The sequence below is a fragment of the Amphiprion ocellaris genome, chromosome 3 (assembly GCF_022539595.1).
Source record: "Amphiprion ocellaris isolate individual 3 ecotype Okinawa chromosome 3, ASM2253959v1, whole genome shotgun sequence".
NCBI lineage: Eukaryota > Metazoa > Chordata > Actinopteri > Pomacentridae > Amphiprion > Amphiprion ocellaris.
In genome coordinates, this window is record NC_072768.1 from 39,330,736 (window position 1) to 39,474,914 (window position 144,179).

The 144,179-nt window shown below is 36.8% G+C and overlaps 2 protein-coding genes across 2 annotated transcripts; one reads left to right on the forward strand and one right to left on the reverse strand.

Moving 5' to 3' along the window:
- The first annotated feature begins 7,028 nt into the window (after window positions 1–7,028).
- On the forward strand, window positions 7,029–110,011 carry si:ch211-266k8.4 (TBC1 domain family member 10B). Its single transcript, XM_055007224.1, has 15 exons — window positions 7,029–7,263; window positions 9,145–9,232; window positions 9,330–9,437; window positions 11,615–11,807; window positions 11,953–12,078; window positions 12,993–13,116; window positions 14,043–14,112; window positions 19,145–19,259; window positions 20,228–20,345; window positions 30,179–30,291; window positions 65,486–65,584; window positions 68,474–68,664; window positions 70,441–70,532; window positions 81,297–81,551; window positions 109,600–110,011. Exons 1-15 carry the CDS (start codon window positions 7,115–7,117, stop codon window positions 109,664–109,666), a joined length of 1,908 nt encoding a protein of 635 aa, XP_054863199.1. The 5' UTR covers window positions 7,029–7,114; the 3' UTR covers window positions 109,667–110,011.
- Window positions 110,012–135,469: 25,458 nt separating this feature from the next.
- rassf10a (Ras association domain family member 10a) lies at window positions 135,470–137,339 on the reverse strand. Its single transcript, XM_023295588.3, has one exon. It carries the CDS (start codon window positions 137,026–137,028, stop codon window positions 135,613–135,615), a length of 1,416 nt encoding a protein of 471 aa, XP_023151356.1. The 5' UTR covers window positions 137,029–137,339; the 3' UTR covers window positions 135,470–135,612.
- Window positions 137,340–144,179: the final 6,840 nt, after the last annotated feature.

Here is a 144,179-nt window from a genome sequence, read left to right on the forward strand (position 1 = left end):
ATGATGATTTTTTTTTAAAGAAAACCTTTCTGGAGTGTTTTTCACAGCCTCCTTTACATTATTTCATCATATGGCATGTTTTCAAAACATGTTGAAAAATTGTATTTTTTTTTTCGACATAGTATACTATGGCGTTTTTTTTCGCCAAAAATCATGGTAATTTTTTTTCAAAGAAAACCTTTCTGGAGTGTTTTTAACGACCTCCTTTACATTATTTCATCATATGGCACGTTTTTACAACATGTTGAAAAATCGCATTTTTTTTTTGACATAGTATACTATGGCGTTTTTTTTCGCCAAAATTCATGGTAATTTTTTTTTCAAAGAAAACCTTTCTGGAGTGTTTTTCACAGCCTGCTTTACATTATTTCATCATATGGCATGTTTTCAAAACATGTTGAAAAATGACATTTTTTCACATAGTTTACTATGGCGTTTTTTTGCGCCAAAATTCATGATTTTTTATCAAAGAAAACCTTTCTGGAATGTTTGTCAGGGCCTCCTTTACATTATTTCATCATATGGCATGTTTTCACATCATGTCAAAAAATCGCATTTTTTTTCGACATAGTATAGTAAGGCGTTTTGTTGCGCAAAACTCATGATGATTTTTTTTTCAAAGAAAACCTTTCTGGAGTGTTTTTAATGGCCTCCTTTACATGATTTCATCATATGGCATGTTTTTACAACATGTTGAAAAATGACATTATTTTTTTGACAGTATACTATGGCGTTTTTTTGCGCCAAAATTCATGATGTTTTTTCAAAGAAAACCTTTCTGGAATGTTTGTCAGGGCCTCCTTTACATTATTTCATCATATGGCACGTTTTTACAACATGTTCAAAAATCTCATTTTTTTTCAACATCGTATAGTAAGGCGTTTTTTTGCGCCAAAATTCATGATGATTTTTTTTTTTAAAGAAAACCTTTCTGGAGTGTTTTTCACAGCCTCCTTTACATTATTTCATCATATGGCATGTTTTCAAAACATGTTGAAAAATTGTATTTTTTTTTCGACATAGTATACTATGGCGTTTTTTTTCGCCAAAAATCATGGTAATTTTTTTTTCAAAGAAAACCTTTCTGGAGTGTTTTTAACGACCTCCTTTACATTATTTCATCATATGGCACGTTTTTACAACATGTTGAAAAATCGCATTTTTTTTCGACATAGTATACTATGGCGTTTTTTTTCGCCAAAATTCATGGTAATTTTTTTTTCAAAGAAAACCTTTCTGGAGTGTTTTTAACGGCCTCCTTTACATTATTTCATTATATGGCAAGTTTTTAGAGCATGTGGAAAAATGGCATTTTTCTGTCGACATAGTATATTATGGCGTTTTTTTGCGCCAAGATTTATGATGATTTTTTTCAAAGAAAACCTCTCTGGAGTGTTTTTCACGGCCTCCTTTACATTATTTCATCATATGGCACGTTTTTACAACATGTTGAAAAATCGCTTTTTTTTCGACATAGTATACTATGGCGTTTTTTTGCACCAAAATTTATGATTTTTTTTTCAAAGAAAACCTTTCTGGAATGTTTTTCACGGCCTCCATTACATTATTTCATCATATGGCTCGCTAAACTATGATGTTTTTGTCACATTTTGGACGACATGCTATACTATGACGTTTTTAGAGCGACATGCTATACTGTGACATTTTTAGAGCGACATGCTGTACGATGACGTTTTTTGAGCCACATGCTATACTATGATTTTTTTTTAGAGCGACATGCTATAATATGACTTTTTTAAATCGACATGCTATACTATGATGTTTGTTGGGCGACATGCTATACTATGACGTTTTTAGAGCGACATGCTATACTATGACGTTTTTAGAGCGACATGCTATATTATCCCCTTTTTTTATCGACATGCTATACTATGACGTTTTTAGAGCGACATGCTATAATATGACGTTTTTAGAGCTACCATGATGTTTTTTGGGCGACATGCTATACTGTGACGTTTTTATAGTGACATACTATACTGTTACGTGTTTATAGCGACATGCTATACAATGACGTTTTTAGAGCTACATGCTATACTATGACGTTTTTAGAGCGACATGCTATACTATGATGTTTTTAGAGTGACATGCTATAATATGACGTTTTTAGAGCTACCATGACGTTTTTTTGGGCGACATGCTATACTGTGACGTTTTTATAGTGACATACTATACTGTTACGTTTTTATAGCGACATGCTATACAATGACGTTTTTAGAGCTACATGCTATACTATGATGTTTTTAGAGTGACATGCTATACTATGACGTTTTTAGAGCTACGTGGTATACTATGACATTTTTAGAACGACATGCTATACTATGACGTTTTTAGAGCAATTTGCCATACTATGACGTTTTTAGAGTGACATGCTATACTATGACGTTTTTTGAGCGACATGCTATACTATGATGTTTTTAGAGTGACATGCTATACTATGACGTTTTTAGAGCTACGTGGTATACTATGACATTTTTAGAACGACATGCTATACTATGACGTTTTTAGAGCAATTTGCCATACTATGACGTTTTTAGAGTGACATGCTATACTATGACGTTTTTTGAGCGACATGCTATACTATGATGTTTTTAGAGTGACATGCTATACTATGACGTTTTTAGAGCTACGTGGTATACTATGACATTTTTAGAACGACATGCTATACTGTGACGTTTTTAGAGTGACATGCTACACTATGACGTTTTTTGAGCGACATGCTATACTATGACGTTTTTAGAGCAACACGCTATACTACGACGTTTTTTGAGCAACATGCTATACTATGATGTTTTTAGAGTGACATGCTATACTATGACGTTTTTAGAGCTACATGGTATACTATGACATTTTTAGAACGACATGCTATAGTATGACGTATTTAGAGCAACATGCTATACTGTGACGTTTTTTGGGCTACATGCTATACTGTGACATTTTTAGAGCGACATGCTACACTGTGATGTTTTTTGAGTGACATGCTATGACGTTTTTTAATCGACATGCTATACTATGACGTTTTTTTATTGACATGCTATACTATGACGTTTTTAGAGCGACATGCTATACAGTGACGTTCTTAGAGCGACATGCTATACTAAGACGTTTTTAGAGTGACATGCTATACTATGACGTTTTTTGAGCGACATGTTATACTATGACGTTTTTAGACCAACACGCTATACTATGACGTTTTTTGAGCGACATGCTATACTATGATGTTTATAGAGCTACATGCTATACTATGACATTTTTTGAGCGACATGCTATACTATGACGTTTTTTGGGCGACATGCTATACTATGACGTTTTTTGGGCGACATGCTATACTTTGACGTTTTAGAGTGACATGCTATAATATGACGTTTTTAGAGCTACTATGACTTTTTTTGGGCGACATGCTATAATGTGACGTTTTTATAGCGACATACTATACTATTACATCTTTATTGCGACATGCTATACAATGACGTTTTTAGAGCTACATGCTATACTATGACGTTTTTAGAGCGACATGCTATACTATGATGTTTTTAGAGTGACATACTATACTATGACGTTTTTAGAGCTACATGGTATACTATGACATTTTTAGAACGACATGCTATACTATGATGTTTATAGAGCTACATGCTATAATATGATGTTTTTAGAGCTACTATGACGTTTTTTGGGTGACATGCTATACTGTGACGTTTTTATACCGACATGCTATACAATGATGTTTTTACAGCTACATGCTATACTATGATGTTTTTAGAGTGACATGCTATACTATGACGTTTTTAGAGATACTATGACGTTTCTTGAGCGACATACTACACTGTGACATTTTTAGAATCTCTGACCTTCAGGAGGAACTGCTACTTTCACTCTGTAACGAGACGGCAGTTATTTTAAAGACCCAGCTCCTGGAAGCTTTGAGTGAAAATTTAACATCCATCAAAACAGAACTACAGACAGTTAAATCTAAGCTGTCGGTCAGTATTTCAAACATCAAGTCCGACCCAGCTGCCCTAAAGCACGCTGTGGGTGAAACGGAAACTTCACTCTCCACATCACTGACGACATCGTCACACTCCAAAGCAGAGCATCTGTCTGCTGAACTTTTAAAAGTGGACTATAAATGTGAAGAATGTGAGCAGCAGCAGCCTGTGAGCAGAGGAACAGATGTGATCAGAAAGAAGTCATTTTCTTCTTTCTTTTCTTTCTGGTTGACTTGATGCTGTCATATGCAGATGTTGGAGCTGATTCTGATCTTTCAGGATAAAAAGCTGCTTTTCCTTCACAGACTTGTCAGGAAATTATTCTCTCAGGTTTTCTCTGCTATTTATATTTTTATTATCTGTGATTATTTCATTATTGTAAAATAAAGTTTGAGGCATAAAGACTCATTTAGTTATTTTATTCCTAAAATCTTTGACGTAGCAGAACTAAACTTCCATTTTCCTTCTTGTACTTCTGATACTAGAACTAAACGTGTCTTCAACATGGATCATCTGGTTTTAATGAATCAGCAGCAACATCACAACAACAAATGAGACAATTTTCAACAAATTCATGAAACTGATGTCATTTAAAACTATCAGAGTCTGTTTTAGTGTCAAATTAAAGCTAATTACTGACAACTAGAACATTAACATTACTGTTTTGATCACATTTAAGTTTCCTGAATGTTACATTAACGTCAACCAGCCACAGTTTTATGAACTTCATGAACCACATTACAGGAACACAACACACTTCAGCTGCTGACAGGAAACAACACAAACATCGTTAGCTTGATGCTACATTTAGCTGCTAATCAGGACTGATCAGCTAGCTCGGTTAGCATCGCTAATTCACATTCAAGCTAATATTCACTGGATGCTAACTCTCTTCTCTGGTCAACACACACAAATAAACTCCACCAACTCCCGGAGTTCACTGCTCACATTATATCTGACTCTGAAGTTGAACATAAAGTTCATTAAAACCGGCACCGATCAGTAAATTATCATTTATTACCGACCAGCTGTCGGAGTCCTTCAGTGTCTGTTGGTCCAATCAGCCAAAGGACTGAATTACTGAACTGAAAACTGATTAAAACAAGACAACAAACAGTAAAACTGTCTGTGGAAAATATGCTGCTGCTCCACCGATAAATACCAACAAACTAAAACAAACTTGGTGGAAGTGTTGCTTTTAGTGATTTTTTAATAAATAGCAAAAATGAGGCTTTTATTTTTCTGGAAGTAAAAGGAAACATTGCTTATCCGCAGTTTCGCTAACTTAACTTTAGCTGCACTTTCACCATGTTCTAACTGATAGATCATTTTTTTTATATTAAAATAGCTGCACTTCCTTTATATATTTGGTCGTTTCTTATGCTGCTGTGTTTCATTGCAATTATATTTTAATAATATCACTTTAAATACAGATAATTAAAAAGAAAAAACTGGCTCTGAAATACTCAATGAACTGATACGTCATCTAATGTTAAACTGAATAAGAATTCTTAATAATATAAAATGTAACTGACTGAGCTGTATTAATTAAATCCAGATATTTCATATTGAAAGAAACACAACGTGGACTGAAAGGTTTCAGTCAATTAAACCTTAAATTCATTTACCAAAGAAAACCATCCTTTAATGTCTTACCTTAAAATGACCTACATTTAAAAAAAATATATAGCTGCAAAGTACAAGTTTCACACTAAAGATTAATCACTGATGAACATTTAATTGCTCAGCAGATATTCAGGACTACTGACAACACAGAACCTTAACCTCACTGTTTTAATCACATGTAGGTTTTCTAAATGTTACATTAATGTGAACAAGTGTCCCCATGAACAGTTTCACTAACTAAATGTACTACATTACAGTAACACAACACACTTCAGCTGTTTACATGAAACTCAACACAAACATCGTTAGCTTAATGCTACATTAGCTTAATGCTACGTTAGCTTTAATCAGGCTACGACTGAGTAGCTAGCTCGGTTAGCATGGCTAACATTAAAGCTAATATTTACTATGGTAACTCTCTTCTCTGGTCAACACACACAGAAATAAACTCCACCAACATCTGGACTGCATGGTACACATTACATCTGACACTAAAGCAGCATATAAAGTGCATTAAAAGCGGCACCGATATGAAAATAAACATTAACTTACTGAACTATAAGAGTCTTTTCAGTGTCTGCTGGTAGAATCAGCCGAAGGTAGAAAACTGGTTAAAACAAGCCAACGGGCAGGAAAACTGTCTGTGGAAAATGTTCTGCTGCTCCACCGATAAATAAACCAACAGTTATTATATCAGAATTAATCCAAACGAGGAGAGCAGAGTCTCTGCTGCCTCCTCCATAGGACCTGTCAATCATTCCAGACCAGACTGTCAATCAAGTAGTCCCGCCCCCTGGCTTCGCAAAACTTTAACGCTCTATAAAAAAATCAATATTGATTTATTTTAAGATCAGCCACCTGATCTCTCATTTTGACCATGAAAACTAATGAAAAAAAATTATATCCAGTCTATGCACCGTACTCTGTTTGGCTCCACACTTGCTGATGACCACTTCCGGTCTCAGAAAATGAAAAAACGGACTTTTTTTTCGTTTATGTCTCTTACTGATTTTACTTTTTTGTTATTCTAAATATTAAATGAAAATCAAAGCATTTTTAAAATTTCTTATATCCCTTTTTGATCATGAAAAGGAAAAACTCCTTGTATTTCAATTTTAATATTTGTATTTTAAAATGAAAATCAAATAACCATTCGTTTTTTGTTTTTCAATACCCGTTTCAGAAAGTCTAATTGCCAAAATATACACGGACCCCAGATAGATAAACAGATAACTGATAAATACTTGAATTGTTGATAAATAATCGATATACATGCAGTGTGTCACTTCAATATTCTTCCGGGTATTTAAATTCTTCCGCCATTTTCTTGATTCGTCCCGCCCATTTTCACTTGCCGATGACGTGTACAGGGGGCGGAGCCAGAGTGACCGTTGGGTTTGACTGACAGCCGGTTCAAACAGACCGACCGCTGGCACTCACTCTGACCGGACAGAAGCTCCTCCGGGCGTGGAGACTTTCTGACCATGAGGCGGAGAAGCAGCAGCACCAGCTCGTCCGGCCGGAGAAGCTCCATTGTCAGACGGGGAAGTGAGAATCTGCGCTTCGACGAATTCGGCTTCGCTCTGACTAAAAGAAAAGACCGAAAAGTTCATCACCGGAGTCACGACTACAGGTGCGGACCGGTTACCGTTCGCATGTCAGCCGGCTAGTTAACGGACAACAGGCTACTTACTGGCACAAACAGAGGGTTTGGTTAAAGTTTACCCACTTTCTGGACATTTTCCGCTTCTTTTATTATTTTCTGTCGGTTGTTGTCGTTAATTAATGACAGAAAATATCATTTAACTGTATTTATATTAAAGTTAGCTGTATTTAAATGTTTAGTTATCGTGTTTTTGGAAGAATAGTAGACTTATGATGTTATCATGGTTAAAGTTACACCGACTTTTAGCTCCATTTCCAACATTATTTCATAAAATACCGAGTTAAACAAATTCCTGGCTGCATAATGAATTAAAATACACTTAGATATTGCTTCTTAACAGAGCTAATAAATCAAAAAAGCTGTACTTGACTCATTATTAGTGATACTGGTTTTATTCTTTGACAAAGCAGCTAAAATTCATCATTTTCCATCACTATAATGTCATTATTTCACATGCAAACTACTTAAAACAGTAAAAGAGCTCCTGTGTACTAAAACTGACACTTCAATATGTTGTTTATCTGTGATAAATATTGTAATATGAAAAAAAACATGAATTTTGACCATACGACTATTTGTGGTGTTGATTTTAAACAATTGTGACAGAAATACCTTTTTTTTTGACGAACATCGTCCTTCTTGTAGCTGAAATATTTCGTTTTATTCTCTTTATAACCAAATCTTCCTTTTCAGTGCTTCTCTGCAGTTTGTCGCTTATTTTTCTGTTGACATGTGAAGCCTGAATATCAACAAACTTCACATGTTTTAAATAGTTGCACTTTTACTGTTCACACTATGATACATCCCATAATGTTGATGCTCAAAGTTGTCCATAAAGAAACTGAACAAAAAACTAATTTAGTCTTCAGATGTAAAATCAATCTGGTTGCAGAGCTCAGATGTTTATTTCAGTGGAAATGTTGGAAAAAGTCCTTTAAAAAGTGATAAATCTGGATGAAAACACATCTGAGTTCTGGTAAAAACTGAAACCAGTTTTACATCCATCTAGGTGAGAGCCAGAATGACATTAAAATTGTCCAAAATTACTTGAAAATGATCCATAATTACAGAAAATGAGTTCAGAATGACATACAATTTGGCCTAAATGATCCCAAAGACACTAAAATGAACCAAAATGACGAGAAAAGATCACAGTTGACATAAGACTTGTTGAAAATGTCAAGAAAATTGTCCAAAATGAGTCATAATTCACCCAAAATCACCAAAAAAATGATCCAAATTGACTGAAGATTTGCAGAATGACACAAAATTAGTCACGACGCTTCAAAGTGAAAGAAAATGACTCAAAATTTGTGCAGAATGACTCGAAAATTATCCAAAGTTACAGGAAATTTGTTGAAAATGAAATGAAAATTGTCCTAAATGGCTTGAAAATGATCCAATTTCTGAGTCAATTGTCTAAAATTATAGAAAGAAGTGGTTCTGAACAGAAACCAGATTTAGTGTTTAGACTGAGACACCTGGATGGATTTAAACTGATCTGGTGTCAGTTTTTAGCAGAACTCAGGTGTGTTTTTCCTCCTAAATGTCCTGGTTCTATCTGCTGGACTGATGAAGTTCTGAGGATCAGAAATGATGGAAAAAGTCCATTAAATAGTGATAAATCTGGACCCACCTCTATGGAACTGTGGAAATATTCCCAGGATGAAAGTAGAACTCTGATCATTGATAAAGTTACTGGAGATGAAGAACCAGATGTTCTGAGGACATCAGGTTGTAATCATGCTTCACTACTGTCCACTCAAAGCTCAGTGTTTGTTCTTAGAGAAAATGATGACGTTCTCCTGATGAATCAGTCTGAACTCACCATGTTGTTTTCTCTGTCAGCTACCCTCAGCTCAGCTCAGGAAAAGTTAAAGAACTGTGTGAGCTGCTCAGCTACTGGAATGGATCCAGTTTTATCTGCAGGAGTCAGGTCAGAGCACTGGATGAACTACTAATAATAAAACAATCTGAAGTGATGTTTGTACCATGTGGTCATTGTTCTCTCCTCTCTGTCGCTGTGGTTTCAGATCGAGAGGTTCATCAGGATGGGGATTCCTCCGAGCCTCAGAAGTCGAGTGTGGAAGTGTCTCCTCACCATCGACAGTCTGAGAGAAACTAATGACTTCAACTACCAGGTAGAACACAGTGAGACATAAAACTCTGTCATCATTATGTGAGTAACATTGCTCTGAATGAGTCTCTGGTGGTGACTCAGCACTTCAGTCAACACCATCAGCTGACATAAAGTAAAAACAATGAGTCTGTGTTACTTTAACTGACAGAAATCTGTGTTTTTTTGACTATTTGATAAACAAAAATGTCTAATATGCTTGAGTAAATGAAAAATGCCCCTGCTGTGTTGGACTGATTTGGAAAATTATGACATTAGGTGAGAAACAAAAAGACTTTCTTCAAGCAGCACCACCAGATATTCTCAGATTCCTTCTATTTACATTTTTAATTCTTATTCTACGACAGCTTGTACAAATATTTTCTCAAGTAATTGTTTCCTGTTGTGTCTATATCACACAGTCACCTACAACTGTGTCCAAGTTGCCGTTCATTTTATAGTTTCAGTCCAGGAGATAGACACATGACATTCAGGAGGAAAACCACGTCTGAGTTGTGGTAAAAACTGACCCCAGATCAGTTTTACATCCATCCAGGTGTCTCAGTCTAAACACTGAATCTGGTTTTTGTTCAGAACCATTTTTTTCTCTAATTTTAGACCATTATTGACTCAGAAATCTGATCATTTTCAAGCAATTTAGGACAAGTTTCAACAAATTTCCTGTAATTTTGATGATTCTTGAGTCATTTTGCAAAAATTTTGATTCATTTTCTATCATTTTTGAAGCATTGTGGACTAATTTTGTGTCGTTCTGCAAATTTTTTGTCAATTTGGATAATTTTTGGGTGATTTTGAGTTAATTTGGACTCATTGTGGACAATTTTCTTGTCATTTTCAACTAGTTTTATATCAATTTGGATCTTATGTCGTCATTTTGGATCATTTTTGTGTCTTTGGAATCATTTTTGAGTCATTTAGGACAAATTTCATCTCATTCTGAACTCATTTTCTGTAATTATGGATCATTTTCAAGTCATTTTGGAAAATGTTATTGTCATTCTGGTTCTCACCTGGATGAATGTAAAATTGATCTGGTGTCAGTTTTTATCAGAACTCAGATATGTTTTTCCTCCTAAATGTCATGCTTCCAGTTTCTGGACTGATGAAGTTCTGAGGCTCAGAAATGAAAACGTAACGTGAATCAAAAAGCACCTTAGTTCAGTTAACAAGTAAAACTGTAGTTGAGACTCTTTTCTCATTCACTGATACAGGAGCCTGAAAAAGGGGAGAGAACAGCCTATATAGACATTGTTTTGATGGACTTTCTTTTTTGGCATTTTTGACATTTTATGGATCAAATTATTATTTCTAAAATTAATCAGTAGAATGATATTGGGGGAAAAAAGTCTGTGCTGCCCTACATCTGTTGTACAATTACTGATATCTTCATATAAAATGCTGTAAAATCCCATATTTCCAACTAATTTCACAATTTTACAGTGTGTAGATTAGACAAAACCATCAATGTGGATTAAAGAAGTGCAGTAGGCCGGAATAGATGCTGCATTTACAACAAAACAGCATTGTAGATTTGCAAAATAACTAAATAAATTCTTGTATATGGTGCTTTTCATGCAGAGTACAGTAAAATCACAACTGTGCAAATGTAAAGGACACTTATAAATGCTAAAATAATCAAAATAGAAATAACAGTGGATTAAGAGAAAGCAAATAGATCTTCTTGTAAAGATGTCAGAACATAAATGCCACCTCGCTGTGTTTCATTGTCCTCACACTGAACTGTACATCATCAAAATAATGAATTTATACACGTATGAAATGAAACGTATGAGTTTAGTAAACTGACTGTTCTGTGTTGAATTCTAGGAACTACAATCTGTCTGCATTGAATAGAGGAAATGAATCTGCACATGTAGCTGATTATGATGATAATGAGACTCAGTTTTTACCCACAAACACATTATCCGACTGAAGTCTAAAACTAATGAAGACGTCTTCTATTGTTGCTTACAGTTTAATTAGTGTTGGCTTTAATCCCCCCAGACAGAAGCAGCTCCACAGATTTCCCTGCAGATGTCCAGCTGCTGATTTAGAAAGTTTCATTTCCTCTTCATTATTACCATAACTATGATTTTAGATCATTTTAGCTAAGCCTGTTGGATGGTCATGAGTGAGTGTGACTGATTTCTAACAGGACCTTGTGTTTTATCCCTTCATTAGACCTGCCTGTGTGAGGTTCGAGGTCCTCTGGTGGATTTGGGAGTCAGTGAATATGGGATTTTATCTGCCATCGCCACGCTGAGCGACACTCAGAACGACCTGGACCTGAACCAGCAGCAGCCGTCCAGCTGCTCTGAGACCAGATACTCCGTCCAGGACATCACTCTGTTCAGACAGATCGCCCTCGACCTGCGTGAGTTCAAACCGGACCAGAAACACCACACGTTTATTGTGTGTTTTTGCATTTAATGTGGCTGTGAAGGAAAAATGACTGTTTCCCATTTAGCTGATGAAGGCGTATAAATGAAAAACTGTTGGTTTTATTTTGTCCTCCTCAGAACGTTCCTTCCCGACTCACCGCTCTCTGATGGGAGAAAGTCCAGAAGCCATCGAGGGTCAGGCTAAACTCTTCAGAGTCCTCATCGCCTACGCAAAGTACAACCCACAGGTCGGATACAGCCAAGGTAACACACCAGGGTTTACATTGTTGCTCTGATGGAGTTCTAATAATGCTATTTTAAACCTTCTGTCTTTGTTTTCTCAGTAAATAATGTTGAAGTGATTATTATTGGTCCTCACTAATCAGGGAGTTGTCACGTTTTTTATCAGAATTCTTCATTACTTTCATGGAAATAGCTGCAATACGTAATGTGGCCACTTGGTGGAAGTAGAGGACCACGAATATAAAGAGTTGACATGAATTATTCTCTTCTCTGCTCAGAAAACATACTCTTCAAATTAATAGTTACACATTTTAGTCACAATAAACTTAATTTTAACATATAATTGGAAACATTTTCTAATCTCTTCTCAGATCTAAGAAACAGATTTAGTGTGAAACTTCAGTAAACATTTGTCCTTTTGCAACCTTGATGTGTGATAATACACCAAAAATTAACTGAAATCATCTTATCTAGAGAAAGATCAAAAAGTTTTGATGTTTGACAACATGTGCCAAAGAAATATGTTTCAGTACTTTCTGTTATTCTGTCCTGTCATTAATGATCGCTTTAAAATCCTGTCAAATGAAGCTTCTGTAGTTCTTCAACTCGTTTGTGGAAGACAGTTTCCTGCATCACCCTGTATCTTATCTGTAAGCTCCTGCCACAAGAAATATGTGAAATAAAGGAAGCTAGGTGCCCGTATTCTTTTGCTTTTAACATATATGATGCGTACAGGTGGACATACATGTGCAAAAGAACAGATTTTGCTCACTGTGCTACTATTCAGTTCTTAAAATTTGTTCATTTTTCTACCTTAAACTTTTCTAATATAGTGCATCTGTCACGTGTATTTTATGTTGTAGTGTTTTCTTGGGGGTACACTATTATTTCTGCTTTTATTCTCTGTGTTTTATTGAAGAATTGTGTGTTTTCAGGGATGTCCTACATAGCTGCAGTGCTGCTGATGCAGCTGGGAGAAGAAGAATCCTTCTGGGCTCTGACAGCTTTGTTGGATGAACCCAGATATCTGTCTGAGCTGTTTGACCTCAGCCTCACCAAGTAAGACTCAGTTTAAAATGGATCAAATCTACTTTTAAGTTCTTATATTAAAGACGCTGTGTGATCCTCAGCCTCTTCTGACATCAGCAGGTTCTGATCTTCTGAGATGAAATAAAGACGAAGAGCCTCAAACTCTGGAATAATTTACCTACTGATTAGATTTACTAAATCTCATTTCATGTAAACATTTAAACACTTTATTTAGAAGCACTTTCATACATGTGTGTTCTGTGTGTTTTAGATATTTTTTAAGTAATTTATTTTTAACTTTTTATTTCAGATTTATTGGAATCTTATTGTCATTTTTAATCCTTTCACACTTTGTGAACTATATATATATATATGTGTGTGTGTGTGTGTGTGTGTGTATGTATATTATATATATACATATTTTTTTCTTATTATTATTGTACAAAAAAAGACATTAATTTTTTTGTCATTAAATATTATAAGATAAAAAGAGAAGAGGATATTGTACAAAGATGAATAAATAAAAATCACTGCCAAAATATTCTTCCTCAGCAGCATGACAAGTAGCAACACAACTTTAGAATTCTGTGAAATTTAACATTTAGTTTAAACTTTAATCCCCTGTGAGGCAAAGAATCATGAGGTTATTAATAATATTCACTTTATTTGTGTTTTTTACAGCACATTTTGAAAACAAAGCGCCACAAAAAAAAGTCAAATTCGACAAATAATAAAAATAAATTCAAAAGAATAAATAAAATTATCAGCTTGTAGTCAACTGTTGCTGTTTCTTTTTAAATTCTTTGTATAAATCTGGTGCACATTCACAAAACTATGATTTTTCCACAGTTATGTCTGTAAGTTTCTGAACTTCTGTTGAAACTTTGATGAAACTTTCTGTGATTTGTGGCTGAGCTGCAGAACTGAACTGTGATGTTTTTTCTACTTCTAATCAGAGTCCAGCATCAGGTGAAGGTGTTTGAACAGTTCCTGAAGCACAGGAAGCCTCGGCTCTCTCAGCACATGGTGAGTCTGGATCCTCCGTTTAGCTCAAGAGTCTGGACAGAAAATGAAAGGTGACTCCAGACTCTTTATTTGAGAGTGTACGAGTTTAAATTTCATTAATCATTAAACTGTTTTGGTGTCACTGTGTTAGTTTTATAACTGTCAGTCTGACCCTGCCTGCTGAGTAAAACAAGCTGTTTAGTTGATGTGTGTTAAAAAGATAAACTGATCTGTAGCTGGTTATTTAAAAAGAAAACGAGGGAAGAGGAGGCAGACAGAGAGATCCGACATCTGATGATCAGATCAGAATGAGGTAGGAAGCAATTTATTCACTTTTTTAAAATCAGAATTCTGCATTCATTTAACCCTCCTGTTGTTTTTATTTACAGACACCAAAAAATATTGTTTCCTTGTCTGAAAAAAATCCAAAAAAAATGCATTCATCAAAAAATTCCCCAAACTTCAGAAAATTTGCAAAACCTTCAGGAAGAAAATTCAAATAATTCCCTGAAGATTTCCCTTAAAAATTTTATTTTTAAAAAAAATCCCCCAAATTTGGCAGGAAAATTCTTGTAAATATTTTCAAAAAAGTAAAAATCTTCCCAAAAAAAATCCTAAAAATATTATATAATATTTTCTTTAAGAACATTCACAAAAAAATCTACCAAAATCGATTTTGGTTGATTTTTTTTGTGTGAAAGTTCTCAAGAAACATTTTTAGGATTTCTTTTTTTCCACCAAAAAATGTTCAAAGATTTCCCAAAAATGTTGAAAATGTGGACATCAGAAGTTTCACTGTAAAAATCTATTTTTTTTTCCCCACATTTTCAAACTTTAAAACGGGTCAATTTTGACCCAGAGGGCGACATGAGGGTTAATGGAAAAAGCTGCAATACAAAATGTGACCACTTGATGGAAGTAGAGGACTGTGAATGTAAAGAGTTGACATGAATTATTCTCTTCTCTGCTCAGAACATGGTCTCTTTAAATGATTAATGATACATTTTTTGTCACAGTAAAGTTCAGATTTTATTACGTTTAAAAAATGGAATAAGTCTTAAAAGGAGGTGGACAGAGGGAGGTCCGACTGAGATCCAAGTAGGGCCGTGAAATTAAATATTAATCACAATAAAGATTTTAGCTTCATACTGTTTTATAAACACTATCTGCTGCGGTAGTTTTAAATGGGCCCTTCTTTTTTTTTTTTAAGTAATTTTTGGCCTTAGCTTATTATTAAAATACAAAGAAATGAATTTATCTTATCAAAGTGTTGTCATGACAGAAAACTCCGTTATGAGGGAGAATTTTTAGTCATTTACTTTGTTTTTAATGCTCATTGTAAACTGGTTGTTTGATATAAATGGGGCAGATTACATCAATTTATTCTTCTTTATGCTTCCTTCAGAAGTTTAGAAACTTTTTGTTTTTGTATTGAATCGTTTTTTGTTCTGTCAATGAATAAACTAAAAGCTAAGTAACTATTACGGTGGCGAGAGAGATAGGAGACGTGGGGAGAGACATGCAGTACGTTGCCTTGGGTTGGACTCGAACCCATGACCGCCGTGTTTCTACGATAGCTGTTGTTTATGGGTCACCTGCTCAACCTGTTGAGCTACAGGTGTACCAGGAAAAATGCGGCCTCCTCGTGAAATGTGCGGGTTTTCTGCTCATAGACAAGATTGCATGTAGATAAAAATCACTTGGGTCCATCTGGGACAAATCTGACACTAGGACGCCCTAGTTTACTTTATTCAAAGTAATTTTCAGTCACCCAGCAGTGGCTACAATGTGAGGCGTTAAGGGAACATCTGTAAATTGAAGCGTCTATCGATAAGCACATGTTCAGTAAGTGATGTGTTCTGGAGGGTAAGTTGAAAGTGAAGAAGTTAGTCTGGAGCCCTGCGCTTAATTAATTTGGTTCAGATCACGTTAGCAGATGCTGAAAGCTTCTTCCTCGTGTTTTTTCTGGAGTCATTTGTCTTGGAAGGAAAAAGCTCCTAAAAACCCGGCAACAGGAAACATCACAGAAGTATGGGAGCGTTAGAGGCCAAATATAGGCGAGTGATGAGTAGTTGATCTGAAGGAGGAGGCCTCTGTTACGGATCTATCATCAGAAGGGCCTCTTCTGCCTTTCAGCCCTCATCGTAGGGATATTACTGACTCTAACCCACAGCTGTGGAATCCACTCCCACCACCTGCACCGCTACTGGACGGGCTTCAATAATGAGCTCCTCCACAGACATGCTGTTCACTGTTAGCGATGATCACTACAATAAGTAGCAGCTGACAGCCCATCATTGATCTTTTGGTTCTAAAGATGCACAGCTTTACCAGTAGACTGCAGTTTATCTTCAGCATTAATCAGCTTTTATATGTAGCTTTGTTCAACTGTTGTTCAGTAATTTTAAGTAGAGAAATTAGAATTTTAGATTCATTTGTAGTGCTTTTTTTTTTTTTTTTTAGGTTTCTTCTATGTTCTGTACACCTGAATAGAGAAATTATAATTATCCTCATTGAACCGTGATCTGTGAGAAGTAAAGAACAGCACTGCACTACATTTGGTTAGTATTAGAGTTAATAGTGAAATACAAACTATGTTTATTAAGATTTTTTGTTTTTTTCTGACATTTTTGGAAAACTAAACACACTCCAGGTCAACATCATTGCTGTTCCTGAGTAACGAACCTAACAGGAGCATTAAAACAATGATCACAAAGCTTTGTTTGGTCTTGTTGGTCCCTCCTGTTGGTGTACAACCAAGAATTGCCCCCTAGTTTTTAGTTCTAGACCAGTGAAGTGTCACTCTTGAACCAGTTTTTCTCTGATACCCAGTGTGAAGAACTGGTTGGAAGTTAGACCGGGCCTCCAACGGACTTGGAGGTAACGGAATAGTGAAGCTGCTAGCATGGTTGTAGACTCTTCAGGTACCGTCACACTTCATCAGAATGACCAAGCTGCTTCACAAACTCCCCTCAGTCTGTCTCATCTCCGCCGCGCTGCAGCTTCTTCTCCCACGTTTTAAATATTCAGTCTCAGTGTTCGGACACACTAATGCATCCACTGCTACCGTTTGTGCTGCCTTTGAAGGGATTGTTATATTTCACGCCGACTCAGCAGGTCCAGGAGGAAAGACGCTGCCCTTTTATAGCCAAAACACACACACACACACACACACACACACACACACACACACACACACACACACACACACACACACACACACACACACACACACACACACACTCTGTCTCTAACCACAGGGGTGTATTGTCGGCACAATAGTTTTTCCCCCTTACAGAAAATCCTATTAGAGATCAGAGGTCAGCACTTCCTTTGTAATGGAGCCCTTCAGCAGACATAGAGCTGTAAACACATTGTTGTTCTGCTGCTGTGATCCCCTCGTCTCTGTTTATTACTGTACATCCGGGGAATATTCTGCCTTAACGCAGTCTGACACAAACCATGAAGTCTGATGCAAGAAGGACGTCTGTGAATGAAACCACAAGGAAACCTTTAAACTAACAGTCCAGTTCCACACTGTTTATCATGTAGAGCAGTGGTGTCAGACTTATTCTAGTTCAGGTCCACATTCAGCCCAATCTGGTCTCCAGTGACCAGTAAAACCGCAGCATAATAACCTATAAATAACCACAAATCCACATGTTTCCTTTGTTTTAGTGAAAAAAAGTTCACTCTAAACATGTTCACATTGAAGGAATTATCTTTTTACAAAACATCATGAACAACCTGATATTTTTAAAGAAAAATAAGTTCAATTTCAACAATATTATACCTCAGTTTATCATTTCCACATTACAACTTCCACATCAGAATGTCTACAAAGAAACACAACATTTAGTCACATCTGGAACTGAACCATAGAGGATTTTACTTTATGATCAAAACAACAAAAGTCAGATGAAAAAAAGACAAAAAAGACCAAAAACAAGATAAAATATTACAAAAATTAGACACGAAACAACAAAAAAATGAAACAAATGACACAAAATAAAACAAAAAGACAAAAATTGGACAAAAAAGTTAGAAAGCGACAAAAAATGGACAAACAACAAAAATGAGACAAAATTGACAAAAGCAAGAAACAAAACAACAAAAACGTGAGACAAATGACAAAAGTCAGACAAAAAACAACAAAAACAAGACAAAATATTACAAAAATGAGACAAAATGACACGAAACAAAAGAGACAAAAAAATTAGACAACAAAGTTAGAAAGTGACAAAAGCATGGACAAACAACAAAAATTTGACAAAAAACGAGAAACAAAATGACAAAAACAGACGAAAGACAAAAGTCGGACAAAAGAAGACAAAGAATTATACAAAATATGACAAAAATGAGACACAATGACAAAAATGAGATAAACAACAAAAAACAAAACAAAAAAGACACAAAAAAATAGACAAAATAGTTACAAAGTGATAAAACAATGGACAAATGACAAAAACGGGAAAAAAATGACACAAACGAGAATTAAAATGACAAAAGCGAGAAACAAAACAACAAAAAAGTAGACAAGCAAAACAAGGGGGCCAAAAAAACCCACAAAATGACACACAAAAAACGAAGAAATCAAAAGACAAAATGAGAAAAATAAGACAAAAAACACAAGCGAGACAAAAAGGAAACACAAAATGACAAAAACGAGAAACTAAACAACAAAAACATGAGACAAACGACAAAAATCAGACAAAAAAACAACAAAAACAAGACAAAATATTACAAAAATAAGACACAAAAGAACAAAGAACAATCTAGTATTTTACTTTAACATCAAAACAACTTGTCATGGTCTAGAAATGATTTTAAATTTATAGTTTTACTAATTTACAATCTGCAGTTAATGTCTTCTCTGGAACTTTTACACTTTGTAAAGTCGGGCCAGATTGGAATCTCTGGAGGACCGGTTTTGGCCTGCGGGCCACATGTTGGACATCCCTGCTGTAGAGGATGGATGCTTCCTTCAGGAGCCAGTAGAAGTTGATTTGACAGAAACTGGCAGTGAAACAAGTGTTTTCCATCCTCCCTGCAGGAGTGGGTGGGAGTCTCTTCGGTCCACTTTGTGATGCCGTGGTTCCTCACTCTGTTCACTTCCCTGCCCTGCTGGGACTCTGTCCTGGCCGTCTGGGATCTCATCATTCTGCACGGTACGTACGCACAAAAACACACGCATGGATGGACAGCTATGCACATAAAGAACAGAAACAAACACTGGTGTGTCGCATATTAATGTAACTAGCTGTAAATTGCTCTGATTGCTATTTGGAACCGATGCTTTTTATGGGTTTAATGAATTGGAATTTAATTTAGTGAAATATTTATTGTATAAGATAACAGTTACGTCTTTGCTGTTGTCTTTGCAATAATGCAGACACTAAAATAACATTAATTTGGGCTCATTCTGAGATAAACCTGAATAATTAACCAAAATCACAATTTGAACAACCATTAGCAGATCTCAAAGCCGGCCATTCAGGATCTGTGATTTGTGGCAAATAAATAATTAGAGTAATACTGTAATTCAATTCTAATGAACTCGAGCAGATGAAAAAGCACTCTTAGACCTGGTGAGTGTGTGAAATGTTAGTTTAACTCAACAGATTTTATATGCAAAAAGAATGATCAATCTGTCTTATCTGGTTTCAAATCTACCACCAATCAAAAATGAATGTTCAGTCATAGCGGCGGCGCTACACTGGGCTCTATAGGGTTAAAATCAGTCTGACCCGCAACATAACAGGAGGGTTACATCAAAAACACAGTAAACATTAGACTGAAGCACGACTTAAAAAATGAAATCTGTCAGAAAAATTGCAATTAGACATTTTCCTTAAATCGTTTTGTTCTGGTCTAAGTGAAAAGTTTGGTGAGCAGGACTGTTTGTTTTTCTGGAGCAGTGACTTTCTGAAGTTTCTGTTTTGAAAGTTCACTGTTTAGTAAAAACTTTGCAAAGTTACCTGACTGCAGGATGAATCTTTCCATCTACAGCACAGATATGAGAGTGGTGGTCATCTTCTCATGTAACTCTGGGCAAGAAGGAAAATGAGTTTACTTCCTCACATGTTGAAGTGTTGCTTTAATGGTGCAGGAATCATTTCTAAAATCTCCTCTTCAGGCCTGTCGGCGGTGTTTCGTACCGCTCTGACCGTCATTGAGCTGCTGGAGCCTCGACTGATGGACCTGAATGATGAAGGAGCCATTTTACCGCTGCTGCTGAGAGTCCCTGTGGATGTGTAAGTCAAATCAGGCTTCACTTTGTCAAGTATTGTGAATATATGTATGCTGTCTAGTGAGTGGGTGACAAATTAAAGGAAAAACCATTTAGTGTCTTAGTGAGATATTGGTCCTCCAGAACAGCATCAGTGCACCTTGGTGTTGAATCTCCAAGTGTCTAGAACGCTCTACTGGAGGTATAAACACCATATCTTCTGAGAGGTTTGGTGCTTTGATGATAGTGGTGGACTGTGCTATTCATCTGTGGAAGAATCTGCAATTGTTGTGTTTCTCAGAATCAGAAAAAGCTTTATTGCCAAGTGAACTAGCACACACAAGGAATTTGTCTTGGTAACTGGAACGTACAGTACTCACGAAATGTTAGACAACAACATAGCAACATGGTTAGTAAGTAATAAATATAAAATGTAAATCTAAAGACCTAATAAATACAGCCATCTAAAAAATCTAGATACGCTAAGGAAGAAGTACTATATAAAAACATAAAGTTGTTTATTCATTTTCCCCTTCATTTATTATATGTTATTATTGCTTTAGTGCTTGTATACAGAGTTGTTGTAAAGGATGATTTGGTATCCACCAACACCTAGTCTCTTCCGGATACCGTTTTCCTTGATAATACACACTTAAAGTACATTTAGGTTATTAAACTCAGTCCAGTACATCTGCTTTCTCCTCACCTCCTACTATGTACGTGGTACCATTTCCGAAATCCATTTATGGATTACCTGGAACAACAACAGTAATCTCCAAGCAGCAACTAGCCACGGTGAAAATTTAAAGTCTGACACAGTATTTGAATCATGCTGGAAGTTTATTTTCTGTGGATTATCCATTTTAATAGCTCGTCTCCCAGCTTGCAAATGTTCCACCAAAACGATTTTACCATCGCTATTTTGTTGGAACACTGAAGTCACATCCTTCACGTAGCACCACTCAAGATGATTGTGTTTTTTCCACCTTTAGCAGAAAAATAGTTTGGTGTTGTTTTTTTTTTATGTATCAGTAAATATGTCATAATCAATTGTAGTACCTGGTTGTTCCACCAGGTGGAGCCTCTTACTGTTTAATACTGTAGAGACCAGAGAAGGCGTCACTCAGACTGCAGTTCATGTTGGCAAGCAGAGAGCATTGTGGGAGTTTAGCTGCTAAAGGGGCACCATGACAAAGACTTCTGTGGAGGTTAATGACTTCCAAACAGTTTAAGCCTGGGATGAACTAGGACAGTCAAAGTGACCATTTCTATACCTTAGTGTCATATTTTTTAAATGTCTCTATCTGTGTAACATCAGGAAAAGACAAACATCCAACACGCTACATTTGTAATATAAATTAATCTTTTATTGATAATAATATTGATATTGATAATTTTGTATTTATCACAAAATTCAAATTTATGAAAGGAGTTTAGCTAGCAGTGGGCACCACGACAAAGATTTCTGTAACATTTAATGCCCTCCGACCCGAGCTCGTGTTTAAGACAAACTGGGATTAAATAGGACCATTTCGATCCCTTAGAGACATATTTATCATATGTCTGTGTCTGTGTAATATTAATACATGACAAATATTCAGCATTCTAAAGTTGTACTATAAATTAATCTATTATTGATTGATAAGATGAACTTCATTGGTCCCACACTGAGGAAAGTTCACCATCAGAGCAGCTTGAAAGACAGGGGTATACTGGCAGTTTCAGACTATATTATATACACACATTTATGTTGTATTCATTACAAAAATTACTGAAAGTTATGACAGGAATTTAGCTAGCAACGGGCACCATGACAATGACTTCTGTAACAGTTAATGCCCTCTGACCCAGGCTCATGTATTTAAGACAAACTGGGGTTGATGTTTACAATGTTCAGATGTAACAGAGGATAAAATCATGTCTGCTTACTAAAAATGCAAAATAACAAATGTCTGCTCTGCTCAGTTTGTGTTACTGATTTAATCCATTAACGATTGATGATGCTGCTGATTATTGAGTTAAAATATGCCTTAATTTACTCTAAAATTTGACTGGGACAACATAAATAGGGTGATTTATGTTACATTTTTCAGACATCTATCACTTTTATTCTCATGTATCGTTAACTGTCAACATTTTCTCCTCCATAAAGAAACATAAGATGTGTTGTCTGAGCCCGACGTGTGAATATCGTCCTGGACCACCCTCATTTATTCACTGAAAGCTCTGGTTCTATTGAAGAATGTTCTCAGAGCTCAGTTTTTAGGCTTGATCCTAAATGGAACCGCAGGCAGCTCATGAATATGAATCGGCTCGTCAGGGCTGGACGTGTTTTGACATCGAGCATTCCAGGAAAAGTAGAGTATCATTGTTTGGCCGTGGTTGTTTTTGTACATGTTCGATGTAAACATCCTTTTTGCTAAATTAGCTCCTTCAATAGCGTCCCATGCTGCTTTCAGTCTCACTGTGCTGAATATAAACGTTGTACAGCTGACGGACATGTTTTGTTGACACGGAGCTGTAGTCATGGCAACTCAGCGGGGTCACCGGGTTTTGTGTGTACAGCCAGTGTTTGTGTGTGAGAGATGGACTGGTGCACAGTGATTATTAAAGTCCAGTTTATCATATTTGGTTTAATAGATAAACTGCCTCCAGCTACTTAAATTCCACCCTCCTGTGAGCCTCTCATTGTAGGAAAGCTCCTGCTGTTTGTTTACCTTGGATGGAGATCTGTGGAGTCGACCCTGGACAAATGGAGGCTGCACAGCCAAGTAGTTTCCATAAACGTAGCTGTGTCACAGGCGGTGATAAAGCACTTAATCACCAACCAGAGGGGGAGAAGGCGTGCTAGGTGACCAATGACTTGCAAAGTGCATTAGAAAGGGCAAATTACGCTGGATTATTGCGGAGAACAGCTTCACGACTGTTTAACTGGTCATTTAATGTCTTAATGCTTGATTTCCAACATTTTATAGCGAGCTTTCATTAATTACACAGATGTTTGCTGTGTTACAGGAACAGAAATAGCTCGGTTCGGTGAAGCTCCTCTGCTGTTTGCTGGTGTATTCAGCATCAAGGGCAGCGCTGACAGACACATTTTGTTCTAGCTCTGGTGTTCGGTGGGCAGCCTGCCATCACGTCACATTGAGAAGTCCTTGTTGGCTGCTTGGCATCATTACGAAAGCTTGGTCAGAAGTCAGCACTAAGTGGCTCGGCCGTCTCCCAGGGCAGGATCTCCTTACACTGGGAAGATACTGTTGAAGAAAGAGGGCAGATGAATGCAGGGTCAGAGGGAGAAGCTGAGGGAGACGAAGGAGGGCAGATCTTCAACCTCTCCTCATTTTCTTTAAGGATCTCAGCTCTTTTACTCCCTGTGAATGGTATAAATGGGAGTTGTCATGCAGCCACATAGGTCATCCTGATTAATGATTGGTTGAGAGCTCATCCATCTCATGTGACTGTCTGTCTACACTGAGCTGTCCATCAGCTGTCAGTTTGCTCATAGGCTCTAACAATGACTCCCAGCAGCTTCTGTCTGTTTCACTGATGCTGGATCTCATCTAAAGCTTTAGTGTCAGGAATGATCAGCTGAAGAGTTTTAGAACTCAGAACCACTTCTCTTCCTGTTACACAACTTTGTTTGTTGTTGGATATAAATACTACTCAGACAGCAGCCCTTCTTTCTGAATTTATTATGTTAACCTCAATATTAGGGATGTCACAATATCAGAAACGGTCTGTACTAGGGAAGCAGATTTTAAAATATAATTATCAATCAATATACAAATAATCTTTTGAACATCGCTCTTTTTCCAGAATTTTTTTGTTGTATCCTTTTTTGTTATGTTAGCTAGTTAGGCAATCTTTTGAACGTCAACCTTTTTCCATATTCTTTTTTTTGTGTCTTTTTTTGGGGACGTTAGCTACTCAGATGTATGAGCACATTTGTTAGACTGTGGAACCACTTTTTTATTTGAGCTCTGGTCGGAGGTCATTAACCACCACAAAAGTCTTTGTCATGGTGCCCATTGCTAGCTAAACCCTCACAGTGCTCTCTGTTTGCCAAAATAGAGCTGTCGTTTGTGATGTTAAAACAAATTCCATGTGGGAACTAGTTGGTGAGTGGAGTGGACAAATACGTCATTATGCGACACGATACAAGGAAGATGGCTTTGTTTACATTCGCTGGTTGTACACCACATATGTACATATGTGAGTTCCTACTTATTGTGAAAATCGCATTACGTTGCACCGTAGGAACAGAATTCCGACGTAAGTCGAGGACCCCCTGTAGTTGTTACTGTAAAAAAATAGTAAGACGCTCCACCTTGTGGAACAACCAGGCACTACAGCTGATCAACATATTCTGAATTTAAAAATATGCATTTTCAGATGAGAAATTTACTGCAGAGAAATTTTGGATACATTAATGGTATATCTAAACACATTTCTGGGAGACTTTGGCACCTGTTATGTGTGGGAACTTTGGCCTCCACTAGTTGCTACTGTAAAAAACAGTAGGAAGCTCCACCTGGTGGAACAACCAAGTACCACAGCTGATCAACATATTCAGATTTTCAAATATAGATGTGACATTTATTGCAAAAAAGTTACGGCTACTGTAGTTAATTGTATGTCTAAACACATTTTTGGTAGACTTTGGCACCTTTTCTGTATGTGAGCTGTGACCAGAGGTCATTAACCCTATCAGAAGTCTTTTTCATGGTGCCCATTGCTAGCTAAACTCCCACAATGCTCCCTGCTTGCCAAAATAGAGCTGCCCGAAGTAGGAGTGACTACCTCCACTAGTTGTTACTGCAAAAAACAGTAGAAAGCTCCACCTGGTGAAACAACCAGATACTACAGCTGATCTGTAATACATTTACATACAATACAGTGAAACATGAATCATTTAATAAATGTAATTTGTCAGATTCATGTTTCAAAATGAACTTCATTGAACATGAACATGTTTAACAGTCAGTGTTGTGTACTTAATGTCTCTGGAAACACTTGGTAAAGTCAAGGCTAATTGCTGTTTTCTCATTAAACAAATGTAGAAAACTGAATAACAACAGACAGGAACCTGACCTTTGCAAATAAACAGATGAAAACATAAAACTGTGTTTAATTCACTGAAATCTTAATTATATTAATATGCAGCCTCCTCTAAATGTCCTTTTATATGCATTAAAAGAACCTTGATATTATTCTCACTCAGAAATAAATGATTAAAGTTTAAAAAATCCAGAACAAAACTGCAAATTAAATCATCCTGAGCCGTTAATGTCAGAAATGATGAATGTGGCTTTAATACGATGTTTGTGATGATTTTATGTCATTAAATTTAGTGGATTTGTCTTTATTATGAGATAAAACCTGCAGCCCTGCGAAGTCTTCTCCTAATTGATTTATAATCCTTGTAAACTTTATTATAGTTGTCAGGATCACATTTCAACTTTAAACAATGCTGACTTAAATAGCTTTTTCATGCTAAACGATGACATTAGGAGCTGCCACACCACCTCCAGCAGCCCTCTGACTCGTTTAGCTCTTCTTCCATTGTGCCTCCTTCAGCCTCCATATCTCCGGTGCTCAGTCTCGTCTCACCCTCTAAACCTCCTCCTACACTCTCCACCAGTCCAATCTCTTTCTCTTTTTTTTACTCCGTCCTTTGCAATAGTCGATTCCCATAAACCTCCCTGGGCCGTCCCTCCTCCCCCGGCTCCTCATTTTCTTTTTACTCCTCTATGCCTCCTTTCTTTCATTCATTTATCCTCATTGACATGTTGACACCCTCGTTCAGCTGCAGGCGTTGACACATCATTTGTTTACTTCACCAAGACAAAATCGGCTTCAAAGTCTCTGCTTTATTTTATCCTTCTTTTCTTTCAACCATTTAAATTTCCTTAAATACTCCAGCTGAGGTTTAATCAGTCCTGTTTGCGTCGACCGTCTGTTTCACACGACACGGATTTTAGATTCTTTATAGTCCCCATTTACTCATCTTAATCTAAAGTCTGTCTTTTTTTCTAAAGAGTCTTTTTCCTCAGAAACCTAATACAGAAAATTGGTTTGGGATGGTCAGAGTCGGAGCTTTATCGGTTTTAACATGTGTAAAGTGAACCGTCCGCTAAGTTGGACAACGCACATATCAAAGCTGTGACAGATAAAGTCTGTTAGTCAGACAAACTTAACACAAGCTTCCTGGGAGCTTCTCAGAAAGACGCATAAATGGACAACATATTCATCTTATCTGAACCATTTAGAAAAAGATTAGCTTTGATAAAGTTGACATTTTAAATATCTCAGAGTATTAATGCAGTAAACGCTTGTTGAACAATCGAGGGATTCTTCAGTTGAGGTAAATAGGAGAACATACATTAGAAAGTGTTACCACATTCTTGGGTCGATGTCGATTATTGGTACTAAAGAAAGGCTTATATTTGGGACCAATATAGATTAAATGTAATGTTTTAACATCCTTTGATATTAGAGAACCTGTCATTCATAACTTGACTTCTTCATTAATGAGGGTGACTAGAACTGAATATGTAAAATGCATGCAATTGGTCCAATACCGTAAACACTGGAAAAGCTGCACCAGTTAAAATAGAAGTGTCCCGTCAAATTTAAAGTCCCCTTATAATTTATTCATTAAATGTCCATATGGGATGGCATCTGGAACCGGACTCAGACCGCCAGTTAGTGACTGAGGATCCAGTGCATGAAGACTATATTTTCTATTTGGCTGCCATCATTATTGACGTAGTTTCCTTGTGCAGCGATACTCTGCTCCCAGTGCTCCTGTAATGCTTCCTGGAAGTAATAAAAACATGTCAAGAACCATCTGTGTTGAGAGCTCATTTTCCCAAACTGTGATATTGCGACAGTTTGCTGCTAGTAAATCAACATTTGGAAAATGTCGCATGTTCATATACATGCTAATTTAATCTGTGCAAAACCTGCAGTGTAAATAAAGACACACTGCACTTTCATAGGAGGTGCTGGATAGTTTTGGTTGGAAAAATGAATTCTGAGACTTTCCCTTGTTGCCTGTCAAACTAGTGATAAGACATCAAAAAACTGCTCAACAAAGAAGCAGTTCGTCACCAGCTTTATGCTGGGTTAAGCTAGCTGACTCTTAAGCATGTTAGCTGCGGGTTTTAGCCGTTTACCGAGCATACAGATACAAACATAATACCAAATTTCAAAGTGGAAATTACGCTATCTGAAGCTAGTAATAGGGATCGACTGATAGGGTTTTTTTTAGTTTCGATACAGATGTCGTTTATTTTTATCAAGAAGGGTATATTAACCGATATTTTTGAACAGTTACCGATTAAATGGAATGTTGTAACAGCATGTAATAGCACAGAACCTGTCATTCATAACTATACCTAGAATAGAAACAGGAGTGGTTAAATTATCTCCTATGTTTATGTGGGATCCACTGCAGTTATGTTCTTCTGTGTTTTCTTAATATTTCTCTGTTCTGTCATGTTTATTTCCCACTAAGGTCCAGATCTTACGACTTTATTAGTTATTGTCTTCCAGACTGTGAGAGAAGCTAATTTCCTGGTTTCTTGTTCAGTTTTTCTGCTTGTATTTTGCATTTCTGAGACCACAGTGACAGCAGACAGAGAGAGGAGTCTGAATTACCACATTTAATTTATCAGTAATTGGTCCATAAATATACAGATATTGAAAATCGGTAAAATGCCGACGATAATCTCGCTATCCTTACCACAAGCCATTGCACAGTAGCTTTTATTTCTGTGGCATTTTGTCCTATTTATTCTCCCCCCTGTCAGGCCATCTACCAAAACCTTAGTTAGACTTTTTGGATGTACATTATTCAGTAGAAAGACCACATCTTTGAGTGTGATCAACTAAAATCACTCAGAATCAGAGGTGAAACAGCAGCCGCCGTCGAGCTGATTAAGATTACAAGGCTTCAGGACACATAAACAGGGTGGATATGTTTGCTGTCACTTCAAACTATCTGAAGCTCTTTATCCAACTAGGTAAATTAAGGTAAAATAGTGATGTCAACTACAAAAGTAATATTAAGTTGAGTTGTTAGTGGTATAAGTTTAGTGAGGCCTGAGGAGGTTAAATAATGTTGTTCTTTGGTGCTTTTCACTCTCAGGTTATTGTTAGAAATTCAACTGTTTCCTGCACTTCAGAAACTGGAATTACTGCGATCCATGTATCATGATGACATCAGTTTATTTACCATCCCATCATATCATTCATCAGCATCATGTCACGTCTGTGAAATCCTCTGGGGATCTTTAACGAGCCGACAGAAGCCCCGACCGATCACAACTCTCAGCTCACATCATTCGTCTTCTCCCACAAGTTCACTCAATTTTCATTTTCTCCCGGCCGCTCCATCTATCTGTCGCTGTCCAAAACCATTTGTCATTCAGAGTTGGACGGCTCAACCCTGAGATCTAACCGGGTTCCAGCTCTGAGAAACTCACTTATTGGTTTCTTTTTAAGAGGAAGAAGAGATTGATAGACGTGTCAGGACTCTGTCTTAGTCAAAGGTTGAGTCCAGAGTCTTCGTTTTAAAAGTTTAAAATGCTTAAACACAGGTTCATTCATAAGTGAGGTATCAGTTATTTTAGAGACATTTAGTCCAGACCTGTTGCATGAACCCTGAACAGTTTTTCTATCTTTTGCTGGGTCAAATGTTACATTCACGTGTTAAATCCACCAAATCTGAAAAAAGTTCCCCCTTTTCTTATCTTCAGTAATTTATATATTAAATGAAACCACGCAAAGTTCTACCTTCATACTGTGAATATTTCCAGGCTTCATGGTCCTTCAAGTCCATAGAGAACATCCCCTGTAGAAAGTTCTAGAGTAGACCTACTGGACGGTTGTTGGTAGGTCTACTCTAGAACTTTCTCCAGGGGACGTTCTCCTTTCTTGCTTCCAGTCTTGAAGTTTAGTCTCACTTACAACACTGCAGGTCCTTGAAGTCCATAGAGGTGGGTCCAAAAAGACTAGAAAACTGTACAAAAGCTGACATTCATCGAAAATGCTTCAATACTTTCCCTAAATTGCTCAAAACTTGACCAAAATGACACAAACGATTCCAAACCTGTCTGTAATCAGTAAAAAATTAACAAAAATGATGAAAAAAGTCCAAAATCACTTAATGGTCATTTAATGATCAGAGTTCTACCTTCATCCTGTGAATATTTCCAGAGTTCCATAGAGATGGGTCCAGATTTGTCAGAACTTCATCAATCCAGCAGGTAGACACATGACATTTAAGAGGAAAGAAAACACCCCATGAACAAAAAACAGATCCAGTGTTCAGACTGAGACACCTGGATGGATGTAAAACTGATCTGATGTCAGTTTTTACCAGAACTCAGATGTGTTTCTCCTCCTAAATGTCATGGTTCTATCTGCTGGACTGATGAAGTTCTGAGGCTCAGATATGATGGAAAAAGTCCATTAAAAAGTGATAAATCTGGACCCACCTCTATGGACTCCAAGGACCTGGAACTCTGGAAATATTCATGATATGAAGGTCGAACTTTGCATGTCTTCAATAAATGTACTGAAGTTACCATACATAAGATTGATTCTGAGGAGGCTGGGGGTAGGAATGATTGATTTTTAATGAAATAATTTTCTATATTTTTGAATTCTACAGTAATCTGCTCATTAATTCGGTTTGTTTTTCGCACACTGTATATTTGGTGGTAAAAAAGAGATGCATAAATGTCCAAAACTTTGAGGCAGTAGAGTAAATGCTAATATAGAGGCGTATCAGTGTATGTTTAATATCTTTGACACCTTTTTTTTTTTTTTTGTTCTGTCCTTCCCCTGCAGGGCTCAGTACTCTGTGTTGGTTCCTGCTCTGTGGAACACTGACATCCACGACTGGGAGCTCAAATGTATGAACAGTCTGGTGCTGGACGAGAGCCACCATGGAGCTAAAACAGGTAGCTAACACACACACACACACACACACACACACACACACACACACACACACACACACACACACACCGTTTGTTGTTAATGCAGAAGGACTCTCGGGATGTTTCCACAAACAGTCGCTCAAACTCTGGTTTCTCAGTCACTTAACCTTCAGTGGCTCAGCAACTGATCCAGTTACACTCACAGACCCACACCTTTGTCCTGCAGCTTTAACGTCAGAGTAGAAGCTGGTCGGACGTCTACAGCCGGTTCCTGAGAACCAACAGGCCCCTCTTTGTTCACCCCCATCACTCACTTCCTCCTGTTTACAACCGGATAAATGTTAACCTGCCTGTTGGGGTGTTTTTGTCCTCGTTTCATCTCTCCATGCTGGGTTTCGTGTTCGGTTTAACTAGCTTAACCCTCACGTCATCCAGCGGGTCAAATTGACTCGTTTTAAAGTTTGAAAATGTGGAAAAAATTTATATTTTCACAGTGAAAACTTCCACATTTTCAAGATTTTTGGGAAATGTTTTTGGTGGAAAAAAAGAAATGTTAAAAAAAAAAAAAAAAAAACGTTTCTTTAAGAACATTTAGAAAAAAATCAACCAAAATCCAGCGAATTTTGCTTCAGAAGTTTTACTGATATACATATAATCACTTTGGATATTTTTAGGATTTTTTTGGAAGATTTTTACAAATTTTTTTGAATTTTCTTGCCAAATTTGTTTTTTTGTTAAAATAAAACTTTTTAGGGAAACTTTTAGAGAATTATTGGAATTTTCTTCCTGAAGGTTTTGAAAATTTTCAGAAATGTAGGAAATTTTTTTGCTGCATTTTGGGATTTTTTTCAGACATGGGAACAATAGTTTTTTGGTGCCCATAAATGACGACAACAGGAGGGTTAAAGCAAGACAGATGGATGGATTTTATTCTAGTTTTTTACTCAGAAAAGGATGTGAGTACCAGGGTTTGATCTGATTACTTTGAAATGTTGTCAGTGACTGAATATAAATTACATTGCAAATTTTGTAATCCAATGAAAAAGCGTTGAAGGTCACTTATTACCATTCGTCTGACATATTGTTATGGATTCTTCTGAGGCGATTTTTGGTGCTTCACTCATTCCAGAGTCTTCAGAAAAATATAAATTAAAGCTACAAGCAGCATTGAACAGGTCCTTGCATCCTTTCTGGTCAGCAAATCCAACCATGCCAAAAATGTCCACCAGGTGGCGCTATGACTGTGATTGTATATCGGCCTATGGATGTGATGAAGGCTGGAGTCTGATCATACATGTAAAGTTTCAGACAGATTGAAGCATGTACAGGCTACATATACAGCACTTCCTATTTCATGGCGAATTATTGAAATTCCGCCAGCCGCCATTTCCACGCCGTGAGACTTTTGTGGAGCATTTTCATAACTTTTGATCACCCATGCCTGCACATCCTGTACATCCTGGCCAAATTTCAGCTCCGTCGGGGTTAACATGTTTGAGTTTTAGCTTTTGAAAATGTGCAAAAATTTGGTCCAAAATTGTCCAAAATAGGACACCCAATTCAAAATGACTGACTTCCTGTTGTGTTTTACGTATGGGTGGCGATTACATTTTTGTCTGTCTTGACGAGTTACATATGTGTACCAAATTTCATAGCAGCAGGTGACACGTAGTGGCCATAATTCGTAGTTGAAATTTCCAGGTGGTGCTATTGAGCTGTTACGGTCCATGTGCAGTTTCGCTAAAATATAAAATTTTTCGCCAGTCCTGATGTGTGTGCAGAGTTTTGGGCATTTTTGAGTACTTTTAGGCCGTCAAAATTGCAATTTTAAATGTGACTGAAAAATAGTAATAATCCTGTGGGTTTCAAGAGGTTTTGGTGATGATTTGTTGTACAGATTTCTCAAAATAAGCAAAAAACTGTTAAAAATCCCCATAAAAATGAATGAGAAGTCTATCAGACAACTTCCAATACCAAACTTCTTTGGAATCCTGTAGCTCTGGAAGATTTTACAGTAGAAACTTCATTCAGACTTTAAACATGTCACACGTCTTTGAATGTTGTTCGCCTAAATCTGTATTTCGATATCTTTTACGGTTTTTACACAGTCGCAGTTAAAATATGTTTTGAAAAGCCAGAATTGTCCTTTAATTAGCATGTGTAAAGTATGTCAAATAAAGGGTACAGTTAATCTCATGTCCTTCTCAAAATGTCCCCTCTACATGAATAATTAATACATCTAAATGTAGGTATTTTTATCCTCTCCTACCCAGTTTTGGTCTCATTACTGTAGGATTTATAGTTTTCTCATAAATCACCTCAGAGCTCAGAGTGAGTCGACCAAAACTCTCATTGACTGTCATCATATCTGAGCTGTAAAACCACAAAGTCTCTCTAACAAAGAACGGATATAAAATACATCAGAACGTTCACAGCTAGATTCTGCTTCACACGGTGGAAAAATGATTAGAATATGACTTATGGTTTTAGAGCTGTGATGGTTTGTTTGAGGCGGTATAGCTGTAATGTTTAAAAGAAATATTTGTTAGTAAAAGAAATATTTGCTGTCTGTTATTTTACACATTTTGTAGAAAAAACTTGCTGTTACTTCAAAAAAACGAACAAATATTGAGTGGATATAAATGTTAGGACTGATAATCATGGGGAAATGACAAAATATTTAGTCACTATTATCAGTATTTTAAAAGTTTCTTATTAATAAGTGAGTAAAATAATGAAAAATGATATGAATAATCAAGGACATGTATGTTCAGACATATAGCTGATAAATTTGTCACGATGACATGCTTTATTTTAGATTATACAATTATTTTTGACTTTTAATTACTCATTTTCTAAAAAAACAAATAGAAAAAAGGTTTAATTCAAATTTCCCTACTTACTTACTATGGTACACACATAATTATTAAGGATTCAAGGATATGTATTGTCATTGCATTTCTGCAACAAAACTGTGTTGGCACTTCCAACAAAAACAACATAGTATAATAAACAACAAAGAGCTGTATATGTATGATGTGTGTGTGTGTGTGTGTGTGTGTGTATATATATATATACACACACACACACATGCATACAAGTAAATAGGAGCAAGCAAGTATTTTAAAAAAATGTGCAATAGTGCAATGAGGTACAACATCTGTTTTAAAGTGTCTGATGAAAATAAAATCCTCAATAATTCTTAACAGAACAATGGAAAACACACACAAATCAAACACATTTTCCAACATGAATGAAAATAAATAATAACAATAAATCAACTAATACTTAATTTTTTGCTTGTTTAGTCCATTTCATGGACTAGCCAAGCCTCTGAAGGCCGTCTTTATTAAGGATTCCTTAATTTGTTCATGCAATCAAACATTGTGTTTTTGTTTTGTGTTTTCACAGCATCTGATGCAATTCAGTGAAACTATCGGACATTTTTCTCATTCCTATTGATGAAGCGCCTGTCACTGTCATATATCTAAGTAGTTTAACCGCCCAGCTCTGTATTCAGAGGCAGTAAAGAGCTTGTCTACTTGCTGTCAGTCTCTAGAATAAACCTCATTTGGACTTCTTAATGTGAACTGACAGCCACCAACACTGTCCGATGAATGATTCACCTGTGAGTCAGTTTGAGTTACTGTTTAAAGCTTTTAGTTTGTGATGAATGAGTCGACTAGAAAATGAACAAAAAGGATGAAAATAAGGCCTTTTTTTTTTTGGTCCAGACCAAATAAACTGAACTTCAGAGGGCTGAACTACAACATGAGATTAGTGAGTTAGCAGGTATGTTGAGGTTGAAGTCAGTTTTAAATGTCACAAAGGCAACTCTCTTTTTACCTGGCTAGATCTCCATGGTAACTGATGCTGCGGAGCTCGATCTCCATGGTAACTGATGCTGTGGAGCTTGATCTCCATGGTAACTGAGGCTGTAAACCTAACCTGGTCCAGGTTTTCTTCAGAGTTTTAGATTTAAATGGGCTTTAGGAAGCGTCTCCCTTTAACCAAAGCATTTCCTGATGATTTTATGTGAGGGGTTCAGATTCTCAGCTGAGGGAAACCGTTTTATCTGTAAACCTGTTGAGCTATATCTTAGTAAAACCACTGAATGAAGTTGTGTAATTACAGTATGACACACTGTATGCATCATGTTGCCATGGGAACCCACATGTATTTAGTTGGTGATGCTTAAATCTTATAAATATGTTAAATTTGATCCTGATTTGCTACAAAGTCCGTTTAAACGGCTGGTTCTGCAGCTGATAAAACACAGATTAGAAAACTGATTATTCTACCGGTTTTATTACAGAGAATATTCAATCAGTAGCATTAATTTCACTTTGATTCCCTGCATTATGGGACGGTGTCAGACCTAAATGCACTTCAATACATCATCATGTTTAAATAAATGAAGTTAAAGTTTATTAGTTTTATTGTGCAGCTGTCAGCTATCAATAATCAGCTGCATTGATTAATAAATTGAGTACAGAATACAAGTTTAACAGTTTTCTACCAGCATTCCTGTCTTTCATAATTTCCAGTCGCAGCTTTTTACCATCATAAATTTCTATGTTCTTCATTGTTCTCCATTAAAACAACCTGTTGACTGAAGCAGCTGAACACCATCGGTTTATTTTGTGCAGAGGAAGGGTAGTATGACGCGTTAAACGGCTCCTTTTATGTGAACTGAGTTTAAAGCAAAAAATCTGAGTCAGCAAAGAAAGTTGAAAACCACCTTCGAGATATGAGTTAACTGACTTGCACTGAATTACACAACAAAAGTCTGGATGTGTTGAACCTGCTTCGTAGTTCAGCCCTCAGGTGTAAAAGTGAGCTAAAAACAAAACATTAACCTCCTATAAATACAAAATATTTTAAAGAATCTTCTGGTTAAACAGAGGAGCAGTTGATTTTATTTATCTGAGGCTCTTAAAGAAGCTGCGTTTACTGTCGGTATCAATTCAATTTCAATTCAATTCAATTTTATTTATATAGCGCCAATTACAGTCAAATTGTCTCGAGACGCTTTACAGAACCCATATGCCTGAACCCCAGAGCAAGCCAAAAGGAGACAGTGGCAAGGAAAACACCCTTTTAACAGGGAAAAAAACCTTGAGCAGAACCGGCTCTAATGTGGGGGGAACCATCTGCTGCTGGCCGGGTGGGTTGAGAGGGATAGAAGAGGTAGAGAGTTGACAATCTCCCAAAGACTGATGACAAACTTGGACTAACATGTGGGTTCACGTGTTCCTGCCGCAGATCAAAGCAGCTTTTATCTTTCTAAAGGTTGTTCAGGTGTCACTCCACCAGATCTGGAAACTCCTCGGTGTCGTCTTCACCAAAGTCAGACGCGCTGGAATGCAGGTCTGTTGTGTTTTCTGCTGTTTGTGGGTTCATCCTGAGTCACACACTGGTGGCTGCAGGGCTGATTGTCAATGCAGATGGAAAGGCAGAAAGAAAAGAAAGAGAGTGTGTGAGTGTGTGTGTGTGCGTGCGTGCGTGCGTGCGTGCGTGCGTGCGTGCGTGCGTGTGTGTGCGTGGAGGAGTGAGTTGTGTGTTTGCAAAAGGCCAGAAGAATCTGAAAGAGTTTGAGAAGTTTCCTTTCAGGGCAACTGGAAGCCACAAAAGCATGTTTTACAGTGGATAATCCATCACACTGTGCTGCTGGTGTGTGTGTGTGTGTGTCAGCCCACCTGTGTGTGTGTGTGTGTGTGTGGTTGTGTGTGAGTCAGGATGAGTCATCCTATTTGTCGGCCTGTCAGACTGTCTCGCCCCGAAGCATCCAAGAAAAAAAAAAAGGAGCTGATTCATTGGCTGCCTTTCCGATGTGTTTTCTGTATCCTGGTTGTGTGACACACTTTCACTCTCTCTGCCCGTTACTGACACCCACCATCATCAAAACATCATTACACTTTCATTAACTTGTGTTTAATACCTCCATTAACATTTCAGGATGTGAACACTGGAAACCAAGGACAGCTTGTTCGCAGCATGTTCTGTTTTGGGAAAGATTTGTGTTTGCATTTAGGGACACAAACAAGCTGAACCTGTGTTGTTTATAGATTTGATTTGTGTGTTTCCTTCCACGGCTCTGTGAAGTTTCAGGCTCTGGATGTTAATAATCGATTTACTGCCTTTAATAATTCAACCAATTAGAAATATATCAACCGATGAGGCAGAAGATGAAGGACATGAATGTCATAAAATGTGTTGTAGAGGATGTTCTGTACAGGAATGGAAAATGGAGAATAACCGAGTTTGTCCAGAATCTCAAAGGAGCTAATGTATTACAGTTTTAGTGAGCTTAGTCTGTAGGTTTAACCCCGTGATCAGTTTTCTGTATGATTTAAGAAATGCTGAGTCCAACTTTCCAAACAGATAAAGCCTCTTGGCTGTGTAATCGTCTGCTTTTAGGTAAACTTTGGACCACTTATGAACACACTGAGCTAGTTTCCACTAACATGAAACAGTTGTCATACCAACGGATAATGGATAAAGTCAGAATGTACAAACAGATAATGTAATAGACAAAAACTTCATAATTGGAGGTCATTCACCTCCACAGAAATCTTTATCATGGTGCCCCTTTACTAGCTAAACTCCCACAATGCTCTCTGTTTGCCAACATGAACTGTAGTCTGAGTGACGCCTCCTCTGGTCTCTACAGTTTTAAACAGTACCTGGTGGAACAAGCAGGTACTACAGCTGATCTACACTGACATGCACAACCTTCTTCTTTTGCCTTATCAGATAATATAGTTTTAATCAGTTATCAGTGGCCATTAATTGATTAATTGTTAACCTCATTAGCGGTAACAATGAATTTTGTAGATTGTAACTGAAAGCAGCTTTAACTACCCTTCCTTTAGTTTTTGACTAAAATTAATTTCTTTTGCTTGTTTTCATTTGTTGACATTTTACGCGTCACACTAAAATGCCCATTTAAATTATTTTAGATTAATTTCATTCCTTGTCCAGCCCTACAGCACATCTAGTGGAGTGTTTTTGACCCAGAAACAAACTTCTAAAGTTGAACACTGCATTAAAACATGCTGCAGTGTTTCATCTCAATAACAGTAAGAGGTGCCATCAGGTACTGCAGCAAATGTACAGTACACTCTCTGACATGCATGACCTTCATTTCCTGTCGTATCTGTTAATTCTTGACTTCAATTAATCAGTTAACTGATAATTATTAATGTCCCTCAGGTCAGAGGTGTTAAAAGGGGAAAACCAGAGAGGAGTTATTGATGATTTTGACCAGATTTGCATTATTAATAATTCGTTTTGTTGTTTTTTTGTTAACAGTTTCCTGATTTGCGTAACACGAGGTTTTCACGGTGCTTCAAAGTCAGGCTGTGCGTTGCCGTGGCAGCAGCAGGTGTTGAGTGATGTTGTCGTAGTTTTTCCACCGTGACCGTGGGGGTCTCTGGGGTCTGTCCAACGGCAGCCTGACTCAGCAATAAAGGACGGAGCCGGAGTGACTTCACATTATGCTGAGTCAGGCTGAGAAGCCCCGAGAACACAGAGATGTGTCCCTCTGTCCTTTTGTCCTTCTCGCTGATCCTACTCCTCTGGTTTCCTCCACACTCCTGCGTTGTTGTGCCTCTCGTTCAGCTCTTTTTCTTCCATTCCCTGTCCGGTGCAGCAGCAGATGCCAGAGTCCTGTTCTCCTCAGCAGGTCCCATGATACCTACGCTGCTTTCTTCCTGTCCTGCTGCTCACAGTGCAGTGACTCAGCATTCGCTTCATTCTCTCACCCAAAACAACTTCCTAGAGCCGAACAACCTGCATGTATTCTAACTTTATGATGCTTTAAATCAAGCATACGCTCTCTGTGGCAGGATTATAGGGTTTATACACTGTTATTTATTAATACTCTGGATCAGGTTGTTATTCCTGAGAAACAAACCGACAAACTGATCTTAATGAGCTTTATTGCACAACAAACAAGACCGAGAAATATTAGAGACTTATTTAATGAAAGATTTATTCAGGTTGAGAATAATTACATGATAGTTTAATTTGCTCGGGGAAGTCTGTATTTATCTTGGACGTCTGTGGGGTAACTTTACTCCACAGTAAAGGAAACGAGAACTGAAATCTGTTGGATTTCTTGTTATTTCTGTTTGATAATGAAATGTTATCATGGAGTAAATAAAACACCACAGTTCCTAAATTTACCCTCGTCCTCTTCAATAGTCACGAGTAGTCTCTGTTTTAAGGTTCCTAAAGTCATGTGGATGGCTAAACAATGTATTTTGAAATGTATTATGAAATTAGAAAATGTAATGTGCAATTTATCCAGGAAAAGTACAAACCCGAAATTATAGCAGACGTGTAACAGTTATGACAGAGTTACAGAATAATTTAGCAATTAGGGAAATCCTATTGTTATCCAAAACACTGAAGGATGTTTTGATTCTGGTGATACCCTAATTGACCAATGGACCTAATGCATAAAAATCCATGATACAAACTATTTTTTTGTCTAATAACAAGTCAGGGGTGTTATCAATAATCGATCAGTTATTGAATTTTATAAAGTGCAGTTCACATTATTACTCTGCCAAGGAGGCGGAGCCTCGGTGGACTTATGTGACTCTTGACATTGGTTTGTCTGTCTGTGCGCAAGATTACTCAAAAACGGATTTGTAGGGAATTTTCAGGGAAGGTCAGAAATGACACAAGGACCATCTGATTAGATTTAGGCAGTGATGCAGCTTATAGTCTGGATGCACGGATTAGTTAAAGATTTCTGTATCATTGCCAGACAGCGGCACGGCATCACTGTAACCATGACAACAAGTGAACACTACATCACCTGCCTGCTGACGATCACATGACTGTGATCCTACTACAAATCCACCCCTGAGGACTTATCAGGACTTATCTGTCGGAAATGATACAAGGAACAATTGATTAAATTGTGGGGGTGTTTCTGAGTCCCATCAATTCCCGCCGCCCGCTACATATTTAGGTCACGCGACTCGGTATCCGTACATAACATACACATGCAGAACACACGTCTGAGCTCAGTGTAAGGTCATTTTGTTTGTGGGTACATCTATATTAAATGGACACATTCTATGTTGCTGTGATCTCTGCCATGAATTTTTTCAAGATTTCAGCTGTCGGAAATGATACAATGACTGAGCAGCCTTGGAGGAGGACTGAGCTCTGAGTGCTTTTCTTGTTCTATATACTACTGAAGTAATTTTTGACCACAGATGGATATATAAAGATATTTGTTGCTAAATCGTCTTAGTTGTATTTGCCCTAGTGAGCTTCACTTTAAATATGACAGCTCCGGTTGGAGGTCATTCACGGCCGCAGAAGTCTTTGTCATGGTGCCCGTTGCTCGCTAAACCATGATAAAGGTCTCTGCTTTCCAACACAATCCTGCCCATAGTCCAGATGAGCACATCTTTTGGTTTTGACTGTATTAAACACAAGTGAACTGCAACAAACAGTAAGAGGCTCCACCTAGTGGTGTATCCAGGTACTACAGCTAACATACAACTCGCTGTCTGACCATCGTCTTCTGTTTTTAATCGGTTAAGTTATTATCCACAATTAATCGTTATCATCTTTAGTGGTAAGAGTTCACTTTACAGTTTGTTCACCATTCATTGTATCACCTATGTTTAGTTTTTTGATTTTTTTGTTTTTATTATTCATTTGTTGAGATTTTATGCATTGTACAAAACTGCCCAATTTATGTAATCCAGTTAATTTAATTCATTGCCTAGCTCTACAGTGGACCTAATTAAGCTTTTATTTTTTGTTTTGACCCAGAAAAAAATAATCTTTGTAATTCAGAGTCAGTCAAACCACATTTTAGCAGAAAGTCTCTTAATTGCATTGTTTCCAACCTGCTTCCTCACTCTTCCATTTAGTGAACTCTGAGCCCATCTGTTCTCTAAACCTCTCTGTTCTATCCCCTTGTTCACACCGTTTTTGACCTCCATGTCCATCTGCTGTTTGGCTCCCACAGACTCTCTGCGGTAGTTTCTGGATATTCATGTGTTAGTGGCAGAACTGCATCAAAATCCATCCACAACCACTCACTGAAAACAGTCACAGAACCGTTCTCCTTCTCCCTCTGCTTCCTCCGTTTATCATGAATGATTCAGGCACGGAATATCTTTAATGCTGTCTTTTCTGTTTCAGACCAGCACAACAGTAGAGGTAGATAATATCAGTCTCACCTTGTAAAAACAGAAATGAGGGAACGTACTCTGAGAGCAGAGGGATTTAAGGTGTTGTCTGGGTTGGAACAACCAAGGTCAGGTTAAAACCAACGGTCACAATAAATGGCCTGAGGTTGAGAACTGGGCCGACCTCACACCCAAACATCGAGATAACGAGAGCTAATGGAGGATTCAAGAGCCTGGATGTGGAGCTGAAGGGGTTTCTGTGCAGCTCTACTGTCGGCCTGAAGGCAGATCCTTTAAAACACAGGTCACTAAAAACAGAGCATCTAAAATAAGAAGCTGAGTCTCTTAATACACGTATCTCTACTACTAGTTGTAATATTAGAGAAGTCAGATTCAGATACACATTTTAAGTTGCAAATATTATTTCACTGAGTTGATTTGACGTGAAAATGTTGCATCAACTTTATATTGTGTGTAATTTAAACTCACATTTCCACGTTCCTCTGTGTTTTGTGTCTTGTTTTTGAGTCTCTGTAGTTGTTTTATGTCACATTTTAGCTGTTTGTGTTATGTTTCCGAGGATTTGTTGTCATTTTGTGTAACTTTCTGGCCGTTTTACGACTTGTCTTTATGTCTTTGTCGTTGATTTGTGTTGCATTTTTTTCTTCTTCATGTCTTGTTTACGAGTTTTTCTTGTTTTTTCTCACTTTCTTGCAATTTTTGTTGTGTTTCCAGTTCTTTATTGTTGTTTTGTGTTTTTTTTTTTTGTCCTTTTTGCCTTCTTTCCAAATCTTTCTACTCATTTTGTCACTTTCAGGCCATTTTACAAGTTGATTTCAGACTAAATTCAAGTCGAGGTAGTAATGGTTAGAGTAAAGATCAGTTAAGGAACAAAACGGTCCAAGGATTGTCTTATATATGAAAGTCTACCAGTGACGGATCCTTCAAAGTTAGGGGTCAACCAGAGGTGGTCAGAGAATATCTGGTTCATCTTTATTGGTCCTGTGGTTCTGGGCCACAGTTAGGGCTGGATTGCATCTATTAGTCCCAGAAGAATGTCACCTTTCTCACCTTTCTCACCTCTGAGGACACTTAACCTACCTGTGACTTCCGAGGTCGACCTGCTTTCAAGGCAGCTTTGGTTTAATTCAGTCTCATACTGAAGCACAGTTTCACTATATTGCATATACAGTCCAAGAAACAAGGTCTTTTTCACTCCTTATGACTGGATAACTGTTGGCGTCCAGCAGACAGAGAATCAGGGGTTTGTTTTTGTACAGTGGGGATCGAAAGTTTGGGCACCCCACGTAAAAATTTGTATTAATATGCATAAAGAAGCAAAGGAAAGATGGAAAAATCTCCAAAAGGCATCAAATTACAGATGATACATTCTTATAATATGTCAAAAAAAGTTAGATTTTATTTCCATCATTTACACTTTCAAAATAACAGAAAACACAATCATGGCGTCTGCAAAAGTTTGGGCACCCTGCAGAGTTTATAGCATGCACCGCCCCCTTTGGAAAGCTGAGACCTGACAGTGTCATGGATTGTTCACAATCATCGTCTGGAAAGACCAGGTGATGTCAGTCTCAGAGGCTTTAAATGCCCACCTTACCCCAACAATCAGCACCATGGGTTCTTCTAAGCAGTTGTCTAGAACTCTGAAACTGAAAGTAGTTGATGCTCACAAAGCAGGAGAAGTCTATAAGAAGATAGCAAAGCGTTTTCAGATGCTAATATCCTCTGTTCAGAATGTAATTAAGAAATGGCAGTCATCAGAAACAGTGGAAGTTAAAGCAAGATCTGGAAGACCAAGAAAAATATCAGACAGAACAGTTCGCAGGATTGTGAGAAAAGCAAGTCAAAACCCACGTTTGACTGCATGATCCCTCCAGAAAGATCTGGCAGACACTGGAGTTGTGGTACACTATTCCACTATAAAGAGATGCTTGTACAAATATGGTCTTCATGGAAGAGTCATCAGAAGAAAACCTCTTCTACATTCTCACCACAAAAATCAGCATTTGAAGTTTGCAAATGAACATATAGACAAGCCTGATGCATTTTGGAAACAAGTTCTGTGGACTGATGAAGTTAAAATAGAACTTTTTGGCCAGAATGAGCAAAGGTACGTTTGGAGAAGAAAGGGCACAGAATTTAATGAAAAGAACCTCTGTCCAACTGTTAAGCATGGGGGTGGATCAATCATGCTTTGGGGTTGTATTGCAGCCAGTGGCACAGGGAACATTTCACAAGTAGAAAGAAAAATGGATTCAATAAAATTTCAGCAAATTTTGGACGCTAACTTGATGCCATCTGTGAAAAAGCTGAAGTTAAAGACAGGATGGCTTCTAAAAATGGACAATGATCTGAAACACGCCTCAAAATCCACGGTGGATTACATCAAGAGGCGTAAACTGAAGGTTTTGCCATGGCCTTCACAATCTCCTGACTTCAACATCATTGAAAATCTATAGATAGACCTTAAAAGAGCAGTGTGTGACAGACAGCCCAGAAATCTCAAAGAACTGGAAGACTTTTGTAAGGAAGAATGGGCCAAGATACCTCAAACAAGAACTGAAAGACTCTTAGCTGGCTACAAAAAGTGTTTACAAGCTGTGATATTTGCCAAAGGGGGCAGTACAAGGTATTAACTCTGCAGGGTGCCCAAACTTTTGCAGACGCCATGATTGTGTTTTCTGTTATTTTGAAAGTGTAAATGATGGAAATAAAATCTAACTTTTTTTGACATATTATAAGAATGTCTTATCTGTAATTTGATGCCTTTTGGAGATTTTTCCATCTTTCCTTGGCTTCTTTATGCACATTAATACAAATTTTTACCTGGGGTGCCCAAACGTTCGATCCCCACTGTAGATCTCTGATGGTAAATGAATCATCTAACTCCTGTTTTTAGCTTCCCTGAGACAAAAGGGTCATAACTTTAGCTTGTTTCTAACAGTAAAAACACCAGTGCCCTGAGATGTTTTTACCAAGTTCAACTCCCAAGTGGACCAGCAGGTTGTAGGAAGTGGACCAAGAGACTTTCTGGATCCTTCTGTTGACTAAATAGTAGAAATAGTTGGTCTTAGTGGTGTTTTTCAACCAAATGTTTGCTGAAGTGTTTCCATCTGGAAGTTTCATTGTTTGGTGCAATTTAATATCCATCATATTTGCAGTTGACTGGTTTATAATAAGTAAATTAATGGGGATCCAATCAAAGCTAGCAGTTAATTCGCTTTACTTGGAGTTTATTGCCTAAAATTTTTGGCAATAAGGTTTTTTTTTTATCTCAATCTGAAACTAAAATCTTTTGTCAACGCTTCATAATCAGGTATTTTCTACACTAATCATTTAGTTAATGGAATCTGACATCTGCAAATTGTCCAAAAATCCTTTACTATCACATTTTCACAAACAAGCAAAACAAGAAAAAAATGGTCAAAACTTTGCAAACACATTCAAAACATCTGTATATTTATAAGTGATTATTCATCCTTTTACAAAGTCTACCAGTAAAATTACACTTTTCTTTACAGCATTTAATTAGCAAAAATGTTTTTTTAAAATATTTTCTGTGAAATTACATTTATTTTAACTTATTTATGAGATAAAATGTTAACCTTTTTTTAAAAAAAAAAAGATCTAAGTTATGTTTTTGTGTCCTATCTGCTAATGTTCTTACACATAAAAACTGAAATTTAAATTATTATTTTAGGTTTAAATGACAAACCAAATCTAATTATGGCAGAAGAAAAATATAAAACCAACATTTGGCGTTTTGTAAAGTGAGCGATACAATTAATGGAATACCATTTCTGTTGATTAGCCGTCATTTAATCTAATCTCAGCTGATTGTTTTCCCTCATTCATACTGAAGCATCTGTTCCATTTCTTACCTTTTTGGGGGTAAAATTAATGGTTGTGTTCATGTGCAGCAGTATTTTTTATTGTTTAAATTCTGAGTTGTCAAACAGTAAAATAAACAAACTGAGACTTTTTACCTGCTTAGTTTCTGCAGTAAATTACGAGAGCATCGCTTTGCTTGTCCTCGTCTCCCCTCATTAAATCAGAATGTAGCAGCCGGTTAGAAATTCTGCGCTTGTTTGCTCGCCGTCCTTAATTAGCTAAAATTGCGAGCAGTATTAATTATTTGTGATTTGTGTATAAACGCGTCGGGTGGTGAGATGAGAAGCTGCAGATAGGAGAGGAGATCAGAATCTAATCTAATCTCTAAGGAAAGCAGTGTTGGCTCAGATCCCGCTGAGCGCCTGAATCCTTTCCTCTGGGGTTAAACCCTGAAGGTTTCCTCTCTGCAGATCTGTGTGTTCGCCAGCTTCTTCCTCGCCAACACAACTTTCTCCTCCTCTTCGTCCTGTTCGTCTGTTACTCCCTGTGGATTCCCCGAGGCCATCCTGCAGTCTGTTTGTGCTGCTGTATAATTGAAGTTAAAGGAGAAGCTGTGCACATATGTTTTGTGTTTATGCATGTGACTAAAGCATCCCTTTATTTAGAGTTTGAATCAAAACTCAGCTCTCAGACTCAAGCAAGTAATTAATGGATTGTATTAATTATGCTTGCTTCTGTTAAAATCTGGGGCATAATTTGTTAAAAAGGTTGCGATGAATTTGCATTCACCTAAATTTGGGTCATCTTTTACTTTCCAAATGAGGCAAGAAGTGCTTCTTTGCTGCACTTCTGATATAAAATATGCATAAACTGGAAAGAACATTTATGTTTGACAGTGACAAGTGAGCAGTAGATTGAATATTCCATTTACTTTGTGTAAAACTCCAGTTCCACAGAGCATGATACTGCCACCTCCATGCTTGGTGGTAGGTTTGGTGTTCTTGGGGTTAAAGGTCTCACCTTCTCTCCTCCAAACAGATTTCTGCTCAGTTCTTCTTCCATCTGACCACAGAACTTTCCTCCAGAAGGTCTTTTCTTTGTCCATGTGATCAGTGGAGCTTTAAGGTTCTGCTTCTAGAGGAAGAACTTCCTTCTTCATGGATCCTCTCAGCTCATGTTGATGTAAAACCCTGTGGACACTGACAGCTCTGTTCCAGCAGCTTCTCATTCATTCAGACCTGCTTTCTGATGATTCCTGGTTGACTCTTGACCATCCTGACCAATGGTCTCTCAGCAGCAGGTGATAGTTTGTGTTTTCTTCCTGATGGTGGCAGTAACACAACTGGACCATGAACTTTATTCTGACAAACAGATGATTCTGGATCTGAAGCTGCTTTCAAATGGCTCCAAGTGACTTTCTGACTTGTTCAAGGCAATGATTTGCTTTTTCTTTGCTGAGCTCCTCAGACTTTCCCACTGTAGAGTTTGAGTCTGAGTGGATCTAATGTGTTCTATTTAAACTGGATCAGAGGAGTCAGCAGCTGTAGTCGACAATAATCACTCACAAGAAGTCAAGCTAATAAAATCTGATCAACACACTGATAATTGAAGTTGCTGTATGTTATTTTAGACCCAACCGATTTTGTCATATTTCCAAAAGGCTTTTAGTAAATCTATGAAAGAACTAAAATACATGAATGTTTTTAGTGACAACGATTCATGTGTTTCATTGATTCCATCAGAGAAAATTCATGGTTATCGGAGTCACTGGAAGCTCAAGACTGACATGATATACATGGACTTTAAGAGTGTATGTCAACTTTAGTTCATGAATGTAGCTCATGGTTTTTACCAGAACTCAGATGTGTTTTTCCTCCTAAATGCCATGTGTCTATCTGCTGGACTGATGAAGTTCTGAGGCTCAGAAATGATGGAAAAAGTCCATTAAAAAGTGTCAAATTTCAATCACTTCATGTACTTCAAGGGCCTTTAACTCTGAAAATAATCCCAGTATGAAGGTAAAACTTTGCTTCTTTAAATATAAAGTCGTGGTAAATAAAGAATCAGCAGATTCTTGGGTTGTCAGGGGGAGGAAAGATTGATTTTTAATGGAGCGACGTTTTTGTCATTGTGCTTTATTGTATTTTATGGCCCTCTATTTTAACTTTACCACACTTTGGTTCAGCTTTAATTATTTTTAAATGTTCCTTATAAATAAATTTGACTTTAGTCTGGAAGGACATGTTCACAGTGACCCACAAAGTAATTTCAAGGCAGACCTGACAGAGAATGACAAAGGCACTAAACCTGTTTTCACTGTTTAGACATCATTATAAAGTGGCACAATAAAGTAGTAAACTTGTGGAGTTTAAATTGGAGGCAGCAGACTGTGTCTATATCAGTCATCATTATAGTTTTGTCAGCTGTAATTACAGGCTACAAAACAGAGAACTCACTGTTTTGGTTCTTTTCTTCATGTATCTCATTACTCCTCTACCTACTTTTTACTCTTTTCTGAGCATTTAAACGGCACTAACATCCACCCAGCCCCGTCATGTCTTATGTGCTACTTACTGCTCGTGTGTCGCAGCCTCTTGTTGGACCTTTTGGCCTCTGGGGATGAACTCTAACCTTTGTGTCGGCCTGAAGGCGCATTAGGAGGCAGGCGTTGAATGACAGGGTGTGGTAAAGGTCGAAGCCCACAGGTCAGCTGGGATCAGACTCCTCCATTATTATCTTCTGCTTTGAGTTGTCCATCTTTCACTCTCATCCCTCCTTTTATCCGCTCCTGTATTCTATCTTTTTCTTGATTTGCATCAGAGAGCTCTTTGTCCATATAAAAGTCTTATTTCTCAGTTGCTGATTTGCCAACCATGCTCACTAGTAGTTTCACATCCCAGAATTGCCAGAGCAGCAAATCCTCCTTCTAACAGCGAGCTTGTCAGAAATACGGCAGACTCACAGTGTTTTCATAATGGACTAATTGGCCTTCTTCCATAACGCCAGGAGCAGCAGTGATCTGGTTTCATGCTGGTACAGAGCAAGTAGATTTCTACCCCACAGCAGCTGGTTATCTCACTGAGGAGGTTTGCAGACTGTCTCCTGAAGCTTTGTGTCTAAAGTATCACTCCTTGGTGATGCTGAACATGTAACGTATGCAGACCATAGCTGACTACTGGTAAAATAAATACCGATGCAGTGATCAAGACTCTGACATGGTTCTATTTGATGGGTCAGTCCATATAAAATCTGAATCAAAGTTCCTCCAGACCTCCTCAGTAACTTCAGTATATTTAATGAGTCCATGCATTAAACAAGTTCTACCTTCATTCTGTGAATATTTCAGAGTTCCAGGTCCTTGAAGTCCATAGAGGTGGCTCCAGATTTATCACTTTTTAATGGACTTTTGCATTCTAATTTATCCAGCTCTTCTTCTTCCCTTCTTCATCTTATCTTTGCTGTCCTCTTCTTCCTCTTCTTCATCTGCTTCTTCGTTATTGTCTTCTTCATCTTCTGTCTTCTTATTCTACATGTTCCTTGTTCTCTTCCTCTTCTTCTTTGTCTTCTTCTTTGTCTTCTTCTTCGTCTTCCTCTTCTTCTTGTTCTTCTTGTTTGTCTTTGTCTTCTTCATTTTCTTCTCCTTTGTCGTCTTCTTCGTCGTCTTCATCTTCTGCTTCTTTATCTTCTGCTTTTCATCTTCTTCTTGTTCTTCGTCTTCTTCTTTGTCTTCCTCCTCTTCTTCCTCTTTGTCTTCTTCATCTTCTTGTTCTTCATCATCTTCTTCATCGTATTGTTCTTAGTCTTCTTTGTCTTCTTGTTCGTCCTCATCTTCATCTTCTTCTTCGTCTTCTTCCTCTTCTTCTTGTTCTTTGTCTTTTTCTTCTTCATCTTCCTCATCTTCTTCGTGTTTTTCTTCCTCTTCTTGTTCTACTTCTTCGTCGTCTTCTTCCTCTTGTTCTTTTTCGTCTTCTTCTTAGTCTTCTTTGTCTTCTTGTTCGTCCTCATCTTCGTCTTCTTCTTCATCGTCTTCTTCCTCTTCTTCCTGTTCTTGCTCTTCGTCTTCTTCCCAGCTTCCCTCCGTGCTCCTTCTATTCTCCTGTCATGGCCTCCACACTTGATTCACCAACACAGTGATGGGACTTTTCATTCCTGTCAGCTTTGTGCAGAATCTGTGCACATTTTTTCCTCATCTGAAACCCTGAACGCTGCTACTGTGTAGAATAATACCAAAACTCCTCGGGGAGCTTTTCTTGTCAATCACTTTTACACATGCATGCACAAAAACAAGCGTTGAAAATAATTTGGCTGCTGTCTGAGGACGTGGAGTCTGAGAGATGAGACGTTGATCCCTTTGGATGCTTTGGTATTATCACAAACCCAGACTGCAGCAGGAACACCAACGCTGCTCACGTGTTTAAACTGCCCCAGGACGTGTTTACTACCACCTGTCTGTACAGCAGAGTTCTGATTTCTGCTAATAATCGCCCATGACTGAGCTGCTTTGTGCTGTGATGCTCAGTAGGTCAGATTAGCTACTGGAAATATCTCCTGGATTCAGGTGATTAGCGCGTCACTCATGGTGGGAATTAAACAGGTCGAGACGCTGCTTCGGCTTAATGACTTTTGGACTTCCCCCTTTATATGCAACTGTAGAGGATCTCAGGCTCTCGTGCAGTTGGATCTGGTTTTATTTATGTTTATATTAGCGTTGTCACGATATCAAAATGATCACTTCGATACCACAACCACTAAAATATTCAACAAATCCTCAACAATTCCCTAAAATACCAGGAGAAATAAAGAAATATGACTTAAAGTTTGTCTTTTTAAATCATACAAAACTGAAAATACTTTGACAGAAAATTTGCCGTAAAATTCAAATATAACATTCCAATATTTACAAGATCATAAGGAACTGTGAAATGAAATGCGTTCTGTCACACACTGACGAAACTCTCTCTCTCCTACAGTACTGAAGTAGTAGCAGTAGTAGCAGTAGTAGCAGTAGCAGTAGTAGTAGTAGCAGTAGTAGCAGTAGCAGCAGTAGTAGCAGTAGTAGTAGTAGTAGTAGTAGCAGTAGTAGTAGCACAGAGAAAACGCTCAAGAAATGCAGCTTCTATTTAAACACTGCCTTCTTAAAGTTCTGTAGTAGTTCTAGTAGTACCAAGAAAACTCTCAAAAATGCAGCTTCTATTTAAACACTGTTGTTCTTAAAATTCTGTTGTAGTATCAGTAGTAGTTGTTGTACTAGTAACAGTAGATATTGTAGTTGTAGTAGTAGAAACTGCCCTGATGTCACGTACAGAGAAAGCTCTCAGGAACTACAGTTTCTATTAAAATACACTCATTCTTAAAATTCTGTTGTTGTTGTAGTAGTAGTAGTAATAGTAGTAGTAGTAGTAGTAGTAGTAGTAGGTAGTAATAATTCATGACAGAACAGACCCCAACAAATTCAATATTTATTCCACTTTGAGTAAAGTTTCATGAATCTAGTTTGCATCAGCTTGTTTTGACAGTAATTGACATTTAGAATAACACCAACTGTAGCTTTTTAGTAAATGAACACTTAATTTGACTGTATAATAACATCATTAACTGGTCTCATTAAACAGACTGAATGCCTTTCATACCAAACATTGAAGAGTTTTGCTGCTGTTAAACTAGTTAACGTCGTTCTTTCTGCAGCTGATGTCATTAATCTGAGCTGCTGTTGTGTTTGGTATTTCTTGGCTGCTGTTTCTGCTGAAAGTCATGTTTTTTTAACCTCTTTATCTCCTTTCCTCCTTCTGTTGGCCTCTCCGACCTTTAGACAATCTTTTATAACTTCGACTGTACAACACAAAGATGCACTGAAAACAAAAAGTTTCAAAGATTACGACGTTTCGAGGTTTGAAACTAAATTATTTTAACTTTCAGTGGTAGCTGGAGGTGCTGTTGCCTCCTGATGATGTTCACAAGAACAGAAATAAGAGAAATTTGGTAAAAATACCAAAAAATATAGAGTTTTCTTATTTGACAGTTTGTGTCTTGCTGTGGAAACCCCCTTCCTCTCAGTCCTAATCTCTGCCTTCACCGTTTATCTCCTTTTGTCTTCATGTTCTCTGATGTTATTAAAGTTCACCCTTTTTTCTGTTTCTTTATCAGTTCAGCCTCAATAAGTTGTTGGAGGTTTTATTTATATTTATATTAGCATTGTCACGATATCAAACTGATCACTTTGACACGTTACCAACCTGAATATACGATTAAAACAAATCCACAGATAAACCCTGAAATACCAGGAAAAGTACATCGACATGACGGCACAGAGAAATAAAAATCTGGCTTTTTAGATGATAAAAAAATCAATATGCTGACAGAAAATATGCCATAAAACAACAAGTTCTGTAGCTGTAGTATTAGTAGTGGTTGCTGTAGTAGTATTAGCAGGAATTGTAGTGGTGGTAGTAGTAATAGTGACTGCCTGATGTCACATACCGAGAAAACTCTGTGGAAATGCAGCTTCTATTAATACAGTCATTCTTATAGTTCTGTAGTAGTAGTAGTAGTTGTAGTACTGGTAATAGTAGTAATAGTAGTAGTGACTGCGCTGCTATCACATACCAAGAAAACTATCTGGAAATAGCAGTTTTCATTGTCTAGTCTGTGGAAACGTTCCTGCTCAGAGAAAGTCATTCAGTTGTGAATCCTGAGAATCTGGTTGATTCTCTGCTGTAATTCCTGTTTTTAATCTGCTGAGGACTTTAAACTATAAACAGCTCTGATGTGAGCGATGATCCAGACAGATAAAATGACGACACGTCTACACCTCCGTCCTCCATCTGCTGCTCTAACCTGCTCTTATCATCTGATTACCAGCTACCTCCACCCAGTTAAATGATTTAAAAAATGTTGTTTCAACAGCATGACGTGAAATATAAACTGTGACATAGGCTCACTGGCCATGGGTCATGTTCAGTCTGTTTTTGTAGTTTTTTGTCTCATTTTTGCAACTTCTTTTTGTTGTGTTTTGTCAAATTTTTCGTCATTTTCAATCAGTTTTTGTTGGGTTTTTTGTCTATTTTTTTTAGTCTTTTTGTTGTTTTTTGTCTATTTTTTCTCTTTTTGTTGTTTTTTGTCAATTTTTTAATCTCATTTTTTTAGTCATTTTGAATCTGTATTTTTTTGTCTAATTTTTGTCATTTTCAATTTCTTTCTGTTTTTGTCTCATTTTTCATCATTTTCATTCTCTTTTTGCTCTTTGTCTCATTTTTTGTCATTTTCTTGTCGCATTTTTTTGTCATTTTCATTCTCTTTTCATTGTTCTGTATCATTTTTTGTCATTATCAGTCTTTTTGTTGTTCTTTGTCTCATTTTTCATCATTTTCAACCTCTTTTTGTTTTTTGTCTCATTTTTTTGTCATTTTCATTCTCTTTTTGTTGTTCTTTGTCTCATTTTTGTCATTGTCAGTCTTTTTATTGTGTTTTGTCTCATTTTTCATCATTTTTAATTCTTTATGTTGTTTTTTTGTCTCAATCATTTTCATTTTCATTCTCTTTTTGTTGTTTTTTTTGGTCAAATTTTTGTCATTTTCAGTCTCTTTTTTGTCTTTTTTGTTATTTTCAGTCTTTTTGTTGTTTTTGTCTCATTCTTTGTTGTTTTCAATCTTTTTGTTTTTTGGTCAAATTTTTTGTCATTTTCAGTCTCTTTTTTTGTCCATTTTTTTGTCATTTTCAGTCTTTTTGTTGGTGTTTTTTCTCATTTTTCATCATTTTCAATCTCTTTGTTTCAATCATTTTGAATTGACATCAGATTTAATCAGAGCTGCAGCCTGCATACAGCTCTCCACACCAGCCACTGTGGTTGAATTACTCATGAACTCGTCATTTTCTAGATAAATTAATGTCTAGACATGTTATTGTCTATGAAATGAAATTCATTACTTTGTTTTACAATTTGCTTTTACTAGTTTTATCCCATTTTGGTGTTTCGCACATAATTTTGTTTCCGCCAGCTTGAAAACATGAACAAAACTTGATTTAATAAACGTGTTTCTACAACACGGGGTAAAAAAATTCCTGCTTTACATCCTCTGAAGATTGACAACCATATGTGAACTCTACAGTAATTATATATTGTTAGTTATTTCTAACAATTTTCACACATTTTATAGTGAGATACATGTAAAAACGGAACTATTTCATAATGCAAAACAAAAATTTCAGGTATTATCACGTCAAATGATGGAAGATGTGGATGGTGAGAAAATGTGTGTGGTTAGTCTTTATAATGACCAAGATAAGAGCTTCAAAGTAAAGATCATTCCTCTGAAAATAACCTGAAGCTCCTAAAGTTAAATCAAACATTCAGCAGCGATCACTGATGAGATTCTTCTGTGGACGTTTGAGGTGTTCAAACATCATTACCTCACAGAAAACAGCATTTATCTCTAAACCCACAAGACATCTGGCTATTGTTTTGCTCTGTTATTCTTTTCCGACCGTTTTCCTCTTCCCCCTGGACCTCTAATCTTTTTCTATTTCACCTTTGCTCCCTATCTCTTTTAGTGTTTTCTCTTTTCTCTACTGTTTTTTAAAAAGGTGACTCTGTCCTTGTTGTCTGAGCGAACAGAGGGAGAGACGAGTTGACTGGAGGTTTTCAGTCGTTTCCAGCAGCCAGAAATAACAATTAACTTCACTATTGTCGTCCTTTGTGGTGTGAAAACGTCCAGTCGAGACATTAGAAGATTAACAGCGGTAGTAGTAGTAGCAGTAGTAGTCTGTTTTTGTTGTTTTTAGTCTATTTTTTCATCATTTTCAATCTCTTTTTGTTGTTTTTGTCATTTTTAATGTTTTTGTTGTTTTTTGTCTCTTTTCATCATTTTTAATCTTTGTTGTGTTTTTGTCTCATTTTTTGTCATTTTCAATCTCTTTTTGTTGTTTTTTTCTCATTTTTTTGTCATTTTTATTCTTTTTGTTGTTTTTTGTCTCATTTTTTGTCATCATTTTCAATCTGTTTCTTGTTTGTGTCATTTTTGTCATTTTCGATCTCGTGTTTTGTGTCATTTTTTGTCATTTTCAATCTAATTGTTATTTTTCTGTCATTTTCATTCTCTTTTTATTGTTTTTTATCTCATTTTTTCAATGTTGTTTGTGTCTCATTTTTTGTCATGTCCGATCTCTTGTAGTGTTTTTGTATCATTTTTTGTCATTTCCAATCTCTTTTTGTTGTTTTTTCCTGCATTTTTTTTGTCATTTTCAATCTCTGTTTTTTTGCCATTTTTTTTGTCATTTTCAATCTGTTTTTGTTGGTTTTTTTAATCAATTTTAAAAATCATTTTCATCAATTAACTTCACTGTTGTCATCCTTTGTGGTGTGAAAAGGTCTGGTCAAGACATTAGAAATTTAACACTGATAGTAGTAGTAGTAGTAGTACTAGTAGTAGTAGTAGTAGTAGTAGTAGTAGTAGTACTAGTAGTGGCTGCCCTGATGTCACATGAGAACTCCAATGCACCCACTTTGTCTGTTTCCACACAAAAGTCAAATGAATCTTGAATCTTGACGTTTCCACTCAAGCAGTCCCATAATCCACCACCAGCCTGGCTGCTGTACGTGTTTCCTTTCATTCTCTTTACTTTCATACTCGTAATAATATCTCTTAACGCTGGTTTGTGGCATTTAAAAGTAATATTACGGTAGTATGCAAATAGATTTCTGTGAACACTTGGTGACTCTTAACAGATAACTTTGATATCTTATTACCATCAGATGTTCTAGTCACCTGAAAACATTCAGTATATACTCTTGTTCTAGCCTGTTTTCATGACCACCAACTCATCACGGGGAATATCTAGCTCTTTAGCTGCTGACAAGCCTTTTCTGTTTGCTATTGGTGCGTTTCAGGTGGTTTACAGACATTTTTTTAGAGCTTTTATGCAAGTAAAGTGGCCTGTTGGTGCTAGAAACAAGAATATCAAGGAATTAAATTAATTGTCATTAACAATTTAGCCAATTAAAAATATATGAACTGGTAAGGCAGAAGAAGGAGGTTGTGTATGTCAGAAAATGTGATATAGATTAGCCTCAATACCTGGTTGTTCGACCACTTACCAGAGGAGGTGGTAACTAGAAAGGAACATTGTGGGGGTTAGTTAGCATCGGGAACCATGACAAAGGTTTCTGTGATGGTTAATGGTCTGTTAGGACAGCATTCCTGGTTCCAAGTGGCTCATTAAACTGAGTCATTTTGGTCATGAAAATCTGTGATTTAAAACAAAAAAGCAAAAATAAAAACTCTAAAAGTGTATAAAATCATGTATTTTCTATTACTTTCTACTGTTTTGTGAAATTGTACAGAAAGAAATAATTTGAACAATGACAGTAAACCCGATGGGTTGTAGGCCATAAAACCACAACAAACTGGCCTTTTCTATTAGCTGTTGGTGCATTTCACGTAGTTTACAGTTTGTTTATCAGAGCTTTTTTCCTACAACAGTTGCCTGTTGGTGCTGGAAACGAGGATTTTACGAACATTGAGAGTAAACCAGACAGGTTGTGTGCTAGAAGACCACAACAAACGGGCCTTTTTTGTTTGCTATTGGTGCATTTCAGGTAATTTACAGTTCATTGTTCTTTTTTTCTGAGCTTTTATGCTATTAAAGGGGCCTGTTGGTGCTAGAAAAAAGGATAATGTGAACGTTGAGAGTAAATCAGATGGGTTGTAGGCCTTAAAACCGAAATCACAGCAAACCGACCTTTTCTATTTGCTTTTGGTGCATTTCAGGTTGTTTACACTTAGTTTAACAGAACTTTAATACTAATAATGTGGCCTGTTGGTGCTAGAAACAAGGATTATGTGAACCTTGAGACGGATTGTAGGCCTGAAAACCACAACAAACCCACCTTTTCTGCTAGCTATTGGTGCATTTCATGTAGTTTACAGTTAGTTTATCAGAGCTTCCGTGCTAAAATAGCCGCCTGTTGATGCTGGAAACAGGGATAAAGCAAACAACAAGAGTAAACCACAGAGGTTGTGTGCTAAAAAACCAAAACAAGCAGCTGAAAAACACAGTAACAGACTATAGAACTGAGTGGGACTGCATATTTTGTCATAAAAGCAATGCATGATAACTATTTAATGATGCTATAAACTGGGTTATTGTGGTTTCTCAGGTGGTGTCTTGGTTTCAGCAGGTTGTGTTGGTTGACGATTTGAAATTATTCATAGAAAACGAGAATAAAAACTGTATATTTTATTTGTAATGTGTACGTTAAAGCCCAGCTAGACACGAGTTGAAAATGAGCAAAAGCTGTAAATTTTCTGTGCAGTGCATCAGTTTAATGCTTCACTTTAGAACCATATTAAACCGAGTTCTGCGTCACAATTAAAAACAAATGTAAATGTTATTGTTCTTCTGTCTCTAGACTAAAATAGGCGTCAGAAAGTCGGCCATACAGTTAACCAAATGTGAGCAAATATCTGTCTTGGACACTATTTGCACAATAAAACACGTCAACATTTCTACATCATTTCCATTGGACATTATTGTTTATTTTTATTTACTGCATATTTGTACTCTTTATCTGTGTTTATGATGGTGGGAGCTGGACTCTTTCTGCCATAACAAACAAATTTCCCCTTGGGGATTAATAAAGAATTCCATTTTATTCTATTCTGTCTAGAGTTGAGCACTACTAACTTACCTGGCTGCTCATTTTGCCTTTTTCTCCCACGAAAAATCTCCTTTTTTGAGGTCGATTTGATCACAAAACAACGTTGATTCCAGTGTGTAACCTAAGCTGAGCAGTATGGATCCACTGGGGTTTTCATTTCAGTGACAAACACATGAAAACGTTGCTTGGTAGCCATCAGCGCTGGTATTTGCCCTCAGGTCATTACAAGGTTTTCTAATCCTGAGAACTGCTGGCTAACCTGTTTCCTCTTTACTGCCCATAAAAACTCCAGTTTTCTGCCGTATTTCTCACATTCAGCTCAAATCAGTCAGGCTGTCGCTGTTTTCACATTACAAAAACATCTCTATCAGTTTTCTGGGTGGATTTTTTTCCTCGTACCATCCTGTGTTTCTCCCCTCAAGACATTTTCTGTAAACTATCAGCAGTTCAAAGCCTCCACTGGATGTGCTGATCCAGGCTTCCATTGGAGCTCATTGGATCCCGGCTACAGGTGTGCCGCCCTGCCAACTCCCAGAGGACGGCCGAGGCTTCAAACGCCCCAAAACACAACCTTCAAAAGGCTGCGTGTCATCAGCATTAATTCCTGGACAGTGAGGAATCAGCAGAGCGCTCTGTCATCTGAAACTGACTCCGGGAGAGAGAGTGGGCAGGAAAAGACACACTGTCATTCATAGCTCCTCACTAAAGCCCTGAGTCATAGAGAAAGCCGGAGCTGAGCTCACAGACGCTGACATTTCCAACTGCTGATACGTACCACTGCTGATTACCGCCATATGTTTTACCCTGACAGCTCCCAGTCACCACAGCGCCCTGTTGGTTTTGTGAAATTAGTTTTTGTGTGTCTGTATTTACTGACATTGGGTTGTATGCTGGGTGTGTCTTAGAACAGACCTGGAGGGTTGTAGCTGCAGTTCCAGGTCAGACTGACTCGACCTCGATGCTGTAAACTGAACTAAACTGTAGTCTGCATGTTCAGCTACTGAATGAATGTGAAATATTTAGAGAGTATGTGTTAGACACGGTGTCAGATGTCTAGAATTCCATCACATCGTGTTGACGACCTGCACCCATCAGGCATAACTTTATGACAGCATTTCTCAAAGTGTGAGACACGGGGCGACTGGGAGGAAAAGGTTTGTCTACGCGGATCTAATTAACTGAACTATTGTTTTAACGTCGGCCTGTTTATCGCGATGCACAACAATTCTCAAACTGCGCTGTCACGGCAACCGTCCCCTACTCATTCTGCTCCGTCCACTTGATTAGCTGTCAGTAGTTGCTGAGAATGAAGAAATATTTGACCAGGACAAAAAGGAAAATGGAGCAGGAGACAAACAAGATGCAACCTCCTGAGAAAAAGTGGAGAAAATGTGACAGTGCTTGTAGCGGCTTTTCCTGCACCTGCTGTACCTAAGTGTCTGACTCGACACACATCCAAAAGAAAATAATGTCCACAGAAAGAGTGTTTTAAAAATAAGCCACTATTTATTGTAACAAAAATTTCTTTGAAACTTGGAAACAGTAAGGCGTAGGATGCTAAAGATGAACTGAGGATGAATTTGCTGCAGGCCTTGGATGTGCGTTGTGGTCAAAAGACTGTCTCTCTCTGGTAGGCCACACCTTCCTGGCAGCCTCCCTGACTTTTATCCCCATCCTGCAGCCACTAGATGGAGATAACTCAAGAAGAACGGGGGCTCCCTGGAGAGCCTGCCGCTGCTGCTGAAAAAAGTCCTAGAGGAAACACTGGTGTTCACTAAACTTTCTTGTGCACTGACGTCACTGCTGTGTATCTTCTCCAAGGCTGCAAACAGACTTTAGGTTCATTAGCGCCACCTACTGGGCTGGAGTGTTCATCAGAGTTACCGGTGTGCCAGAAACTATGGAGCTGAGGAGGGTGCAATTAAACACATTATACGAATAAATACGTTATACGGCGATCATCACATAACTCCACCAAGGAACGGTGGAGTTATGTGATGATCGGCCTGCGTTTGTCTGTTAGTCCATTTTTGAGTAAAGTTGCTGGCAGAATTGGAAAAAAAAAATTCAGGGAAGGTCAGAAATGACACAAGGACCACCTGATTAGATTCTGGCAGTGATGTGGCTTATAGTCTGGATCCACAGATTTGTTCAGGATTTCTGTATCATTGCCAGATAGCGGTACGGCATCACTGTAACCATGACAACAAGTGAACACTACATCAGCTGCCTGCTGATGATCACATGATTGTGATCCTACTACAAATCCACCACTTATCAGGACTTATCCATCAGAAATGATCCGATAACTGAACAGCCTTGGTTGAGTACTGAGCTCTTCTTGCTTTTCTGGTTTATTTATTTTTCATTTTCAGCCTCTGAGCTGTATAACACTCCTTTATTCTTGTAGTAAATGAGGGCATTGCATTGTGGGATTGTTAGCAGAAAGTTTCATCGTGAATTTTCTGATGCCACTATATGGTGTGTATAACTACCTGCAGTTCTTCTGTTCAGAGGTGTTTCCACTCACCTGTACAGATCATATTATGTGGGTTGTTAAGTCTCATCTACACTGAAATGATCCATGTGATGGTTTGTTGTTTGTGGATTTACCGACACGTCTTCGGCCTGTTATTACCACCAGAGAACATCTGTCATTATAGCATTAGTGTGAACCTTTGTTTTGGCATCAGATGAAGATGAAGTGAGCAGCTGAGGCTCCTCTTGGTGCTTTTATAAAGAAAGTCTGTTGCTGTTAAACATCCCATTCTCAGCATTAGCACTGAGCCGTCCTACTGGTTATTTTACATATTATATTTCAGGTTTTTAAAGGAAGGTGTGTTTTGTTCTTTCTCTGCAGTAAATCGCTCCGAACAAGCAGTGCAACATGAACCTTCTGTTTGTCTGAATCTCCAGTTAAAGGCCAGACTGGTTATGTTACCGCCGAGCAATTAAACCCCAACACAATCCAAGATTAACCCATTTGAAGGCATTTCTTTGATCCTCAGACAATTCCAGCTGGATTATGAAGAGTTTAAATAGTTGCTTTGCTGAATTTAGAACAACCTGCCCTGCCACAGCATAATATTAAACAATAACTTTATTTGTACAGCACCAAGTTACAAGCACTGAACAAAACGACTAATGTCAAATTAGACGGATAGCCAGATAAAACAGTTAAGTCAAGACAAGTCAAGACAACGATTTTAAACAGCGTCTTCCAGTAAAAAGGATTAGGATTGGCAGGAGTAGCCTAACAAGGTATTATAAAGGTGTAATTATACTTGAATAGTTTACAAATTACACATTTAACCCATCAAAAATCAATAAAATTTAATTTACATGACTATAACTGAGCTCCAGCCCCAGTAGATCCTAGTTATTAATTATACAGAATAATCTAATTAATGTTATAATAAAGCTACTGCAAAACTTAACCAAACTAATATAAATATTGTGGCTAAACCCTGCAGTTTTACTAATGTTAGAGGTATTCCCAACTAGTTTAGACCTCGTTTTTGTTGTCTTTAATGGTGTTTTATGGTGTTTACCAGTAGAGAACGACTTCCTTCTCTCCTTTGAATGTAAACATCTCCAATTCAGAAAAAAAAAACCGGCTAAAGATGCCAGAAAAAGAAGCTGGGTGTTATTGTGAACTAACATGTACACTGTTGGATTTCAAAGCACATTTTTTCATTTTCATCACCACACTCAAGCAGCTTTCAGACCTGCACTCCTTTCTGTTAATCTGATGGGACTTTCCTGTAAAAGTCACGATGGTAATCTGAGTACGTCGGACCGAGCAACATTTCGGTATCATTTTCAACAATTTAAGGACCTTTTCTTTCACACTTCAGCGCCAATATTGGTCCAAAAACATCACAAAGAACACAAAGGACAGAGTTTACTCCACAACCACAAGACGTTTTTCACATTCTGTATCTCTCTAAGGACCATTTCACGTCTATTAATGACAAAACTTTGCTGCAAAGAAGGAAAAAGATCAGAATAATGTGAATAATAAATATAGTCCAGACAAAATAACAGGAGCTGAAATCAGTTTGTTGCTTCCAGCGGTTTAGGATTGTTTCCTCTGAGTTTACTAAACAGGCAGCATATGAGAGGAAAATGAGGCTGTTTAAATGACAATATCTCAGGAACTATTAAAGATGGAAACATGAAATTTTCACTATTATTTTTCATTGTGTCATTGATTCAGAATCTGTAATATTGGACAATGTGATCAAATAATTCTGACTGTGTTTGAATGAATGAAAGAATGAATGAATTTATTTTGAACATGTGAGGGGAAAAAAGCCACAAAAACAAATCAGAATATTCAAAATGACAACGAAATAAACAAACAAAACAAAACAAAGCAAAAAATAATAACCCAACACATCCAAGTTTGAGCTGAAATGTGGAAAAAAAATTGAAGCCGTCATGAAAAGTCTCACGTTTGAGCTCATATTCACAAAAAAACAATAATGTAGAAGTCAATTCATGACAAAAGGGTTGAAGAAAAATATCTCAGGAAATATTTGAGCTAAAATTTCACAGATAGAATTTTACATATCTGTAGTTTCTGATGATAAAGTTTTAAGATAATCCAAGGTGGTCGATCAGATTAATTCAATTTTTATGTGAGGTTTATGCAAAGCTTTGTTAAGTTTCTGTACGATAGCATGTCATCTTACTATACAGATAACTAGAAGTCACTCATTACTGCAAAATATTAAGAGTACCAGCTTCTCTAGTCCTTGTAGAAAATCATACATTTGAGTTCTGGTTAAACTGCAGCCAGATCATTTTTACATCCATCCAGATGAGAACCAGAGTGACATTAAAATTGTTCAAAATGACTTGAAAATGATCCATGATTACAGAAAAATAGTTCAGAATGACATGAAAATTGTCCTACATGACTCAAAAATGATCCCAAAACCACAAAAATGATCCAGAATGACGAGAAAAGATGCAAGTTGACATAAAACTTGTTGAAAATTTATTCTAATTTGTCCAACAAATGACTACAATGTTTTCCGCCAAATGACTTGAAAATTGTCCACAATTGGTCAAATTTTGATTGTCTTCAGACTGAGACACCTGGATGGATGTAAAACTGATCTGGTGTCAGTTTTTACCAGAATTCAGATGTGTTTTTCATCCATCAGAAATTTCTCAAAATGTCATTAAAAGTCTCTGAGATTTTTTAATATTTGTCCCAGTTGGCTTAAAAAATGTTCAAAATTACAAAAAATGTCCAAAATTACACAAAATTGTCCCAAAATTATTCAAATTTTTGCAAAAAATTACAAGTCTTTCATTTTCACTTCTGCATTATTGTTTTTTTCTTAATATGAGCCCATTTTTTCATATTTCCACTCTCCCATAATCTGAATTCTTTAATCTGCTTGTCTAATATTGCTGATTCTGAATCAGTGACATGATGAGAAATAAGAGAAATAGTTCCTCAGATGTTGTTGTTGTTCAATCAGCCTCAGACAGAAGAGTTAAGCTGCTATTAAATACCGTCATTCCTCTCTAAATGTCAGACTGGAGGCTCTGAGAAGTCTTTTCTCCTGTGATTGATTGTTAGATGCACCGTAGCTCCACTCAGCACATTTCATTCACATCTCCAGATCTTATTAGAACAGACGGAGGGGACATGAGGTTCTAACTGAACTCTCTGGAGGAAGAACTCTGGTGGAAAGGTGGTGAATGTGTTGTAATCTGCTGGCTTCTCTAACCCTCATCAGCTGTGACTGATTGTGGAGGTTTTATCTGTAATTTGTGCTTCTGTTTTAAAACCTTTTTGAGCTGTGTGAGAATGAAACTGGAGAGACGATAAAAATACCTGCACAAGGTTGACTTCCAGCAATAAATCAAACAGTCAAACATCCACTCAGGGCTTCTCATTACAGTCTGAGTCATACAGAAACTGTGCAGGTGAGCTCACCGCTGTTAAAGCATGCGCTGTGTGTTTGTAGGAGCACATGTTTGACTGTTTAGACTCTATCAAAACACACATGTATAACAAAAAAACACATTTGTTTGTGTCTGGGGCATTTTTTTCTATATTTGTATAACTTTTTCTCAAAAATTTTTATCACAACTTTTCATATTTTGACATGTAAAGTGTTGAACCAAAGTCCTGAAAGGCAACACAGGATTAATAATTTGCAGATGATATCAAATTTTATTTTTTTGCTGTTTTTCAAACGTCTGAAAAGAGTGGAGCTGCTTAAATACCAGCCGTGAGCGATTACCTGACTTGTTTCTATCCAGATTTAGTGTTCAGACTGGGACATTTGGATGGATGTAAAACTGATTAGGTTGAACTGAAATGTTTTCATTAAAAATTGGTCAAATTACATGAAACTTGGCTAAAATTCCACAAAAATCATCCCAAATTTCTCAACATTTGTCAAAAATGGCTCAAAAACTGTTGGAAATGATAAAACGTCCAAAATTACACTAAATTGTCCAAAAATTCTTAGAATTTGTCCATAAAATGACATAAACCTTTGGAAAAGATTAAATATTTCCCCGAATTATTTAAAAAATGTTCCAAGGGACCTGAAATCTTGTCCAAAATTGGTCAAATCTGGATTATCTTCAGACTGTGACACCTGGATGGATGTAGAGATGGTCTGGTGTCACTTTTTAGCAGCGCTCAAATGTGTTTTACAGCCACTGAAAAAGGGTCAAATGGCAAGAAAGTTGTCCAAAATTAAATGAAAATTGTCCCAAATTTCTTGAAATTTCTCTATAATGACAGAGACACTCCAAAAGTGCTCACAGATTGTTCAGAACTGCATGAAAGTTGTCCAGAAGTACTCACATTTGTCCAAAATATCTTGGAATTTCTCCATTTTTTAAATTTTTGCTTAAGGTTGTGACACCTGGATGCATGTAAATCTGATCTGGTGTCAGTTTTTAACAGAAACCTAATGTGTGTGTGTGTTTTTTTTTTTTTTTAAATGAACGTGAAAGTTGTCTAAATTGATGCAGAAATTGTCCAAAAATGGTTAAAAAAAATCCTCAGAATTTATCACAAATTGTCAAATTACATGAAACGTGGCTAAAATTACACAGAAATCATCCCAAATTTTTCAACATTTGTCAAAAATGGCTAAAAAAAAAAAAAAAAAACTGTTCAAAATGAAAAAGATGTCCAAAGTTACACATAAAATTCCAAAAAATGACTAAAATCTTCCAAAATGACTTTCCCCAAAATATTGGGAAAATGTTCTAAAAGACCTGAAATTTTGTCCAAAATGACACAAAAACTTTCCAGAATTGGTCAAATCTGGATTATATTTAAACTGAGTCACCTGGATGGATTTAAAACTGATCTGGTGTCAGTTTTTCCCAGAAGTCAGATGTGTTTTTCCTCCTAAATGTCATTGTTCTACCTGCTGGACTGATGAAGTTCTGAAAAAGTCCATTAAAAAGTGATAAACCTGGACCCACCTCTATGAACTTCAAGGACCTGGAATGTTCTCAGTGAGACTAAACTTAAAGACTGGAAGCAGGAAAGGAGAACGTCCCTTGGAGAAAGTCCTAGAACTTTCTGCAGGGGACGTTCTCTAAGGACTTCAAGGACCTGGAACTCTGGAGATATTCTCAGTCTGAAGGTAGAACTCTGATCATTGATAGTTACACGAGATAAGTAAGAAAATGTTTTTAAAAGGTTCAGAAAAAGTTCCTAATGACTCAAAGAAGTGTTGAGAATAGCTGTAATTTGTCCTAAATGAAGCGGATCTGTCCCATGGAGCTGATGTTGTCATGCAGCTGGTCTCTGGGTGGCCAACAGGAAACGTGCTGCGACACGCCGCTGTTTTGAAGCGTTGGTTGGAGGAAGGGAAGCTCTCCTGGACTGACGGTGATTGAGATGGATCGGAGGGAGTGTCATTCCGACATCAAAGATAACCTCGCATTAGGACGCACTTCATCATCGCTGCTTCCTGTTTGGCAGAAGCCTTTTCCTCCAGGCTCGTGTTAAATCACTGATAGACGCTGCTGCAAATTAGAAGTCTGCGTCTCCTCTGGCCTCCTGCAGAAAACTACAGCTGAATCGGAGCTGTTCCTCTGATTAACAAACAAACGTAGATTTAAAAAAGGACGAGAGGCTTATTTACACTCATGAACCAGAACTTTAGCTGTTTCCTCTCAGACCTCCTTCCTATGCAGCTTTTTATGTGCAACAGTTGTAGTTTATCAATGATCAGAGTTCTACTTTCATATTGTGAATATTTCCAGAGTTCCACAGAGGTGGGTCCAGATTTATCCCTTTTTAATGGACTTTTTGACCAATTTTGGACAATTTTCAAGTCATTTTGGAAGGTTTTTGACTTTTTTTTTTTTGGACCAATTTTAATAATTTTGGGACAATTTATTGTAATTTTGGACATCTTATGTCATTTTGAACACTTTTTTGAGAAATTTTTTTACTAATATGAAATTTGGAACGATTTTTGTGTAATTTTAGACAAATGTCATGTAATTTGACGAATTTTTAATTAAAAAACACATCTGAGTTCTGGTAAAAACTGACCCCAGATCAGTTTTACATCCATCCAGGTGTCTCAGTCTAAACACTGAAACTGGTTTCTGTTCAGAAACATTTTTTTTCTATAATTTTATTCAATTATTGACTCAGAAATTGGATCATTTTCAAGCAATTTAGGACATTTTCATTTCATTTTCAACAAATTTCCTGTAATTTTGCATCATTTTTGAGTCATTTTCTATCATTTTGAAACATCGTGGACTCATTTTATGTCGTTCTGCAAATCTTCAGTGAATTTTTGAATCATTTTTGTAGTAATTTTGGGTGAATTCTGACTCATTTTGAACAGTTTTCTTGTCATTTTCAACAGTTTTCGAGTAATTCTGGACAATTTTGATGTCTTCATGAACAAATTTGAGACATTTTTTGTGTAATTTTAGACAAATTTCATGTAATTTGACAAATTTTTAATTAAAAGACGCATCTGAGTTCTGGTAAAAACTGACCCCAGATCAGTTTTACATCCATCCATGAATAATTTGGGGAAATACAGAATGATTCTGAAAGGTTTTTGTCATTTTTTGGACAAATTTTTATTAGTTTTGGTACAATTTTGTGTCGTTTTGGACATCTTTTGTCATTTTGAATATTTTAGACAAATAATGAGAAGTTTGGCACAATTTCTGTCTAATTTTAGACAATTTTCCTGTAATTTGACCAATTTTTAATAATAAAAAACAACCAAGACATTTGACTTCTGGTAAAAACTGCAACCAAATCAATTTTCAAGGTTATTTTTTTTGCCATTTTTTGAGTAAATTTATGCAGGTTTTTGACATTTTGGTCAAATGTGAGTGATTTCGAATAAATTAAGTTTTATTTTTTGTCATTTTTAACCATTTTTAAGGAATTTTAATCAAGTATCAAGTAATTCTGAATATTTTTTTTATAACTGGGTCCAGAGTCATCACTTTTTAATGGACTTTTAATCTAATATTATAAACTAAAATATTTTGTGTCATATTTCAGAGCAGAATGAAATGCAGAAGGAAACGCCGTCCATCCCAGTCGGCTCAACAACAGAAAAAGTATCTGCACCATCTGAAGCAGAAAAGACTGAAGCAAAGGGTGAGTGTTGTTTACCTTTAAACATACATTCATAACGTTTGTGGCTCTATTTTCCAGGTGTGTTTGTCCAGCATTATTCTATCCAGCAGGTCTGAACCTCGTACATCTTAAGTCTGAGCTAATCTGAGAAAAACGCTCCTGAATCAGTCCAGCTGGTTCAACACAGGACAAAACAAGTGTAAGCCTGTATAACGGTGGCGTTTAATCATAGTTCAGTTCCACAGCAGCCTGATTTTAGCTGAACTGCTTTTCAGTCGCTAACTTAGATCATTTATTACAGTTTAATTACCTCAAACTGCTCTTTAAACGGAGCTGAGTGCAGCTTCAATGTTTGTCAGAACAGCACTGCTGACCTTTTATCCTCTGTAACTGCCTGATTTACTGCCGTTTGGACTGAACGTTTGCTGAGAACGCAGCAGTTTGTGATCCTGAGGTACAGTTGTCTTTAAGTTTTAATGTTTAGTGTCAAATGTTCCAGACGTGTGCAGCACAAAAAACTAAAAGCAGCAAATTCAGTGTTTACACTCAGGATATTTAGTATTAGTCTTGTGTTTTTCACGCTGTAAAATAAAATCATGTTAAAAAAAACTGTGAAAATATGGCAGCAAGGGCGTATAAAATGTAATATAATGGTGTAAATAGTGTAAAATATGAATTACAAAATGGTGGAATAGATCAGAAACCGTGAAGACGGCTGAAAAAATCAGTAAAATAATTCTATTTTTAAATGCAAAATGATTTTCCAGTCACACATAAAGAACAGAATACTATTTGCAATAATACTAGTTGTTGATGTGGGACATTATTCATAGTTTTAGCTTTTTTTTCTGTACATTTCACCAGATATTAGACAAATATCAAGGATTTAATCAGCTGCATGAACTCTTTTAAAAACTGACACCAGATCAGTTTTACATCCATCCAGGTATCACAACCCTAAAACATTGACAAATTCTAAGATATTTTGGACAAATTTGAGTACTTTTGGACAACTTTCATGCAGTTTTGAGCAATCTGTGAATATTTTTGGAGTGTCTCCGTCACTATGGAGAAATTTAGAGAAATTTGGGACAATTTTCATTTAATATTTGACAACTTTCAGGTCATTTGACTCATTTTTAATGGATGTAAAACACAATAAACTCTGTTTAAAACTGACACCAGTTTTACATCCATGCAGGTGTCACAACCTGAAGCTAATTGAAATTTGACCAATTATGGACAATTTCTGAGTCATTTGGAGGGAAATACTGAGTTATTTTGAAAGTTTTTTTGTCACGTTTTTTGGACAAATTTTAATAGTTTTAAACATCTTTTGTCATTTTGACCACCTTTTTGAGTCATTTTTGACAAATATTGAGAAATTTTTGACAATTTCTGTGTCATTTTAGACAACTTTCACGTAATTTGACCAATTTTTAACGGCAATATAACTGACACCAGATCAGTTTTACATCCATCCAGGTGTCACAGTCTGAGGACAATCAAAATTTGACCAATTTTGGACAATTTTTGAGTCATTTGGGGGAGTCATTTTGAAAGGTTTTTGTCACTTTTTTGGACAAATTTTAATATTTTTGAGATAATTTTGTGTAAATTTGGACATTTGTTATCATTTTGAGCAGTTTCTTTTAGCATGCCTCTCTCAAATATCACACTGCAAGCGTTGTCCTTTTGTTCAGTTTGAGTTAAAATCACTCATTTGTCTCCTCAAATTTAAATGCTAACCTAATTAGCATGATGTAACTTATAGACTAAACTGCTTCACCACCAACATTTTAAAACTGGAGCTTTTACTGTAATATTTCCATTTTAGGAGACAATTTTAAAGGCACACATTGAACATTCTGGCAGTAATTTTCTAGATCATCTTGTGCTGCAGCAGCATGGCTAGACTTCTGTTCAAACATGTCAGGTTTTCTGTCCACTGTAGAAAATGCCAGAGTGTTTTAATCTCCTGAGATCCAGCTGCAGAGACACGACTGTGATTGTCTGAAACAAACATGGACAGTAGGTTGTGTAAGTGAGTCTTTGTGTTCACAGCTTGGTCTAAGCAGGCAGATCCCCCCCTGAGTAAATATGGAGAGCTGCTGATAACATTCATTTCAGTATTACAAGGACACATACAGTACACAGAGGCGTTTCAGTAGCTGTCTGTAATGGAACGATAACTTATTCTGTTACTAAAACATGCACCCAAAACAGTAGCATCATCTGGGTGTGTGATTCTAACATACTGGAGCGTTTTCATACCCGCAGAAATTATGTTTTCTACATTATAAAGCCACAAAATAAAGTTCTTCTTGGTGGAGAACCAAAACCACAGAACTTATTCCATTTGACTTTTACCTTTAACATGCTTATTATGATTTAGATTTTTATACTGCACTTTTTAATACTCTTTTTTTATTGTAAATACCAACAATTTTGCACCTTATTTCTTCAGATTGCATGATTTGCACGTACATAGTTTCCTTATTTTTCTTAGTTTTTTCTTAAATGTAACATATGTGAGCTGCTGACTATCTTGAAGGGGATGAATAAAGTATTTATCTATAACCCTAACCCTACTGACCAACCCACCCACCTACCTACATACCTGCCAACCCACCTATACCAACCTACCTACCTTCTAACCCAACCAACCTGCCAACCAACCCTCCTATGTACCTACCAACCTTCCTACCAACCCACCCACCTACCAACCAACCACCCAACCAACCACCCAACCAACCAACCTACCAACCTTCCTACCAACCAACCTCCCTCCCTACCTCCCTCCCTACCTACCTACCAATCTACCTTCCAACCTACCTACCTGCTAACCTTTCCAACCTACCTACGTACCCTACCCACCTCCTTCTAACTTCCCTACCTATCTACCTCCAGACCCGGTTCCAGGTCCCGTCAGCGTTCTGACCCGGGTGATGCGTCTTGCACAGCGGTACCTGATGGACCCGATGAGCCGACAGCGAGTTGAAAACAAGAATTCACAAACACAAGCCAAGACCAGACAGCGGAGTCCTGCAGCCGGACGAGTGTTCAGGAGTCGGACTTCAGCTTCGTTACCGAAAACTCAGGTACAAATTCGTGACTGCAGCTTATTTATTTGAAACCTTAAAAAATGGCCACTCCTCAAGAGAAGGCACGATGTGTATCATGGTTTATGGAGACAAAATCGGATGTGCAGACTCAGTGAAACTACAGAACCTTATAAGTCTGGAAGAGACCCACCATCACGTCCTTCAGTTCGTGCATGGCACAAGAAATTGATGGAGACGGGGACAGTGTTGGATAAAGGGAGGAGTGGGCCACCAAGAACATCTGAGGAGTTTCATTTAACAGTACCTCTTTCACCAGCAGGATACCTGAAACACACAATTTCAATGTGATCACAAACTTTAATAAAAACTGATTACAATAAAACAAATCTGGTTAAGATATCGTATCAACTGCCTTTGTAATAAATTCTTAAAATTGTAAAGAGACTTATTGGACACCCTGTATATCTCACAAACATAAGTTAAACATTATGATGTTCTGGACCCTTGCTTTAGTACATTTTCTCTGACTGGACCTCTTTGGATTTCAGTCCAATAACCCTCCACTACAGCGTCTCTCTGTGCCGTTTGTTTGGATTTTCCTGGTGAAATGAAGCTCTTCTGTTGATTCACAGTTAGTTTTCTCTGTGTGTTTTGGCCTTTCACCTCCACTGCAGTTCTCTGGGAGATTGCTCTTTGCCGCCCGCCACCTCTCTCAAAGAGTTTTATTTTGCTATTAAAGTGACCAGGAACAGTCTGAACAAAGGGCCAAATGTTGCTGCCAGACTTTGAACAGCTCCATGTAGAGCCCATAGCCCTCTGAAACCAGACTGGGCAGCAACGCTCGCTGAGCTGGCTTCTCATTTAAATCACGTTTGACACAGTAGAGCTTAGTTCTGTTCTCACTGTGTTGCATAATATTTGGTGATGAGGATTTTCAAAGTGTTTGTTTTCTTTTGTGGACACTTTAAACAGAGACAGTTTCATTTTAGCTGCAGTACGTCACAGGGATGTGTTGCAAATTCTCTTTTTTCTTCTGTTATTGGATTCCTAGAGAAACGCCCTCTCATTTGACCTGCTCTATGGTTGTATGTACAGCTAAATGACAATAGAGGTTGAAGAATCTGTATTGTAATTCCCTTGCTGTGATCACCTGAGGAATGATGCTTTTTTCCCCGATAGTTTTGATTTGTAATAAACAGGAATGTTTCCTCCTGTTTGCTCTCAGTTACATCAGTGTGATGAACAGCTGCAGCCATCAGTTCGGGATGACTGGCAGATGGGATTGGATCATCGCCACAGGACTTTTCATTATGACAGGAAAACATATTGTTCATATCATCACAGTGACTAGAACAAGCAGTGTGTGACAGTCCTCTGGGTGAAGATTTTTCCTCATCTTTCATCCTTCTGGCCTTTGCCACGCTCAGCTCATTTTACCATCCATCATCCGACTCCCCTCTTCGACCCATTTTTTCCAAGATTGTTTGCTTTCCATTTTGTTACCCCAAATGCCTGGGTGTGATTTTACCATCTGAAGGCCCACACATAATGAGGTTTTCAGGAGAGGCTGGACGTGATTCTCTGAGGTGAAGCCAAAAAACAGATGCTGGGCTGCATCCAGACAGTAATTAAAACACATTCTTAATAATAAATCTTGTTGATGCTGGTTAACCACACCAGTCTGATGAGGAGAGAAATTGTGGCAAAGCAGAAAAAACGGACACACCTCCAAACTGTGATGGAACGCTCCATCATTTGGTTTCAGGTCAGATAATACTCTGTCTCTGTCTCCTTTTTTATTTGTTCTTTCAGATCAGGTCGAGGAGGCGGAGCCAGCAGCAAGGCGGAGCCCATCAGCCAATGGGCCAGGGGGGCAGCAGTGATGTCACTGCCAGAGATGACAGGTGAGGACAGAGTTTAAACACTGCAAAGCAAAACATGACAAACCTGCACTCAGTCATGTCAGCAGCTCCTGAACCAGAGGTTTTTATTTACTTTTTAAAGTGGGTTAGAAAACTGCTCACATCGATGAGCCTCCGTGGGCTTCTTAAGGGTCCTAAATGAGAAAATCCATTTTTATTGTGTTTTGTGCTTGTTATAAACTCAGAGGTGTAAAACTCACGACTGAACTAATTATTGAACTCCCAATAAAGCTGTTCTCATTCATAGATTTTCCTGTTTCTGTTGTCAAACAGGAAAATGAGTAAGAAATAGTGACTAGAAATCAGCCCATTAACATGACATTGTTAACCTGCAGCCAACTCACCAAACACAGGAGTTAAAAACGACGACTGTGCCGAGAATTCACACATATTTCCATGTAACATAGTTCAAAACGCTAATGAAACTCTTACTGTGCAGTTCTGTGTTACTATGGTGGGTTTAGGTAGTAAAGGGGCACCATGACAGAGTCTTCTGGGACACTTAATGACCTCCAGCCAGCATATATGTTACATCAAGCAAAAGTTTTCAAATTTACTACTCAGCTTTAGCTTCCTGGATGTACAAATTAGTTAAATAGGTCATGATCAGTACCAAAACTCACAGAACATAAGTTAAAAACAAAGGTTGTGCCGAGAATTCACATATGTTTCCATGTAAAGTAGTAAATAACGCTAATATAACTCTTACTGTGCAGTTCTGTGTTATTATGATGGGTTTTGGTAGCAAAGGGGCACCATGACAAAGTCTTCTGGGACCCTTAATGACCTCCAGCCATGTAATAGCTGCCTTTGTGGCTCATATAATCACAGTAATATCGGCAAATAATAAATGTCCTCAGTGCTCAATTTGTATTGGAAGTTAAACAATTGCTGATTGACGTGCTGCCTTTATCAAGAAAAACGTTAATTTACGACTCAGGTTTAGATTCCTGCAGATATAAAGCAGTTAGATCAGTTAAATGGATCTTCATTAGTACTGAAACTCACCAAACAACGGCTGTGCTGAGAATTTTCATGTAAAATGATCCTCAGAGAGAAACTCAGCAGACAGAAAGTTCTGCTCCCAGTGAGTTGTTTTTCTCCATGCTGTCAATCATACATGCAGAGAGTCTTCTTCCTGAAGGGGGCGGGGACAACAGCAACTCTGTTACATTTAAGGCTACAGACACTGTTTAGAATAAAACCAGGAGTTACACAGTCATGACAAAATGAACCATCTTTGGATGTTTTGAGCTGAGAAATTGAAAGAAACATTCTGGGAACATGTAAGACTTTCATTAATTTGCTTTAAAAAAAAAAGTGACAATATGGGACCTTTAATGCAGATTTTAGCACATTCGTGCTATTATATTTTCCGATAGGTCTTTAAATATTGCACAAATGAACACATATCTCTTGCAGATACACAAGAAACCAAGTTTTTAAAAAACATTGCAGTAAAATATATTTCAGTGAATATCAATACTTACTGATCCTCCAGCTGTTTATACTGAAGACTTGAAGATCGGATTTAAACACTTTATGTGTCAAACAAAATGAATTTAAACTACAACAGTGATAAACTCACACAAGTACATTCATTTGTACAGATTAATAAAAATAAACAATGGTTTTACCTTCATACACAAAGAGAAAAGGAAAACATGTTTGAACTTTAAAACGAGAAACTCCTGAACTTAATAAATACGATGCTGGCAAATGTTGGCAGTGGAAAACTGATTTATTATTAAGTTTGCTCATGCAACCAAACTTTGTGTTTTCTACATGTGGTGGTTTGCATGTGATGTATTTAAGTCAAACTATTAAACATTATGTTGAATAGTTTAATTATAGCTATCAATAAAGGTGTATCTCCGGTAGATATCTTATTGTTTTCTTGCCTCAGACCTCGTAGACCAACAGTAAAACATTTCATTAACTCTTTGTGGTATCATCCGTCTTTTTATGCTCCTTTTGTTTAATCACAGTTGTTCAGATTCATCTGCCAACCTGTCTTCTTATAATCTCTTTTTCTTTAATGCTCACTGAAGCAGTCGGGTCTCTGATTCCCAGAATCCTTTAATTTTCCCCCTGCAGCTGTCTGCGCTCTGACTTACCTTTTGAGTGATTCAGTAACAAATTGGAATCTGAGATTGTGGCTTAGTCCTGAGGGTTTCTGTCACTCAGTCAGGCTGCTGAGAATGACTCATTTTTAATTGCTGGATGTGCACAAACTTATTTTGTCTTCACTTTATTGAGGTTCCTCTTTTCCTACATCTTTAGGGAATTTGCTGCTGGCATAGTAGAGATTTTCCCACACTTTACCTATATGTGTGTGTATACAGGTAAGTCGGCCACAACTTAACGCATGATACACATTTTAATTAGTTTCTTTCATGTGCGAATGTGAGGAGAAACAGCAGGAAAGACGACGGTGTCATGCTGTTGTTGTTGCTCGTTTCTAAAGTTGTGTAACTGCTGTTCCTTCGGTTGCAGGTTTTTCTACATTAGTCAGCTCTAACTGAGCACATGATTAAATGTTAGACTGACTTTTAGAGCCGTTCATCGTGTTGCTGCTCATTTATTTACAAAAATAGCAGCTTAACACTCCCAAGTAAAGGATTCTGTCCATAATGTCATAATCATACAAATTACTGCTATGTGACAGTCCGCGAACCAACAGCTGAATGAAGACATTTTTGTAAATAAATGTGTTGCTGCTCAACTTTAGAGCCCAGTGCTGATGGATCTTAGCAATATTAATGATGACTGTAATAAACGGGCAGAAAAAAAAGACTTCAAATAAGTCTGAAGTTGTTTTATTGTGTTTTAAAATATTATTATTAAGTTGTTCCAATAAACAAAAAAATCTTTTTCTGTCCTTACAAATTCACTGATTATAGTAGACTACTGAATAGAAGCGCTGTCCCAAACAAGTTTTTGTTTGCTCCTGATCACAGTCATTTAATATTTAGAGTTGGAAAATACCGTTTTTGCTCGATATGACACACTTGAAGTGTTGTAGATCAGCTGTAATACCTGATTGTGCCAGCAGGTGGACCTTCTTACTATTTAGTGCTGAATAAACCTAAGCACATGGGCAGTTGTATGTTGGCAAGCAGAGAGCATTGTGGGAGTTTGGCTCACAAGGGGCACCATGACAAAGACTTCTGGAATGTTTAATGACCTCAAGACAACTAGGATAAAGTTCTACTCTCCCTGTGGTGGCTCATGTCATCAAAAAAATATCAGTAAAGAACAAATGTCCTCAGTTAATCAATTATTTATTGGTAGAGCTACTAAAATACCGATCAATTAAACATTCCTTGATTAGTATTGAAACTGTTCTCTACTGATTAGACTAGAGAGCCACCAGTGGATCTTCTAGCTCTTTAAGAAATATGCATAAATTTCAACTAAGTTATGTGAACTGCAGGAATTCTAGCGTTGTTTTGGAGCAGCTTAGGTTGCTTTAATTTTGCCCTAATTCTTAAATACGGTCCAGTTTGTCGCATTAGATTCAGCTGTACATGCTGCACTTTTTGTTAAACTAAATTTATTTATTTTACTGATAGAATCGTCCATCTATTCATCTACTCTACGACATCTTCAGGTACCAGCTGGTTCTCAAGCAGCAAGGAGAATTTCACAACAGCTCTCTAATCCTGTCATTGTATCGTTGTTTCTTCCTCTGACACACACGCACACACGCAGAACACACACACACACGCACACACACACACACACACGCACGCACACACGCAGAACACACACACACACGCACGCACACACGCAGAACACACACACACACGCACACGCGTCTGAAACATGCTTGTCATTCCTCTCAGCTCTGCTTTCTGTGTCAAGTGGTTTTAGGTTGTTTTAACCGGGCTGGGGGTCACCAGAGGTCACCAGAGGTCACAGCAGGGATTATTGTAATTGGGTGTTAAATTAGTGTTCGAGGACAGAATCAGACAAATCCTCTCGCCAGGTGCTGAAAACTCACTTTATGTGGAGAATGAAACCAAATAGAGCAGCAGAGTGAAAATAAATAGAGAAAGTGGAACTTGATTGATTCTTCCTGTTCAGGAATCGGACTTTATTTATGGAGCAGTTTTCAGACAAATGAAATATAACTTAAAGGAATAAAAATGCAATAAAATAATACTAACAGCACCCAACATCATGCTGGAAACATGTAGAAAAATGACTAAAGAAATAATAAAATAAATAAATAAATAAAAAATAGTTCTAAAGGAGTAACGACTTACTTGAATAAATCCTAGTCTAAATATAGAAATAAGTAAATAAGGTACAAATAGAGTAATAAATTAATAAAATCAGTCAAAATCTAAATAAATAAATAAATAGTTCTAAAGGAGTAAGTAATCAATTGAATCGATCAAACTGTAAATATATGAATAAATGAATAAATAAATCAAAATGGTTAATAAATGGAGTAATAAATTAATAAAAATCTATCAAAATGTATCTATAGAAGTAAAAAATAAATAGACTCAAAAACACAGGGATTGAGGAATGGATGAAACAAGAAAAATGAAATATAATAAAAAATATCCATTATTAAAACATTAACAGCTATATAGGCGAAGGGCAAAATAAAAGTCAAAATACAGAAAAAAAATTGGAAAATAATAAAATCAAAGTAATACATAATGCATTAAATAAAAAATAAAATAATTTTTACAAAATCGAAATAAAATTAATTTTAATGAAATCTACCAAATCAAAGTGTGAAAATAGAAATAAATTTTAAAAAGTTATGAGTAATAAATCAGTAAAATCAATCAAAATGTAAATAAATGAAAATAGTTCCAAAGGAGTAATAATTTAATTAAATCGGTCACATCACTCAAAGCCTAAATACAGACATAAATAGATTAAAATAGTTCTAAAAGAGTAATAAATGAATAAAATCAATCAAACTGTAAATATAGAAATACAGAAATAAAAATAGTTCAAGGTTTTGAGCTTGACATTTTTTACATTTTCTTACAGCAATTTATAATAAATTACTTTTTAATTTAATTCTTATTTTCAGACAGAGTATTTCACTGAGATGTTAATCTGACAAAGTAAAAATGAATTTTTCTATGATGTGATTCAGGTGATTTTCTGACCGTAATAATAGTAATAAGTAAATAAAATAATCCCATTTCCAGAAGAAGCTTCGTGTCTAACAGCTCAGTTTTGATTCTGTCACATTTTCCCAGCCTTCAGTGGAAAATATCCAGAAACAAAAACCTGCAGAAACTAGAATCGGTGCAGAATTGTGCATAATTTAATCGTGATCCAGTTCTTCTTGTCCTTCTCCTCTCTGCTTTCATGTCTCAGTCCCTCTGAGGGCTGTTGGGAAACAGAAGAATCCATTTTTAACGAGGTTTTGTTTAAATTGTTTCTAAAATTTAGTAGAAACCAGGTTTAAACCAGACTAACTGAGCAGTTTTCTGTCCTCCTGAGGACTAAATACAGGCTGAGAGGATCAGATTCTTCCTGTATAAATACATAAAAACATAAATAAGGCTGCAGTGGAAGTTTTTTACCTTTAAACATTTAAACAGAAGTTGTGTCGTACATCACTAATTTAAATGATGGACTGAGTGGAGGATAGGAGCTGCCCAGATGTTCACATCTTACATTTATTTACAGCTAAATCTGACTTTAAATATTTTAATCACTTCTGTTGCTGTCATGCAAACATTCACTGACAGAAGATGGAACTTTATTAGTCCTGAAGCTCATGCTCAGAAAACTACACATCAGAAGAAATCAGTGCCTAAAAACCAGGAGAACAGAACACAGAACACTGTTATTTAATTTAGTTTTCATCAATATTTATTGTTAGTAAGCAAAGTACTCACAAAACACCTGAAAGAAACTTGAGCCAGATGTTGCTCAGAAATAACAAAACGACAAAACATAAGAAATGTGGTGAAAAAATGGAAAAGCAGTAGGATATGAGTACGATAAGTTACTGAAATATAATAAATAAACTAAAATAAGGCTGGAATAGAAGAGTAAAATATAATGCTGGTAATTAATGTCACACATGATAATGTAAAAATTAAATGAAATTTTATATTTGCACCTGAATATTACATGAAATATTGCTCATATTGACAATGTTGTACGTCAAAGGGAAATATTACGCGTCAAAATGTTGTACATGATAATAAAATATTACACATTGAACTGAAATATTACACCTGAGAAATGAAAATATGAAATACTACACATGAAATTCAAAAAAATAATAAATATTTCACATGAAATTAAATCAAGATATGAAGTACTGCACAATCGATGAAATATAAATATGAAATATTGCTCTTGAAGTGAAAGAAAATATAAAATAGTGCACACAAAATGAGATGAAAATATGAAATATTACACATGAAATTAAAATATAAAATATTGCACATAAAATTTAAATATGAAATATTATACATTAAATGTACCGTAATGACAATATGAAATACTGCAGCAGAAATAAAAAATATTAAATGTTGCATATGAACTTAAAACATGAACCACTGCACATGAAATAAAATGAAAATTTAACATACTGTACTTAAATGTAATTTAACTATGAAATATTGCACCAGAAATGAAAAAAAATTAATACTGGACATGCAACGAAGTTAAATATGAAATACTACACATGAAATAAAAATATGAAGCATTGGGCTATGCAGTGGTTTGGTGGTTAGCACGTTCTCCTTACAGCTAGAAGATCCCTGGTTCACGTCCCAGCCTTCCTGGCCTCTGCCTGCATGGAGTCTCCATGTTCTTCCTGTACATACGTGGGGTTCTCCAGGTTCCTCCCACAGGCCACAAACATGCTGAGGTTAACTGATGATTCTAAATTACCTGTAGGTGTGAATGGTTGTCTCTATGTGTAGCCCTGGTAGACTGTTACCTGTCCAGGTGAACCTTCAGTCAGCTGGGACAGACTCCAGCCCCCCACCACCCTAATGAGGACTAAGGTGTGTAGATGATGGATGGATGTGAAGTATTGTAGATGAAATGAAATAAAAATATTGCACATGAAATAAAACCATACACGTGATGCAGAAACTGTCACAAAAACTATTAGCAGTAACATTACAGCGATATTAAAACTATTATTTAGATGTAAGTGTTTTATCTGATGTCATAAGAAGTAGATCATCACATGCTGACCTCAGATCAGATCAGACTTTCTCAGCAGCACTCCAGAGGGTTAGTTAGGTTGGTCAGAGGTCAGAGGTCAGGGTGTGGAGTCTCTGCAGCTCTCTTTATTTAAACTCCACGGTGACGTAACCATCTACCAGAACAGCGTCACATATCTGACCTGTCCTGTAACCGACTCAACATCTCTGCTGTTCTTTTGTCAGAGCCGATGTCAGACGTGTAGAATTTGTTAAGAAGCCGGCAGACTAAATCCAGAACGTCTCAACAATAGCAGGAATGCTTCACGCTGCTCCTTTATCTCCCAGAATGCCCTGCTCTGCTGCCTGCCTCGGCAGCTTCCCTCTAGGATGCTTTCATCTCCAGGTCAGGACCCACATCTGTCATACGTGTTCTTCAGGGCACGGATCAACGTCGTTTCATTTTACTGCCGGATATCAGGCTATAAGCTTCATTTTGTTACTTGTTGCTGCAGATTTATCAGGTGGAGTAACTTGATTCCCACAGAGTGGATATAAAAGTCAACGCATCCTGTTAAAATGACATGTTATAAAACAAATGAGACCAAAATAAATCCTTTCAGATCTTTTTCCACCTCTAATGTGACCTATTATAACCTGTACAACTCAATTAAAAAACAAACTGAAATCTAATTCTACACTAATTATAAGACAAATTCTGACTAATTTTGGCCAAATCTAAGGTCAATTTGGATACATTCTGATTAATTATGGATAAAATTTGAGTAATTTTGGACAAATTTAAGTCATTTTGAACTTAATTGGATTTATTTTGAATGAGTTATGAGTAATTTTGCCCAGATTTTAGGTCATTTTGGTCAAAGTTTAAGTAATTTTGGACAAATTCTGATTAATTTTGGACATGGTTTTAGTAATTTTGGACAAATGTTAAGTCATTCTGAACACATTTAATTAATTTTGAATTACTTATGAGTCATTGTGGCCAAGTGTGAGTGCATGAAGTCTCTTGTGTTCACTCTTACAGCAGAACGTTTGGTGAGTTTCGTTCTTGGTTCAGACATTTTGGAGTTTATCAGAAGCAGCTGTACAAAGTAAATAAATCTGATCAACTAAGAGACAGCTGCTCACTTTGTACAGTAGGACGATTCCTTATATTTTTACAGCTTTTATTTTATACCTTCACGTTTATAGAACCTAGAAAACACAATAAGAACGGATTTCCACCATGTGAGACCTGTAGTCTAAAGCTTGGTAGTGCGTTATCACAGTAGTGTTTGTGCTTTCACGCTGGTATTTTCATGCTGACTTACTATGAATTTTGAGTGTGTTTATGTGTATAAATGTGCATTAATTTACATGTGGTAGTAAACTGGCATGTCTTGCTGGGAAGCTGCCAGATCATGATGTGTTTGGGGTGAGTTTACTAACCCTCCTAACAGCGTTATGTCTTGTAGATGCATCACTCTCCACCACATCTCTGCCTGTTAATCCCCTGCTGTAGATTCCTGCAGTGTCACTCGTCCCTCCTCTGTTCTGAACCTGATGCAGGTGTTTCCTGTTCTGCATCGACACCTGAGGATAAAGAGAAAATCACCACACAGTGCAAACACAGTCGTAATCCCATCTGAGGGTTGGGGGGAGGTGACGACGGAGAGGAACACATTTATTATCTCCCCTCATTGCTGCTGCTGTTGTGTATTTATTACTGTTATGTAAAAGAAACCGCTGAGTCAGAATATGTGGATTTACTGTTTAAGGCTGCAGTGTACAAATTCTACTGTTTAGAATTTCTCCAGCAGTCATATTAGTCATGTACCTGCAGTATGTAACTAAAGATTACGAGTAGATATTGATTACATGAGAATAGATGGCTTTATTAATGTATTGAAAATGTGCACATATCAATGAACAAACAAAAATCCCACTATCTCTCAGTGATCTAGAGATCTGTGCACATAGAGCTGCACATAGCTCCATGTAAATAACATCATCTGGTTTCAACTTCCGTAAATCTGACATTAGAACACCTTATTTCACTTTCTAGAGTAATTTTCCAAGTGAGGCGTTTAAGGAACGTAAGTAAATTATAGTGTCTATCAATAATCCGATATTTAACAAGTGAAGAGCTTAACCTGAACAGTGAAGAAGACGAAGACAATGAAAAAAAGACATAGAAAACGAAGACGGTGAAAAGAAAGCAGACGATGTTTTAAATGACAAAATGGACAATGAAGAAGATGATGACAATTATGAAGAAGACAACAAAGACAAAGAAAATGATGAAGAAGACAAAGAAGACGGCAAAATGGACAACGAAGAGTACGACAAAGAAGAAAGAAGACAAAGGCGAAAAAGAAGACGAAGCTGACCCTGAAATTTCCAAATGGACGATGATGACAAAGACGACAAAAAGATAAAGAAGACAGATACGAAAAAGAAGACGACAACAAAGAAGACGATGACGTAGAAGATGACAAAAAGATAAAGAAGACAGATACGAAAAAGAAGAAGACAACAAAGAAGACGATGACGTAGAAGACAACGATGTAGAACACGAAGACAATAAAGAAGATGATGACGTAGAAGACAATGATGTAGAACACGAAGACAATAAAGACGATGAGGAAGACAACAAAGAAAAAGACGATTTAGATGACAAAGAATAAAATGACGTAGAAGAAGACAACCAAGAAGACGACATAGAAGACAAAGACAACAAAGATGAGGAAGACGATGAAGAAGACAACAAAGAAGACAATGGCGTAGAAGGTGAAGACAACAAAAAAGACGATGAGGAAGACTACAAAGAAAAAGATGATGTAGATGACAAAGAAGAATAAAATGACGTAAAAGACAACATGGAAGACGAAGACAACAAAGAAGATGAAGAAGACAATGAAGACGACGATGTAGAAGACGACAAAGAAGAAGATGAAAAAATCGACAAGAGGAAGAAGACGACAAATACGAAGATGACAAAGAAGATGACAAACAAGAATAAGATGACGTAGAAGACAAAGACCACGAAGAAGACGACAAATATGAAGAGGACGACAAAAAAGATGATGACGTAGAAGATGAAGCAACATAGATGGAGACAACAAAGATGAAGACGATGAAGAACACGACGAAGAACGACATGATAAAGAAGACAAGGATGAAGAACACAAAGAAAACAAAGAAGTAGAAAAAGACAACAAAGAATGCAAAGACATGAACAATAAAACTATATAAAGCAAGTGTTCAAACAAGATAAAACTGGTAAAACCCGTTCCATCAGTCAAGTAAAAGCCATACGATACGACTGAGTCTTAAGGAGCGATTTTAAAAAGGATCCTCAGTTTTCCTGCCTGTTGTTAGTAATGACACAACTGGTGAAAATCATTAATATATTCATAAATTACATTTTAATGCAGATATCAATTCACTGTCAGTTTCTACACCAATGCAAAACAAGAGTGTGTAAATAAAGACAAGCATCTGTCAGAATGTAATGTTGATTAATACCTGGACCTAAACAGGTGAGGAGGTTCAACCAACTGAGAAACTTATTCTGGATTCTTTATGTTTCCAGATCAGAACAAACCCATCAGAGGTCGGGTACCGGACCTGTTGGCAAAGCTGCCCATTGCCGTAGCAACCACAGTATCATCCACCATGTCAGAGCCAAATCTCTCCATCTTCTACGAAACAAGGACCCACCAAACCAGAACCCTCCATCGTCCTCCTCCTCCGTCCTGCCTTCATCCTTCCGGTCCTCCAACCCTCCTCCATCTTCAAGTCCTCAAACTGTGGAGCAACTAGACTCTCCGAAGACGGCTCTCATCAGGTAAAACACACGTTTAATGTCACCTGCTAATAGTTTGAAATCCGTTTCACCTCCTCTTGATCTTCTTCCATCTTCCCAATAATAAATAAACACCAGCAACTTCAGTCCCCCGAGTCAGAAAACCTAATTAGACATCATAGTTTCAGAGACGTGATACTGCAGCTCCTTAAAAGTGTTGTCAGTGTTCAGCTCTAAACAGCCCCTGAGCATGAAATTAACAATTTAATTCAAGGACTAATTTGATATTTTCATTAAATCTCCTCCCGCTGGGACTGAATTATTTATCCTGCATGGACTTCAGATGTGCTGCATACTAATGTGTTCATGTGCTCTGAAGTTCTTAACGGAAAATTCAAGATGTATATGTGACTACAATCCAATTCCACCTGTGATTTTTATTGACAGGAAGTTTAGCTTCATTTGTGTTGTGTCGTCTCAATGTATTAATAAATCAGAACTGAATAATTTCAACGCTACTAGCTAGAAGGAAAATGTATCTTTTTCAACAAACACGTTCTGTCAATAACAAATGTTATTTTTCTTCAGAGATATAAATTTTATTCATTTGTTGGATGAGTTTCAGACCTGCCACCTTATCATGACGACGAAAAAGAGAAAATAAAACACACAAAATGCAAAACAAACAATAACCAGAACCTAAAATAATGAGAACAATGAGATGAAGTTCAACCGATTAACTTCTACTAGCTTCATGTCTGTTCATCTCATATCTGACTGTTCTCTCTTGGCTTCAAACCTTATAAACCTCTTTAGAAACCCCCCAAAAACAGTGACTGTTCCACATTGTTATATTTTCTTAAACTGTTTTATAACTGTGCTCATTTTGAGACTTTTCTGTAACTTTTACCACAAACTGCTAAACTTCTACTCTCTATGGTGACGCGAACAAACAGCTTTGAAAAATTTAAATTTCTTCTTTATTCCTAGTTTCTAAAGTTGCTTCTGAACAGTTGCCGTTTGTTCTCAGTGAGTAATTATTTGTATTTGCTTTGAGCATTGTTTAACTTCACAACATTGTTTGTCATGAAATTAACTAAATTAACAGATTTTAAAGTGTTTATATTTGTATATACTCTTTCAATATTAGAGTTGTCGATCTTTGACTGAACTAAAGAGTTCATTTTGCCAAACAGCAGAACTTTAGTGTTTCTAAATTGTCATCTGAGCAATAAAAAGTCATATCATCTGCATAAAACCGCACATGTAATTTGTGGTTTATCCTAATAGCTTTATTTAATATATGTACTGGATGTTATGAGGTTTTTTGTATTGGTTTTTGTATATTTGACACACTTGTGCACAGTAGGTCAGTAAAAAAACAGTAAACAGTATAATGTATAAGAGGCTTTTGAATTCAAAATGTGTCTTGTTAGTCATAGTTATGACAGTTTTTGCCAACTTTGCTCTTATATATTTATATGAGATTTCCAACTATGTTTATTGTCCAGTACCACACCCAGAAATGTATTTTCTCAAATATGGTCAACATCTCAACCAATTATTGGTGATTTTGTGTGTTTCTGTGGTGATTTTGCATCATGTTGTGGTGGTGTTATGTCTTTTAGTAGTCATGTTGCATCAATTCTTGGTAATTTTGTGGGTTTTGTGGTGATTTTGCACCAATGATTGGTAATTTTGCATCTTTTTGTGGCGATTTTGCATCAATTATTGGTAATTTTGTGTGTTTCTGTGGTCATCTTGTATCATATTGTGGTGATTTTATGTGTTTTTGTGGTGATTTTGCGTCTTTTTTGGTGAACTTTAAAAGTTCAGAAAAATACTTAGGATGTTATAAAACTTTATCTGAAAGCACAGCGAAGCCTTTGTTTCAGTTCTATATCAGATAGAGTAAACTGTGACAGTAGGTAAAATGAACACGTACAAGTTGGACACAAATATGACCAAATAAAAGACACTATCTACTGTGTATCTGCCAAATTAGCTTAGGTTCAGTAATCATTTGTTTGATACTTAATATATACTTTATAACGTGTCTGAACTAAATTACATTAAATAAGTAAATAGTTGTATCATCTGCGTAATACCGCACATTTAATTTGTGGTTTTAAATAGTCGTCTTCAAAACATGTTGTAGCTGCATGTTAGATAAAACAGAAACTCACCACATGTAAATCTGAGAAAACAATCAGCACCCACTGGTTTCAGTCACTGTGGATTGGTCGCAGTAGCTGGTAAATTGGAGAACCTTCCTGATAATTATGAGATCAAACCTGCCAAACGTCCCTTTTATTGATGGATGACGGATGTAGCAGAAAGCTGTGGTCGGCGTCAAAGTGAATGTGGTTAAAAGAAAAAACCACATCACATAGACTCTCAGGTTTCACGCCGTCCAATGTGCAGCTGCTAATCCTTTGACGGCCTGTTGGAGGAAGTAGATTATTTTACAGACGGTGAATCTCCACATCAAACAGTCATCAATCTGAAAGATGGCAGGGAAACTTTTTCCCTTTCAGTGACTGTTAAACAATAAAACTCTCATCAGGAAGGTCGGTTAGGTTGTTTTTATTTCCTCATTCTGACAAACATCTGGTCCTTCCACAATCAAAAATACAAATCTGCATTTTGTCCTTCTTTTCATTGTCCAGTTTCGATAATAAAAGAGAAAATACTTGATATTGTAAAGTTTTTATGTCCCACCGTAGCACAGACTATCTTAACGTACAAATGTTCAGTAAATAAACACAAACATCCCCCAACAACACTTGAGGGCTTGAAAAGTTCTGAGCATTGATTTTTCCCAAAGCTCAACCTGCCAATGAAGCAGAAATCTTACCACCTTTTTCTTTTTCCCTCGTCAAAGTAGAGCAGAGGCCTAAGTATGATATGAATTAGCATTATTGAGCTCAGATTTATTGACGTGGAAAACTTCTGACCTACAAATGAGGGACAATCCAGCCAAAACAGGTCAAGTAAAACTTAAAGGTTCTTATATTGTGATCCTTTTTGCTCTGAGTTTTCCTGCCAGATTTTTTCAGTGTAGTCTAATGTGAAACTTTATAGTAGTTTGACAATGAAAGGTGACTTAAATGACCCTTATTTTTCCTCTTTCCAACAATCATGGAAATTCTCACAAGACCCCAGAATATGTCTTTGAATTTTGAGCCCAAACACCACAAAGAAGGTTAATTTCTCCATGACGGTAGAACTCTGGTTTTAGTTCTGATCTTAAACGGCTGATTTGATGTGACATGAATATATATGTTGTTTTGTGGTGGTTTTTATTCTATTAATGGTAACTTTGAATCTTTTTGTGGTGATTTAGCATCTTAATGGTAATTTTGTGACTTATTGTGGCGATTTTGAATCTTTAAATGGTAATTTTGTGACTTTGATGATTTTGCATTTTTCTGTCGTGATTTTGCATCATTTAGTACTGATTTTATGTCATTTTGTGTTGATGTTGCATCTTTTTGTGGTGATTTTACATCAATTATTGGTAATTTTGTGTGTTTTTGTGGTGATTTTTCATCATTTAGTGTTGATTTTTTGTCGTTTTGTGGTGATTTTGTGTGTTTTAATGGTAATTTTGAATCTTTTTGTGGTGATTTAGCATCTTAATGGTAATTTTGTGACTTATTGTGGCGATTTTGAATCTTTAAATGGTAATTTTGTGACTTTGATGATTTTGCATTTTTCTGTCGTGATTTTGCATCATTTAGTACTGATTTTATGTCATTTTGTGTTGATGTTGCATCTTTTTGTGGTGATTTTACATCAATTATTGGTAATTTTGTGTGTTTTTGTGGTGATTTTTCATCATTTAGTGTTGATTTTTTGTCGTTTTGTGGTGATTTTGTGTGTTTTAATGGTAATTTTGAATCTTTTTGTGGTGATTTAGCATCTTAATGGTAATTTTGTGACTTATTGTGGTGATTTTGAATCTTTTAATGATAATTTTGTGACTTTGTGGGGATTTTGCATTTTTCTGCAGTGACTGCATTTTTAATGGTAATTTTGTGTGTTTTTTATGATTTTGCATCTTTTTGTGGTGATTTTGCATCTTTTTGTGGTGATTTTGCATCTATCAATGGTATTTTTGTGACTGGTGATTTTGCATTTTTCTGTCGTGAAATTGCATCATTTAGTGCTGATTTTATGTGATTTTGTGTTTATGTTTCATCTTTTTGTGGTGATTTTACATCAATTATTGGTAAATTTGTGTGTTTTTGTGGTGATTTTGCATCATTTAGTGGTGATTTCTTTGTCGTTTTGTGGTGATTTTGTGTGTTTTAATGGTAATTCTGAATCTTTTTGTGGTGATTTTGCATCTTTTAATGGTAATTTTGTGATTTTTTTTGTGGGGATTTTGCATTTTCTGTCGTGTTTTTGCATCATTTAGTGGTTATTTTATGTCTTTGTGGTGATTTTGCATCCATTACTGGTAACTCTGTCTTTTTGTGGTGATTTTGGATCGTTTTGTAATGATTTTGCATCGGTTAATGGCAATTTTGTGTATGTTTTTGTGGTGATTTTGCATCTGTTAATGTTACTTTGTGTCTTTTTGTGGTGATTTTGCATCATTGTATGGTAATTTTTTATGTTCTTGTGGTGATTTTTGCGTGTTTTGTGGCGACCTTTAAAAGTTCAGAAAATTACTTTGGATGTTCTTAAACTTTATCTGAAAGCACAGTGAAAACAAGTGTGTTGACTTTAGCCTTTGTTTCAGTTCTAATCAGACAGAGTAAACAATGACCTAATATGTACAAGTTGTACACAAATATGACCAAATAAAAGACTAGTTTCAGTTTGTAAGTTGTACTGAATTTCCTTGTTGCTGCCATGTGGTTGTTTCTATGATTGTAAATAAACATTTCGACTGACTGAAGGTCTGCTAGTGACACATCTGCATTCTATTTATCAACCCTTTTATAGAGCAGTAATTAGTGATGCAGCCTCTTTGTCTTTTAAATAAAGGTTTACATTCTGTTCTCCTTACTGTACCTGAACAGACGGACATTCTTCAGTAATAACTGACGTTGGTTCGCTGACAGGAAGTAGTGTCATCATCCAAACACATTCCTTCCCTGGACTATTAAATCTGGTAACATTAAGATTTATGGGACCACTGCAGTTAATCTTTCACTGCCGATGTGGGTCAAAATATTTTCACTCTGATGAATGTTTAATGTCTCCGAATGTCATATTTTAACCACAGAAACTGAATCCCGTCTGCGGTTTGGACTCCTGGAGGCCCACCCATGGCCTGTAAACAGCAGAAACGATCACAGCCGAGTGTTTACGGCGTCTCTAATGTGTTTATGAGGCTAGAAACTCCTCCTGGTGTGTTTTGCACAGCGTTCAACAGCAGAGCAGGGCGGAGACGCTCTAAAATAGATCAGCAGTTTCCGGTTTAGTGGGTTCCACACCTTCTGTACGATACGTTCCTCCCAGTGAGCTCATGGAAATATTCTCACATCAGAAACACCAGCAGGTTCTTTTTATTCTGGTAGTAGACAAACACGAGGAAATTTGTTTTAATCACATGTTCAAGTTCAATTTTATCCAAGAAAAACAACAAACTAAGCTGCTTTGTGCAGGATGTTGGTATTGCATTTTTGTAAAATAGGAGCATTCACATGATTTCTGAAAACACATCAAATTAGCTGCTGTTTTTAGATGTTTACATGTTGGTTGTTGAGCTGTTTGTAAAGTTTAAGCTCCTCTTTTGAACAAAATGCAGAACCAGTGATGACTTCTTTGACATCAGTGAGTTTGGAGCTGTATAAATGTTCAGTAAATGTTAAATCCGTCTCCTTTAGGTTAGTTTCCTGTCAGTGAATCTTCTGTCACTTCATCACTGACTGGTGTTCAGTTGTTGTGGTTTTTGTGGGAATGGAGGAAACACGACGACACTCAGGAAGATGAGCTCATCTTCACGTTATCACTCCCAGACCAGAATTACTTTTCCACTTTCTGTGACTGTCCTGGTGCTGAAGGTCAGTGAATCAGAGCAGCGAGTTTCCTGATTCATTTAAAGTGCAGGAGGTAAAAGCACAGGGAGATTTGTTGTGCAGTAAATTTGGGCAGCAGAACCTTCAGCTGACGGAGGACAAAAAGCAGTTTGGTGCTTTTTGGCTGCTGGAGATAAATTCTCACTTTTTTCCAAGAGAAACAATCAAAGTTCATCCAACGTTCTGCAGAACGTTCTTTTTCATAAATTATCACAGTATTAAATTACATTTGCACACACATTTGAGCCTGTATAATGTCTAATTTTAGTAATATTGCCATTTTTAGCAATGTGTGTTATGCCAGATTTAAAAAATATACATATCATTATTTTAGAGGTATTTGCAGCTATTTTTTTTTACTTTTTTTTTGCAGGTTTTGATTGTTACAGTACACCATGTTTTGTTTTTTATTTTCACCCTTGCTGCCAGATTTTCACAGTTGTTTCTTTATTTGATCTTGGTTTTTTTGTTGTTGTTTGTTTTTGATCAGTATTTAACAGTCATAGCGACTCAAAATTTGTCCAAATTGTCCTAAAGTTGATCCAGACTGGCCTAAAATGATTGAAAATGACTCAAAATATTTCAAAAATAAGTTTAAAATGGTCAAAATGACTCAAAATTTATCCAAAGTAGCCTAGAATTGATCCAAAATGGCCTAAATTGATTGAAAATGACTCAAAATATTTCAAAAACAAGTTTAAAAATGATCTAAATGACTCAAAATATGTCCAAGACGAAAAACTTATAACTGTCCAAAACTGTTTTGTCTCAATTCACAAACGTTTAAAAAATACCTTAAAAGAGTTTTTCTTGCACCCTTACTGCCAGATTTTCTGTATTTATATCATGATTTTAGAGATATTTTCATTTTTTTAACAGGTTTTTCTTCATGTTTTTGGTTGTTACCATAAACCGTGGTTTGTTTTTTATTTCCAGCCTTACCAGTAGATTTTCACAGCTGTTTTCTTTACGGGATCCTGTTTAATTGTTGTTGTTTTTGATCACTGTTTAACATCCAGAGAACTGACAGCTCCTCTGCTCTTCTTGCGTGTGATCACATGTGACATGTTAGCGTGTTGACGGCTGCGTGTGCAGCTGGCAGTAAAACATGTTGTACTGTAGTAATTATGAGCGAGTGGCTGCCAGATAACCAGCTGAACCAGTAACACATATCTACACTGATAGTTACGTAAAACATCTGTCTGTTTAATTCCATCGTGAGTTTATTACTGAGTTCTGCTCCATCAAACTCAAACATGTCGACTCTCTGGGTGTTCAGCTCCTTAGTTCAGTCCAACTGTGATCTTCAGAGGATTTCTCTTCATCCTTTTATATTATATTAGAATACAACAGATAAAAGATGGAATTAAGACGTCGGCTTCACTAATTATTTTTCTACAGAAGTTCAGGCTTCATATTGAGGCCTGTTGTCATAGAAACCATCAGAATGTGTTTTTATCAGGACAACGATGTAGGGTTAGATAAGAAGAGATCATTTTATGGAATATTCTATTTTGATTCTGTTTCTATTTTTTATTATTAGAATTTTTGTCATCTATTTTTATTATCTAATAGATAATTTTAACCTTTATTATTATACCTTTATCATTATTATTATTATTTTTGGGGGGTTTTGCTAATTTTATTCTTTTTTAACTTTTACTTACTTATTTAGGTGTCTATTTTACTTATTCACTGTAATTATTATTGTTCTAATTTATTTTGAAAATATTTAACATGTTTAACTTTATTTCTTCACTTTTTTATTTATTCTTACTCCTATTAATATTATTATTAATAATGTTACAGAATAGAATAGAATAGAATAGAATAGAATAGAATAGAATAGAATAGAATAGAAATATGTTATTGTTTCCTAAGGGGAATATCTGTAAATACTATATTATTTGTTCTATATTATTATTATTATTATATTGTTAATTTTGTTGACTTTTACCATTTGTTTACTTATTTAGGTATTTATTTCAATTATTTACTATTCCTACTATTATTATTCTTTTTAGCCTTGCGTGTCTGTTTTTTTTTTAATTCCATTTTTTCTTTACCTTACTCAGACATGGTATTTTATTATTTTATCTGGTGTTTTCACACTCATTTATTTTGAAAATATTTTGGTATGATTAACTTTATTTCTCCACTTTTCTCTTTCACTTTGTGATCATTATTATTATCATTATTATTGTTTAATAAACAATAATTTCCTTCAGGATTAAGTTAATTGATTATTATTAATTAAAATTTTGTCATTTTATTTTTGTTATTCTTATTATTATTGGTTATTGTTATTATTAGTAATAATAATGATAATTAGGAAAAGCAATGTAGTTATCTATATTTTTATTAGGAAGAAGAAGAAGAAAATTTTAAAAATTCTAATTTAATTAATAATAATTAATTAACTTAATCCTGAAGGAAATTCTTGTGCTATATATTGCTTGGAAAAAGCTAAAATAAAATAAAAGAATAGTGCCAAATTGAATTATAAAAATGTAATTAATAATAATTATTTAACTCAATCCTGAAGGAAATTATTGTGTCATATATTGCTCAGAAAAATATAAAATGACATAACATAAGAAATGAGGCGCCTAAAACAGTATAAAAGCAATAAGATATAATTATGATATAATAGAAGAAAGCAATATGTTGTTTTCCTGCAGTTGAAGATAAATTCTCACTTTCTATCTTTTTATCTGAAGAAAACTACGTAGATACAAGCAAAATGTTTTTATTTTTACTTTCTTCTCTTCTGGTTCAACATCACAGTAAAACACACATTTGTTCTGATGTAAAGTTTATTTTCAGTAATAATGTGAGTTTTAGATGCTGTTTTAATCCAGACTGAATGAAAATAGTTGTTCTCTGACTAAACTCATGACTGAAATAAAAGGGCAGAAGTAAAGAGTAGAATGTAATAAATGTAACAATAGCTGAGCGTGGTCATGCGTGCAGTAAAAGTTGTTCCCACGTTCCAGCAGCAGAACATATGTGACTCTGCAGTCTGCCAGAAGTGTTCTAGCTGAAAATAAAAAGCCGTCACCTGATCCTGCTGTTGGAGCTGCTGTCCGTCCTGAACTCACCTCCTCCCATCTGCACATGTTCTACATACGTGTGCAAATCTCACGTTGCACAAACAGAAGAGTTCAGGTTGTGTTTACATGCATGAAGACGCTGTGCAGCGATCTGCAGCGACACTCCACCTGAACCAGAAGCAGGTGTGGAGGCGTTACGTAACAGGATGGATGATCAAACGTTTCATCCTATTTACAGAAACAAAGGGACACATTTACTGCAGCGTCTGGTGCTCAGCCACTACTTCAGTCCCCCGGCAACCGCAATCACACCGACAACGACCTCAGTCACCGTGAAAAAATCACAGACAACGGCCTCAGTCACCGTGGAAAAATCACACAGACAACGGCCTCAGTCACCGTGGAAAAATCACACAGACAACGGCCTCAGTCACCGTGGAAAAATCACATCGACAACGACTTCAGTCACCATGGAAAAATCACACCGACAACGACCTCAGTCACCGTGGAAAAATCACCGACAACGACCTCAGTCACCGTGGAAAAATCACAGACAACGGCCTCAGTCACCGTGGAAAAATCACACAGACAACGGCCTCAGTCACCGTGGAAAAATCACACCGACAACGACTTCAGTCACCGTGGAAAAATCACACAGACAACGACTTCAGTCACCGTGGAAAAATCACACCGACAACGACTTCAGTCACCGTGGAAAAATCACACAGACAACGACTTCAGTCACCGTGGAAAAATCACACAGACAACGACCTCAGTCACCGTGGAAAAATCACACCGACAACGACTTCAGTCACCGTGGAAAAATCACACAGACAACGACTTCAGTCACCGTGGAAAAATCACACAGACAACGACTTCAGTCACCGTGGAAAAATCACACAGACAACGACTTCAGTCACCGTGGAAAAATCACACAGACAACGACTTCAGTCACCGTGGAAAAATCACACAGACAACGACTTCAGTCACCGTGGAAAAATCACACAGACAACGACTTCAGTCACCGTGGAAAAATCACACAGACAACGACTTCAGTCACCGTGGAAAAATCACACAGACAACGACTTCAGTCACCGTGGAAAAATCACACAGACAACGACTTCAGTCACCGTGGAAAAATCACACAGACAACGACTTCAGTCACCGTGGAAAAATCACACAGACAACGACTTCAGTCACCGTGGAAAAATCACACAGACAACGACCTCAGTCACCGTGGAAAAATCACACAGACAACGACTTCAGTCACCGTGGAAAAATCACACCGACAACGACCTCAGTCACCGTGGAAAAATCACACCGACAACGACTCAGTCACCGTGGAAAAATCACACAGACAACGACCTCAGTCACCGTGGAAAAATCACACAGACAACGACCTCAGTCACCGTGGAAAAATCACACAGACAACGACCTCAGTCACCGTGGAAAAATCACACAGACAACGACCTCAGTCACCGTGGAAAAATCACACCGACAACGGCCTCAGTCACCGTGGAAAAATCACACAGACAACGACCTCAGTCACCGTGGAAAAATCACACAGACAACGACCTCAGTCACCGTGGAAAAATCACACAGACAACGACCTCAGTCACCGTGGAAAAATCACACAGACAACGACTTCAGTCACCGTGGAAAAATCACACAGACAACGACCTCAGTCACCGTGGAAAAATCACACCGACAACGACCTCAGTCACCGTGGAAAAATCACACAGACAACGGCCTCAGTCACCGTGGAAAAATCACACAGACAACGACTTCAGTCACCGTGGAAAAATCACACAGACAACGACCTCAGTCACCGTGGAAAAATCACACAGACAACGACCTCAGTCACCGTGGAAAAATCACACCGACAACGACCTCAGTCACCGTGGAAAAATCACACAGACAACGACCTCAGTCACCGTGGAAAAATCACACAGACAACGGCCTCAGTCACCGTGGAAAAATCACACAGACAACGACTTCAGTCACCGTGGAAAAATCACACAGACAACGACCTCAGTCACCGTGGAAAAATCACACAGACAACGACTTCAGTCACCGTGGAAAAATCACACCGACAACGGCCTCAGTCACCGTGGAAAAATCACACAGACAACGGCCTCAGTCACCGTGGAAAAATCACACCGACAACGACTTCAGTCACCGTGGAAAAATCACACCGACAACGACCTCAGTCACCGTGGAAAAATCACACCGACAACGACTTCAGTCACCGTGGAAAAATCACACCGACAACGACCTCAGTCACCGTGGAAAAATCACACAGACAACGACTTCAGTCACCGTGGAAAAATCACACCGACAACGGCCTCAGTCACCGTGGAAAAATCACACAGACAACGGCCTCAGTCACCGTGGAAAAATCACACAGACAACGGCCTCAGTCACCGTGGAAAAATCACACCGACAACGACTTCAGTCACCGTGGAAAAATCACACCGACAACGACCTCAGTCACCGTGGAAAAATCACACAGACAACGGCCTCAGTCACCGTGGAAAAATCACACAGACAACGGCCTCAGTCACCGTGGAAAAATCACACAGACAACGACCTCAGTCACCGTGGAAAAATCACACCGACAACGACTTCAGTCACCGTTAAAACAGTTTAACATGAAAAAACAATAATAGACTGACAATAACATGTTGCAGATACGGTCCTGTAGAGGTGGTTTTGTCTTTTCTGACAATTTTTCATCTTTTTGTGCTGATTTGTTGTGGTGATTTCCTGTCTTTTTGTGGTGATTTTGCATCTTTTTGTGGTGATTTTGCATCTTTTTGTGGTGATTTTGCATCATTTAGTGATGATTTTGCACCATTTTGTTGTGATTTTGCATCTTTATGATGATTATTGCACCGTTCAGTAGTAATTTTGCATCGTTTGTGATGATTATGTGGTGATTTTGCATCATTTCGTGGCAATTTTGCATCTTTTTGTTGTGATTTTGCATCATTTAGTGGTGATTTTGCATCTTTTTGTGGTAATTTTGCATCTTTTTGTCATGAATTTGTGTCTTTTTGTGGTGATTTTGCGTCTTTTTGGTGATTTTGCCTCTTTTTGACGAGATGTTGCACCTTTTTGTGGTGATTTTGCATGTCTTTGTGGTGATTTTGCATCATTCAGTGATGATTTTGCACCATTTTGTGGTGATTTTGTATTATTTAATGGTGATTTTTGTGGTGATTTTGTGTCTTTGTGGTGATTCTGCATCTTTTTGTGGTGATTTTTTTTTCTTTTTATGGTAATTTTGTGTCATTTTGTTGTGATTTTGCATCATTGAGGGTCAGTTTTGTGGTGATTTTGTATCTGCTGATTTTGCATCTTTTTATGGTGATTTTACATCATTTAGTGGTGATTTTTTTTTGTCTTTTAATGGTGATTTTGCATCTTTTTGTGGTGATTTTGCATTTTTGTACTTTGTGAGCCTAATAATTCACAATCAACATAAAAAGCTTGTATTGTCAGTATTTTAAATGCTGAGAACAGACTGGGAGCAGAGCAGCTGCACATATTCACATAATTTTTAGAAATAGAAAACATACCCATCTCAACAAAGTCTTTGGTGTAGCCACGAAATAATAACCCAAAAGAACTATTTGTATTCTGCAGGGAGCTAACGCTAAATCGCACCACTAATTCCATTAACAGGCTGTTTTGTGTGACTTCTTCTTTCTTTATGATGGAGGTGAAGAGTGCAAAGTTTACAGCCGCCTTTGTGGGAAGTACGGCAGGTTGACATCAAGTCTCTTTGAAGTTCAGCCCCAGTTTAAACAGTAAATTCACCTTTGCTAATCAGGCTTCAGGTCTGACACTTTCTTAGAGAGAGTCTGTGAAGATCGGGTGTCTTTTCTTTCTGTTTCTCTGGTGTGAGACCTTCAGACCGTCACCTTTCACACGGTTAAAGCAGATTAAACACAGAGCAGCAGCCGGGCAACGCTGGGAAATCTGGAGTCATTAATGATTAAAGGTGGTGTCAGAGATCTGCTGGAATGTGAATCAATAAATAAACAGATACACGGGAATAACAGCGATCGTCTGTCATTATTGAAGCTGCCAGCTGAGCGTGACTCCATCACTGCTGTTGTTGTTGTCAAACGACCAACAGACAAGTTGAGACAGTTTCCAGAAAATACTTTGGTTGAGTCTGTTTATTACACAACAGCTTTTCAGGACAGTGTGAACAAATACTACCGCGTTCTGATATCGTTAAATTAGCAGTGAGACAGACGTGATTATAGACTTGACTTCCTGTAAACACAAAGGAATAAAGAAAGCAGCAGCTGGTAGTTGATGATACTCAGTCATGCTGAATAACGGGAAGCACGAAAACCAAACTGACCCAAATATGAGAAAATTTCAATACTTTGGTCCTTTTTTGTTGTGTGTTTGTTTTTTATGTAATATAAAAAAGGGAAACTTCTGTCGAATTATTCCCAAACTACCATTATATATGTAAAGAAACAAGTTTAAAGGAAGTTAAACAAGCTTCCTATTTGTCGAACCAAACAGCTGACTTGGTTAACCAGCACAGAGAAACTAGATCTGAAACCGGTTTCTATAAAAGTAAAACTGAACTTTATTCAGAAATCTTGCACTGGTGAACCCTCCTGTTGTCTTCATTCACAGGCACCAAAAGATATAGATTCTTTGTCTGAAAAAATCCCAAAATTCAGCAAAAAAATTCCCCAAATTTCTGAAAATTTGCAAAACCTTCAGGAAGAAAATTCCAATAATTCCTTAAAAGTTTCCCTTGAAAGTTTTATTTTAAAGAAATCCTCCAAATTTGGCAAGAAAATTCTTGTAAATATTGTCAAAAAATGAGTAAAAATCTTCTAAAAAATCCTAAAAATATCTAAAGTGATTCCACATATATCAGTAAAACTTCTAATATTTTCTTTAAGAACATTTACATAAAAATCAACCAAAATCCAGCGAAATTCGCTGGATTTTGGTTGATTTTTTTGTGAATGTTCTTAAGAAACATTTTTAACATTTCTTTTTTTCCACCTAAAAATGTTCAAAGATTTCCCAAAAATGTTGAAAATGTGGACATCATTTTCAAACTTTAAACCGGGCCAATTTTGACCCACAGGACGACACAAGGGTTAAAACGACACAAAATCACCACTGAAAGGTGCAAAAATGACTAGAAAAGGTGCAAAATTGCCACAAAAAGATTAAAAATCACCACTAAAAGCACTGAAATTACAAGCTGCTGTGCTCTACTTTCAGAACTTATGTGAATATGTCCAGCTGCTCTGTTCCCAGTCTGTTCTCAGCATTTCTGTAGAAAATAGCCAAGTTATAATGATTTAAAATACTGATAATACAAGCTTTTTGTGTTGATTTAGAATTAATTTGGGCTGATGAGGCTCACAAGTACAAAAAGATGCCAAATCACCACTAAACTCAGCATCACTGATGTTTACATAAACCGGACTTACATCATTGTCATCTCAACCAGAATAAAGTTTGCGCTGCTGCATCTTTGCACTTTTACATTTATTTTGTATTGTTGTTGTTTACAGTGTGCTGTATTTGTTCTTTTTTCATCCTTGTACATATTATTATTATTATTATTATTATTATCATCAATATTGTACATAAGTTTATTGCTGTAAGAGCTGTTGCTGCTGTAGCTATGTGAATTTCCCCTGACGTGCGGAGCTATAAAGGATTATCTTATTTTAAAAGATGCAAAATCACCACTAAAATATGCAAAATTATCAGCTGATATAGTTCTGTTTAGTGCACTTTATATAAAGTTAATTCATAAATAAAAGCTATCATGTCAGCATAAAAAAACAAAACAATACAATCAAAATAAAAAAGGGAGTTGTTCTTCTGCCATTGTTGCAATTATAATGCTAAGTGCCACTGCTAAACGCTGTTTCCCTGAATCTCTACAAAAGATTCAATGATTGCAAGGTTAGCATGACACAACAGTCATATTAATTTACCAGAATTCTCCTTTGATTTCCCTTTTAGCTGTGCTCATAGTTTGTAGTGTAAATGCAATGCAGTTTCAGACGTTTTTATCTAATTTAACTCGTGCAAAACCAAAATAATCTCTTGTTAAGCTGTCGCTCCACCAATAATTCATCATTCTGTGGTCATTTTATGCCTTTCATTTCTGTTTCAATCTGAGAATTTCTTCTTAAATTTACATCCGACTACTGCCAACACACCGTTATGTTGTTATTAATAATAATTACAGTAAAAGCTGCTTTAAACGGTGTTCCGGGGTGAAATTTTCGCTGAGAGGGGGTCATCCTGGAGGCAGCACACTGTAAGTGAATGGCAGCTTCGGTCCACGCCTTGTTGTTTACCCAGAGAGGCGAACAAAAGCCAACAGGTACAAATGTAAAAGTGAATGAACCGTGAACCGACCACACCTCGCTGTTTTTCTTAGAGCTGAATGAAAAAGGCTTCCCCCCCTCCTCCCGTTCCTCCACTGAAGGGAAGTAATAAATCGGATACACAGAGCTTAAATTGTTTTCCCTCCAGTGTCACAAAGGAAACTGTCATTCCCGACTGAAAAATGGAGGAAACATAGGTGTTGAGATTAAGCCAAGAAACATGTCATGGGTTGTTGCTTATCTACGATCGCAGTGAAAGGGTTCGGCTTGAATGTTGGCGACCGCAGTGAATGGAAAAGGTTAAAGTTAATGACTGTCATGCTAAAAACCTTCAAGGTTAAAAGTATAAAAGGGAATGGAAACGGGATAAAGGGACAATGTGAAGTCTAAGTCCTCTGGTGCATGGGGAAGGACGGTGTTTTGTGCAAAGACATCCATTCAAACCTCAGGATTTATTTGTCACAGACTCACATTTCTCATTTGTGAGCGTTGAATTGCAGCGACGCCACATTCTGGAGGGTTTGATGAAAGGTTCCATACAGGATAGAGTTCACTTAGCGGCTTTGACCGCACGTCTCGGCCTATAGGACACCTCGGATTCCTTCGACGAGGCTTCAGAAAGCAGCAGCGATCATCCGTCAACGTACGAAACAGGAGTTATATTACTGAACAGCAGCAGCGTGAAGCTTGACAACATCTGCAGACTCACTGATGGGAAATATCCCAGTCAAAGTCAGTCGTAGGTTCACTTTACTGACATCTGCAGCCAAATCAAGGTCATTCGTGTAGCTCCATCGCATCTGCAGGTCTCCCATTTAATGGCAGCATCAAGCTTTAATTAGTGAGGAAGTTCTATCTGCAAGCTCTGAGGGATGGAACCAAAATCCATATGCTAAAGATGTTTGTGATGTAAAGTCCAAAGTTCTGGACAAAGCTAACACAGGATATGTGGATCTCATTCATTGTCTATGTGAAACGCATTGAATGCTGGTTCCATTGTGGCGTGTTTCAAGCCGCGGTCCAGTGCATCTCCACTCAACTCATTTGCATAAAGTAGACTTAACTTCTACTTAATGCATATTCGATGCAGCGAACGGAAATCCGACGCATCGCGAAACTTTAATCAAACGTCTAAACCAGCTGTCATTGAACTAAAACCAGGACAGATTCAGCAGCTTATTTCTCACCTCAAATGCTTTTAGAAATACTTTTTGCTGAACTGTTTTTGTAATAAATGAGAAAGTTTGTGACCAAGCCGCCATGTTGGTCCGATGTTTCTACCGGACTGAAGGTCTGAAGGGCAGTCATGTGACCCCTTGTGGCGCTTTTCCACTATCACCAACTTGATTTGACTCGACTTGGTTTAGGTTGTTTTCCATTACAGTTGAGTACCACCTGATCGTGGGTGGAGTTGTCGTAGCACGGTGGCCCGGAAGTCCCTTAACGCCATTTGTGTGCGACACAAACACAACACAACAATAGAGGACGTGGAGGCAGTACATATCTGGTAACTGTATTCAAATTTTGCCAAGTTCCGTGAAGAGCAAGGCGCACCATAACTGTTTCCATTTTTTTTTTAAAAATGGCAGGTTTGGTTTTCCTGAAGGAGTCGCTCTGGTGTGTCGTCACTCCCTGTCCAATCAGTGACCTGCACTATGTAGACGTCACATTAGCAACTCGACTCAGCTCGCTTGGAACCCCAGCTGAGTAGGTACTAGTGATGCTTTTCCACCAGCACCTGCTCAACTCGACTCTACTCGGTTTGTGAGGTTTTCCATTAGGACGTAGTGCCTGGTACTATTTTAGTACCTACTCAGCTAGGGTTCCAAGCAAGCTGAGTCGAGCCGATGACGTATTGGACAGGAAGGGACGACACACGAGTGACTCCTTCACGATAACCAAACCCGCCAATTTTTTTTAAAAACTGGCAACAGTGACGGTGTGCATTGCTCTTCACGGAACTTGGCAAAAAATAAAAAAAGCCATAAACCCAGCAGCAGGTATACCGTGGCCTCCATGTCCTCTATTGTTGTGTTGCGTTTGTGTCGCACACAAATTAAGTTAAGGGACTTTCAGGCCACCGTGCTATGATGACTCCACCCACGATGAGGTGGTAGTCAACTGTAATGGAAAACAACCTAGATCGAGTCAAGTAGGTACTAGAGGAAAAGTGCCTTTAGTGGACCTCTAGTGATCCGCCCACCAAGCAGCGATTTTCAGGTGCAACATGTTTACATGTGAGAAAAACAGATCCTGCGGAAACGCTTTGAATATTTAATGCAGATTCTTTATTCTGGTATTCGGTTTGCTTCCTTTTAGCGAAACAGTTCAACATTTTGATTCGTCCAACACAGATTAACAAGAGCGAAACATTACGTCTGCTAAGCTAATGTTAGCGTTTAGCTCAATGCATCACTATAGCACTGTAGCATTTTAAAGTAAGACGATTTTTGCATGAATTATTTTAGAAGTTTGTTTTCAGTCTAAAATTAACTGCCTGAATAGAACACTTAATGATCTCACCAACTTTGTTCACATCTGAGTCTGACGTTCACTCTAAGGCGGAAATCTTAAGCAGAAAGAACATCCTGTACGTTCACTTTGCCAAAATCTGCAGCCAAAACAAGGTCAGTCATGTAGCTCCATCACATCTCCTGATCTCCCAGTTAATGTGACATCGTGAAGCCTAAATTAATGCAGAATTTCTATCTGCAAACTCTGAAGGATGGAAAGGTCCATATGCTAAAGATGTTTGTGATGTAAAGTCCAAAGTTCTGGACAAAATTAACAAGTTAACCCTAAGCTTTGAATATTTTAAACAGATTATTTATTCTGGTGTTCGGTTTGCTTCGTTTTAGTTCACCAGTTCAACATTTTGATTCGTCCAACACAGATTAACAGTGTAAAACAAGATGCTAAACCTTACGTCTGCTAAGCTAATGTTAGCGTTTAGCTCAGTGCACCAATGTACAACACCACAAAGTTGCTAGCATGGCTCTAGAGTGTTTTTTCTGACATCTTTATTCATCTTGGTGGCAGTACCGACAGCAAAGGTTAAGTGGAGCAGAACTGCAAGCTGATATTAACAATGATCACGATGATGAAAACAGTCAAATGAAAGAGGCTCAAATACAGAAAGATTATCCAAAAACTTGGAAAATCCAGAAAATATTTCAATTATTTGAAAAGGAAAAAGCATTTACCAATAAAGAATCCTTCTTTAACCACAAAAACTGCACAAGAAATGCCTTCTAAGAGTAGAATAAGTGGGAAAAGACAGAAAAGTTTATGTAAGATTGAGAATAATATCTGGTTGCTGTAAAGGTGGAAAATGTAAAACAGGTGGAAGCAAACTTGCTACACTCCCCCCATCGTGAACTATTTCTATATACCCCTTGTAAAATAAGCTACTTTTGTTGTATTCTGTACAATGCAAGTAGTTCTTATTGAATGCAATCACTTTTTTGTAATGATTTTGTTCTCATTTGTCGTATGCTGCTAACTTAAAGAGCTGCTAAAGCTCTTTTGACTGACTGAGATTTTCACAGACCTGAAGGTGGAAGTCGATCTTCATCTACCCTCATCTCCATTTCCCTTGTTTTAGATCAACTGTCATGCCAGAGTTGTTTAGTAACTTCCAGTACTTCCTAAAGCCCGTATCCTGATAGTATCTGATATCTGTGAACACCTGCTGAGGACAGGATGAGGGAGACGGAGCTATAAAGGTCGGTTTTATATCAACGAGGCTTTTGTCTCTGCTTGAGTTGTTAACTGGACGTATGTTGGGTAAATAAGAGGACGGAGACGGTGGTGAAGCTCTGACAGAACATCAGAAACCTTCAGTAGGTTGTTCTTGTGGTGCCATCAAAGAAACGGAGATATTCTGCACGTCAAACCCCCAGAACATCTTCAGACTCTTTATTCCACCTGTCATATGTGTTTGAAATATGTTCAGTTTTATTTAACAATAGTTTAGGTACACCTGATATGGTGTAGATGTCTATGGTAAAATCATAGTATGTATAGTCTTAAATATTTAATTTTCCATATTCTGTTACTAATATTAGTGTTAAAACAATATATTAATGTCTAAGGAACAACTGCCTTGTATGGTACTAAATAAATATGTTGATTAATAGAGACTTTGGTTAATAGATTATTAATTTAGTCATTTCAGTTAGTGAGAAATGTGAGCTTTTCTCTCTTATAGATTCGTGGACTTTGAGGTACATCTCCACTCATCACAGGATGGATTGTAAAGTGCATGAGGGCTCTAATGTGCACGTTTTGTATATATCTGATATATCCTTTAGGTTGTTTAGAAGTCCACAGATCTGTAGTGTTTTCTAAGGGACGAGTCTACAGTCCTTAGCAACATTGGTGACGTATAAATGTATGTCATCTGCAAAAAAGTTGATCTGACAGTGACTGCGTTCGGCTACAAGCTATTGCGGTCTTTTTTTTTTGCACAGCTGTTTGAGTTTTCAGTCAAATATCTGCAGACGATTTTTTACGTCTGTTGTTGTTTTGCGTCTTTTTTCAGTTGTTTCGTGTCTGTTTGTGGTGGACTTGTGTCTCTGCAGTTGTTTAATGTGTCTTTATTGTTTTGCATCTCTTTGCAGTTGTTTAGTGTCTGTTGTAGTTTTGAATCTCTTTTTGGTTGTTTTGTGTCTTTTTGTGGTAGTTTTGTGTCTGTCATAATTTTGTGAATCTTTGTGGTTGTTTTGTGTCTTTGCAGTTGTTTTGTGTCATTTTTCAGTAGTTTTGTGTCTGTTTGTGGTGGGTGTCTGCAATTTTTTTATGTGTCTTTATTGTTGTTTTGCATCTCTTTGCAGTTGTTTTGTGTCTCTTTGCGGTTGTTTTGTGTCTCTTTGTAATTGTTTTGTGTCTCTTTGTGGTTGTTTTGTTTCTTTTTCTGGTTGTTTTTGTATCTTTGTAGTTGTGTCTCTTTCTAATTGTTTTGTGTCTCTTTGTGGTTGTTTTGTTTCTTTTTCTGGTTGTTTTTGTATCTTTGTAGTTGTTTTGTTCCTCTGTCATAATTTTGTGTTTCTGCGGTTGTTTTGTCCTTCTTTGTAATAATTTTGCCTTCTTTTAGAGTCACATGTACTATTTTCAGATATACAGCTTGTTATTTTATGTGTTAAATAGCATACAGCTGAAAGACCCCGACCGGATTATCAACACTGTGAAGCTCCGTCACACCAAACTGCCGACTTAATGCAGTTTCCGCTCAGAAGACGCCACAATGGAGCTGCTAAAACATTTAGACGGGTGTCAAGTTGGGCTCATTCTGCAGCAGGGTGGGAATAAATTAGATTAAAGTGGTTCAGTAACACAGTCAGGTGAAGCCTTGTGTGTTGGTACAGTAATACAGCTAACAGCAGTCAGGTGATCTCAGCTCAGGTTTCTGTTTCTTATCTGACAATCAGGACAAATAAGGTAGCAAAAATGAGCAGAATACACACTAATATGAGGATTATTTGTGTATTAATACGAACACACACCAACCTGAGCAGATAATCTCCACTGAGCTCCAGCAGACGTATGTGATGCATAATTTAAATTCAATTACAGAGTGAAGAGACGACGGAAACTGGAGAAACTCTGCTGCACCAGTAAAACCATTTCCTTCAGCGTGACTCAGCCAGAAACCCTGAGTCCAGTTACTCAGCTGTTTCTGCTGAGAGTCGCTGGTTAGCACAGGGCGTCTTTTGTGTTCTTTTTGTGAGTAAAGAAGGATTATTTAAAATCTTTTACAAAATCTGACACAAAATGAGAAAAATTAGATGCAAGACAAGAAAAAAAAACAAACAAAATGAAAACGGTTTGCACAAAACAAGAAAAACTAGACAGAGATGATTAAAAACAGACGTATAATGCTCCAAAACAAAAAAATGAGAAAAACCAGACATATGTTGACCTACAATAAAAGAAATGATACGTAAAGTGAGAAAAACAAGACTCAAAACGTACAAAAAAAATGAGATAAAACAAGATAAACGAGTGTTTTTGTGATGTCGAAAGTTGTATTAATCAAATTTCCTTAGTGGCCTTTTAACTTCTCCTGTGTGGTTGCCATTGGTGACGGCAGCTGGCGTCTGAACCTCAGATTCAGTCACAACTGAAGAAAAGGCTTCTGGAGGAAAGTTGTGGTCAGATGGAGCAAAAACTGAACTACTTGGTCTCAATGACCACAAACATGTTTGGAGGGAAGGTGGCGTGTTGAGGCGTGACGATGGGAGGACCATCGTGCCTCAACACGTCCAGACAGAGGTGAACGGCAGCTTTGTTTCCTCAGGTTTAGGGGATGTTTTCATAGATGCACAGCTGATAGGAGCTTTAACATCAGTGGATGTAAAACTGAACCACGTCCCTGGTTTAAGTTTCTTATCGAATGTTATCCAGACAGAAATCAGAGGGAAATATCTGTAAACAGGAGGATCTGACTGTTTAAAGGCCCGTTGGTTTCTGTTGGCTGCTGTTTTTGTAGATTAGCATGAAGCTGGTTGTGTAATTGTACAAGTTCGGCACTAAATATAAGGATAATTGAGATGGACCCATGTAACCTAGAGAGTTTTTTAGTTCAAGCACAGCAGGTTGGGTTCACATTCAGTCTTTCTCAGTAATAAAAACTTCTCACAAACCAACAAACTACACCGAGTTAGACAGAAATTACACTTTTCTCCACAATCAAAGTTATTTCTAATTACCCGTATTAACTTTCTTAAATTGTGCGAGACTTGACATCAGTAGAAGTTCATATGTGGCAAATGTGGCTGGACAAGGTTCCAATTTTTTTGATTTATTGATTCAACTTGAAAATGACTCAGTTGACCAAAATATGATCTAAAAATTGTACAAAAATGACAAGAATGAGAAGTTACTGGATCTTAAAATTGGGGGAAAAAAGTGCAAATTTTCAAACCAGACTGGCACTGTGTTCTCAGAAAGTTCCTGTAAGTGTATATCTATGTATGGATCCATATTTCTACTAAAATACAGTCTTTGGTCCACATTTCATCAACTTTTTAGGTAGAATCTGATGTGTTAAAGTTTGAACAGACAAGGTTCCAGTTTTCAACTTTGTAATAACCAAATGTGTCCAAAATTACTTCAAACTTGTCGAAAAAGACTTGAAATTTGTTTAAAATAAGATAAAGATGGTCTAAAATTATGCAAAATTGTCAAAAATTACAATTATTAATGATTATTGGGTCTTGAACATGGAATAAAAGTGCAAAATATTCTAACCGAATTGGTATTGTATCTCCATAAATTTCCTGTAAGTGTATATCTATGGATGGATCCATATTTCTACTAAAATACAATCTTTGGTCGACATTTCACCAACTTTTGAGACTCTAACATCAGAAACAGCAAAGTTCAAAGAAAAAACAACTATTTAGCAGACAGGCTAACAGGCTGAAAGTGGTTTTTGACCTTTTAAACCAAGTTAATGAGATTTATCAGAGATAACAGGTGACTTTTTAGGTGTTTCTTTGCTTTTTTTTTTTTTTTTTTTGTCTCCGGACTCCAGGAAACATGACATTAAAAAGTAAGAATTCTTGATTGTATTTCTCGTAGATGGACAATGTTTGATTAGTTTTTTTCTTCTTCGAGGATTCTTAGCAGCTGGCTAACGGCTGGTAGCCTTTAGCATCAAATTCTGACCAAACCAGTTAATGGAAACAAGCCTAATTTGCATTTTCTTTGTTTTATTTTTTATTTTTCAGGCATTTCAGCTCCAAGCTCTCTTGACAGTCATGTCTAAACGTGGCTACAGGATCAATATCTTCCGTAATTCTCGGTAAAGGATTGAAAGACTGTTGCTTCAGCTCTGCCAGATTTAACGCTCTTATTAAAACTCTTTTTGAGACCATATAGAACTGAAGCTTCTCTTCTTGACGCCGTGTGAACTGAACCAAACATGCAGTTAAGTCAGATTCCATCTAGGTTAGTTTTTCATCTAAGTGCTGTCTTCATGCTTTAGCGGAGTGAGATGGAGTTTGGTTTCCTCGTCTACTCCTGCTTCATTACCCATGCAGGTCTGCTTTAATACAGGCTGTGTGTGGCCAGCAGGAGGTGTTTTATCCTCCAACTGCTCCTTTTTGTTCCAGCCATATGTTTTCATCTTGGATCAGAGTCTCCAGAGACTTTCTGGGCTTCTAAAGAGATTATTGGAGTTCATTTAGAGGCTGCGAGCTGAATAGCAGGAGGCCCGACAAACGTTTAAATGTCTCTAAAGACTGAGCTGGACGAAGCTTTAAAGAGTCAATGATCAGCAGCAACACAGAGGACAGACTGGGACTGATGGACTGTAGACGTCCAGACTGGGACTGATGGACTGTAGACGTCCAGACTGGGACTGATGGACTGTAGACGTCCAGACTGGGACTGGAGGACTGTAGACGTCCAGGCTGGGACTGGAGGACTGATGGACGTCCAGACTGGGATTGAAGGACATCTAGACTGGGACTGATGGACTGTAGACGTCCAGACTGGGACTGGAGGACTGTAGACGTCCAGACTGGGACTGGAGGACGGATGGACGTCCAGACTGGGACTGAAGGACATCTAGACTGGGACTGGAGGACTGATGGACGTCTAGACTGGGACTGATGGACTGTAGATGTCCAGACTAGGACTGAAGGACTGATGGATGTCCAGACTGGGATTGAAGGGCGTCCAGACTGGGATTGAAGGATGTCTAGACTGGGACTGGAGGACTGATGGACGTCTAGACTGGGACTGATGGACTGATGGATGTCTAGACTGGGACTGATGGACTGTAGATGTCCAGACTGGGACTGATGGATGTCCAGACTGGGAATGATGATCGTCCAGACTGGGACTAGAGGACTGATGGACGTCCAGACTGGGACTGAAGGACGTCTAGACTGGGACTGGAGGACTGATGGACGTCTAGACTGGGACTGATGGACTGTAGACGTCCAGACTAGGACTGAAGGACTGATGGATGTCCAGACTGGGATTGAAGGACGTCTAGACTGGGACTGGAGGACTGATGGACGTCTAGACTGGGACTGATGGACTGTAGACGTCCAGACTTGGACTGATGGATGTCCAGACTGGGACTGGAGGACTGATGGACGTCCAGACTGGGACTGGAGGACTGATGGACGTCCAGACTGGGACTGATGGACTGTAGACGTCCAGACTAGGACTGAAGGACTGATGGATGTCCAGACTGGGATTGAAGGACGTCTAGACTGGGACTGGAGGACTGATGGACGTCTAGACTGGGACTGATGGACTGTAGACGTCCAGACTTGGACTGATGGATGTCCAGACTGGGACTGGAGGACTGATGGACGTCCAGACTGGGACTGGAGGACTGATGGACGTCCAGACTGGGACTAGAGGACTGATGGACGTCCAGACTGGGACTGATGGACGTCCCTACTGGAGTCCTCTGGCTCTGAATGGATGTTTAGCATTAGCTCTGTTGTTAGCTGCGTTGTTAGCTGTGTTGTTAGCTGTGTTGTTAGCTGGGTTGTGTCTCCAACCACATGCAGCTAAGGAGCAGAAGAGCAGAGTTTTACCAGATCAGCTGACTGGATGTAGTCATCTTACGTCTATTTGTGGTTTTTTTGTGTCTCTTTGTGGTCATTTTACATCTATTCCTGATGGTTTTGTGACTTATTGTAGTTATTTTGCGTCACTTTGGGGGTTTTCATCTTTTGTCAGTTGTTTTGTCTCTCTTTGTGTTTATGTGTCTAGTTGTTGGTGTTTTGCGTCTGTTTGTGGTTATTTTGCATCTCTTTACAGTTGTTTTGTTTCTTTTTGTTGTTGCTTTGTGACTCGTCCTGACCTTTTTGTGTCACTTTGCATTGTTAGGTGTCCTTTTTGCAGTTGTTTTGTGTGTATTTCTGGTGGTTTTGTGTCCTGTTGTGGACATTTTTTGTCTGTTTGCGGTTGTTCTGTGTTTTTCTGGTTGTTTTGCACCTCTTTTACTATAACATACATGTGTAATATTTGGAAAATGTTTACTCAGAGGTGAAATGGACAGACTTGGTTCGGAAATTCAGCTTTTAGACAACATTTAAGCATTTCTATCACATGTAAGAATGGAAATTATGGCTGTTTTCTGCTCAGAAACTGTGTTTGAAAACTTTAAAGTCCCTTCAGAAGCGAACTGGAAGCTCAAACCAGGAAAGAACAGGTGGCATTAGAAGCATTTCACTGCTTTCATCAGTTTAGATCCCCACACATTGTCAGGATGTTCGTACGTTACGTGATTCCAGAGCCGGTTGTGTCTCTGCAGGGTGTGTCCACAAATGTTTGTGGTTTATTTAGAATCCAGAACTTTTTCTGAGGCGTCTGGTTTTGGCAGATGAGCAAAAATGTCATCTGAGCTGCTGAGAATGTGAATGTTGGAGTTTGAGAGGAGCTGTGGGGAGGAAATGCTTCTGAAACCAACAACTCAACCAATCCAGAGATTTATAAGGATTCTAAATGTGAAGATAAGTAGATAAAATTGCAGGACTTAATTGACCTACTTTCTCTGTAAATAAACACAAAACCACAGACTGATGTTGATGGATGCAGCAGGACGGTTACGAGTCAACAATATTATTTCTGACTCATCATGTGATGTGACTCTGATGTGATTTTAATATCAGCACTTAAAAAAGCAGAACTTGGAGCAACCATTCCAGATTTAGTTTTTACAATTAGTAAAATAGAACATCTTTATTATTACTATGATTTGCAATGTAAAACAGTCAATCTTTTAGTGCGTAACGGTAAAATAAACAATAAACAATTAAAGGTTACATTTTTAAAAACAGGTTATGTGTGTGTGGTGGTCAGAACTTCTGAAGTGAATGATAAAAACTTGATTTGCCATGCAGAAAAAAACTGAATCCATCAGTTTCTATGTGACTCCAGTGTGAGTATTGCTCTGACCACACCTATAAAAATACACATTTTATAGGTGCTGCTGAAGTTCCACCTATAAAATACTCAAATTTCTCAGTATTTATCAAAAATAGCTCAAAAAATTGTTCAACATGACAAAAGATGTCCAAAGTGAATCTAAATTGTCCCAGAATTCTTAAAAATTCACCCAAAAATGACACAAACCTTTGAAAATGACTCATGAACAGTAGACTGTCATCAGCGTACCGGAGTTTATCGAGTCCAGTCCAATGAAATCGAACCTTTTGCAAAATGTATTTTTTTAAAAACTGTCATTTTTCTGGATTCATAGCATCCTGAACCTGAAGATCTGCTGCGGTTTCATCTACGTCACGTCCAGTGTTTAAGATTCGTGTCTCCGTCCTGCTAAATATGAAATAATTGTGTTTATTGATGAATTCCAGCAGCACTTTTCCTGTGCGTAGTTGTATTTATAACGCTAACTGATGCTAATGTGTCTATCTAAAGGTTAAAAAAAATGTAGAAAGTTAAATGGCATCTTGTGCAGCACAAATTCAGGGATATTTACCCTTTAGCAGTGCAGCTAGCATTACTTTCTGAGATGCTGTTTCTTGTTGGTTGCAGAATTTTCCAAATCTTTGGTCCGGATTCTAAACAGGTTAGATTCCTGATGTGGTACGTGAGAGTTTACAGCCGCATTTTGTTCGCTAGAGATTGTATATTATCTATCATCTACCACACGTTAATATGAGGCTTGAAAGTTTACCCAGAATGCACTTTTTAAAGTTTTCTCCAACTTTAGAGAGAATTATTCAAAAAAATGTAACAGTTACTTTAAAAACTTAATCCAAATGGCAGGAAAGTCGTCCAAAATCACATAAAGATTTGTCCAAAATTACTCACCATTGTTAATAATAACATGTAAATCATCCACAATTATATAAACTTCTTCAAATGATACACAATTATCCAAAATTACCCAAAGGTGTAAAGAAGTACATAGTCAAACGTTGTCCAAGTGGACTCAACATTTGTTCAAAATCAGATGGAAATCCATCCACAATGAAAGAAAATTAGTCAAAAATGAGTTATTTTGCTGTAACTTGTTCTGTTCACAGTTACTGACTTATTCCAAGTGACAGTAAAGTCATCCAAAATCACATAAAAACTTCAAAATAAAACTTAAGTTGTCCAAAATTGTTTTAAAAAATTGCTCTACAAAAAAACTGGCCAACAGTCCTTTAAAACTTCTTCAAATTACACCAAAAAGGACCTGAAATTTTGCCCAAAATGACTTGAAAATTGTCCAAAATGTATCATATTTTGATTGTCTTTAGACTGAGACACCTGGATGGATGTAAAACTGATCTGGTGTCACTTTTTACCACAGCTCAGATGTGTTTAAATTCATCAAAAATGTCTCAAAATGTCATTAAAGTTCTCAAAAACGTCTCAAGTTTCTCAATATTTGTCAAAAAGGGCTCAAAAGTTTGTTCAGAATGACAAAAGGTGTCTAAAATTACACTAAATTGCCACAAAATTGTTAAAATTTGTCCCCAAAAAATGACGAAAATCTTACAAAATGACTCTGCATCTCCCCAAATCATTCAAAAAAAATGTTCAAAAGGACCTGAAATTTAGTTTAAAATGACTTGAAAATTGTCCAGAACTGCTGAAGATTGATCTCCTGTTCTTCTTGCAGAGAGTTGTCGTCCAGACATCAGACCAGCGTCCCGTTCAGGAACTCCAGAGAGTCAAAGCTGATCTGAAGAAGGAACGCTGGAACAAGTGACGGATTAAATGCACTAAAAGTTTCCCTTAAAATGTGAAAACTGATTCATCTGCAGCTCAGTGAGGTTCTGCTGGTTTATAGATCAGACTGAGCATCACTAGTTTACAAACACAAACATGGAACTTTTTACTCTTTTTTTACTCAACTGACCCACTAATGCTTCACACTGACTCTTTTTGTTGTCTAATAAAATATCAATGTTTTTAACGCTAACATCTTATTTATTTAGTAGGTTCAGGTTATTAAAACTACACTCATCGTGTTTAATTACCTTAAATCTCAGCAGGAACTTTTATTAAATCAATCAGAGCTACAAACCTGAGACAGTCTCAGTTATGTTCGTGTTCGTTTTGTTTTAAATGCCTCTGAAACTGGGTCAGGCGGCTTTTTTTGGAGCAGATGAGCTCTTTTGTGGCCACTTTCTCGTCTAAGGAAGCTTTTTTTTTTAAACACACAAACACCGACTTTTAGAGGCAGCAGCAGTAAAGATTATTATAACAAGAAACATTTCACATTAAATCCTGATAATCTATTGTTTTAACACAAAATATTATTCAGAATTACTCAATACTTGTTGAAAATGACAAAAAAAAAATACAAAAATTATTCTAAATTACTCACAAATTGCTGAAAATTACTGAAATTGCCTGAAAATATTCATATACATTTTCAGGCACCCTGGGTGTTTAAATAACACAACAAATGAATAATATTGTTCAAAATAACTTGAAAATTGTCTCAAATGTCTCCACAAAATAGCCCAAAATTGTACAGAAATTGTTTCAAAAGTACTAAAAAAAATTCAAACTGAATCAATAATTGTTGAAAATCACTCAAATTGTCCAAAATGACAAAAAAAAATTTATTGAAATAAAACAAAATTGTCAGAAATGACAAAATTGAGCAGAAATTAATCAAATCTGTCAAAAATGACTCGAAATCAGACCAGAATAAGTCAAAACGTGTCCATAATGACAAAAAACCTGTTTAATAAAAAAGACTATGATTTATTTATTTTTACCAGAACTCAGATGTTTCTCCTCCTAAATGTCCTGGTTCTATCTGCTGGACTGATGAAGTTCTGAGGCTCAGAAATGATGGAAAAAGTCCATTAAAAAGTGATAAATCTGGATGGAAATACATCTGAGTTCTGTTAAAAACTGACACCATATGAGTTTTACATCCATCCAGGTGAGAACCAGAATGAAATTAAATTTGTCCTAAATGACTCAAAAACGATTCCAAAGACACAAAAGTGATCCAAAATGATGAGAAAAGATCCAAGCTGACATAAAACTTGTTGAAAATGACTAGAAAATTGTCCAAAATGAGTCAGAATTCACCTAAAATTACCCAAAAATTATCCAAACTGACTGAACATTTGCAGAACGACACAAAATTAGTCCACAATGCTTCAAAAATGACTCAAAATTTGTGCAAAAGATCTCAGTTTACCATCCATCTATGTTCCAACCCTCACCTATGGTCATGAGCTCTGGGTAGTGACCCAGAGAATGAGATCCTGGATACAAGAGTCTGAAATGAGCTTCCTCTGTAGGGTGTCTGGGTTCAGCCTTAGAGATAGGGGGAGAAGCTCAGACATCCAGAGGGAGCTCAGAGTAGAGCTGCTGACTCCTTCACCTCTAAAGGAACCAGCTGAGGTGGTTTGGACATCTGATTCAGATCCTCCAGGGAGACTTCCTTTGGAGGTTTTCTGAACATGTCCTCCTGGGAGGAGACCCCGGGGTAGACCCAGAACCCTCTGGAGGGATTATATATCTCATCTGGCCTGGGAACGCCTCAGGATCCACCAGGAAGAGCTGGAAAGTGTTGCTGGGAGGAGGAACATCTGGAATGACCTGCTTCATCTGCTGCCTCCACGACCCGACCCCGGATAAGAGGAAGAAAACATATTACTATTTTTATGCAGTTTTTCTGATTTTACATCACATGATGGTGTTTTAGATGTTTGCTAACATGAAGGAAGAATTACAATTTTGTCAACTGAAAATAATTCCTTCTTCTTCTCTCTGTTTTTCTCTTTTAGGTAAAGAAAAGTTAAGCTTCTTAAGTTTCTTCTTCTTCAATATATTTAGCAGTTTTCTTTCTATCTTCTTCTACTCTGTTAATTACAGTCATGTATCCCAGAGCGCCTCCATCTGGTCACATTATGTCGATTAATTTATTGGCTCCAAATAAACCTAATTCACATTTCTGTTCAATTTTGTGCAACTTTTTTGAAGTTTTCGCATTGAAAGTTGGAAATTTGAGTCCTTTTTTTTTTTACTATTTTTATGCAATTTTTCAGATTTTGCGTCACATTTTGTTGTCAAAATGTCGTTAACTCTGTTGTAAATCAAGTGGGCTGTACTAAAACCTGGTCCTAAGTGACCTGCTGTAGTTTTACTGGATAAATTAGTCTGGTGGTGTGATCAGAGGAGGAGCCTGTAGGAGGAATCAGGCTGAGTTTGAACTCCAGAGCTGCATCAGGATGGCCGGTTAATGATTGCAGCAGGTTTCCTCTCATCCTCCCTGTTAATCTACAATCACATTCTTTCATTCCAGCCAGGAGGAAAGTCGACTCTGGAATAATCAGACGTTCTACAAGAACAAAAAGCAGCTGAGGAATGAAGGAGGAGACTGAGAGCAGCAGTAATTATAAATCAGGTCTGTCTGCTGTGAGTTATGAATTCACGCCAAACTCCATCACAGTTCACAAATAAAGAATTCCAGCTGAAAACTAAAAGAGAAAAGAGTTTAGTTTTAGTTCAGTGACCAGGTCAAAGTCTGCAGAACCAACCAGAGCTTTACAGATTAATAGCTCTGGTTATTCCATTTAGTCTGTGTATGTTGTAAGTTGGTTTGGTTCAGTTTTATCTGCATATATGGAGTAATATGTGTGTTTGAGAGCGAGATGTAAAAATGATTTAAAAGCTGTTTAAAATGACTTGAAATTTATCCAAAACTAATTGAAATATATTCAAAATAACTCAAAATTTATCCACAATGCTTTCAAACTCTACCAAAATTAATTGAAGCATGTTCAGAAAGACTCTAAACTCATTCAAAGTGAATCAAAATTTATCCATAATGACTGAAAATTTGTTCCAATTGACCTAAAAACTGTAAAATGTCTGAACAGTGAACAAAACTCACCAAATGTTCCGTAAGAGTGAACACAAAAGTCTTCATGCACTCAAACTTGATCAAAATGATGCAGAAACGTCTAAAATGACTCAAAACTTGTAGAAAAGTTATTGAAATTTGTCTAAAATTCTTCAAAATTTGTTCAAAGTGACTTGAAACTTTCCAAAATCAGTCAAAGGATGTTGTCAAAGGATGTTAAAAATTATTTAAAACTTGTCTAAAATTACTTGAAACTTTTCCAAAACTAATCAAAATATGCTTTAAATGACTCCAAGTTTAACCAAAATGCTTTAAAACTTGACCAAATATGAATTAAAATTTGTCCAAATAGATCCTACAAACTCTAAAATGTCTGAATAACAAACTAAACTCACCAAATGTTCTGCTGTAAGAGTGACCACAACAGTCTTCATGCAGTCAGACTTGTTCAAAATGACTCAAAACTTGGAAAAAAATAGTTGAAATTTGTATAAAAGGGAAAAAAAGTGTCAAATGCCTTAAAATTTGTCCAAAATGACTCAAAACTAAAAAATAAAATAATGGATGGATGGACGGATGGATGGATGGATGGATGGATGGTTAGATGGATGGATGGATGGTTAGATGGATGGAGGATGGATGGATGGATGGAGAATGGATGGATGGATGGATGGATGGATGATGAATAGAGGATGATGATGGATGGATAGAGGATAGAGGATGGATGAATAGAGGATGATGGATGGATGGATGATAGAGGATGGATGGATGGATGGATGGTTAGATGGATGGATGCATGGATGGATGGATGAATAGAGGATGATGGATGGATGGATAGAGGATGGATGGATGAATAGAGGAGGATGGATGGATGGAGGATGGTTAGATGGATGGATGATGGAAGGATGGATGCATGGATGGTTAGATGGATGGAGAATGGATGGATGGAGGATGGATGGATGGTTAGATGGATAGATGGATGGATGAATAGAGGATGATGGATGGATAGATGATGGTTGGATGGATGTTAGATGGATAGAGGATGGATGGATGAATAGAGGATGATGGATGGATGGATGGAGGATGGATGGATGGAGGATGGATGGTTAGATGGATGGATGGATGGATGGATGGATGAATAGAGGATGATGGATGGATGGAGGATGGATGGATGGATGGTTAGATGGATCGTTGCATGGATGGATGGATGAATAGAGGATGATGGATGGATGGATGGATGGATGGATAGATGGAGGATGGATGCATGGATGATATCTCGATGCTTTTGACTAAAGGAAATAAAACCTTGGTAATGCTGACTGACTGATGACTCTGCAGGTGTAAATCCTGGACAAAGACGTGGTTGAAAGTTTAAATTCCACCTCCTGCTTACGAGGAATTTCATCACACCTCTGTGAACTTGAAGGGTTCTGGAAATATTCACAAGATGAAGGTAAAACTCTGATCATTAATAAAGTGACTGCAGATGAAGGTCAGGAGGAGGAAGTTATCTTTTCTAACAGATGATCCACTCAGTTCAGGGTTTAGAGCAGAAAGGTTGAGTTAATATTTGCTGCACAAACAGAGCTGACAGGAAGTGACAGACAGGAAGCTGAAGGCAGCATCTGTTTCCCTGAATTCATCTGCTGATGATGATGATGATGAACTTCCGGCTCTGCCTTTGTCCAAATGTGTAGCCAGGTTTAGCATCATCTGCTAAATCAGAATCCTGCTGTTGGTCCGTCCTCCAGAGACGAGACGAGCAGAAATCCTGAAGGAACGTTTTAAAAACACGTTAAAAACGCTCTCATGTCTGTACAGTAGATATGAAGCAGCAGGAAGCTAGCTTAGCTTAGCACAAACACTGGAAACAGCTGGAATTTCTTTGTTCTGAACATGTTCTAGTACTGTTTCCAGCAGGAAGTTTATTCTTTTTTATTTCCCGGAATGTTTTTCTTAAAGATAGAAGAACTAAGATGTTCTGAAAACGTTTGCTGACACCATTGTTGGACCGTATTATTGAGAGAATGTTTTATAGAAGAGTGTTTCCTCAGCAACATCTGCCAAACATCTTCAGAATATTGAAGGAAACAGTTTATTTTTACGTCACATTAGAGGAACATTTTCCGTAAAATCTTCTGCCATTTTATAAACCTTTATTGAACGTTGGTTTGAGATCGTTCTTCTGTTATAATCCAGACAACATCCTACAAACATCCTCTGACTGTTGGAGTTGAAAGTTTCCGTCTTTATTAACTTTAAACTTCTCTCTAAATATTCACATTTCTGCTAATAACCCGCTGTGTCAGATTGTTGGCAGCTTCTTCACTTATCAAATTCCAATCTGCTTCCTCGTTTATCTCAGATTACACCCGAGACACGACCACAAAAATGTAAAACAGTCACAAGCAAGATGTAAAAAAAAAAAAACAACTTTGTTTTCATTACAGTCGTGTTTTTTTCTTAAAAATCACAGGATTGTCTGAATAATGAGCAAAGCTCACCAAATGTTCTGCAAGAGTGAACACAAGAGTCTTCATGCACTCAACCTTGTTCAAAATGACTCAAAATTTGGACAAAATTAATCAAAAGATGTTAAAAATGATTTAAAATGTGTTTAAAATTTGTCCAAAATGCTTCAAAACTCAACCTAAATGAATCAAAATGTGTTCAAATTAACCCAAAATTTGTCCTAAATGATTCAAAATTTTCCTAAATCACTCAAAATTTGTTCAAATTGACTTAAAACTTTCCAAACTCAATCAAAATTTACTTAAAATTTCCTAAAATTTGTCCATGATTAATCAAAATACGTTTTAAATGACTCAAAATTTATCCAAATAGCTTCAAAACTTGACCAAAATGAATCCAAATGTGTTCAAATTGACTAAAAAACTCTAAAATGTCTGAACACGCAAAACTCAGCACATGTTCTGCAAGTGAATGAATATGCACTAAAACTTGTTCAAAATTATTCAAAACTAGTAGAAAGTTAATTGAAATTTGTATTAAATGACTAAAAATTTGTCTTAAATGCTTCAAAATTTGTCCAAAAAATTTGTCCGAGATCAGTCAAAATATGTTTAAAATGACTCTAAATTTGTCTAAAAAGCTTTAAAACTCAACCAAAATTAATCAAATGGTGTTCAGAAAGACCTGAATTTGTCCAAAATGACTTTAAATTAGTTGAAACGGTTCATTGTGGGACGTTCTTCAGTCCTACAGAAGGTTTGGGATTAAATCCTCAAGTTTTAACTCGACAGAGACGACTGGAGTCTAGCTGAAGGTTGTGTTTGTGTGAATGGAACCATAAAAGTGTCTCAGACTGAACGTCATCATCAGTGATTCCTGCTGGATGATTGATTTGTTGTTGGCTCTCAGCTCGATTCCTCCCACCTCTAAACCGGTTTTATGTTCATATGTTCACACGCTCTGAGAAAAGGAAGTTTCTCAGAACTAGTAAACATCAGGTTCTGTAAAATGAGCCGACATGCAGCTCGGTTTGTGGAGGAACGTGAGGTCAAGGCAGCTTCAGGCCGTTTGTGTTTGACTCGTGGCTGATGTTTAACTCAGAGTTGACATTGTTCTGTTGGGTGGAGCTGCAGGAATGGAAGTCTGAGCAGAAACAACCAGCAGGTTGAAGGACAAACGCCCCGTTTTATAGATTTGAAACTTCCATAGGGTAAAATTCATTTAGAAGAATCTTCAAGCACTTGAGATTGACCACACTGACCCAGAAAAATGACCCACATTACTCAGAAATCATCCTGAATGATGTCAAATGTGTCCAATGTGACTCTGAACTTGTCCAGAATTAAACAAAATGTGTTCAAAATGACCTAAATTTGTCTAAAATGACTCGAAAGTTGCCCAGATCCACCAGAATGTCTTCAAAGTTGATCAAAATGTATCCAAAATGACTCAAAAGATGTTCAGTATTATTTAAAACTTGGACAAAATGAATTGAAATTTGTCTAAAATGCTTCAAAATTTGTACAACATGACTCTAAACTTTCCAAAATAAATCAAAAGATGTTAAAAATGATTTGAAATGTATCCAAAGCTAATCAAAATATGTTTAAAATGACTCAAAATTTGTCCAAAAAGCTTTAAAACTCTGCCAAAATTATTCAAAATTTGTTCAAATTGACCTAAAAACTCAGAAAAAACTGTTTGAACAATGAACAAAACCCACCAAATGTTCTGCTGTTGGCTGTAAGAGTGAACACAAGAGTCTTCATGCACTCAAGATTCAGCCAAAATTACTCAAAACTCATCCAAAATGATTTAAAATGTGTCCAGTGTGGCTCAAAACTTGTCCAGAATTAACAAAAATGCATTCAAAATTACCTAAATTTGCCCAAAAGGACTTAAAACTCTTCTAGAATAAATCAAAATGTGTTTAAATTGACTGAAAACTCATCCAATCCAAATCAAAGAAAAATATGTTTAACATGACTCATAATTTGACCAAAGCTAATCAAAGTAACTTTGTTTGTCCGAAAAGGACTCAGAATGCCTACAAAATCTAGCAAAATGTGTTCCCAATGACTCGAAACTCATCCAAATCCACCTGAATATATCAAAATTACTCAAAATTTGTCCAAAATGACCCAAAACCTGTCAAAAGTTCTGCTGCTGGCTGTAAGAGTGAACACAAGAATCTTCATGCACTCAAACTTGGAGAAAATGACCCAAAATGTGGACAAAATGAATTGAAATTTGTCTAAAATGCTTTAAATTTATCCAAAATGACGGAAAACTCTCCAAAACTAATCAAAATATATTTAAAGCGACTCAAAACTCTCCAAAATTAATGAAGATACGTTAAAAATTACTCAAAATTTGGCCAAATAGCTTAAAAACTGGTCCAAATTTTATCAAATTATGTTCAAAATAACTTGACTTGAAGCATGTCCATAATTTAACAGAATGTGTTAAAACTCATCTAAAATCAATCAAAACCTGTTCAAAATGACCTCAAATGTGTCCAAAATTACTCAAAATATGTTTAAAATGACTGAAGAATTGTACAGAATGACCCTAATCTTGTACCTGAGGACCTTCAGACTTCCTGTTCCTCCTCATGAATCGTAGTTTTTCTCTGATCCAGGAACAAACCAGCTGTTCTGGGTTTTTACCTCCAGATGTTCCTCTGGAGCTTCATCGATGGTTTCCTCGACTCTTTCTTTGGTTTTTCTGTCTTTACCGTCTCTAAGTTCCTCTGAAAGCCCAGAATCAATAAAGAACGGATCCATTAATGAGTCCAGAGTCTGAAGGTTTCAGCTGCTTTAGATAAAAACTATCGATGGAACTGTTTTAGAAAACCTCTTTAGAGCCTGAAAATATTCATCTGTTGAAGCTTTTCTGCTTTAGAACAAGTTAAAATCTATAAAACATCACAGAGCAACAAGAAAACATCAACAGAAGATGATCAAGGTTAAGTAAACGACAGAATTTAGTTTAAAAAAAACGTAAATCAGAAATTAAAGAAGAAACGTAGATCTACAGACTCTTTGTCTTGTGTCTCATTTTTGTCATTTTGTGTCTCATTTTTGCCATTTTGTGTCTATTTTTGCCATTTTGTCTCATTTTTGCCATTTTGTGTCTCATTTTTGCCATTTTGTCTCATTTTTGCCATTTTGTGTCTATTTTTGCATTTTGTGTCTCATTTTTGCCTTTTCGTGTCTCATTTTTCCCATTTTGTGTCTATTTTTTGTTATTTTGTGTCTCATTTTTGTCAGTTTGTGTCATTTTTGCCTTTTTGTATGTTTTGTCATTTTGTTTGTCATTTTTGCCATTTTGTGTCTCATTTTTGTCAGTTTGTGTCTCATTTTTGCCTTTTTGTGTCTCATTTTTCCCATTTTGTGTTTATTTTTTGTAATTTTGTCTCATTTTTGTCCGTTTGTGTCATTTTTGCGTTTTTGTATCTATTTTGTCATTTTGTGTTTCATTTTTGCCATTTTGTGTCTCATTGTTGTCAGTTTGTGTCTCATTTTTGCCTTTTTGTATCTCATTTTTACCATTTTGTGTCTAATTTTTGCCATTTTGTGTCTCATTTTTGTCACTTTGTGTCTCATTTTGCCATTTTGTGTCTATTTTTTGCCATTTTGTGTCTCATTTTTGTCAGTTTGTGTCAGTTTTGCCTTTTTGTGTCTCATTTTTGCCCTTTTGTGTCTCATTTTTACCATTTTGTGTCTAATTTTTGCCATTTTGTGTCTCATTTTTGACACTTTGTGTCTCATTTTGCCAATTCTCTGCACTTTTTTAAAGATGAGAAGCTTTTCAAACCCACCAGTGAGTATTTAGCTTCAGAGTCAAATAATTTGAGCATGAGAAAGAAAAACAAACTGCATGTGATGTTTTGGCGTCTGACTTTTTTCCAACCAGAAAATCTTGTTTCTGCTGAACGTTCATCAAATCAAACAGTTTTTAAATGTCAGCAGAATCGCCTCCAGCGTTGGAGAAATAAATTCAGGTTTATGAAATAAACTAAATGCTGCAGGTAGAAACACACCCCTTAGAAATATTAATACAGAAAACCAACAACTAGAAAAACATTATGCTGACATTTACAGAGCAGAAAAACTGATGTGATTCGTTGTTTAAATAACTTTATCTGGTTTATTGTTCATTTTACTCTTATTTATTTACTATTACTGCTATTATTATTCTTTTTTCCTTGATTTATTGTGGTTTTACATTGTTTTTAAAGTGTTTTCATTCTCATTTTTCTTTCCTCGCCTAGATGTGGTGTTTTATCATTTTATCTGTTCTTATTGTGTTGCTTTATTTTGAAAATCCTTCACCATGTTTGGACATGTTCAGTTAACTTCTTTCTCATTTTTTCTTTTATTTTTTGTCCTCTCTGGATGCTTGTTTTTGTTCTTCATTCTCTGATTTATTTATTTTCTACCAACCAGGATGGATTTCATCAGTTTCTGGTTTAAAGTCTTTGTAAATTCTACTTCCTGTTTGCTGGTTTCGACCTTCCTGCTGCTCATGTCCCGGTGGAATAAAAGCCTCGTCTTAATGCAGACCTGCCGCCGCTGCTGCTGCTTCATTATTTATGACTCGGACTCGGTTTTATGGAGGATTCAGACACTTCCTGCTGCAGGGTAAAAGCCACTGAATAAATAATGGCGCTGACAGGACGGATAAGTCAGGACGAGGGACTTCTGACGACGGAGGATTTAGTCAGGATGTTTTATTTTGGTAAATATCAATAAATATAAACCTTCCTCTCAGTCCACCCAGACATCAGTATTATTCAGAACAGTATATTTTCAGTTTTGTCCTTTAATAGACATGAAAATGCAGCTTTAAGTGACTGAAAATGGGCCTTTTTGTCTTGTGAGATCAGATTATGTGCTTTTATTTTGAAATTGTGCAACAGTGGATGAAAAACTCACCAAAAACAGAAGTTAAAAATATCAACTGTGCTCTGAAATCACACATATTTAAATGTAAAATGACCCTCAGAGACAGAAAGTCCTGCTTCCTGGAGAGTTTTCTTCCTGAAAGGGGCGGAGCCAACAGCAGCTACAGACACTAAAACTGTCAGAATAAAAGCAGAAGTTCTTCAGTCACGGTGGAATCGACCATCTTTGTTGTGATTTTGAGCTAAAAAACATCAAAAGAAACGTTCAGAGAACACGTGAGACTTTTATTAAATGATTAAAAGGGGGAAAATTTGAGATTTTCATTTTTTCTGTAGATCAACGTCACTTTATTTAAAATTTAAAAAGTTAAAGTAACGTTTATTTTTAATTTAATAAATACATCTATCAGAAACATAACAGCTTGCGAATCAGACAGAGATGTCAAAATTTTCTTCTTTAAGTTTGGTTCATTTAGTCCTGTGCTTTATTTTTCAATTATTTATTAGTTATTTTATTTATTTACTATTATTGTTATTGTTACAGATATTAATTTGTTATCTATTTTTTTGTCTTTGTGATTTTCTTTAACTTTATCTGGTTTATTGTTAATTTTTACCCTTTATTTATTCATTTATTTATTTTTTTATTTATTTTGTTTTTATATTTATTTATTCGTAATTTTATTTATTATTATTATTATTATTATTATTATTATTATTATTATTATTATTATTATTATTAATAGTAGAATTAATAATTACATTACTATATTTTATTTTCTATTTTTATTGTGTTGATTTTTCTTTAACTTTATTTAGCTTATTGTTCATTTTACTCTTTTTTACCGTTTAATAATTTACTTAATTTTGTATTTTTCTTATTTAATATTAGCGTTATTATTATTAATAGTAGTATTAATAATTTTATTATTATTAATGTTATTATTAATGGGGTTTTTTTATCACCGAACTGATTTTCTTTAACTTTATCTAATTTATATTTCATTTTACTTATTTTTTACCTTTTAATTATTCACTTAATTATATATTTATTTTATTTATTTACATTACAATAATAATAATAAGTAATTGCACAATAATAATACTAATGAGAAATATTCATGCAGAATCTTTTAAAGAGCAAAAAGAGAGAATAGATAAATAAAAAATACCGCATAATAAATTTCTTGATTTGAAAAAAACCCTGAGTTTTTAAAATAAAAGTATGAATGTTTTTGGTGAAATTATGGTTTAACTATTAGTGTTTTTTTTAAATCATGCTTAAACTGGGATTTTATAGTTGAATTTTTAATAATATTAATTTTGCCACTAACAATTTTTATGATTATTTTTAGATTTAAAACAAATCTTAGTTATTGTCATTTATAATGAGTAACTTTATTCCTGCCAGTCCTCTCATTTACATATTCCACATTATTAATAATATTATTCTTTTAGTCACATCTTATTTATACATTTCATTCAAACTGCAGCTGTTTCACCAGTTTAATAAATAATAAACATAACTGTCATAATGAATTATCCTGACAGGTTTAAATGTTGTTTATGGGGAGAAATTTCACTCAATAGTTTAAAAAAAAGAGGGGGATTAAAAATAATTAAAAATCACATAAAATACAACTTTACCTGACTGCAATATACAATAAGGATATAGTTTTGATAATCAAAGAGAATAATCTAAATAATTTAGAACTAAAGCTGTAATCTTTATTTTTTTATATAAAGATAATATACAATAATTATGTATTTAAATTCTCTATATTTTTTCAATGCAGAATTATTATATTTCATTGATTTAATTGATATGTTTATATATTTTTTTATGGTTTTTATATTTTTATATGTTATTTATTTATAATTATTTCAGATAAATGATATGTCATTTTTCATATGTAATTATTATGTATTATTATATAAAAATTACATGTCAAAAATTATATCTAGATGTATATATAATATGATATTTTATATAAAAAATATAATTACATATAATTTTTTATATTTATATTATTACATACATTATATACATTATATTTTATATTATTTTTAATTTAATTTTTGTTTGATTTTATTTATTACTGAACTTATGGTCAAGAAAAGTGACATACAAATGATATTTATGATTATTTTAAATTATTTTTCAGAAAACATGACTTTTATTTTGTGTTTTTTTCTCTTCACAGAAAACCGACGACTTTTCAATCCGTCGATGTTCATCTTTAACATTTCAGAGGCTGTTTAGAGACACAACAGAAGGTAAAATGACAGATTTTATTCTCATCTCAGCTTCTGAAACACAAAACAGTAAAAAAAAAAAAAAACGAACCAATCAGAACTTATTCTGGTTGCCGGGCAGAATACATCCAGGAAAATTAACATTTTAGGATTTAAAAGCTGCTGACAAACGAGGTGTTTCAGAAAAATTAAGCTGCATCTGTCACCAGCTGGTCACCACACACACTCACACACACACACGCACACACACACTCACACTAACACACAGTAACATGCACTAACACACACACACACACACTCACACACACACACACACACCTACACACAGCTACACACACACACTCTGCTCCAGATGTTGTTCTGTGACGTCATCAGACTGAAACTCATTTATTCAGTTTGCTTTTGACTCTAAGCTCCTTTTTTTTAGTTTTTCTTGATGAGGTTTTCAGTTTTTCTCTGACTGACGTCTTTGTTCTGCTCTGGTCGAACCCAGAACACGTGATCTAACTGTTACTCTCTGATAATGAGGCGTTAAACTTCACTTTCTTCATCTGAAATCCTAAAAACGTGACTTAAGACTTTCAGAAGCTGCAGAGTTTTAACCCTCTGGACTCTTTTTCTTCACTGAGGTTCAGTTTTAATCTAAAGTCCTGCAGCTCTGTGGAACCAGAACGAAGAAGGAGGGAGAACCTCCAGAAAACCTGGAATCAACGTGTGAAACAGTTCAGCAGAAAACTCCCAGAATTTTAGTCACATGACTGTTGGTCTCAGCTGAGTCATTCATGGCTTCACATTTGCAGGAAAAAATGCAGAATTTTCCTTTTTTTTTTACAGAATCTGGTTAAATGAAAAGGTTCGTTTTTGGCAAATTTAAAAGGAATGAGACATGAGCAAAGAAAAAAAAACAAAACTGCTCCTTGGAGTTCAGAGAATTATTTGGCAATAAAAATAACTGTTAAATGCAGGTGAAGCCAAAGGTGCACATGTCCATAAAATACAATAAAATAAATAAATAAAACAATAATAAATTATACATTAAATTAAATAAATGAATCAATGAATAAATAAATAAATGAAAACTGAAATAAATGATAAATAATTAACAAGTAAATAAATAAAGGATAAATCAAAAAAGAAATAAAAAACTCAAATAAATGATAAATAAATAAATACATAACTAAATACTTTTAAATGCTGCAGATAATATCCGCTCATTCTGCTTCTTTTAGCTGGGAAACGTCTGAATTTGTGAACAGAACTTGCAGTTTATTCGTGTTAAACCCAGAATTTTGTCGTGTTCATGTGTCTGTGAACAGAATCAGAGTGAAGTTCACTGAACGTGTCGATGAACTGAAATAAAATCAGTGATTTCAGCATCAGGAGGTCCAACCCTACCCTCATCAGGAGGTTCTCATTCATCATCAGGAGGTTCTCATTCATCATCAGGAGGTTCTCATTCATCATCAGGAGGTTCTCATTCATCAGCAGGAGGTTCTCATTCATCATCAGGAGGTTCTCATTCAGCATCAGGAGGTTCTCATTCATCAGCAGGAGGTTCTCATTCATCATCAGGAGGTTCTTGTTCATCATGAGGAGGTTCTCATTCATCAGCAGGAGGTTCTCATTCATCAGCAGGAGGTTCTCATTCATCATCAGGAGGTTCTCATTCATCAGCAGGAGGTTCTCATTCATCATCAGGAGGTTCTTGTTCATCATGAGGAGGTTCTCATTCATCAGCAGGAGGTTCTCATTCATCATCAGGAGGTTCTCATTCATCAGCAGGAGGTTCTCATTCATCAGCAAGAGGTTCTCATTCATCATCAGGGGGTTCTCGTTCATCATCAGGAGGTCCTAACCTTATCCCTCATCAGGAGGTTCTCATTCAGCATCAGGAGGTTCTCATTCAGCATCAGGAGGTCCATGGTAACTGATGCTGCACAGCTAGATCTCCATGGTAACTGATCTCCATGGTAACTGATGCTGCACAGCTAGATCTCCATGGTAACTGATCTCCATGGTAACTGAATCTGCACAGCTAGATCTCCATGGTAACTGATCTCCATGGTAACTGATGCTAACCTGCTCTGGAGGAGGTTCTGGTCGGTGTCTGGAGTTTAAATTAACTTTAAAAGCGTCTCCCTTCATCAGATTCCTCTCTGGATCACATTCTGTCTGATCCACATAATAAAATGCTGGGTTGTAGTGCTATGCTGCAGGACGTTTAAGCTAAGCTAAGCTAAGCTAAGCTAAGCTAACAGGGTGCATTCAGTCTGAAACAAAAACCAAAGTTCTCTAAAATGTTGAACTTCTTCTTCTGATCTGATAAATGTTCCAGGAATAGAAGCTGAACGGATCAGAGGAAGTAAAGAATCAGCTGATCTGAAGGAAACACGACAAACTTTCACCGTCGGCTCCTCTGACTACTTGTTAAACTAATTTCAGCGCTGACACTTCAGCTGACGTCTTGTTTTTGTTCATAAACTATAAATTATATTAATTTGTTCTAACTTTTCAGACTCTTTCAGTTCAGTTTATCACTTATCTGACGATTTCAACTCTTCCAGCCTTTAAACTTCTCTCTTGGCTAAATAAGCACCTGGTTTTAGGCTTTTTCAAATCATTTTTGGCTTCAGTATTTCAGCTGCTAATTTTCATGCACAGATTTAACCCTCATGTTGTCCTGCAGGTCAAATTGACCCATTTTAAAGTTTGAAAATGTGGAGAAAAAAAACATATTTTCACAGTGAAACTTCTGATGTCCACATTTCCAACATTTTTGGGAAATCTTTGAACATTTTTTGTAGAAAAAAATAAATGTTAAAAATGTTTCTTAAGAACATTCACATAAAAATCAACCAAAATCCAGTGAAATTTTCATTGATTTTTATGTGAATGTTCTTCAAGAAAATATTAGAAATTTTACTGATATATATGGAATCACTTTAGATATTTTTAGGATTTTTTTTGGAAGATTTTTACTCATTTTTTGAAAATATTTACAAGAATTTTCTTGCCACATTTGTTTTTTTGTTTTTTTTAAATAAAACTTTGAAGGGAAACTTTTAAAGAATTATTGGAATTTTCTTCCTGAAGGTTTCACAAATTTTCAGAAATTTGGGGAATTTTTTTGCAGAATTTTTTGATTTTTTCAGACAAGAAACAATATTTTTTTGGTGCCTATAAATGAAGACAACAGGAGGGTTAAGCTTTTCCTGCTCTTCTTGCATTATTCACAAGATTTCTGTACTTGTCTGTATTTTTCTGCAGCTATAAAAGTGTTTCCTCAATGGGAGGTTCATCTGTAGGTACCAGGTTCATGGTGTAGATCATTCTGTAGATACCAGGTTCATGGTGTAGATCATTCTGTAGGTACCAGGTTCATGGTGTAGATCATTCTATAGATACCAGACGGAGCTCAGCAGCAGCAGGGTGAGGTTCAATTATCAGATGAAACTATTACATTTGGAGAAATGTTTGGAATTCTGACGAGAGGTTTGACGAGTTTTCGGAGGAAGAAGGACGTTAGACTGAACACAGTTTCACCCTCGTCACTATAATACAGGATAAAACTTGTCAAATTTTTTTATTTCTACTTGGATTTTTCACTCCCTTTAGGTAGTTCTCACCAAAGCTTATTTGAGTCCAACCAGGTTTGTGGTGTAAATATAAAAAGATCATTTGGGGTCCATGGGGACTGTGCATCTTTTATTTATATATGTTTGTGTTGTGTTGCTCTTGTGATCACTGCTTCAGTTGCGTTCATTTCAGTTCAGGAGTTCTTACACTAATACTGTAAGCAATACACGTCAGTAATCATCAGTAATATTTCATTGTTTCTTTCATATTTGTATCTATAGACGACACATTTTAGGAAAATATCTATTGAGAGGATATGGACAGATACAGAAATGTGAAACAGATGAAATGATACTGGGCTCCAGCTGGACCTCAAGTGTACTGATGAGAGTTATATACAAACTGCTTATTTGATGATCAGAGTTTTACCTTCATACCAGGTAAAAAATGGTCAAATCAATAGAAAAACATCTAAAATTACACAAAAATTGTCCCAAATTTCTGAAAATTTGTCAAAAATGGTTTTAAAAAACATTTCAAAATTTAATTTATTTAATTCAATTTTATTTAAAATGACAAAAGCTGTCCAGAATTCCACAAAATTACTAAAAATTTTTCAAAAAATGACAAAAATCTTTCAAAATGACTCAATAATTCCCCAAATTATTCAAAAATTATTCAATAGGACCTGAAATTTTGTCCAAAATTATTCAAAAATTGTCCAGAATTGGTCAAATCTGGATTATCTTCAGACTGAGACGCCTGGATGGATGTAAAACTGATCTGGTGTCAGTTTTTACCAGAACTCAGATGTGTTTTTCATTCAGATTTATCACTTTTTAATGGACTTTTTCTGTCATTTCTGAGCCTCAGAACTTTATTTGTTTCAAAGCAGCCAATAGAAATGATCTTTATTTGCATTTTAGGTTTGACTTTCTGCGATTTTTCAGAAGGTTTGCTTTAAATTTAAACTCTGTGGACACCATAGCAGCATTTCTAAAACAGAAAATCTGCTGCTGAATATTTCAAACATAATTCATCATCACTGCTAGAACCTTTAACCCTCCTGTTGTCTTCATTTACAGGCACCAAAAAATATTGTTTCCTTGTCTGAAAAAAATCCAAAAGTTCAGCAAAAAAATTCCCCAAATTTCTGAAAATATTCAAAACTTCCAATAAATTCCAATAATTCCTTAGAAATTTCCCTTCAAATTTTTATTTCAAAAAATCCTCCAAATTTGGCAAGAAAATTCTTGTAAATACTTGTAAAAAATCCTAAAAATATCTAAAGTAATTCCATATATATCAGTAAAACTTCTGATATTTTCTTTAAGAACATTCACATAAAAATCAACCAAAATCCAGCGAAATTCGCTGGATTTTGGTTGATTTTTGTGTGAATGTTCTTAAGAAACATTTTTAACATTTCTTTTTTTCCACCAAAAAATGTTCAAAAATTTCCCAAAAATGTTGAAAATGTGGACATCAGAAGTTTCACTGTGAAAATATATTTTTTCTTCCACATTTTCAAACTTTAAAACGGGTCAGTTTGGCATGGAGGACGACACGAGGGATAATCAGACTCCATCAGCTGCTTTAGTTCCGGTTCTGAAGAAAACCTGAAACCGAAGCATCAAGTCTCACAGATGAAGGAAGTTTCAGTGAGTTTAGAAACCAGATCTGATCATCAGGTGTCGGTTTCATCACGTCATCAGCCATTAAACATCGTTATGTAGAAACATTCTCACACCTCCAGATGACGATTTAAAATCCAAAACCTGGCAGGAAGAAAACCCGTTTAGCCCAAGGGAGAGAGAGAGCTGCTCAGACATGAAAATACATCAGTTCACACTTTAATTGTTTTTATTTGGAACCTAAAACTAACCTCTGTCAAATACTTGGACTGAATTTAGAGAGTTTTGTGTGTTTTCAGGATTTAGATTTTTGTATTTTTGCTCTTAAAAACACCTGAGAAGACATTTTAAATGAGTCCACATCCACGTTTAGCCTATTTATAACATTCCAGACATGTTTCAAGTCATTTTAGACACATTTTGAGTATTTATAGGCAAATGTAGGTAATTTAAGACAATTTTTTAGCCATTTGGACGAGTTTCAAGTTTGTTTTTTTTTTTTTTAAGACAGGTTTCAAATAAAGCTTGACAATTTTGAGTTTTCTAAGTCAGACTGTAAACCAAAATAGCAAAATTTTTTTAGTTTTGAGTTATTTTGGGGAACTTTGAGTCATCTTAAACACATTTCAAGTGTGAATATCTAAAAACTGGATAAAACTTGTCTGGTCCAGCTTTAACCCATCAGATTCTACTGATGTTAGAACCTCAACAGTTGGAGAAATGTGGACCAAAGGCTGTATTTTAGTAGAAATATGGATCCATCTATAGCTAGACACTTAAAGGAACTTTATGGAGACACTAAACTACAATGAATTGGATTTTTTTTTCTATTTTGAAGGACCAAAAATGATTCATTACTGTCATTTTAGGCATGAAAGTTTTGATAATTTTGGATAAATTTGTGGAGTTGTGGACGATCTTTATGTTTCTTTGGGTCATTTTGAACACATTTGTGTCCTTTTATACAAGTTACTTATTTTGGACACATTTTGAGTATTTTTGGACAATTTTGAGTCATTTTGGGCGGATTTCAAGTCTAAATATGTAAAAACTGGTGATATCTGGGGTTCAACACCAGCCTGGAGTGAAAATTTTGCACTTTTTTTCCCCCCCCATTTTTAAGGACCAGTAATTAAAACTGTGTCCTCTGCTGGATCCATTTAATCATTCTGATCTGATGGAATCTATTCTAAGTTTTACCACATTTCATACCTATTGGAGTTGTAATTTCTGGAGATACTGAACCATTAAAATGCTTCTCCCTCTATATCCGGACTCAGTTCTGGGTTCCACATAACAACTAACTAAACTCTGAGACGCTGCAGCAACATTTTCACTAAATTCTGTCTGAAGTGAGACAAACGGAGGCAGAATCCAGACATATTTCAGCGTTTATTTCAACACTAACAGTCATGTGTGATAAAGTGAAGCTTCATAAAGGTCCTGTGGGATGATCCACAGAATCAGCTCCTTCTTCTACAGTTTTCATCTTTTACAGTCGGACAAACATGGAAGAAGCGACGTCACGACATCCTGACAGAGACACAGTGAAGCCAGTGGTCTGAACATCCCAGCAGGTCTGAGTGCAGCCGTTCAACCTGCAGCAGCTATTTAAAGGATGCAAAGTGAGCCGAGGCTGAAAATAGTTCCTCCTCCAGCTGTACGAGTCTCCCTAAAGCATCTGAAAACCACATCCGACAGGTGTTTGTGCCACATACAAGGACGTTTTATTCATTATTTCTGTTTAAACTGGTGAAATAACACAGCTACGGAAGCCCAAAGACGCCACAAATGGGACGTCTGATGTGCATTGAGCATATTTTGCAGAAATCTGTTGACTAAACAAGAAACTTATCATCTGAAATATTGGATTTTTATCCTGCAACCGTCCATTTAACCCTCAAAATTGACCAGTTTTAAAGTTTGAAAATGTGGGAATAAAACATATTTTTTGTGTTGTAACATCATCAATTTAATCAATTAATTGAGCGTAAAACAGCAGAAAACATGTTTCCTTTCAGACTGGATGTAACTTTATGAAACCGGATTGTTTTTTAACCCAACTTGGGTGTCCAAAAAATAAATATAGTTTAGAAAATGATCTATTAGTTTAATTAACACAAATTTTTGCACCTTTCGTGGCCTCTTCCAGACTAAATTTTACACTAACATAGCACAATAAAGCAGTTACAGGGCTGCAAAAAACTGATTAGTTCATTAATTTCTGTTTCAACTGCTAAAATAACAGACTTGCATCCTTTAGTAACATGTACGGAAGCCCAAACAGGCCACAAATGTGACTTCTGATGGATATTTCATTGAATTTTTATCTTGCAGTCATCCATTTAATTAATTAACTGGGTATTAAACAGCAGAAAACATTTTTCCTTTAAGTCTGAATGTGATTTTTGAGAATTTGTTCATTTATTTCTGCTTAAACTGTTAAATTAAAACACCTGCATCCTTTAGCAACTTGTACGGAAGCCCAAAGATGCCACAAATGTGACTTCTGAAGGACATTTAAGATATTTTCCATAAACTTGTTAATTAGACAAGAAATATATCGTCTGAATAATTGGATTTTTATCCTGCAAACACCCGTTTGATTAATTAATTGAGTATAAAACAGCAGAAAACATTTTGTGATGCAGTTTAGTTGTAGAAGAAAGTAATTTTTGAGAAACAGGATTGTTTTTTTTCCCAACTTGGGTGTCCAATAAATACATGTACTTTCTAAAATTAATTATTAGTTCATTTTTGCACCATTCCCGGCTTCTTTCAGATTAAATTTACCAACAACAGAGCCGGTTTGTGTTTACTAGTTTGAAATGCTCACAGAAGTATCAACACATGACGCTGATTTTTGATTTTTTTTTTATCATTTTAAAGAGTCACGAGCTTCATAAAGTTTCTAATCAACACTTTAAACAATCCTGGAACAGCTGAAAATGAGCTGCAAACACCAGAGGTTCAGTTTTTAAATCCACCAAATGAAAACAGCTGCATCCTTTAGCGACATGTACGGAAGCCCAGAGACGCCACAAATGTGATTTCTAATGTGCATTTTACATATGTTTGCATGAATGTGTTGTTTAGAAACGCTGCAGATGTTCAGACTCACATGTTTTGTTACACAACAGCTGAAGTGGAAGCGATTCCTCGACGCTGATAGAAATATGAGGCTTTTCTTGTCGGCGGCTGTTGAGTAAGAAACTTTTCCTGGAAACAAAAAACACTCGGAGCTGCCAAACCGACGCTCCGACGATAATCCAGATGCAGGTTTAAAGGGACACGACGCTCAAATTGATTGGGAAGCTGCTGGGAAATAAATATTTCTGAGTTTAGACAACTTCTGATGAAATTAGCAGATAAAAGTGAGCTGCTGAGGAGCTGCTGGCAGCAGAAATACAAGATTTTAAGTTGGTTTTAACAAATATTTTTACTTTATTTCAAGTATTTTTATGTGTTTTGTGCATAAATACCAGTTTTTAAGTTTGCAAATTTAAAAAATTAATTATTCCAACCGTTAAGTAGGAAAAAGAAGAAAAATTTTGCCAATTTTATTAAGTTTCCTCAACTAATGCAGAAATTTGAGTTTAATTTACAATTAATACCAAGTTGAAGCAACATTATTGAGTCAAACCAACTTAAAATGATGTTTGCAACTTTTTTGTGGCAAATTTGATTATTTTTCTTATCTTACAGCTTTTAGAGGTGAGAACAGGAGCTTCTGCATGACTTTTTAGTGTATTTATGTCCTTATTTATTGTGTACTAAATGATTTTTTAAAGTGTGAATCTACCGCGATAAAAACAGCTTCTTATAAATCTGAACTGCAGTCTGAGGTTAAAGGAAACACATTTTCTGCTGGATTATGTTGGTAACTTATCACAAATACTATTTAAATCAAGTTATTTTATTACCTTTTCATCATTTATTAGAGGAATGTGTTGCTGTGGTAACTACGAAAATGTTGAAAAAGCTTCAAATATGGACTAAAACTGTCGTATTTTAACCCAAAACATCACATTTTCTAAATCTAACCTCATAATTCTGGTGTCTGAGCTGAATCAAGCTTCTAACATGTAGTTTTTAACCAAACAGTGAGTAAAAATGTATCTTAAATCCAAGAATAAAAGTCGTAAATTGGCCAAAAACCTCCTGCTACATTACAGTTTGAACTTTCAAGGAGGAAATGCATTCAAATATACAATTAAAAGGCAGTTTAGTTGTGTACAAACTGACTTTTTGGGCCACAAATGTGACTTCTGATGGGCATTTGACTGGATTTTTATCTTGCAGGGCTGTACTGACTTAATTTAACAAAAGGTGTGGTTTTAAAGCAGCTGCATTGAAATGCATTAAAATAAAGTTAAAATCAACAATTTTTGGATTGTAAACCAAACTTAGAACTCCACTTACAACGCCGTTCTTAGAGCCCTCCCAAGGAGGTGCAGCCATCTGTCCCACCTGCAGTCAGGTGACCCCCAACCACCCTCCTAGAGGGCTGGGAGGGGTAACGACCGCCCATCAAAGGCTAACGACTCACATGAACACCTAACGAGTCTGTTGGTTTCGGGTCTTTGTCCACTTGTTTTTGCCACCACCCTCCTGGTGGATAAATATCTGGTACTCCCCACCAGGCTTTCAGGACTGAAGAAGCCTCTTGGATGAGAGGTGAAACGTTTTCCACTCACACGAGGTTAGTCCAGTTGCCATAACTTATGCTTGCTTGAGACAAACTTAGAGAGTAAAATTCCAAATATCTGAGCTTCTGCTTCTTCTTAAATTAGTTTCTACTGTGTCTGTTGTGATTTAAACATCTGTTAAATTGTTGGAGTTCCTCTTTGAACAGAAGCCAAAATAATATTTGTTCTGATCTTATGATTTCAGGAGCTGTTTAAACAGGAAAAAAACAAACTAAACCAACTTTTTCTGGCTGTAAACCCACAGTTCCAACCTTATTCGCCCCAAATATCACATTCCTACACAGCTAATCTGCATCCTCAGCTGTTTTTAAAGGAAATATAGAAGACTTTTATTTTGAAAGAATAAGTTTGCAGCAGGTCATAGTGACGTTTCATTGTTTTTTACTTGCTGTTTAGTTCAATTTAAGCACCAAAACATCACAGTTTGGATTAAAAAACAAACTTTTTACAACACGTTTGAAGCTTCTGCTAACCCTAACCCTATTTTTTAAAATTCTGCACCCATGCATTATTTTTTCAAGTGTAAAGCAGCAGAAAATACGTCTCCTTGTGCAGTTTAGTTGAAGAGAAACGTCATTTTTCAGAAACCTGGGTGTCAAATAAATAAACGGACTTTATAAAACTAATTCTTCGTCTTATTAACAGCTGTTTTTGTATCTTTCTTAGCTCTAAAATCCTCCAAATTTAACCCCACACAGCAGGTAAGAAGCAGTTTAGCTTGAAATGTTCTCAGAAACATGGAACTCGTTGCAGGTTTTTGATTTTGTGTCGTTTTGAAGCTTTAAAAAGTTGGAACCAGCGCTTTGAATAATCCCAGAACAGCTGCATAAAAGTTTTAGAGGAAAAAGAGTGACGCAGCTTAAAGACGGTTAAATAAATATGAAGATCTGAGCTTCAGAGGACGATACCGACGCTAAAACCTTTAAACCAGCGGTGTCCAACATGAGGCCCACGGGCCAAAAGCGGTCCTCCAGAGGGTCCAATCCGGCCCTCAAAGTGTAAAAATTCCAGAGAAGACATTAACTGCAGATTGTAAATTAGTAAAACTAGAAATTTAAAATCATTTCTAGACCATGACAAGTTGTTTGGATCAGAAAGTAAAATACTAGATTGTTCATTGTTCTGTTGTGTCTCATTTTTGTAATATTTTGTTTTGTTTTTGTTGTTTTTTTGATCTTTATTTGATCAGACTTTTGTCATTTGTTTCATGTTTTTGTCGTTTTGTTTCCTTTTTGTCTCATTTGTGTTTTCTGTCTCATTTTTGTCACTTTATGTTTCATTTTATTCTTTGTTTTGTGTATCGTTTTATTTGTACATTTTATTGTTGGTTTGTAATTTATTTGTCAATTTTTGTCTCTTTTTGTCATTTTGTGTCTTGTTTTTGTTGTTTTGTGTTTCCTTTTTGTCTCACGTGTTTTTTTTGTCATTTTTTGTCATTTTGTTTTTCACTTTTAGCATTTTTCGTCTCGTTTGTATCATTTGTGTAATTTTTTGGTCTCATTTTAGTTGTTTGTCTTTTGCTGCTTTGCAACTTTGTTGTCTAATTTTTTGTCTCTTTGTTTTGGTTTGTGCTGTTTGTCTTATTTTGTTTCGCGCTTTTGTCGTTTTGTGTTTACCTTTTGTCTCGCTTGTGTTATCTACTTTTTTGTTTTGTTTCTTGCTTTTGTCATTTTTTTGTCTCGTTTCTTTTTCGTCTTGTTTTTGTCATTTGTCCATTTTTTGTCGCTTTTTGTAAAATTTTTTGTCTCTTTTGTTTTGTTTCATGTTGTTTGTCTCATTTTATTTCGTGCATTTGTCGTTTTGTGTCTCGTTTTTTCTCAAATTTCCGGTTGTTAATGATATTTTATAAAAAGATGATTCCTTAAATGTGAACTGAATGTGGACCTGAGATGAGTTTTCACTCCTGCTTTAGAGTCGTTCCGTTAGTCGGTCAGTTTCTCTGACTCCACTTTACCGCCTCGTTAAAGAGCTTCTGCAGAACGTTAAACATGCATTAAGCTTCACTCGACCTTTTACAGGAAACAACAGCGAGTTTTCAGGTTGTAAAGCGTCGACGGGATTAAAGTTAGTCTGTGGATTATAAGTGTTCTCCTTTAATGCTCTTCTGCTAACAAGTGCTGCTTTGTTGACGTTCCTAACGGAGGTCAGAGGTCGTCTACAGAGCAGCGATACACTCTACAAAAATTACGTCTGGGCTCCAAACACACAAAAAACAACAGTTTGCTTCGATGTTTCAGACTTTAAACGACTTCTGATGAGATTAAAAAGAAGACTGAGCTGCTGGCAGCAGAAATGACAGATTTTAAGTTGGTTTTAACTCATATTTTCACTTTATTTAAAGTATTTTAAGTGTCATGTACATAAATATAAGTTTTTAGGTTTGCAGATTTAAAAAAAAATCTATTATTCCACTGTTAAAAGTAGTAAAAAGAAGAAAAATTTAGCCAATTTTATTAAGCTACCTCAACTAATGCAGAAATTTGAGTTTAAATTACAACTAATATTAAGTTGAAGCAACATTATTGAGTCAAACCAGCTTAAAATGATGTTTGCAACTTTAAAAAATGATCTAAATCAGTAAATTTGATTGTTTTCCTGATCTTTTCTGATGAGAACAGGAGCTTCTGCATGAATTTTTCTAGTGTATTTATGTTTATTTATTGTGTATTAGTGATTTTTAAAATGTTCTGTACTCAGTTGTAAAAAATAAGTTGCTCCAAGCGGGATCAGTTTTATCAAGTTACCTCAACTAATGCAGAATTTTTAGTTTACTTTACTCACAATATGAAGTTGAAGCAACATAATTCTGTCAAACCAATTATGTTCTTATCTTGCAGCTTTAAGTGATGGGAACTGGAGCTTCTGCGTGACTTTTTTCAGTGTATTTCTGTTTATTTATTGTGCATTATAATGATTTTTTAAAGTGTACTCAGTTTAAGAAGTAAACTGCTCCAATGTGCCTCAACTAATGCAGAATTTTTAGTTGAATTTACTCACAATATAAAGTTGGAGCAACATAATTCTGTCAAACCAACTTAAATAATGCTTGCAGTTTAGAGGTTTTTATCTCAGTTTATCTGTGTTTCGATGTTTCCAGGAGTCCTGCTGGTTCAGAGTGTTTCTCTGCTGCTCATCATTGTGCAAAGACTACATGAAGCAGAGTTATTGCTGTAGAATTCAAGGTTCATCCAACACTGATTCTCTGCCCTGAGTTCATGGAGCTGCTTGAAGCTCCACCAGTCTAAACCAGAGACTCGCAGACCGGCGGGTTGTCCGAGTCCTGGCTGTGCATGGAGCTCAGTCCGGTGTCCGAGTCCTCGTCGTTGGTGCTGCAGGTCTTGGAGAGCCCCCTGGCCTGCTCCACCCAGCCGCTCCTCTCTGAGGCCGGCTCGGCCTCGGCTCCCCCCGCCTCCAGCTCCCCCTGCCCGCCGTCCTCCAGCTTCTCCTGCTCTATCTCCATGGTCTCCACCCGGGCCAGCAGCTCCAGCAGTTCGCTCTCCTTGGTCTCCCAGAGCGCCAGACTCAGGTCCAGGTCGCCCCTGATGGCGTCCAGGTCGGTCTTCAGCCTCAGGCCGATGTAGAGGCTGGTGTCCAGCTGGGTTCTGATCCGCTCCTCCTCCAGAACCAGCTCGTTCTCCGACAGACTCTCCACATCTGGCTCGGCAGCTGGAGCGGCGGCGGTGACGCACATCTCCTCTGCGACGCCGTCCGCGTCCTGCGCCGCCTCCGCGCCCCTCTCCTCCCGCCGCCGCTTCATCCAGCGTCGGTTGAGCTCCTCCTGGATCTCCCCGGTGATGCTCTCCATCAGCGCCTCCCGCTCCGTCAGCTCCTCCTGCAGCCGGACCACCTCCTCGCAGCGCCGCGCGTATTCCTCGAACTGCGCCAGCGCCTCTGCGGAGCAGCGCGCGTCCTGCCGCTCCGCTTTGCGCTTCCAGTCCGCAGGTGTCGCCTCCGCCTCCAGGTAGGTGTCCTGCACGTAGTTCACCCCGTGTCTCTGGATGCGGTCGAAGTGCACTTTGGCCTCGTAGCGCTCGATGTCCCGGTCCAGCTCCTTGATCCTCTGGATCTGCTGGCGGATCGTGTGGTCCTGGGAGATCACCAGGTGGACCAGGGTCTCCATCTTCTCCACCGAGCCCTTGTCCTTACACACCGCCTCCTCCTTCTTCTTGTTCATCTTGTCCAGCTTCCTGAAGGCCTTCCTCACGATGCGCCGCTGCTTCTCCTGGGATAAGTTGGCTGCCGCGGCGGCGGCGGTCCAGCAGCTCCTGGCGGTTCCTCGGAGCAGCCCTCCCGGTCCGCCGCTCTCCCGGCTCGGGACCACCCGGGCTTCGGCGCTGCGGGGCCCGTTGTTGGGCAGAGACGCCTCGTTCTTGACCAGCACGAAGCGGACGTTCTCCTGCTCGTCGCCCCAGGCGCTCCACAGCCGCAGGATCTTGGTCTTGTTGGGCAGAATCCGCTCGAAGCCTCTCCACTTCTCCACCACGCAGTAGGACTGCGGGGATCCGGACAGCATCGCGGCAGAGACGCCCTGCTGCAGGTTCTGGTCCTCCAGCAGGACCCGGACCACGTCGGCGCAGGTGGTCCTCTTGGTTAAGCCGGAGACCAGCTTCTCCTCCCGGCAGACCCACACCGAGATCTTCCCCTCCTCCGGCTCCATGTCCGACTCACAAAGTTGCTCCGGCGGATCCTCCGAGTTCGATTCTGCTGAAACTTTAAAAATAAAGAAGGAAAAAGTCTCTTTTTAGATTTTAAACTCCATTATCAGAAAGAAACGGATCCAAAATATCCAGAAACAAACTGCGCTCCGCTCCCGCTGTTAGAAAGTCCGAACTTAAAGCCTCGTTTCTCCGTAAATAAGTCCGACTCCTTCCGGTCATAGTCCGTCAGCGGCGCGTCCTCGGGCCGCCTGCCGGGACTTCATGCTCTCCGGCCGGCAGAGATGTGCGCTCTGCCCCGGAGAGGAGAGGAGTGAGTCCGAGAGTCAGGAGGAGTGAAGCAGGATGAAAGACCCGCCTCCAACACACACGCACGCACGCACGCACGCACGCACGCACACACACACACACACACACACACACACACACACGCACACACACACACACATATAATGAAAGTGGTCTTTGTTAAGTGGAGCTGAGTGCAGCTGATCCTCATCACAGATTATCGCAGGTTTTCTGCTCAACTTGATGCTGAACTGGATGAATTTCAAGGTTAAAAGTCAGAGTTGATGTAAAAACAGAAAACAGAGCTGGAAAGCACATTTACTCAGTTCTACTCGAGTATTTTCAAGTAATGCTCCACTCCACTATGTTTATGTATGTTTGTTTTTCTGTTTTATGGTACTTATCCAAGTATTTTTGCACTTACACTTGTAAATATTATGTATATTATGACACTATTGAGTTTCCAAAGACTCTTAACTTTTAATTTTCTAAAATGTAATAACTAAATCTAACGTGTCACAAATACAATCACGTATTTTGCTTCTTTAATAGATTTATTAAAGGTCTTCTGGAAATATGACAAAACCTGTTGGGTCATAAATATACATACACCTTAACTAGGTTCTTTTGGCTTCAATCTTCTGGTTTATCTTTGACTCGTCTGGATAGAATTGGTTCAGTTCAACTAAATTTGTTGTCTTTCTGACTTGTTTCTTCAGGTTCTTGATGGGTCTAACTCAGGACTTTGGGGAGACCAGTCTAGAACCTTCATTCTAACCTGATGGAACCATTTCTTTACCACGTCTGATGTGTGTTTGGACTCATTGTCTTGTTGAAACATTCAACTGTGTCCAAGATCAAGCTTCTGCTGATGGTTTTAGGTTTTCCTGAAGAACGTGGAGGTGATCCTCCTTCTTCATTATTCCATTTACTTTGTGTAAAGCTCCAGTTCCACAGAGCATGATACTGCCACCTCCATGCTTGGTGGTAGGTTTGGTGTTCTTGGGGTTAAAGGTCTCACCTTCTCTCCTCCAAACAGATTTCTGCTCAGTTTTTCTTCCATCTGACCACAGAACTTTCCTCCAGAAGGTCTTTTCTTTGTCCATGTGATCAGCAGCAGACTTGAGTGGAGCTTTAAGGTTCTGCTTCTAGAGGAAGAACTTCCTTCTTCATGGATCCTCTCAGCTCATGTTGATGTAAAACCCTGTGGACACTGACAGCTGTGTTCCAGCAGCTTCTCATTCATTCAGACCTGCTTTCTGATGGTTCCTGGTTGACTCTTGACCATCCTGACCAATGGTCTCTCAGCAGCAGGTGATAGTTTGTGTTTTCTTCCTGATGGTGGCAGTAACACAACTGGACCATGAACTTTATTCTGACAAACAGATGATTCTGGATCTGAAGCTGCTTTCAAACGGCTCCAAGTGACTTTCTGACTTGTTCAAGTCAATGATTTGCTTTTTCAGATCTTTGCTGAGCTCCTCAGACTTTCCCACTGTAGAGTTTGAGTCTAATGAGTGGATCTAATGGGTTCTATTTAAACCGGATCAGAGGAGTCAGCAGCTGTAGTCGACTGGAATCACTCAGGAGAAGTTAAGAGGCCATGAACCTAAGAAAATTTGATTAATACAACTTTTGATAACAACACAACTGATAATTGAAGTTGCTGTATGTATATTTTTGACCCAGAAGACCTTTAATAAATCTATGAAAGAACTAAATTTCATGATTGTTTATTGTGACAAAGATTCCTGTGTTTCAATGATTCTATCAAAGAAGATTCAGAGTTCTTGGAGTCACTGGAAACTCAAGACTGACATGATTTTAATGGTCTTTACACATGAACAGAAACTTTTGTTCCTGACTTTACACGTAGATATGAGTCTAATGAGTGGATCTAATGGGTTCTATATAAACTGGATCAGAGGAGTCAGCAGCTGTAGTCGACTGGAATCACTCAGGAAAAGTTAAGAGGCCATGAAACTAAGAACATTTGATTGAAACTGCGTTCTCTTTACCCAAACTGATCGTTCAAGAACATTGAAGTCATTGGAAACTCCAGACTAGCATGCTATAAATGGCCTTTACAAGTGCGTGGAAGCTTTCTGTGAACCAGATTTAACGTTTTCAGGTCTTGGAAGATGCTCATTCTAAACACAGGTGAATTAATAGACAAATATTCCAGATTATGCTTCTTAATTTAGTCACGTTTAAAGAATTACTGTCTCCTTTTGATTCCAGTTTGTATTCATTTGACTCCTTGTTAGTTGGGTTTGCTTGTTTTGTTGTGGCTAGTTTTGGCTAGCTAGCTAGCTTCCAGAACAGTCGTTTACCCAGTTAGTAGATTTATTTGTGCTTTAAGTGAGCGAACACATGTTGTTTCTGGTGTTGCGTTCATTTTGTTCCACACAAACCCATGAGGTGACGCTGGACTGAAGCTCTACTCCGCTGTTCATTGTTGCAGAGTTTCCTCTAATCTGCTCGCAGCTGTTTGAGAGCTCAGCTGGGTCGAGCAGAAAGCAGAAGGAAATCCATCTATTCCGGCCTGCAGCTTCCTCACGTCCGACCCCTAATCTGCTCTTCCCACTATTTCAGGCCCAACATGGCAGAACGTCGACGGAGCTCCTAAAAGGATTCGTGTGCATTAAGTGGTGCAGCATTAACCCGGCTGACCTCTGTTTGCATCACACCGAGCTCGTTTGTTGGTCAAATAACTGCTCAGAAAACCATCTGGAAATGATGTGAGACGTGGGAGCGTGCACGAGGATCGCTGTCAGGGCCGTGCACACTCTGCATGACAAACAGCAGATCTGGATTAAGGGGATTTTGGTGGCAGCAGCGTCTGGGAGGCCGGATAACGCCGCTGCATCTTTCCTCTCATCCCTGGTCTCATTTCTGACCTGCAGCAGATTTATCAGCTTCCAGAGACACAACAACGGCTTCATTTCCTAAAAATCATAACTAATACTGGTTCAAAACAGCCGTACACACAGGCCAGTCTAGTTTATGATCATATATGTTCGATAAAAAAAACCAAATCTGTTCGTTCTAGACTAATTAATGTCATTTAATCTGTTAAATTTACAAACAAAGAAGTAAAACTGCAAATTAATTCAAATTATTGTCGCTTTTAATGCAAATAAATGCAGAAAAAGTGATGTTTTAAGCTTCTCCACCATAAATCGAAGTGGTTTGAATTGTTAGATTGTGGCGCCCTCTAGTGTTTATTAAAGGAAACACAGGGAAGCTCAGTTTGGCTCAATTTTATTTTATCTATTTGCACAAATACTAACTCAATGTCCACTTACTGCCTTTTTTTTCAGGAACTTTCTGCAGGTTCTCCTGTTAAAATGAATTTTTTTCTCTCTATTGTCACTAATCTGATGCCCAACAAATATTATAATAATAATAATAATAATAATAATAATAATAATAATAATAATAATAATAATAATAATAATAATAATAATAATAATAATAATAATTTTTAATGTCTTAATCGTAAATATCGGATTAGTTCAGTAATTTATTAAAGTATAATTTATATTTTAGGCTCTTAACTTTGACATTTAAATTTTTTGGCTTGATTTGCATTAAATATAATATAGTATGCATTTAATTTTAATATTTAAGTGCTTGTGTAAATTTCTATTTTCAGAAATATTGTATGGTCTTAATTTTAATAATATTAATCTTAAATTTGTCAAATAACTTAATAGTTTATATGATATTGTAAGCATCATGTTTAAATTATACAGTTAAGTGTTATTGTTGTAGGGTTTGAAATAGTGTGTAAATTATAGATAAATTTACATAATTATTAATACAGTAGGATCTTAAACTTAACATTTAAATTAAACAGTTAAATATATATAATTATTTACATAGTAGGCTTTTAGCCTTAATATTTAAATACTTGGGGAAATTTTCATTTTTAGGAATATTGTAGTCTTAATCTTAATATTTTACTTTTCAAGTAAATGAGTGTTTTATTTGATATTGTAAACATAACATTTAAATTGACATAATTATTATTTTAGTAGTGTTTAAAATAATATGTAAATTAGACAGTTAATTTTACACAATTATTAACATATTAGTTGTTTGAACTTAATATTTAAATATTCGGACAAATGTAAATTTTTAGGAATATTGTAAGATCTTAATATTTAAATTTGTCATATAAATTACTATTTTATACAATATTGTAGACATAAATTAATACAATTAGACAATTAAATTTCATAATTATTATTATAGTAGTGTCTTCAAATTGTATGTAGATTATACAAGTAAATTTACATAATTATTAATATATTAGGGGTTTAACCCTAATATTTAAATACTCGGATAAATTTACAGTTTTAGGAACATTGTAGGACTTAATTTTAATATTTTATTATATTACTGTAGCATTTTTCACAACATACTTTACGTTTTTCCACCATTACATTATTACCATGACATGTTTTTACAAAAGGAAAATGGTGTTTTTTTCTGATATAGTTCTTGTCTCGAAGACATCGAATCTTGAGGAGCCCGAGGTCGTTGCTTCTCATCTGATGAAGACTATGGAGACGATGGTCCTCCAGAAGCTCCGTCCCCAGATGAGCCCACATCTGGATCCACATCTGGATCCACATCTGGATCCACATCTGGACCCACATCTGGATCCACATCTGGATCCACATCTGGATCCAGATGTGGATCCAGTGCAGTTTGCTGACCAACAGTCGTCCAGCTGCTGCTCAGAGAGGACGATGTTTCCAAGCTCACATCCATCCTGGACAATCCCCCAAGGCATGACACTGTATTTGCAAACACCAATTCATTGTTTACAATGTTTGGCTGGAAAATTAAACTACTATACTGTGTTTAAATGAATAAAACTATAGATTTTTTTTGTTTGTTTTTTTTTTTTTTTACAGATATTTGGATTAATTTGAAGTAAAATGATTCACATTAAGGACGAATAAATGGTAATGGTAATTTTTTTTTACTGTGATTTTACAGGTTTTTCCTTTTGTTAAATGACAGATAATGTCCTTTAAATAATGGAATAAAGTTTAATTTACACATTTACTGCAAAAAATGTCAAAACTCATCAAAAGCCTGTATTTTTACACACAACAGTTTGTTATTTACTGTATTGAAATCAGCAGAACTCTAATTTTACAGATATTTGTCATTATTTTCCAAAAAAAGAGAAAAAATATGCCGCTTTATATTGCTGTCGTTTGCAGTGTATTAATACTGTATTTATTCATTTTCCTCATGGTAGATATTGTACATATTATTACTATTATTATTATTATACATATGTTTATTGCTGATGTAATAATGTTGCTGCTGTAACTGTGAATTTCTCCTGGTGTGGGAACAATAAAGGATTATCTTATCTTATGACATTTTTTGCCATGAAAATACACAGTGATTTTTTTTCACAAGAGACTTTACTGCAGTGTTTTCCGCAACACAATTGATAATTTAGTCACCATAACAAATGATTTTACAACGTGCTGAAAAATTGCGTTTTTTTCAACATACTATACTATGAGGTTTTTTTTTTCCACCTAAATACAATCTGATTCTTTTTCCACAATAGACTTCACTATAGCATTTTTCACAACATAATTTACATTATTTTCACCATATGGCATGTTTTTATGACATGTTGAAAAATTGCGGGTTTTTTGACATAGTATACTATGACATTTTCCGCCTAAATACACAATTTTTTTTAAAAGAAAACTTTGCTACAGTGTTTTTCACAACATAATTTACTCTATTTTCACTATGTCCAATGTTTTTACAACATGTTGGAAAAATGACGTTTTTTGTCGACATAGTATACTATGGCCTTTTTTTCACCAAAATCCATAATGATTGTTTTTTTCAAAGAAAACTTTACTACAGCGTTTGTTCACAACATAATTTACACTATTTTCACCATATGGCATGGTTTTACAACATGTTGAAAAATTGCAGGGGTTTTTTGTTGACAGTATACTATGACGTTTTTTTTTTTACACCAAAATAAATGATTGTTTTTTTCAAAGGTAACTTTACGATAGTGTTTTTCACAACCTATTTAACACTATTTTCATCATATGGCATGGTTTTACGACAAGTTTGGTCAATAAAAAAGACAAAAACTAATATTTTCAGCTGAACTAAAGACAGACTTTGTGATTTTTCTGCTCACATGTTGTGTTGTTGTAAACTTCCTCTTTCAAATAAATATCCTCCTAACCCCCTGGAAACCAGCGTTTGTCCTGTTTTTGTGTTGCTCCTCGGCAACCCTAGACAGCCGGGTCCTAATGTTTTTTGAGCAACACATCATACTATGATGTTTTTACAATGAGGGTTCTACTATGGAACCAGTTTGACATGTTCAGGTGTTCTTTGTGTGAAAACTCAGAGATTTCAGGGATCAGAAGGTGGTTTTCAACTTTCTTTGTTAACTTTCTGCTTCAACTTTAAACTAAATTTCCTTCACTAAGCCAGCCCTCTGGACTTCCAGGAAGCTGTGTTCCTATTGGCTGTCCAGGTGGCTGCTTGGTGTTATCAGGAACACCTGAGCAGCTCAGTGTCTTCCTGCTTTATTTAGCTGCAGACAAACATTTCCTCTGCTTCTCTTCACCAGTGAACCGGGTTTGGTTCTGTTGCTTTAGTTTGTTCTTTAGGCGTTGGCTTGCAGCTTCCAGCAGTAAAATCATCTTTAATGTGTTTCTTGGTGTGTTTTAGGGCTTTGTACTGGATAGTTGTCTTGATAAATGTGGTTCTTCAGCCACAGTTAGCACATGGTGCTAATGTGTGCAGTGATTAGTGGATTTGATGCAGCTGAGTTGTGTCTTTATCTTGG

Coding starts and splice junctions, on each gene's coding strand:
- rassf10a (XM_023295588.3), bottom strand. CDS start 137,028: ATGGAGCCGGAGGAGGGGAAGATCTCGGTGTGGGTCTGCCGGGAGGAG.
- si:ch211-266k8.4 (XM_055007224.1), top strand. CDS start 7,115: ATGAGGCGGAGAAGCAGCAGCACCAGCTCGTCCGGCCGGAGAAGCTCC. Junction 11,808..11,952: donor ACAGATCGCCCTCGACCTGC/GTGAGTTCAAAC, acceptor TGTCCTCCTCAG/AACGTTCCTTCCCGACTCAC. Junction 12,079..12,992: donor ACAGGTCGGATACAGCCAAG/GTAACACACCAG, acceptor GTGTGTTTTCAG/GGATGTCCTACATAGCTGCA.